This window comes from Amblyraja radiata, chromosome 7 (genome assembly GCF_010909765.2).
Source record: "Amblyraja radiata isolate CabotCenter1 chromosome 7, sAmbRad1.1.pri, whole genome shotgun sequence".
NCBI classification, from domain to species: domain Eukaryota; kingdom Metazoa; phylum Chordata; class Chondrichthyes; order Rajiformes; family Rajidae; genus Amblyraja; species Amblyraja radiata.
Window position 1 is genome coordinate 76,075,508 of NC_045962.1, and position 144,179 is coordinate 76,219,686.

The 144,179-nt window shown below is 46.0% G+C and overlaps 2 protein-coding genes and 1 long non-coding RNA gene across 3 annotated transcripts in view; 1 reads left to right on the forward strand and 2 right to left on the reverse strand.

Annotated features, from left to right (window-relative positions):
- Nucleotides 1-14,363: 14,363 nt before the first annotated feature.
- LOC116975555 lies at nt 14,364-19,659 on the reverse strand. Its single transcript, XR_004412656.1, has 3 exons — nt 19,337-19,659; nt 17,211-17,350; nt 14,364-14,868 (listed from the first exon to the last, which is right to left on the reverse strand). It is a non-coding gene; the product is annotated as an uncharacterized LOC116975555 (long non-coding RNA).
- Nucleotides 18,292-79,355, forward strand: LOC116975554 (leucine-zipper-like transcriptional regulator 1). Its single transcript, XM_033024832.1, has 8 exons — nt 18,292-18,379; nt 36,006-36,292; nt 60,243-60,325; nt 61,361-61,439; nt 66,434-66,483; nt 67,599-67,719; nt 75,120-75,306; nt 78,399-79,355. The coding sequence occupies exons 2-8, from the start codon at nt 36,106-36,108 to the stop codon at nt 79,159-79,161; spliced, it is 1,470 nt and encodes a 489-aa protein (XP_032880723.1). The 5' UTR covers nt 18,292-18,379; nt 36,006-36,105; the 3' UTR covers nt 79,162-79,355.
- A 21,022-nt stretch (nt 79,356-100,377) lies between these two features.
- The window catches only part of epb41l5 (erythrocyte membrane protein band 4.1 like 5), a 146,246-nt gene continuing 102,444 nt past the window's right edge, over nt 100,378-144,179 (reverse strand). The window contains exons 16-24 of the mRNA XM_033024833.1: nt 135,925-136,094; nt 126,038-126,141; nt 123,506-123,607; nt 120,983-121,044; nt 120,192-120,296; nt 114,649-114,751; nt 108,327-108,404; nt 106,269-106,411; nt 100,378-101,632 (exon numbers count right to left, since the gene is read on the reverse strand). Coding sequence (XP_032880724.1) covers nt 101,578-101,632; nt 106,269-106,411; nt 108,327-108,404; nt 114,649-114,751; nt 120,192-120,296; nt 120,983-121,044; nt 123,506-123,607; nt 126,038-126,141; nt 135,925-136,094 — 922 coding nt within the window. The 3' untranslated portion in view covers nt 100,378-101,577. The remainder of the gene's footprint in view (nt 101,633-106,268; nt 106,412-108,326; nt 108,405-114,648; nt 114,752-120,191; nt 120,297-120,982; nt 121,045-123,505; nt 123,608-126,037; nt 126,142-135,924; nt 136,095-144,179) is intronic.

Consider the following 144,179-nt stretch of genomic DNA (forward strand, 5'->3'; position numbering starts at 1 on the left):
GAGGCAGGTCCAAAAACACTTAAAAGAAACTTGGACAGGTTCATGCATATAAATGGTTTTGAGGAATATAAAGCAAACATGGGCAAATGGATAGGTTAGATTGGGCATCCTGGTTGGCATGGATGAGTTCGGCCAAAGGGCCTGGTTCTGCGTTGAATGACTCAATGACTCTGAAGGAAAAGTCCCCACTTGCCAATGACTTTTAAAAGACGTTTGGACATTTTATATAGATGGGAAGGGTTTGGAGGACTGTGGGTCAAATATTTTCAAGGGGAAATGAGGATGGGCAATCGAAAGATATCAACATCTAAAAACATAAATTAAAAGTCGTCATGCCTGCTAAAGGTGTGCATATTTCACGGCTGGTTGATCGATTGCTCTGAGGCTGAAAAGCACAAATCCATAACGTGCAGTCCAAGGTTGGTTGGGTACCCTACTACTTTATGCTGTATCTCAACCTACTTCGAAAAGTAAAAGAATGGATCCTTGCTCACCTTGGGATCACGTGGAAATTGGCAAGTCAAACACTTCAGCTTCCTCTTTGATGTCAGGTCTTGGATGGCCATTCGAGCTCACCTCCGTCAATTGGTAGACTTGGCCATTTGCCAGGACTAGAGGGTCGGAGCTATAGGGAGAGGTTGAGTGGGCTGGGTCTCTATTCCTTGGAGCTCAGGAGGATGAGGGGTGATCTTATAGAGGTGTATAAGATCATAAGAGGAATAGATTAGGTATATGCACAGTATCTTGCCCAGATTAGGGGAATCGAGGACCAGAGGACATAGCTTCAAGGTGAAGGGGAAGTGATTTAATAGGAATCTGAGGGGTAACTATTTCACACAAAGGCTTGTGGGTGTATGGAACGAGCTGCCAGAGGGGGTAGTTGAGGCTGGGACTATCCCAACATTTAAGAAACAGTTGGCCAGGTACATGGATAGGACGTTTGGAGGGATATGGACCAAGAGCAGGCAGGTGGGACTAGTGTAACTGGGACATGATGGCCGGTGTGGGCAAGTTGGGCCGAAGGGCCTGTTTTCACACTGTATCACTCTATGACACTATGACACTATTTGATTTCAGCAGGCACAATTTGCACTGATGCTGCCCACATGGGCAGACAGGCAGAGAATGCTGTCATAGTTTCTGACCATTCTCCAAAGCTTAGCTTTGCAGATGAAATTTGTAGGAAGGGGACTGCAGATGCTGGTATACACCGAAGATAGACACAAAATGCTGGAGGAACTCAGCGGGCCAGGCAGCATCTCTGAATTGAATTGAATTGAATTGAATCCTTTATTTGTCATTCAGACCTTTCGGTCTGAACGAAATGCTGTTGCCTGCAGCCATACATGTAATAATAACAAAACACAATAAACACAAATTAACATCCACCACAGTGAGTTCACCAAACACCTCCTCACTGTGATGGAGGCAAAAGTCTTAGAGTTACTGTCTCTTCCCTCCTCTTCTCCCTCTGCGCCGAGGCGATACCCCACCGGGCGATGGTAAGTCAGTCCCGCGGTTCAAGCTCCGCGGCCCGGGGGGTGGTCGAAGCTGCCCGCAGCTGTTGCAACGGGTGCTCCGGAAAACAGGCACCAGCCTGTGACCTGCGAGCTCCCGACATTGTCCTCCATTGGCCCGCGGCCGAGCCCCGGATCCAGGTCGCCGCCGCCTCAGCCGCCGTAGCACCGTCTCCGCTCCGCACCGGGCCGCCCACAAGGCAGCGTCTCAGCCCCGCACCGGGCTGCTCACACGGGAGCGCCTTCCAGCCGGTAGCCGTGCCGGCCGCACAGGAGTGTCTCAGCTCCGCACCGTCCGCCCTCACCGGAGCGCCGAGTCGTGCCGCTACCCGGACGTCGCCACAGCTCGAAGACGGCCAGCCTCGCGTTGGTGAGTCCTGGCTGGCTCTACCTCCGGACCCTCGAGGTCGGTCGCAGGTTGGAGGCCGCCAGCTCCGCCATTAGGCCTCAGCGCAGACGGGGGAAGAGAAGGGGGATACGACAAAAAGTCGCATTCCCCCGAAGGGAGAGACAGAAAGCTCTGTTTCACCCTCCCCCCACACACATAACACCACCTAATAACCAAAAAAATTACTAAACTAGACAAAAAAAAAACAACATAAAAAGTAAAAACAGACAGACTGCAGGCGAGCCGCAGCTGTATCACAGCGCCGCCACTTCCGGAATCTCTGGATAGAAGGAATGGGTGTTGTTTCGGGTCGAGACCCTTCTTCAGACTGAGAGTCAGTGGAAAGGGAGACACAGAGATAAGGGAGGGTAAGGTGTGATCAAAGGGGACGAAAATCATGGAAAATGTGGAAAAGATCATTGTTAGCTTGGGGAAGGTGGCAACGAGGTATGCAAAGCTAAAATGTAATCAGATGCTGTTTGGAGGTTTACAGATTGTGTGGGGTTTCCTGTCACAGTGACCTGATCCAGGCCTAAAAATCCGAATAAATCCACAAAATTCTAGAACTTGTGATTAAACCAGCAGGATTAGACTTTTTCAAAGTCTACAATTGCATCCTGTAATTCAAATAATCAGTCATTAAATCGACTGGATGACAAATTAGCCAACAACAAATATGTCATTCACATGACTTTAAGTAAATGTCTCAGCAGCAAATATTGAGGGTTTCACGTTTAATCACAGCTGCTCCATTTGAATTGGTGTTGCAGCATCGAAAGTCTATAAATGTTGTTTTATTTTCAATTACAGGGAGGCAGCACTTGTGAAAAAAAAATGTAGCAGAGAAGGATGTTGTTCATACTGTCAGCTGACCCAGAGATATCGCTCTCCATTTAATTGAAGCGGAGGTAGAAAGACGGCACGGCTGTTTATGTTAACACATCCCACAGGGAAAAAAAATTGTCAACAATTTCATCTTCCAATGTGTGAAACTTCACATTCAATTCGTGCTGCTTAATAATATTTCCAGCGACGAAATATTGTATAATGTAAAAATAATTAAATACTTGTGAACCTGGAAATCTGAAACGTGCAAAAGGAACTCACTGTAACTTGAATTCAAGAAAATACATAAATGAAGATTATAGGCAAGGTGTGATGGAGAGTTAGTTAAACTTTACGGGTAAAAATTACATTTCCCCAATTCACTAAAACAAAAAAATATTTTATTGCATTGTTTGGTTGCTTCTGAGGTTTTTGTTGTACCGTTGTCTGTCTTCTAGTAAAATAAAAATTACATTATACTTTGCCTAGGTGTACTACATTTGTCCACAGTGAATTATTAGCAATCACTCCAGTTACATGGGAATCCTCTATTACACTGCCACCTACTGTTTTAACTGATATCGCAGGCACATGAGGACATTTGGATATTTTCCCAAAATTCAGACAAAATGCACAGCACAACAGAATGGTGCAAAGATTGGTGTGCAAAGTAGTGCAAAAAATAAGACTGAAGGTTTCCGACCCGAAATATTGCCTATCCATGCTCTCCAGAGATGCTGCCTGACCCGCTGAAATAATCCAACAGTTTGCGTCCTTTTTTCCCCACGAAATAAAAATAAAATGCAATAACAGAATAATTAAATGAGGTTGGGATCAGAGAAAGAGTCGTGTGTAGAAAGGAACTGGAGATGCTGGTTTAAACCGAAGATGGACACAAAATGCTGGAGTAACTCAGCGGGACAGGCAGCATCTCTGAAGAAAGGGAATGGGTGAAGTTTCAGGGTCAATCGTTTGTTCTTTGTACCTTTTCATCCCTCTCCCCAGATTCTCAGTGTCTCGACCCAAAATGTCACCTATTTCTTTTCTCCAGAGATGCTGCCTGTCCCGCTGAGTTACTCCAGTATTTTGTTACTCCAGTATTAAGAGAAAGAGTACTTGATGGCAACACCGGGAAGGGAATGTGAAATAGGCGATTGGCTCATGAAACTGATAGCCATAGGAGAGAAGCTGTTCTTAAGTTTGGACATCTGAGATTTCAAGCTCCTGCATCTACTCCCATGTGGTGGAAGGGAGAAAAGAGAATGGCCATGATGGCAGCCATCCTTGATGATACTTCCAGCCAACCTGATGCAACACACCATGAAGATGGACCGAAATTACAAGTCACTGATGGACTAGGCAGTGTTCTTGGTCTAGACTTTATCCAAACCCATTATGTGGTCTAGTCTTAACTGCCCTATGGCATGACCATGGTAACACTGTATAATTGTGAACAGATAATTGACAATAGACAATAGGGGCAGGAATAGGCCATTCGGCCCTTCGAGCCAGCGCCACCATTCAATGTGATCATGGCTGATCATCCCTAATCAGTACCCCATTCCTGCCTTCTCCCCATATTCTCTGACTCCACTATCTTTAAGAGCCCTATCTAGCTGTCTCTTGAAAGCCTCCAGAGAACTGACCTCCACAGCCCTCTGAGGCAGAGATAATAAATGTTGCTGCTCATGAAAATAAACTCAAAAGAATTTTCAAAGGATTTCATCTTCAATAGAACTTACTCCTTTTTATCATCAGACCAAGCAATTCTTGTTTCTTTTACTCTGACAGGAGTAGTAAGGATGAGTTAATAAATTAAAAGTAGAGAGTCTGTCTTCAAGAAATCTTGACCTTCCTGGACGTTCGTATTTTCAATAATCAAGAAACCTAGTATCTGGTGAAGAATCAACGATATATTTTTCTGCAATAAACTTGCTATTGTAAAGGGATATTAGAGTATTGGCAAGGTGCGGCACAATGGGACAGCGGTAGAGTTGCTGCCTCAAATGCCAGAGACCCAGGTTCAATCCTGACTATGATACTATGACTATGATACTGAAGACAAGCACAAAGCGCTGGAGTAACTCAGTGGGTCAGGCAGCATCTCTGGAGAAAAAGGATGGGTCATGTTTCGGGTTGGGACCCTTCTTCAGACTGACTTCTTAGGTCTAAAAAAGAGTCCCGACCCGAATCATCACCCATCCTTTTTCTCCAGAGATACTGACCCATTGAGTTACTCCAGCACTTTGTGTCTATCCAACATTTTGCTATTTTAAAAAGTACTTGACTTTTTTTGTTATGTGCAACCAGGTAGACAAATCCACGTTTTTACACATAATATTCAATCTGTCGTTCTCTTGCCCAGTCAGCTTGCCTATATCCCATTAAAGCCTCTTTACATCCTCTTCCCCATTCACAATCCAAATTAATTTTGTATCATCAATAAATTAGGAAATGCAACATTTACGAGCTCACACAATAAATATGAAAATCAGAGATGTTTATAAATTTTTCTTCCCTTGAATGTTTCCTGCAATGCAATTTCACTGGGGTTTATCCTTAATCTACTGCTGCTTGGGAAAAGAAAAGTACCTGTACTACATTGAAATGGCACCTTTAATGAAGATCTTGAAATGTTTGACAGTCCTGTTTGAGATACCTTTGGAAGTTTAGCCTTTGTTGTACTGAGAAAAATATGGCAGCTAATTTGTAGACAGCGACCTTGCACGAACAGTATCATAACAATGGCAATCCAATATGCTTTCAGTAATGAATGTTGGGATGAATTTTGGACATGACACTGGGAAAATAACTGCTTTGTTCTTCATCAAAGTGATGCCGTGTGCACTTTATCCCTCTCTGAGTGATCGGGTAGTTGTTTAGTGTCTCCATTTGTCAAGCAAGGCTTCAATCCTTCATTACTGTACTGAAGTGTCAGCTGAGATGTTTGTGCTTACATTTCTGGAATGAGATTTGAATCCACAGACGTCTAACCCAGAACAATAAGATATTGTCAAAACAAATAAAGATATAACACTTCCTAGCAAATGGGATGAAAGCTGTGCTGCAGAATTAGTTACCAGCTGCGAATGCTGTTAAATGAATTGTAAGTATAAATATAAATTATAGTAATATAATGTAATATAATAACATAAGTTGACAGATCAGGAACATTGTGTATATAAACAAAATAGAACCCATTTTTGTCTGGTTATTGGTCTATTTTTTAAATTAAATTTATTTTTATTGACTACTGATTGGCACAATATCAAGGGAGTAATTCTAAACCAGAAAATACTGTCATTTTTTTTAGTTCAATGAAAGTGTCGAACTACTTATATTATGATTTCATTTTCCTTGTCTTGAACATTTAATGTGAACTGGACTAAGTGGGACCCGTTGGGACCCAGTCACATGGGAGGCCTGGTCCCCCAATGCAACCCGTTCCCTAATGCAATATTCCACCACTCACCTGCTTCCCCAACGCAACAGCGGGAGCGTTCTGTAGCCAGGGGACGGGGATGGCTTCAGGCGAGGAGTGTCCTGCAGCCAGGGGAGGGGGACAGCTTCAGGCGGGGCCTGTCGGGGGTTGGTGTGGGGGATGTGTGCGGGGGATGTGGGGTATGTGGGGGAGGGGGTGTGCATGGGGGAGGGGGGGGTGTGGAGGAAAGAGGGGGGGGTGTGGGGAAGGGGGCTTGTGGGGGCTTGTGCGGGAGGGGGGTGTGGGGGAGGAGAGGGGGGGTATGTGGGGAGGGGGTATGTGAGGAGGAGGGGGGGTGGTGTGTGTGTTGGGGAGGGGGGGTGGGGCGGGGGGTGGGGGAGGGGGATGTGGGGGAGGGGGTTGTGGTGGAGGGGGGTGTGGGGGGGGGGGGTGTGGGGGGGGGGTGTGGGCGGGGGTTCACCGGTTCCTGGTCCGGGCTCCCGACTCACTCAACGGCTCCCGTCCCCAGCACCTGTCGCGTGCACAGCCCCCGCCTGCGAACACATCCAGCCCCCGCCTGCGAACACATCCAGCCCCCGCCCACGAACACAGCCCACACTGCGCTCCTTCAGCTTTATTCTCGGCGCTGGTGATTGACAGCGGGTGCCAGAAGGGGCGTCGCCGTCCCGGTGAATAACAGACCAATAACATTTGTAATATTTCACCGATCGGAACCAAACTTGGTGCGCTTGGCGCAGAGGAGTAAGGTGGCGAAAAAATCCTAGCGATATAGGGTGGCGTTTTTGCGCAAATTTAAAAACAATGCAAATCGGAAGAGGACAAGAGTTTTAGTAATAGTATAGATAGATATAGATAGATAGATATTGATGAATGTCTTTTAATGCCCTTTATTTGCCACATAAAAGTGACATGTTTCTGTGTAGGAAGGAATTGCAGATGCTGGTTTAAACCGAAGATAGACACAAAAAGCGAGACTCTCTCTAGAGAGCAGGAATGGATGATGTTTCTGCCTATTCTTTTCCCAATAGGCTGCTTGTTTTGCTGGGATGCTGTTAGATGGCCATGAAATGAGATGGTTCTTGGAAGTCTCTGTCCCTGGACTGTACAAAGTGGAAGAGGAGCAGCAAGTTGGTTGAGTGCCTTGCAGATACAAATACAGAGTTACAGCATGGAAACAGTGTAAGAAAGCACTGCAGATGCTGGATAAAATTGAAGGTAGACAGACAATGCTGGAGTAACTCAGCGGGCGAGGCAGCATCTATGGAGAGAAGGAATGGGTGACGTTTTGGGTCGAGTCCCCTCTTCAGACATCAGGGTCTCGAGCCGAAACGTCACCCATTCCCTCTCTCCATAGATGCTGCCTCACACACTGAGTTACTCCAGCTTTTTGTGGTGCTGTTTCCGTGCTGTATCTCTAAACTGACTTTATTGAATCATTTCATTAAAAGATCTGCCCCTTCAAGGTTCACAGCTGGAATCTAGGAAATGTGAACCTCTTGCTACATATTGGAAGCCACCTCTTGGCAAAGGCAGACATAGACAATAGACAATGGACAATAGGGATGATTTACAATGTACGTCTTTGCAGTATGGGAGGAAACCGGAGCACCTGGAGAAACCGGAGCACCTGGAGAAAACCAACGCATGTCACGGGAAGAACATACAAACTCCATACAAGCACCAGTAGTAAGAATCGAAACCGGGTCTCTGGCGCTGTAAGGCAACAACTCTGCTGGTTCACCACCGTGCCGCCTGGCAAGTGGACGAAAGAAAGGATTCAAGGATTAAGTGCAACATCCCAATTGATTCTTGGACGTCTCTGGCCCATGACTGCTCAAACGGGGAACAGGACCATTCTGGATGGTATCGAGGTCCTCAATGCCATACACCATGAGCACACAGAAACCCTGCGTTATGGGTGGAAGTCATGGACCACCTCACAATGGACCACGTCCCTATTCATCCCAAAGGCTGCCGCCTGCCCCATATGTGGACAAGCCTATGTAACCCACGATGCCTCATTGACCATAAAGTATAAGTAAAGTATAAAGTATCCTTTATTGTCATTCAAATTTGTTAGTTTGAACGAAATTAAATACCTTGCCGTCATAACAGAGAATAAAATAACAGAACACACAATGAACACAAATTTAACATCCACCACAGTGAGTCTACCAGGCACCTCCTCACTGTGATGGAAGGCAAAAGTCTTAAAGTCCTTGGCTCTCCTTCCTTGTTCTCCATCTGCATTGAGGCGATCCCGGCTTTCGATGTTGGCCCCCCCCCCCCCCCCCCCCCGCCGGGTGATGGTAAGTAAATCCCGTGGCCGAGTCCGAGCTCCGCGAGCGGGCCGGTTCAAACTCCGCGGCCCGGGGCGGACGAAGCTGTTGTTGCGGGAGCTCCGGAGAATCGGTCACCAACCTGGGACCTGCGAGCTCCCAATGTTGTCGTTCACTGGGCCCGTGGCCGAAGCCTCCGAGGCTCCGGAGTCGGGGCAGCGCCGCAGCACCACCACAGCGCCGAAGTCGGCCAGCTTCGCGATGACTGGCTCTGCCTCGAGGTCGGTCCCAGTTGGAGGCCGCCAGTTCCGCTATTAAGCCTCAGCGCAGACGGAAACGGGGATACGCCAAGAAAAGGTCGCATCCCCCCCGAAGAAAGAGACTAAAAAAAAACGTTTCCCCTGCCCCCCACACACATACACAACTAAAAATAAACTAAAACAAAGGAGACAAAAAAATAAAAAGACAGACGGACTACAGGCGAGCCGCAGCTGCTTGGGCAGCGCCGCCACTTCCGGAGAATCATCTCGAGAACCGCAAAATCAGAATGGAAGTAAGCCACCCTCAATCCCAAGTGAGAAGAAGATTAGATCATAGATACACATTTCAAACTGTAAATTTGTGATGAACTATCCACCACCAGCTGAAAAATATCCATCACCTTTTGCCTGGCAATAGTACATAGATACAAACATACAAAAAATGTAGGATAGAATACAAGATATGTATTCCCCAACCATGGATGAAGCACGAGGTTCACTCCCAGGTGTAGTCCAAGTCTGCAGCATTCAAGTCAAATGATCCCAAGCAGTACTAGAAATCTATCCATGACATTGGCGGAACCATTGAGATTGCCAAAAGGAAATTGCAAGCTAAGCTGCAGTCTCGAGGCAACAACACTGATATCCGTAGATTGAGGCAAGGCGTGCATGCTGTAACGTGAAGGAGGGCAGCATCACTGTCAACAATAGAGCCCTCCTCCAGTGATCTCAATGTATTCTACGGCCGCTTTGAACAGAAGGTCGGTGGTGAAATGCCACCCGCCCCACCAGTCTCGGGCGCACCTGCACCATTGCTGACTGTCGCAGACACAAGATCGGCCGTCCTGAGGGTGAATCCGCAGAAACACAGAAACATAGAAAATAGGTGCAGGAGTAGGCCATTCGGCCCTTCGAGCCTGCACCGCCATTCAATATGATCATGGCTGATCATCCAACTCAGTATCCTGTACCTGCCTTCTCTCCATACCCCCTGATCCCTTTAGCCACAAGGGCCACATTTAACTCCCTCTTAAATATAGCCAATGAACTGGCCTCAACTACCTTCTGTGGCAGAGAATTCCACAGGTTCACCACTCTTTGTGTGAAGAATGTTTTTCTCATCTTGGTCCTAAAAGATTTCCCCCTTATCCTTAAACTGATCCAATGGGAATTCCTGACCGTGCATCCTCGAGACCTTTGGGAATCAGCTGGCAGAGTTATTCACAGACTTCTTTAATCTCTCCTCTACATCGTAAGACCAAGCGCAGGCGCAGCGATCGTTTCGTTGAACACCTCCGATCATCTACCTAGGCCCATGTGATCTCCCGCTTGCTAAATACTTGAACTCCCCTTCCTCTTCCCACACTGATCTTTCTGTCCTGGGCCCCCTCCACTGTCAGAGTGAGGCCCAACACAAGTTGCAGGAACAGCACCTTATATTGCACTTGGGCAAGCTTACAACCCAGCGGTATGAATGTTGATTTCTCTAACTTCAAGTAACCCTTGCTTTCCCTCTCTCTCCATCCCTCCCCCATCCTAGTTCTCCTATTAGTTTCACCGTCCTCCTGATTAAATGTTACCGATTGTGTGCCTCCTTGTCACCTTCCCCTCAGCTAACAATGAACCATTTTACGTTTCCTTATCATAATCTGTTTTGATTGGTGTTTTCACACCTTACCCTTTCATGTCTCTTTGCCGCCCTCTGCTCTGACTCGCTGTATGAAGAAGGGTCTCAACCCGAAACGTCACCCATTCCTTCTTTCCAGAGATGTTGCCTGTCCCGCTGAGTTACTCCAGCATTTTGTGTCTATTTTCAGTTTAAACCAGCATCTTCCTACACATTTAATCTCTCACTACTGCATTCCGAGGTCCCCACCTGCTTCAAAAAGACCACTATCATCCCGGTGCTGAACAAATGTAAGGAAGCGTGCCTCAATGATCCAGTGGCTCTAACATCCACCATCACAAAGTGCTTTAAGAGACTGGCAATGGTGCACATTAATTCCAGCATCCCAGCCAAACCTCATCCACTGCAGTTTGCTTACTGTCGCAGCTGGTCTGAGCAGATGCCATCACCCTGGTCCTAGACTCATCTCTGGAACACCTAGACAACAAGGGCTCCTATGTTAGACTCCTACTTATCAACTATAGCTCTGTTTTCAACACCATAATCCCACTCAAACATCGCCAAACTACTGGACCTAGGATAGACACAAAATGCTTGAGTAACTCAGTGGGACAGGCTGAAGAATGGTCTCGACCGGAAACTTCCTACACACTGCTGGACCTAGGAATCAGCTCCTTCCTCTCCCATTAGATCCTTGACGTTTTGATTCATACGCCCCTCATTTACTGGAAAGGTGACAACATCCCCTCCACAATGACTCCCAAAACCGGGGCCCCACAAGGATGCATTCTACTATACCTCCTATACACTCATGACTGTATGGCCAAATTCAGCTCTAATTCCAGCTACAAGTTTGCAGATGGTACCACCCCAGTGTGCCGAATCAGGAACAATGACCTTTCAGTTCCTTGCCTATTAAGTATTTAGCTGTCTCTTCTGCATTATTTCTTCTTATATGGAACAACTTCTTCCTCATTTCCACACACTTTGGCTGGGTCAAATGTGCAGCCAGTACTTTATTCATAGACAGAACGTGCCAGGCATGCAAATAAAGGGCCTGCCTTGGCTCGCAAATTACGCGACCTCGTGGTCGCTTGAGGCGTACGGGCACCGTATGGCTGCGCGGGGCCGGTCCCACTTAGAAGCGCGGGGCTCCGAAATTCTGGCAGACGTACGTTCTTGACGACGTACACAGCGTCTTGACGGCGTACGCTTAACGCGTGGCGTTGCGCGATGACGTCACCGCCCGGCGTGGCGTTGTGTGATGACGTCACCGCCCGACGCTGTGCGACGCCCAAATTCAGTCTGCCCGCCTCCTGCCCAGCTGATTGGTAAGCATGACGCAAATGACGTCACACGCGAACTTAGCGCGAACTTAGCGCGGACTTCCCGTGAACTCCGCTTCCGTTTGGTCGTGCCAAACGCACGCAATCGCATGCAAGTGGGACAGGCCCTTAACAGTTAACGCAATGCTATTGTCTGCTGGACATCGATCTACATTTCAACCTCTTCGAAGTGCTGGTATGTCATACCTTCACAAAAAAAGCACTGGGTGTAGCTGTGTAAACTTTCATATGCCCAAGCTATGTCTGACTTTTTGTGGGAAATGTGGACCAGTATATTTTTTCTTTCTTACTTGGGGCCTTTCCCTCAACCCTTTTCCATTACTTTAATGACTATCGTGGATCTGATTCTTACACTCATATAGAACCTTTCTTTATTTTGACTGCCAATTTGAACCCCCACCGTTAGCCCACAAATCACAAAGTTGTCTTGAATGGTTGTCAAAAATTGCAGAAGGATCTTGATCGGTTGGAATGTTTGATGGCATTTAATACAAATAAAAGTTAGGTGTTGCACTTTAGGAGCACAAACATGGGCAGAACCTACACAGTGAACGGTAGGGCTCTGGGGGGGTGTTGTGGTGCAGAGGGATCCAGGAATACAGTTAGATAGTTTGGCACATTGGCTTTCATCAGTCAGAGCAATGAGTACAGAAGTTGAGAGGTCATGTTGCAGTTGTATAAGACATTGGTGAGGCTGCATTTAGAATATTGTGTTCTAAGTTTGGACACCACGTTACAGGAAAAATGTTGTCAAGCTAGAAAGGGTGCAGAGAAGATTTACAAGGATGTTGCCAAGACTCGAGGGCCTGAACTATAGGGAGGGGTAAAGCAGGCTAGAACTCTATTCCTTGAAACGTAGGAAGATTAGGGGTGATCTTATAGAGGTGTGCAAAATCATGAGGGGAATAGATTGTGTAGACGCACAGTCTCTTGCCCAGAGTAGGGGAATCGAGAACCTGATGATATAGTTTTAAGGTGGAGAGGGAAAGATTTAATATGAACCTGAGGGGTAGCTTTTTCATGCAAAGGGGGGGAGTTGTATGGAACTAGCTGCCTGATGAGGTAGTTGAGGCAGGTACTATCGCAACAATTAATGAACATTTACACAGGTACATGGATAGGACAGGTTTAGAGGGTTATGGGTCAAATGCAGGCAGGTGGGACTACAATAGATGGGATATGTGGGCAGGTTGGTCCAAAAGGCCTGTTTCCATACTGTAAGACTATGTGTCTCTATGACTGCCCATCGTAAGATCATAAGTCATAAGGTCATAAGTGATAGGAGTAGAATTAGGCCTGTTGGCCCATCAAGTCTACTCTGCCATTCAATCATGGCTGATCTATCTCTCCCTCCTAACTCCATTCTCCAGTCTTCTCCGACACCTGTACTTATCAAAAATCTGTCTATCAATGCCTTAAAAATATCCACTGACGGCCTCCACAGTCTTCTGTGGCAAAGAATTCCAGATTCACCACCCTCTACCTAAAGAAATGTAGACAATAGACAATAGGTGCAGGAGTAGGCCGTTCGGCCCTTCGAGCCAGCACCGCCATTCACTGTGATCATGGCTGATCATCCACAATCAGTACTCCTTCCCTGCCATCTCCCCATATCCCCTGATTCCGCTATCTTTAAGAGCTCCATCTAACTCTCTCTTGAAAGCATCCAGAGAATTGGACTCCGCTGCCTTCTGAGGCAGAGAATTCCACAGATTCACAACTCCCTGGGTAATTTCTCCTCATCTCCTTCCTAAAAGAACATCCTTTAATTCTGAGGCTATGACCTCTAGTCCTAGACTCTCCCACCAAATGGAAACATCCTCTCCACATCCACTCTATCCATGCCTTTCACTATTCCGTAGGTTTCAATGAGGTCCTCCTCATTCTTCTAAACTCCAGCGACTACAGGCCCTGTGCCGACAAATGCTCATCACAGGTTAACCTACTCATTCCTGGGATCATTCTTCTAAACCTCCTCGGGACCCTCTCCAGAGCCAACACATCCTTCCTCAGATATGGCGCCCACATTTGCTCACAACATTACAAATGCAGCCTTACCAGCGCCTTATAGAGCCTCAGCATCACATCCCTGTTTTTGTATACAAGCCCTCTTCATCCTCCCAGGTTGCCTCCTGTAAGGTCTCAATTCCATTCCAGACTAACAGTGAATCTTGTACTCCAAAAGCTGTAAACATCTGAAGCAAAACCTCCCTCCGTTTCCCTTGTGATGAACAATATCATCCTGTTTCTTATCCTAATTGCTTGGCTTTTGAAGATCCTGCACCAGGACATCCAGATTCCTCTGCATCTCCGAGATCTGCAATCCCTCATCATTTAGACAACATCCTTCTTATTTTTTTCTAGCCAAAATTAACAACTTCACATTTTCCTACAATTTATTCCATTTGCTAGATATTTGCCTATTCATTTAACCCATCTGTATCCCTTTTGTGCAGGAAGGAACTGCAGATGCTGGTTTAAACCGAAGATAGACACAAAAAGCTGGAGTAACTCAGCGATCTCTGGAGAGAAGGAATGGATGACGTTTCGGTTCGAGACCCTTCTTCAGACTCTATCCCTCTTGATCCCTTTGTAATCTGATTTCATCCCCTTCATAAAATCAGTTTAGATTTGTTTATTGTCACGTGTACCGAGGTACAGTGAAAAGCTTTTGTTGCGTGCCAACCATTCACTGGAAAGACAACACATGATTACAATCAAGCCATCCACAGTGTACGGATACATGATAAAAAGAATACTGTGAATCCCGATTAGTGCAGGATAAAGTCCAGTAAATGCGGCCAAAGAATTAAAGTAGGCGTAAATGGATCAGCGGATATCTTTAAGGCCGAGATAGATAGATTCTTGATTAGTATGAGTGTCAGGGGTTATGGGGTGAAGGTAGGAGAATGGGGTTAAGAGGGAGAGATAGATCAGCCATCATTGAATGGCGGAGTAGACTTGATGGGCCGAATGACCCAATTTAGCTCCAATCACTTATGAATTTATGACCATTTTCCAGTGATGAGGAAATTTAGTGATCTCAGGAACAATATGTTAATTCAAGTCAAGTCAAGTCAAGCCTTTGTAGTGTAGTTCTGCAAACGCGAGGGGATCATACCATCAGTCCTATTTTTGTACATAATCTGAAAATGTTGGAGGCACCCAGCGGATTAGGCAGCATCTGTGAAACAAGAAGCAGTTATTGTTTTAAATCGGAGGTTGTGCTGAGTGCATCCAGCATTTTCTGTTTTTATTTTGGATTTCCAGCATTTACAATTTCCTTAAGTTCCATTTACAATTTGCGTCATTTATTTTACGTTTTTCATCCATCTCTGGCATTTGAAAGAGGTCGGTGTCATCTTAAACAAAATCTATTGCTTAAAAAAAAGATTTTGGGTCATTCATTTCAATTGAATATTATCTTTGGCACTTCATAGTTTATTTTAGTTTAGATTAGTGATACAGCGCGGAAACAGGCCCTTCTGCCCTTTGAGTCCGCACCGATAACGAATATTTATTACATGTCATTTGAACCTCAGTGAGGCTCAAACGAAACTCCGTTTCCACAGCCACACAAAGACAATTCCTACAAAACATACAAACAATTCAATTTACACAAACATCCATCACAGCGATCCCCGCACCTTGACACTATCCTACACACACTAGGGATACATTTTACATTTCTACCGAGCCAATTAACCGGCAAACCTGTACGTTTTTCGAGTGTGGGAGGAAACCGAAGATCTCGGAGAAAACCCACGCGGTAACGGGAGAACGTACAAACGGCGTACAGACAGCCCCTGTCTGTCAGGATCGAACCCGGGTTTCTGGTCCTGTAAGGCAGAAACTCTACCGTTGCACCACCGTGACGCCCCATGCAAGATTCATGAAGAGTTTCAGTTTAGTTTATGGTCACCTGTATGGGCGGTGCGACCGACGTCGCAGCGGCCTCTGCAGTCTGTCTGTGTTTTTTGTTTTTTTTTGTCCCGTTGAGGGTATAGTTTGTAGTGGGCTTTTAAATGTGTATGTGTGGGGGGCGGGGGGTGGGTGGGGGGAAACTTTTAAATCTCATCCCTGCACGGAGACCCGACCTTTTCTCTGTCGGGTCTCCGTTGTCGTTGGGGCCTGGCGCCGTGGAGCGGCCTCCAACCGGAACGACCTGGGGGCTCAAGTCACGGAGCCTGCAGAACTGCGGACTTACCATCGTGGAGCTGGCCAGCTTCTGAGCGTGGAGAGTTCGGAGCGTGGAGAGCTGCGGTGGCGTGCGGCTGCAACCCGACTCCGGTGGATGGTGACACCGGGAGCTCGCGGGTCCCCGGTGGGAGACTGCTTTGCGGGGCACCAATAACGGCGACTTCTCCCGCTCGGGGTTGAGAGTGACCTGGAGTGGGGCCCTACATCGCCCGGCGCGGCTTTAAATGGCCGCGGACTTGCTAGCGCCCGCCGGGGGCTTTGACTTTGACATCGGGAGAAGAATGGAGAGCAGGGGAGAGACAAGCCTTTGCCTTCCATTACAGTGAGGAGGAGATTCACTGTGATGGATGTTTGTGTAAATTGTGTTGGTGTGTGTCTTGGTTCTTTTCTTGTATGGCTGCAGAAACCAAATTTCGTTTGAACCTCATGTGAGGTTCAAATGACAAATAAATGGTATTGTATTGTATTGTATCGAGGTAGAGTGAAAAGCTTTTGTCACATGCTATCCAGTCAGTGGAAAGATAATGCATGATGCCAATCGAGCCATTTACGGTGTTTAGATACATGATAAGGGAATAACGTTTAGTGTAAGGTAAAGCCACCAAAGTGTGATCAAGGATGGCCCGAGGTAGACAAAAATGCTGAAGAAACTCAGCGGGTGAGGCAGCATCTATGGAGCGAAGGAAATAGGCGATGTTTCGGGTCGAAACCCTTCTTCAGACTCATGTGGGGGGGGGGGGGAAGAAGAAGAAGAAGGATAGTCCGAGGGTTACCAATGAGGTAGATAGTAGTTCAGGACTGTTCTCTGGTTGTGTTAGGATGATTCAGTTGCCTGATAACAACTAGGAAGAAACTGTCCCTGAATCTGGAGGTGTGCGTTTTCACACGTATACTTTTCGCCTCGGGAGAGTGGAGAAGAGGGAGTGGCCAGGGTACCAATTGTCCTTGATTTTGCTGCTGGCCTTGCCGAGGTAGCGGGAAGTGTAAATGGAGTTGATGGCAGGCACGGAAATCGCTATCAAAACATGGGGGGGGGACACAATTTCTTGGCGGCCGCGCGCGCAAGCGCACACACACACACACACGCCAGGCTTCGGAGGCTTCAGCCGTGAACCCTATGGAGACACACTTTCAAAATAAACTTATCGAGAGAGGTGGCGGAGCGAGCACTCGGTGCTGGGATCAACATCAGACAAGGCGCTAGTGGGGAGAAAAAGACTCCGTACAGACAGCGCCCGGAGTCAGGGTCTAAACCTGTGTCCCAGGCGCTATGAGGCAGCAGCCACGTGCGGGCCGAGTGGCCTCTCTCTCTCTCTCTCTGTGTACCTGCCAGCTGCTGCAGCAGACTCTCCACCTTCCACATAGAGGACGGCATCCCCGGCGATGATCCGCCCAGGTTCCCTCTGCTCATCAGGCGCTGACTCTACGCTGTACTGAATCACCGCCGAGTCAAGTGGCGCGCTGGGCTGGAGGAGAGAGCGAGATGCATTAGTGCGAGGCTTCGGCCATGGGCTTGAATCGGCCCGTTCACGGGGTCTTTAATCGGCCGGCGGAGGCTTCAACATCGGGAGCCTTGATCGCCTCGATGCAGCAGTTTGATTTTAAGCCGCGATGGGCGCTGAAACCTACGTTGAGGAAGGGCATTATAATTTGAGGAAGGACATCCTTGTGATTGAGGCAGTGCAGCGTAGGTTCATGAGATTGATCCCTGGGATGGCGGGACTGTCATATGGGGAAAGACTAGGCTTGTATTCACTGGAGTTTAGAAGGATGAGGGGGTATCTTATAGAAACATAAAATTATAAAAGGACTGGACAAGCTAGATGCAGGAAAACTGTTCCAAATGTTGGGCAAGTCCAGAACCAGGGTTATTGATAGGGGACGATCAGCTATGATCATAATGAATGGCGGTGCTGGCTCGAAGGGGCCGAATGGCCTCCTCCTGCACTTATTTTCTATGTTTCTATGAAAGGCCCCGCGTATGGGTCGATTCAGCCCTTAGAAAGTGGTTGATAAAGTCCGGATGACAAAACATGGGGTGGGAGATTGTCTCCCACCTCTCAAAGCATGGGGGGGGGGGGTCCCCCCTGTACCCCCCAGGATTTCCGCCCCTGTGTGATGGTCTGGGCTGCGTCCACAATTCGCTGCACCTTCTTGCGGTCTTGGATGGAGCTATTCCCAAACCAAGCTGTGACCCATTCTGATAAAAAATGCTTTCTATGGCGCATCTGTAGAAGCTTAAGCAGGCATGAATTTGAGTTTAGTTTATTGCTTATATTCATTCTCATTTAAGCAGCCATGTCATCAGGAAAGTAAAAGAGATGAAGCTGTGTATTAATAGTCTGCACTGGGAGAGCTCTTGGTCTGACATGGTTAATCGTTAACCATCCGGTGCTGTAGAAGGCAGCACTGAGCAACCCACGGCGGAGGCAACTCAACAACTAACAGCAGGGCGGTGCCTGCGAACTGTTCAGAAGCTCCTTGGCGGATGTTGGGTGAGTGAAATGTTTATCCTCAATTTATGGCATGGTATCGTCTCCGGGGTTTCTTGCGATGAGTTTTCAGAGCAGCGGGAGAGTGTGGGGTGGGGGAGGGATGGAGAATGCAACTTTGTCCCAGATGGGCACATGGATCCTCAGCGAAATGTAGCAACTTTGTTAAAGCGGCGGTAGCGAAATTCCGTCAGAGTGGAACTGTTACTCCCTCTACATCAAACCACTGATACTATTATTATTATCTTTAAAATGCACTATTAATGCTATTCGCATACATTCTGCCGACTTCCATTCGGCTGCATTTGTGGGAAAAAACAAACATATAAAATGGCATAAACTACTTAATTAATTAAAGTCTGAGAAGGTTTGGGGGAAGTTTTTTCCTCCGATTGTAAAGGTTCTGTTCTCGGGGGCTCGGATGTTTTTGTGTGTCCCGGGTCCCGGTTGGTTCATTGTTAGTCTCGCTGACGCTTAAGTTACCGAAGCCCGTTTGTACTTAACAGCCGGCAGCAGGTCCGGGCGTGCTGTCGTGTAAGCTGATCCTCACTTTGACGTGCTTACAAATAAATGTACGTGTGTTTGCTGAATCTGGATCTCAAGGCATTTCAAGCTTGAGCTATGTATCACACATGGAACCCGACCATGTGAAGTGAAATCAACAAAATTGACCGAAGCCTCAAGCAAAATGCTGGGTTGAAATGAAATGAAAAAAAATCCTAAAGGTTTTGGGAAGGAATTGCAGAATTGGCGGCTGAAGGCACGATAGTGGACAATGGAGAATTCAGATTGAAGGGGAGTCGAGAGGGTAGAATTGGAGCCACCCGCGTACCTCAGAGGGTTGGAGGGCAGGAGGAGTTGACAAAGTTAGGGAGGGGTAAAAATCACACAGGCAATTTTGTTTCGCGGTGGATGCAGCGGCGACAGTGGGAGAACAACTTGAAGGTAGTTTAGGATTACCTTATCCCCACTCAGTAGTTGTGGAAACTTAGATAGTCCTGGTATATGTGGAAAAGGGCCACTGCTCTGTGTTGCTTATACCAGCGATGAGAAGGTACCTGTTGACTTATGATTTGAGAGTCCCAACAGCAAGTTTTTTGCTTGAGGCTTGTATGCGTTTACGACCGACTTTGGCATCGGCACTCTGCGTCTATCGGGCTTACTTTAAAGAACTTCAGATGGTTTTCTTTAAGGTTTAATGGCAATGTTGGAGATAAGGTGAAAGCAACATGGGCAAGCGTTTTGTTGGCTTGCGTGACCAGGGAGGGCTAGCTTCAAGTCAAGTCCCATCTCCTGTTGACACAATCGGCCGGGACACTTCGTACGTCAGCGTGACTCAGTCAGCATTGTCGACGTAATTATGACTGTTCACTGGACAAATCTCAGTTCTGGTAAAATTCCACTGCTGGGTGTAGCAGAACTTGTTCTTGCTCTCGAAGGTAATGGTGGTGCCTGGAGCATATAGAAGGCAGACCAGCACACGCACAGGACCTCCCTCCTTCCCACCCCAATCTCTGTGCTCAACATTATACCAAGTTGAAACTAATCTCTTCTGCCTGCATGTGTTCCACATCCCCCCACCCCCCCTCTCTCCTGTATATCCATGTCTCTGTCCAAAAGCCTCTTAACACCACAATGAACAAGTACCCTTGACAGCACATTCCAGTCGCACACCAAGAGCCAAGTCAAGAGTGTTTTATTGTCATATGTCCCGAAGGGACAATGACATTCTTACTTGCTGCAGCACAACAGAATATGTGAATATGTAAACATTGTATATAACGGGGGTAAAAAGAAAATTTTCAATAAATAACAAATATAATGAATAATAATATAGTCTTTTGCAATTCAGAGCTTATTCGTTGTGTTTAATAGACTGATGGCTGTGGGGAAGAAGCTGTTCCTGAACCTGGACGTTACAGTCTTCAGGCTCCTGGTACCTTCTTCCTGATGGCAGCAGTGAGAAAAGTGTGTGGCCAACTCTCCGTACTTAAATAAAATCTGCCCCAAACATCTTGCTTGAACTAATCTATCTACCTGCAAGTGATCCATACTCTTCCATTCCCTGCGCCTATCAAAAAGCCTCTTTATCAAATGCCACTATTGTATCTGCGTCCACCACTACCCTAGGCAGCATTTTTCCAGACACCCACTACTCTCTGTAGGGGGGGGAAAAATTGCATCGGATTTAGAATTTACTAATAGATATAGCGTGGAAACAGGCACTTCGGCCCACCGAGTCATCGATCACCCCATCATACATTAGCACTATCCTGCACTCTCAGGACAATTTACCAAATCCAATTAACCTACAAACCTGGGTGTTGGGAGTGTGGGAGGAAATCGGAGCATCCAGAGAAAACCCACACGGTTACAGGGAGAATGTACAAGTGGGGCTTAGGGTTGATGGGTGTGTTGGACCCTACATCTCTGACTCCATGAGGGGGGGGAGATTTGGCTGACTTCAACCTTTCAGTGAGTGGAACAGGAGAATTTGGCCAGGAATTTACTGAAATAGTTACTTTGAGATGGGGTGAGCGGGGAGCGTTGCACAAAGTCACATTGCCGGGTAATGAATGGAAGCAGTTGTCAGGCGATGTTATGTAACAGGAAATAGGCAGCCTTGGCTCAAATTTCGCCAGAGTTCGTCCGAGTTAATATCGCACTCATGTTATGAACATTCTGGTTCAGTTTGGGACACTTGTCAGCGAGAGGGATGGTATCAGTGGCTGTGGGAATAGTTCATGAGTGGGTCTGGGATGATTGCTTTACACTAAACATGATTTACTTGTTGGAAATTTAAAGTCAGGCGGAAAGTTTAAAAGAGATGTTCGGGACTTTTTTTTTTTTTTTACACACAGAGAGTGGCTAAACAGTTTGAAGAAAATGGCAGAGATGAGAGTAATTGAAACGGTGGTTGCTGTCAGTGTATATAAATAAATTGACTTGGGAAGCTGTGAGGTGGATATGTAAGAAAATACAATGTTTTTTTGTGTGTACGTATGTATGCGTGTATATATGTATTTGTGAGTATGTATGTGTGTGTGTATATACACACTGAACAAATTTTCTCTCTATTATATTGTTCACAGTGTACTATGTTTACATATTCTGTTGTGCTATTGCAAGTAAGGATTTCTATCGAGGACATATGACAATAAAACACTCCCTCTCTTGACTCTACAACGATGACTGCTGAATGAATGGCTGAACTTTAGCTTTTAGAGATACAGCACAGACTCTCAGTCTGAAGAAGAGTCTTGACCCGAAACGTCACCCATTCCTTCTCTCCAGAGATGCTGCCTGTCCTGCTGAGTTACTCCAGCATTTTGTGTCTATCCTCGACGGAAACAGGCCCTTCGGCCCACTGAGTCTGCACCGACCAGCAATCGCCCCCGTACACTAACACTATCCTGCACAATTTACAATTTTACCCGCCAATTAACTTACAAACCTGTACGCTTTTGGAGTGTGGGAGGAAACTGGAGCACCCGGGGAAAGCCCACGCGGTCACTGGGAGAACATATATACTCCGTACAGATATCACCTGTAGTCAGGATTGAAACCGGGTCTCTGGCCCTGTAAGGCAGAACTCCTACCGCCTTGCATCCCTTTGGCCAGCTCATTGAAGGCTGAGGCTACGTGAAGAGCCAAGCTATCTTGTCTCCCCCAAGGAAGCGTACTTGTTTCTTGAGCTGCCACAAATCACACATCCACTCCAACCTTTCCCAAATTTATGACACAGAAGAAGGCTGTTCAGCCCATTTTCCCTCTACCCATCAAAAAGCGAAATGCTGAGCAAGGTCCCACTTTCTGGCATCAGTGACGTCAGCCTGCAGAACCCAGCTCTTTGAGTAGACAGCCATTTTTATAAAGGTAGACAGAAGATGTTGGAATCTTGAGCAAAAAAACAAAGTGCTGGACGAACTCAGCAGGTCAGGCGGAATCTATGGAAGGAAATAGACTGATGACGTTTTGGGTTGGGACACTTTGGCAAGACTGGACTTGAAAAGGGGACCCAACCCAAAATGGCAACAGTCCATTTCTCTCCACAGATGTCTGCTACTCACTGAATTCCACCAGCATTAAAAAAAAAACAAAAACTTTTTAGATGTGTTGAAAAATTCTGCTTCTTTGACCTTCTCGGGCAATGATCTCCAGACTCTCACCATCCTCCAAGTGAAAATTCTTCACCTTATTTCCCTTTAAACTTCATACCAATTATTTTAAACCGAAGATAAGACACAAAAAGCTGGAGTAATTCAGCGGGACAGGCAGCATCTCTGGAGAGAAGGGATGTGTGACGTTTCGGGTCGAGACCCTTCGTCAGACTGAAAGTCACGGGAAAGGGAAACGAGAGATATAAACGGTGATGCAGTGAGATATAGAACAATTAATGAAAGTTATGCATAAAAGTAACGATGATAAAGGCCATTGTTAGCTTTTGTTGGGTGATAACGAGAAGCTGGTGCGACTTGGGTGGGGGAGGGATGGAGAGAGAGGGAATGCCAGGGTGACTTGAAGTTAGAGAAATCAAAGCTGCCCAAGTGAAATATCAGGTGCTGCTCCTCCAATTTGCATTTAGCCTCACTCTTACAATGGAGGAGACCTAGAACAGAAAGCTCAGTGTGGGAATAGGAAGGAGAATGAAAGTGCTTAGCAACTGGGAGATCAGGTCGGTCCAGGCGGACTGAGCAAAGGTAACCGGGAGAGCAGGTAGGTATCGGTGTGAAGAGACCAGAGTGTTTTATTGTCATATGTCCCAAAACAGAACCATGAAATTCTTGCTTGTAGCAGCATTACAGATATGTAAACAGTACTCTGTAAATGTGTAGGAAAGAACTGCAGATGCTGGTTTAAATCAAAGATGGACACAAAATGCTCAAGTAACTCAGCGGGACGGGCAGCATCCCTGGAGAGAATGAATGGGTGACGTTTTGAGTTGAGACCCTTCTTCAGACTGATGTCAGGGGAGTGGGCGGTACAGAGATACTCTGTAAATATATATACATACTAGACTAAGTGGGACCCGTTGGGTCCCATGTTCACACGGGAGGGCTGGTCTCCCAACGTAATATTCCACCTCCACCAATTCCAATATTGGTGGCCAATGGGGGAGGGGGGGGGGGTTCTGGAGCGCTAGTATGGGTATTGTGGGCTGAAGGGACTGGTTTCCAGAGGGCTAATATGGACATTGTGGACCAAATGGATTCTTGGGGTGACAGCTCAGTCACTCAAGCCTGATGTGCTGGCAGCTCACTCACGGCTCGTGGGCGAGCAGTTGACTCACGGCTATTCCTTGAAATTCCATTTCAAGCAGGGTGCAAGGCCACCAAATTCAAATGCAGTTTCATACCACTTCAAGCAGGGTGCAAGGCCACCAAATTCAGGTGCAGTTTCCTACCATTTCAAGCAGGGAGCAAGGCCACCAAATTCAATTGCAGTTTCATACCACTTCAAGCAGGGTGCAAGGCCACCAAATTCAGGTGCAGTTTCCTAACACTTCAAGCGGGGTGCAAGGCCACCGAATTCAAGTGCAGTTTCCGACCACTTCAAGCAGGGTGCAAGGCCACCAAATTCAAGTGCAGTTTCATACCACTTCAAGCAGGGTGCAAGACAACCAAATTGAAGTGCAGTTTCATACCATTTCAAGCAGGGTGCAAGGCCACCAAATTCAAGTGCAGTTTCATACCATTTAATGCAGGGTGCAAGGCTACCAAATTCAAATGCAGTTTCATTCCACTTCAAGCAGGGTGCAAGGCCACCACATTCAAATGCAGTTTCATACCATTTCAAGCAGGGAAGAATCCTCTGCACCTGATGAGCGGAGGGGGACTGAGTAAGATGGCCAAAAATCACAGCCGTAAGTGGTAGTGTTTTATCTAAAATCAATATACAGTGCAAACAGGAAGTTGTCCAGTCACCAGCACCAACAACCATTTGCAGTGCAGCATTTCAAAGCAGTTACCACCACCAACAACCATTTGCGGTGCAGCATTTCAAAGCAGTTACCACCACCAACAACCATTTGGAGTGCAGCATTTCAAAGCAACCACATTTTCATTTTCAAACCACATTAAGGGCACTCACAGTTGAGTAGACATGTGTTCGGTGTTATTCACAGCTTGGAGAGCCGTGACCCTCTCGCTTCCTCCATCTTGCAGAGACTGAGTGAGGCACAACATTTCCGAGTTTTATAGTCCCCCTCCCACCAGCAGGGGCAGAAGAGAGAATGTCAATATTTTTAAAACATTAATAACTCTGAATAAGATGGCTAAAAAATCACAGCCGTAAGTGGCAGTGTTTTTTCAAAAATCATGAAACAGAAAAACAGGAAGTGGTCAAGATCTTACTTTTAGTAATATAAGATATAAGCACACACAGATCTTTTTTCTATAGTGCAAAGTAAAAACAAAAAAATAATGTCCACAAGTCTATATCATTTGGAGTCTATTTGGAAGTTATAGTGTTTAATACCTTTATGGGTGTAGGGAAGAAGAACCTGAACTTGGACGTTACAGTTTTCGGGCTTCTTTACAATCTTCCCAATGGCAGTAGTGAAATGAGAGCATGGCCAGGGTGGTGTGGGTCTCTGATGATGCTGGCTGCCTGGTCTCTGGTTTTCTATTCATAGAAACATAGAAATTAGGTGCAGGAGTAGGCCATTCGGCCCTTCGAGCCTGCACCGCCATTCAATATGATCATGGCTGATCATCCAACTCAGTATCCCGTACCTGCCTTCTCTCCATACCCTCTGATCCCCTTAGCCACAAGGGCCACATCTAACTCCCTCTTAAATATAGCCAATGAACTGGCCTCAACTACCCTCTGTGGCAGAGAGTTCCAGAGATGCACCACTCTGTGTGAAAAAAGTTTTTCTCATCTCGGTTTTAAAGGATTTCCCCCTTATCCTTAAGCTGTGACCCCTTGTCCTGGACTTCCCCAACATCGGGAACAATCTTCCTGCATCTAGCCTGTCCAACCCCTTAAGAATTTTGTAAATTTCTATAAGATCCCCTCTCAATCTCCTAAATTCTAGAGAGTATAAACCAAGTCTATCCAGTCTTTCTTCATAAGACAGTCCTGACATCCCAGGAATCAGTCTGGTGAACCTTCTCTGCACTCCCTCTATGGCAATAATGTCCTTCCTCAGATTTGGAGACCAAAACTGTACGCAATACTCCAGGTGTGGTCTCACCAAGACCCTGTACAACTGCAGTAGAACCTCCCTGCTCCTATACTCAAATCCTTTTGCTATGAAAGCTAACATACCATTCGCTTTCTTCACTGCCTGCTGCACCTGCATGCCTACTTTCAATGACTGGTGTACCATGACACCCAGGTCTCGCTGCATCTCCCCTTTTCCTAATCGGCCACCATTTAGATAAAAGTCTACTTTCCTGTTTTTGCCACCAAAATGGATAACCTCACATTTATCCACATTATACTGCATCTGCCAAACATTTGCCCACTCACCCAGCCTATCCAAGTCACCTTGCAGTCTCCTAGCATCCTCCTCACAGCTAACACTTCCCCCCAGCTTAGTGTCATCCGCAAACTTGGAGATATTGCCTTCAATTCCCTCATCCAGATCATTAATATATTCCTTTCTATTCACTCCCTCTGGATCCCTCTGAATGTCATGGTTGTTTCCTTCTTTAAAATCTGTAGCCAACTTTATGAACACAGATTCTGACCTTGCGTTCTCACAGGAGTCGGGCCAATATGAAAAGTATTAAAAGTCAATAATTTAATTACCCCTTTCAGACTGGAAGATCTTTAGCAAACCTCTTGTGGGATGTGAGTACGTTCTGTGCCAATGCAGGCTTCACGTGGATGGCCCCATTGTGATCATGTATTGCTGTTCTGCTGACCAGTTAGCACGCAACAAAAGCTTTTCACTGTACGCAAACACGTTGAAGGGTTTATTATCTGTGACAGCCAGGTTTAGTTTTTAATTTAGTTTAGAGATACAGGGCAGAAACACCGAGTCCGCACCGACTAGCGATTCCCGCACACTAACACTAACCTACACACACTAGAGACAATTTACATTTATACCAAACCAATGAACCTACAAACCTGTGGGAGTGAAGCGAAGATCTTGGAGAAAACCCACGCAGGTTACTGGGAGAACGTGCAAACTCCGTACAGAAAGCACCCGTAGTTGGATTTGAACCCGGGCCTCTGGCGCTGAAAGGCAGCAACTCTACCTGCTGTGTCACCATGCTGCCCTCGTTTCAAATTTCCTTTTATTCTTTTCACGAGGTCATTTACATCATTAAATAGTTATTCCCATCTGTCTTGTTTCTTTTGGTTGTTCCTGACACTATTCTGTCAGATCCATATGAGATTATATGACACAAACAGATAGGTGCACATGCCACCTCACTCCCTGATGCTCTCTCCTCTCTCTCTGAGGCCATCACTGTGTCGACATGACCGCGGGTATTGTCTCTACGGCAAGGGTGGATTGTGTTCCAAAAGGGCAGATGCTGCAGCATATAATGTTCATCGCTTTATGCTGTGAACAATAAACTTCATAAACAATCCATGTTTCTATTTAAGCATCCCTCCCCGTGCACAGTCAATTTGTGCAACGAGCTGCTGCAGAAAATTAAATGATACATGCACCACGGCGCGGCAAGTCAACTGTTACTAATAAAGAACAAAGTTTAGTTAGCCATTCATGACCCCACACCGCTCAATGGCTAATTAAGAATTTTGTGAAGTGCAGTCAGTGTGACTATCATAAGCCATTCTCCACGTACTCTATGACAGATGCTCCTTTATTGTCACGTCAAGAGTGTTTAATTGTCATCTGCAGCATCAACAGTACAGTGAAATTCATACTTGTGCAGTTTAACAGGCTTGTTAACGTTTGATAAGGTCCCACATAGGAGATTAGTGGGCAAAATTAGGGCACATGGTATTGGGGGTAGAGTGCTGACATGGATAGAAAATTGGTTGGCAGACGGGAAACAAAGAGTAGGGATTAACGGGTCCCTTTCAGAATGGCAGGCAGTGACTAGTGGGGTACCGCAAAGCTCGGTGCTGGGACCGCAGCTATTTACAATATACATCAATGATTTGGATGAAGGGATTCAAAGTAACATTAGCAAATTTGCAGATGACACAAAGCTGGGTGGCAGTGTGAACTGTGAGGAGGATGCTATGAGAATGCAGGGTGACTTGGGACAGGTTGGGGAAGTGGGGAGAAGCATGGCAGATGAAGTTTAATGCGGATAAATGTGATGTTATCCACTTTGGTATCAAAAACAGGAAGGCAGATTACTATCTAAATGGTGTCAAGTTGGGAAAAGGGGAAGTACAACAGGATCTGGGGGTCCTTGTTCATCAGTCTATGAAAGTAAGCATGCAGGTACAGCAGGCAGTGAAGAAAGCGAATGGCATGTTGGCCTTTATAATAAGAGGATTCGAGTATAGGAGCAAAGAGGTCCTTCTGCAGTTGTACAGGGCCCTAGTGAGACCACACCTGGAGTATTGTGTGCAGTTTTTGTCCCCTAATTTGAGGAAGAAAATTCTTGCTATTAAGAGAGTGCAGCGTAGGTTTACAAAGTTAATTCCCGGGATGGCGGGACTGTCATATGCTGAGAGAATGGAGTTGTTGGGCTTGTACACTCTGGAGTTTAGAAGGATGAGAGGATGTCTTATTGAAACATATAAGATTGTTAAGGGTTTGGACACGCTAGAGGCAGGAAACATGTTCCTGATGTTGGGGGAGTCCAGAACCAGGGGCCACAGTTGAAGAATAAGGGGTAAGCCATTTAGAACGGAGATGAGGAAACACTTTTTCTCACAGAGAGTTGTGAGTCTGTGGAATTCTCTGCCTCAGAGGGCGGCGGAGGCCGGTTCTCTGGATACTTTCAAAAGAGAGCTAGATAGGGCTCGTTCTTGGATTTACGGAATCAAGGGATATGGTAAGAAAGCAGGAATGGGGTACTGATTGGGGATGATCAGCCAAGATCACATTGAATGGCGGTGCTGGCTCGAAGGGCCGAATGGCCTACTCCTGCACCTATTGTCTATTGTTATAAGACCGATAAGATATAACAAATCAAAAATACAATAAATGAATAACTAATATAATAGTGTAACCATAATAGTGCAAAAAAACGAAGTCTGTAGCGCAACTTAAAACGCAGACCGCAGAATATCATAGTTACTGAGGTTACTGTTGTGTAGTGTTCAAGAGTCTGGTTGTTATAAAGGACTGAGCAATTGGCAGAGTTTTATGCTTTTTTCCCCCCCCCCAGCAGTTTGACCATTACAAAATTAGGTTGACAAGTTACAGTTGAAGCGAGAGGATGTGGTCAATAAATACAAATTCGTAAGGGAACGGAGGGCAAAAGGAATCAAGTCGTCATGTTTCCTTTAGTTTTAGAGAGACAAGTTCAAGTTCACATTTATTGCCACATGCACCAATTACAGTGGAATTTGATTTACCATGCAGCCACACAAGCAAAAATAACACAATACACAATAGAATACAACATGAACATCCACCACAGTGGAATCAACATTCTTCCCTGTGGTGGAAGGCAATAACGCTCAGTCAGTCCTCCTCCTTTGTTCATCCGTCGTCGGGGCCATGAACCCAACATAGTCGGCGCTACTGACGGCCCGATGTACATGGTCTCGCGTCGGGATACTCAAACCTCCGACGTCGAGACGGGCGGACACTCCGCAGCTTGGAGGTCCCGAATCGACCACTTTCTAACGGAGACTGCGGCTTCACAATGTCATAGGTTTAGGCCGGCTGTCGGAGCTCCTCTCCGGCGAGGGATCCCAGACTCCACGATGGAATGTCCACGCCTCGCCCACGGCTAGCTCCGCAGACCGCGGTTTTAAGGATGTTGCAGTCCGCAGCCCAGCGATCGGAGCACTTCCTCTGGCGATACCCGGTAAGGGATCACCCGGCTCCGCAATGGAAGGTCCGCGCTGCGCCCGCTGCTGAAGCTCTGGGCCAGACTCCGGGAGAGGCTGCACCAATCCAATCTGTTAGGCCGCGAGGTAGGGTGAAAATACGACTAGGGGAAAAGTCGCATTCCACCGAGGTAAGTGACTAAAAAACAGTTTTCCCCCTATTCCCACACACACACACGCACACACACGCGCACACACACACACACACACACACACACACACACACACACACACACACACACACACACATAAAAACACACATTTAGACACACTAAAAACAAAAAAAAGTTGAAAGAACGGACAGCTGTTGGCAAGGCTGCCGGCTCACGGAGCACCGGATGACAAGCGCGGAAACGAGCCTTTTGGCCCACCCAGTTCACACCGACCAGCGATCCCTGCAAATTAACATCATCCTACACACACTAAGGACAATTTACATTTATACCAAGACAATTAAACGACAACCCGGTACGTCTTTGGAATGTGGGAGTAAACCGAAGATCTTGGAGAAAACCTACGCAGGTCACGGGGAGAAGGTACACCACTCGTAGCCAGGATCGAACCCCAGTCTCTGGCGCTGTAAGCCAGTAGTTCCACTGTTATGCCACCGTGTAAGCGCTTCCCTGCACATAACGTGCGGTGCGCATTGGGTAAGGGAAACGACCAAGTTTCCTTGTACATTGTATCTCATGCATTCATGATTTCTATGAGCAGAATTAATCCATTCGGCCTATCAAGTCTACTCCACCATTCAATCATAGCTGATCTATCTTTCCCTCTCAACCCCATTTTCCTGCCTTCTGCCCATAAACTCTGACACCCTTACTAATCAAGAATCTGTGAATCTCCGCCTTAGAAATACCACATATCTTGGCCTCCACAGCCGTCTGTGGCAATGAATTCCACAGATTCACCACCCTCTGACTAAAGAAATTCCTCCTCATCTCCTTTCTAAAGGTATGTCCTATTATGAGGTGATGGCCTCTGGTCCTAGACTCTCCCACTAATGGAAACATCCTCTCCACATTCACTCTATCCAGGGATCTACGTTGGTAGATTTATTTAATTACCGATAACTGAAATCCAATGCCCTTGCCACAGGGCATTTGAACTCCAGTCTTAGATTATTGGTCTAGGCTTCTGAATTTTTAGTCTGCCAAGAATGTTTCGTTGTCATAAGTACCAAAATAGAACAACAAAATTCACACTCCCAGAAGCAGCACAACGGGTTTGTAAACACAGCATTCAATGGATAATATAAAGAGCAACTAAAAAGCTCAACAAATAAAAGGCCAATGCAGTGCAAAAACAAAACAAAGTTCAAAGTCCCTCGTGCAACCCAAGACATTCGTCATTCAGTGTTTAGTTTGGAGTTCGTAGCGTTCAATAGCCTGAAGGCCGTTGAGAGGAAGCTGTTCCTGAACCTGGACGTTGCAGTTTAACGTAACTACTGTGCAACATGAGGACCACGCGTTGAGAGTTAAAGCCCTGTCCCACGGTACGAGTTCATTCCAAGAGTTCTCCCGCGTTTGCCCTGATTCGAACTCGGAGATTTACGGTAATGGCCACTCGTCGGTACTTGGGGATCTCGTGGACATTTTTCAACATGTTGAAAATCTTCACGAGTCTTCCCGTGCTTACCTGCAGTTAGCGAGTCTTCCCGAGTATCTGCAGTTAGCGTCACGAGCCGCTAAGAGACGTCCCCGAGCTCCGACGTACCCGCTACATTCGTTCTCCATGCTTACCACGAGTTTGATTTTTTTTAACTCGGGAGAGCTCTTGGAATGAACTCGTACCGTGGGACAGGGCTTTTACAGGGAGAATTAAATGCTGGAACACTGGCATTTGAAGCCGGTAAGTTCTAGAACATGGAAGGCTAGATGTGTGAGGTTGGGTGTGTGGCAGTTTGAAAGGATAGGTGGCAGACTTTCACACCCGATGGTTCTTGCCCAGCTCCGCATGCCTGGAAAGCCAGAGCCGATCACAACACACACCTGACTAATACGGCGGGGATGCTGCTTGGCTGGACTTGCTGCTGCTACATGGGGGAGAAAGAGGTGGGCCGAGCAGCATTTGCCAGTGTCAGAACCAATCCAAAGTCTCAACGGTCTAGGGTGACAGACACCACACGCAGCTGGTAGACCTGCTCTCTCACAATGCCAGAGCCCAGGGTTCGATCCTGACCTCTGGTGCTCTCTGACCTCTGTGTGTGTGTGTGTGTGTGTGTGTGTGAGTGGAGTCTGCACTTTCTCCTTGTGACCGCATAGGTTTCCACCGGGTGTCAGAGAATCAGATGCTCCAGTTTGCTCCCACATCCCAAATGTGTGCAGGTTTGATAGGTTAACTGGGCCTTTGTAAATCGCCGCTAGTGAGTAGGGAGTGGATGAGAAAGCGAGATAATAGACAATAGACAATAGACGCAGTAGGCCATTCGGCCCTTCGAGCCAGCACCGCCATTCAATGTAATCATGGCTGATCATCCCCAATCAGTACCCCATTCCTGCCATCTCCCCATATCCCCTGACTTCGCTATTTTCAGGGCCCTATCTAGCTCTCTCTTGAAAGCATCCAGAGAACCTGCCTCCCCCGCCCTCTGAGGCAGATGAGGATAGCAGTCGCAGACTTCTACAGACGGGTTGTTTAAAATGTTGTAGGATGTGAATGCTGTTAATCTGTTAGGATAGATAAATCTAATGTGGAGAGCAGATTGAGAAACATAATCCCCGGTGACAAGTTGCTAAAAATAATTTGCTGGTAGAATTTATAGACATCGAACAGCAGAGCACAGGAACAGTCCCTTTGGCCCACATTGTGTGTGCCAAACATGATGGCAGATTAAACTAATCTCATCACCCTGCACGTGATCCACATTCATCAATTCCTTGCGTATCAGTGTGCCTGTCGAAAAAGCCTCTTAAACACCATTATCGTATCTGCTTCCAACACCAGCCTTGGCAGCATGTTCCAGTTACCCACCACTTAGGGGGGAATAATATTGCCCGAGATATCTTTAAAATCTTCCCCTCTGACCTTGTAGATTTGTTCTGTAGTTTTTTTAATGTTAGATCATGGCTGCTCTGATCCAATGGTAAACCCCCCCCCCCCCCCCCCCATGTCCCAGTTTGGGTAAAAAGTATCTATCAAAACCAGAATGTAAAATTACTGATCTATTCAATTTTGACTGCAGTGCGTACTGGACTATTATCTCTATTTGTTTGTCGAAGTGTTTCCATAACATCACATCTTAAAGTTCAGCTCTGATTGACTCTGTGGGGACTATAAATAGCAACATTGGACTTGAACATGCTTTCCCATGAGCATTTACCTCTGGTTGCTAGTGGAGAGTGCAATAATAAGCTGGCTATGCTATCGATGTGCAGGAAGGAACTGCAGATGCTGGTTTACACCAAAGATAGACACAACATTCTGGAGCAACTCAGCGGGACAGGCAGCATCTCTGGAGAGAAGGATGCTTTCAGGAGAGAGTTGGATAGAGCTCTTAAAGATAGCGGCGTCAAGGGATATGGGGAGAAGGCAGGAACAGGGTACTGATTGCGGATGATCAGCCATGATCACGTTGAATTGTGGTGATGGCTCGAAGGTCCGAATGGCCTCCTCCTGCACCTATTGCCTATTGTCTATTGAATGGATGGCGTTCCAGGTCAAGACCCTTCTTCAGACAGGGTCTGTATTCTGCTCTCCTTTCACTTATGACCCAATGAGACCTGATAGAAGTTTATAATATTCTTCAGACAGGGTCTGTAGAAGGGTCTTGACCCGAAATGTCACCCATTCCCCTCCAGGGGTGCTGCTGAGTTACTCTGCATTTTGTGTCCATCTTCTGGTGAAACTATAGAACTAATATCTAAAAGCTTGGACTGTTAGTTTTGTAATCCTTACTATGGACCTGGACTGTTGATCGTGAGAGATGAGGCCATGTTCCACCACTATGGAACGAGCTGCCAGAAGAGGTAGTTGAAGCAGGCACTGTACGAACATTTAAATGACATTTGGAAAGGTACATGGATGGGAAATATTTTGACGGAGAGATGCCAAACATGGGCAGGTGGGACTAGCGTAGGTGGCCATCTTGTTCAGCATGGACAGGTTGGGCCGAAGGGCTTGTTTCTGTGCTGTATATGACACTAATGTTGATGTTCTGCAAGAGGTTGGGCAGCTAGGGTTGACACAAAAAGCTGGAATAACTCAGCGGGTCAGGCAGCATCTCTGGAGAACTGAAATAGGCGACGTTTCGGGTCGAGACTCATCTTCAGACAGAGTCGGGGGAGAGGGAAACTAGAAGTATGTAAAGGCACAGAACAAATCGCAGCCGGCACCGATGACTCAAGAACGGTGGAGCCCACAATGGTCCATTGTCGGCTGTGGAAGAGGTGATAACGGAGGGATACAAACTGTACAAGCAGCAAGTATTCGATTCCTTGACGTATGGGAGGCTGAGGGGAGATCTAGTAAAATTATGACGGACATTAGGTAAATGCACAGTCTTCTTCCCAGGATAGGGGATTCAAGAACTAGAGGGCTTAGGTTTAAGGTGACCTTAGGTTTCATCAGTCGGAGTATTGAGTATCGAAGTTGGGAGGTCATGTTGCAGTTGTATAAGATGTTCGTGAGACCGCATTTAGAATATTGTGTTCAGTTCTGGGCAGCATGTTGTAGGAAAGATATTGTCAAGCTTGAAAGGGTTCAGAAAAGATTTATGAGGATGTTGCCAGGACTAGAGGGTATGAGCTGTAGGGAGAGATTGATTAGGCTGGGTCTTTATTACGTGGAGCGTAGGAGGATGAGGGGAGATCCGATAGAGGTACAAAATCATGAGAGGAATAGATCGGGTAGATGCACAGTCTTTTACCCAGAGTAGGGGAATTGAGAGGACACGGGTACAAGGTGAAGGTGAAAAGATTTAATAGGAATCCGAGGGGTGACTTTTCCACACAGAGGGCGGTGGGTGTATGGAACAAGCTGCCAGAGGAGGTAGTTGAGGCTGGGACTATCCCAATGTTTAAGAAACAGTTGAACAGGTACAAGGGTAGGACAGGTTTGGAGGGTTATGGTCCAAGCGCAGGCAAGTGGGACTAGGGTAGCTGGGCCATTGTTGGCCGGTGTGGGTGAGTTGGGCCGAAGGGCCTGTTTCCACAATCTATGACTTTGAGGGGAAATATTTAATAGGAACCTGAGGGTCAATTTTTCCACACTGATGGTGGTGAGTATATGGAAGGAGCAGCCAGAGGAAATTAGTTGAGTCGATGCAATAAGAACATTGAAAAAGGGTCCCAACCCAAAATGTCACCCATCCTTTTTCTCCAGAAAGGCTGCCTGGCCCACTGAGTTCATGTTATCGGAGTAGAATTAGGCCATTCGGTCCATCCAGTCTACTCCGCCATTCAATCATGGCTGATCTGATCTCTGCCTCCTAATCCAATTTTCCTGCCATCTCCCCGTAACCCTTGACACTCGTTCTAATCAAGAATTTGTCTATCTCTGCCTTAAAAATATCCACTGACTTGGCCTCCACAGCCCTCTGTGGCAATGAGTTCCACAGGTTAACTACCCTCTGACTAAAGAAGTTCCTCCTCACCTCCTTTCTAAAAGTGCGCCCTTTAATTCTGAGGCTATGACCTCTGGTCCTAGACTCTCCCACCAGTGGAAATATCCTTTCCACATCTACTCGTATCTATGCCTTTCATTATTCTGTAAGTTTCAGTGAGTTACTCCAGCACCTTGTGTTTATCTTTTAAGAACATTTAAAAGTCGGGTTTATCAATAAGAACATTTTAGAGAGATATGCGCCAAATGCAGGCAAATGGACTAGCTTAGACGTGGGATCTTGGTTAGCATGGACGAGTTGGGCTGAAGGGCCCGTTTCCATGCTGTATGGCTCAATGATCCTAAAGGTTGGTATCAGGTGGGAGGTGCTCGGAGATTTGCTGAAGTAACCAAAAGCTTTCAGAATAGAACATCTTTAAAATATTTTATTCGGATTGCGAACCAAAATCATGGCGCAGAAGTGAAGCACAAAATCTGTTATCTCTGCTGCGTTTGATACAGAATGTTTTTAGAAAATTCACATCGAAGTTTGTACTTAGTTTTTTTGTGTTATGGTGTTGCAGTAGTGGTTGCTGCCTTGCAGTGCCAGAGGCCTGAGTTCAATCCTGATTACAACTGCTATCGGTACGGAATTTGAACGCTCTCCCCGTGGCCTCCGTGGGTTTTCTACGGGAGCTCTGGTTTCCTTCCACATTCCAAGGACGTTCCACATTCCAAGGTTTGTAGGCTAAATGGCTTGGAATAATTGTAAATTGTCCCTAGTGTGTGTGTGTGTGTGTGTGTGTGTGTGTGTGTGTGTGTGTGTGTAGGATAGCGTTCGTGTGCAAATGAAAGTGTTAATAGTCAAATCTAATAGTCAAATCTAAAATGGAGTAGTTCTTCGACAAAAGCATGGACTAGTAGAACAAAGAATGGCTCGGTGCCAAGTCTGAATGACTTTGCAGAAGAACGACTCCATATTAGATTTGACTATTAGATTTGACGATTAACACTTTCACAGGGATCGCTGGTCGGCATGGACTTGGTGGGCCGAAGGGCCTGTTTCCACGCTGTATCTCTAAATTAAACTAAACTAACCTGATGCTAAAAATTAATAACCGCTTTCTTTCATTTGTAGATCATTGTATGGTGCTCATCCGGAGTTTTCCAACTAACCTAGGAGTACAGCCCCCTGCGCAAGTCAACATGGTTGTTCCATCTTGGCCGTTCATAGCTGAATGATCTGGCTACAACAGAACGTTATGTATAAGGGATTTGGCCAGCCTGTATGGAGACATCTCTCCCAGACTAAAGCAGCTCCAGTGGAACGGTATAAGCATGGATGTTGCATCCACATGGGATATATTTATCTTTATGGAGGCCGAAGACAAAATGGGCTGAAGGATTTCTGGAGATACAGCATTGGTAAGATGTCGCAAGTTTATTTGACTTTAATTTAACTTGTCCTTGGTACTTACTCATTTGTTCATGGGATGCAGATGCCGCTGCTGTTAATTCTCTCCAACAGCACTCTGAAACGAGCAGCGGCTTGTGGGCGGCACAGTGGTGCAGCGGTAGTGTTGCTGTCTTACAGCGTCAGAGACCTGGGTTCAATCCTGACTACGGGTGCTTTCTGTACGGAGTATGTGCGTTCCCGCCGTGACCTGTAGTTTTTCTCCTGGATCTCTGGTTTCCTCTCACACTCCAAACACGCACAGGTTTGTAGGTTAATTGGCTTGGTATAATTGTACATTGTCCCTAGTGTGTGTCGGATAGCGTTAGTGTTTGGGGATCACTGGTCGGCCCGGACCCGGTGGGCCGAAGGGTCTGTTTTAGTTTTTTTGTTTTAGAGGTACAGTGCAGAAACAGGACATTCGGCCCATCAAGTTTGCACTGACCAGCGGTTCCTGCGCATTAACACTATCCTACACACACTAGGGACAATCTACAAATATAGGTCTCTTAAAGATAGCGGAGTCAGGGGATATGGGGAGAAGGCAGGAACGGGGTACTAATTGGGGATGATCAGCCATGATCCCATTGAAAGGCGGTGCTGGCTCAAAGGGCCGAATGGCCTACTCCTGCAACTATTGTCTATTGACCCGAAATGTCACCTATTCCTTCTCTCCAGAGGTGCTGCCTGACCTGCTGCTCCAGCTTTTTGTGTTTACCTCTTAGCTGTTTCTACATACATGTAGCTTCCCTTTCTGAAGAAGGGTACTGACCCAATGCGTCATCTGTCTATTTTATCTCAACAGATGCGGCCCAACCCATTGAGTTCCTCCAGCTGCTCTTTTTTTTGCAACTAAATGCCTCTCATGACTAACTATCGATGTCTAATACTGAAGTGGTGGGCAGAGGCCGCGGGACAATTGCCATCGCCCGCCGGGGGCTTTGACTCTGACATCGGGAGGGGAATGGGGAGTGCAGGGGAGAGATAAGTTGTTTTGCCTTCCATCACAGCGAGGAGGAGATGCGCTGTGATGGATGTCTGTGTAAATTGTGTTGTGTCTTGGGTCTTGTGTGTATGACTGCAGAAACAACATTTCATTTGAGCCTCTATGAGGTTCAAGTGACAAATAAATTGTATTGTGTATTGTGTATTGTGTATTGTATTGTGAGTGCTGTGAGATAAATAGGTCCACAAGCTGAAAGCTGGCAGAGCTACTCCAGTGAAATATGAAGCTGGTGGAGTTTGAATTCCGATATGGTGTGGGATGTGGCTGGGCTAAAGGGGGGCGTATTTTAAATCTACTTGATGATTTGCTCAGTCGAGTGCTCTACTGATTAGACTGTAAAGTTCACTGGGTTATGTTAACACTAGTTAACTAGTTAGAGATTAAACCATGAAAATTGAGGTTGCCGGCGGGGAAAAAGTGGAACATCTGTGTATTTTAACACCGATGCACAAAGCAAGCATTTTTACACAATTTATTTCTCAAAGTTTACTAGACGCTCTTGCATGGAGGTACGACATGGGAAATGGATTGTTATTTGCATGCCAGAGTGGCACAGCAGTAGAGTTGCTGCCTTAACAGCGAATGCAGCGCTGGAGACCCGGGTTCAATCCTGACTACGGGTGCTGTCTGTACGGAGTTTGTACGTTCTCCCCGTGACCTGCGTGGGTTTTCTCTGAGATCTTCGGTTTCCTCCCACACTCCAAAGGCGTACAGGTTAATTGGCTTCGTAAATGTGAAAATTGTCCCTAGTGGGTATAGGATAGTGTTAATTTGCGGGGATCGCTGGTCGGCGCAGTCCCGGTGGGCTGAAAGGGCCTGTTTCCGCGCTGTTTCTCTAAACTAAACAACTCCAGAGACTCGCGTTTGATCCTGACCACGGGTGCTTGGATTTTGTACCTTCTTCTAGTGACCGGGTGGGTTTTCTCCGGGTGCTCCAGTTTCCTCCCACATTCCAAAGGCGTGCAGGTTTGTAATGTTATTTGGCTTCCGTAAATTGTCCCTGGTGTGTAGGATAGAACTAGTGAACAGGTGATTGTTGGTTGGCACGGACTTGGTGGGCCAAAGTGCCTATTTCAACACTCTATCTCCGAATATCAATAGTTTAGTTCAGAGATACACACGGAAACAGGCCCTTCGGCCCACCAAGTCTGCCCCAACCAGCGATCCCTGTACACTTCTTCTTATCGATTCCACACACAAGATTAGAAGTTGTTCAGCCAGAGCTGAACACACTTCTCCGCTTCTGCACACAATGATGCCTGTCTTGCGCTTCTTGAGCGTGTGGTGGTGGAAAGATTGGTGGAAACAGGGCCGCGACGTGAATGCCCTTACCTTGACCCCCCCCCGACGTACACTAGCACCATCCTACAGACTAGGGATAATTTAATATTTTTACGGAAGCCAATTAACCTACAAACCTGTATGTCTTTGGAATGTAGGAGGATACCAGAGCACATACTCAATACAGATGGCACCCGTAGTCAGAGTCAAACCCGGTTCTCTGGTGCTGTTATGCAGCAACTCTACCACTGTGCCACCCTGCCACCACAGATAGGCTAAATAAAATGACCATTCACAGCAATTGGAGAATTTTTCTCAGACATTTTTCTTCCTTGTTTTCTTCTTGTAAAGATTGCAACACGCTCCTGGGTGTGTTGACATCCTTTCATGAATCGTTAAAATATTTCTCCTCGGTTCTTACCACGTATGTTTTGTATGAGTCAGAGGCACTGGAAATGCATGGAATTTAGTTTGCCACATTGACATCCAATCTTTCACCAGGTCGTATAAAATTGCAATTGTTGATAAGCATCATCAGGTCAGGTCGGGAGGAGTTTTCCCCCCCCCACCCGCCACGGGTACCATGTAATCCCGTGCTACCTGCTCCTTGGTCGGATAATCGGCGACTCAACCGACTCCCCCACCTGGTTTGCCAGGTGAGGAAGGGGGCTATGGACCCCCAGCAGGACAACAAACAAGACCTGTCAAAGGGCAGGTGAACTTCTAGCGAGCCAACGGCCATCCACACTTCAGTAGAAGTTGCGATCACTGTCGTACATAGCATAGTAAGGAATGAAGATAAAGCACAAATCCTTTACTTCCAGCGGTGGAAGTCCGCAGGAACTGGAGTACAGAGATGTGTGGTGCGTCCATCACCCTTCCCGTTGGAAACCAGCACCTCTGCGCCGCTAATGTTTTCAATAATAATAATAATGTTAAGCATCAGTTGGGGAGCAATCTTGTCCAGTTAATGACTTGAATGGAGAAGGAATTGTGAAGTAAATTGGGATTAAAAGCAGCAAATTAGTAAAGATTAGATTTGCACTGTTTTGCACAGATTTGGAACGCATTATGTTGGGGAAACTAGTTTTATGTTTCCTACTTCCTTGTCACATGTAACTGAACAGATGAGACAGCTAGAAGTAAGGCACACCAATTACTGTGAACTAATACGACTAATTGTGTCAACAATAATGTCCATGAATTGGTTGAACAAATTACTGGTTGAACATGCGTAAGCGCATTACTTTGAAGGTAGACACCAAATGCTGGAGTAACTCAGCGGGGCAGGCAGCATCTCCGGAGAGAAGAAATGGATGACGTTTCGGGTCGAGACCCTTCTTCAGGAGTTACTTTAACAGGCTGTGGACAAATTTGTCACTTTCTGCAAAATGATTGCTCATTTGAGTCTTCACCAGAGGTTTTTGATCATGGGAGTAGAATAGGAGTAGAATTAGGCTCTTTGGCCCATCAAGTCTACTCCTCCATTCAATCGTGGCTGATCTATCTCTACCTCCTAACCCCATTCTCCTGCCTTCTCCCCATAACCTCTGACACCTGTACTAATCAAGAATCTATCCAACTCTGCCTCCACAGCCTTCTGTGGCAAAGAATTCCACAGATTCACCATCCTCTGACTAAGGACATTTCTCCTCATCTCCTTTTTAAAAGAACATCTAATTCTGAGGCTATGACCTCTAGTCCTAGGCTCTCCCACAAGTGGAAACATCCTCTCCACCTACACTCTATCCATGCCTCACTATTCTGTATGTTACAATGAGTTCCAAACTGTTACAAACAGGCAGGGAACATAAAAACTGACTGCAAAAGTTTTTATAGATATGTGAAGAGAAAAAGATTAGTTAAAACAAATGTAGGTCCCTTGCAGTCAGAAACGGGTGAATTGATCATGGGGAACAAGGACATGGCAGACCAATTGAATAACTACTTTGGTTCTGTCTTCACTAAGGAAGACTTAAATAATCTGCCGGAAATAGCAGGGGACCGGGGGTCAAATGAGATGGAGGAATTGAGTGAAATCCAGGTTAACCGGGAAGTGGTGTTAGGTAAATTGAATAGATTAAAGGCCAATAAATCCCCAGGGCCAGATAGGCTGCATCCCAGAGTACTTAAGGAAGTAGCCCCAGAAATAGTGGAAGCAATAGTGATAATTTTTCAAAACTCTTTAGATTCTGGAGTAGTTCCTGAGGATTGGAGGGTAGCTAATGTAACCACACTTTTTTAAAAAGGGAGGGTGAGAGAAAATGGGGAATTACAGACCAGTTAGTCTAACATCGGTAGTGGGGAAACTTCTAGAGTCAGTTATTAAAGATGGGATAGCAGGACATTTGGAAAGTGGTGAAATCATTGGACAAAATCAGCATGGATTTATGAAAGGTAAATCATGTCTGACGAATCTTATAGAATTTTTCGAGGATGTAACTAGTAGAGTGGATAAGGGAGAACCAGTGGATGTGTTATATCTGGACTTTCAGAAGGCTTTCGACAAGGTCCCACATAAGAGATTAGTATACAAACTTAAAGCACACAGTATTGGGGTTCAGTATTGATGTGGATAGAGAACTGGCTGGCAGACAGTAAGCAAAGAGTAGGAGTAAATGGGTCATTTTCAGAATGGCAGGCAGTGACTAGTGGGGTACCGCAAGGCTCAGTGCTGGGACCCCAGCTATTTACAATATATATTAATGATTTGGACGAGGGAATTGAATGCAACATCTCCAAGTTTGCGGATGACACGAAGCTGGGGGCAGTGTTAGCTGTGAGGAGGATGCTAGGAGGCTGCAAGGTGACTTGGATAGGCTGGGTGAGTGGGCAAATGCATGGCAGATGCAGTATAATGTGGATAAATGTGAGGTTATCCACTTTGGTGGCAAAAACAGGAAAGTAGACTATTATCTGAATGGTGGCCGATTAGGAAAAGGGGAGATGCAACGAGACCTGGGTGTCATGGTACACCAGTCATTGAAAGTAGGCATGCAGGTGCAGCAGGCAGTGAAGAAAGCGAATGGTATGTTAGCATTCATAGCAAAAGGATTTGAGTATAGGAGCAGGGAGGTTCTACTGCAGTTGTACAGGGTCTTGGTGAGACCACACCTGGAGTATTGCGTACAGTTTTGGTCTCCTAATCTGAGGAAAGACATTCTTGCCATAGAGGGAGTACAGAGAAGGTTCACCAGACTGATTCCTGGGATGTCAGGACTTTCATATGAAGAAAGACTGGATAGACTCGGCTTGTACTCGCTAGAATTTAGAAGATTGAGGGGGGATCTTATAGAAACTTACAAAATTCTTAAGGGGTTGGACAGGCTAGATGCAGGAAGATTGTTCCCGATGTTGGGGAAGTCCAGAACAAGGGGTCACAGTTTAAGGATAAGGGGGAAATCTTTAGGACCGAGATGAGAAAAACATTTTTCACACAGAGAGTGGTGAATCTCTGGAATTCTCTGCCACAGAAGGTAGTTGAGGCCAGTTCATTGACTATATTTAAGAGGGAGTTAGATGTGGCCCTTGTGGCTAAAGGGATCAGGGGGTATGGAGAGAAGGCAGGTACAGGATACTGAGTTGGATGATCAGCCATGATCATATTGAATGGCGGTGCAGGCTCGAAGGGCGAATGGCCAACTCCTTCACCTATTTTCTATGTTTCTATGATGAAACATCGCGTAGCTGCGGGTCTGTGGAGCGGCCAGCCGTGGGCGGCGGCGCTGAGTTTTACATCGGGAGCCTGGGATCTCTCAGCAAGATCGCCAGTGGTGGAGCTCCGTCCAGTGCGGCCTGTTGGCATCGGAAGCCGCGGTCTCCGGTAAGGAAGCGGCCATTCCAGGCATCCCAAGTCACTAGAGAGTTCTCCCGATGCCGGAGCACCATCACCCGGCGAGTAGGGCCTGAAACATTAGGCCGCCGTAGCGGCGACTGCGGAGGCCTCAATAGGCCTGACTATGGGTGAACAAGGGGATGGGGACTGGACTTTGCTGCCTTCCCTCACAGTGGGAACCACTGTGGGGGGATATTTTTATGTTTATTGTTAAATTCCTTTATAATGTTATGTTGTATTCTTATTAGTGTGCTGCAATGGCAACTTGAATTTCACTACACCAATTGGTGTATGTGACAATAAATGAACCTTTCAATCAATGAAAGTCAATCACAGCATTTATTTTGTTTGCAACTAAGAAATAAAACGATTTAATCTCTGAGTAGTTATGTAGATTAAGGAACAACGTAGCACACTTTAATATATAAACCTGGTGATTTGCGTAATATAGGCCGTGATTTCCGTAATAAAGAAAGAATTGTTAACAACGGGATCATGAGAATTCTTTGCGGGATCTTTCACTTGTTAAACAGTAACATCGTCTCTAATTAAATTGAACACACTGCTGGGGGGTTGCCATTAAAGTATTAGCGGGATATAGATCAGCTGGAGAAATGGCAGATGGAGGTTCATCCAAGCAAGTGCGAGGTGTGGCACTTTGGGAGGTCCAGTGTAAAGGGAAAGTGGACACAAACGCTGGAGTAACTCAGCGTAACAGGCAGCATCTCAGGAGAGAAGGAATGTGCGACGTTTCAGGTCGAGACCCTTCTTCGGACAGGTTAGGGATAAGGGAAATGAGAGATATAGGCGGTGATGTGGAGAGATAAAGAACAATGAATGAAAGATATGCTTTAAAAGTAACGATGAGAAAGGAAACAGGCCATTGTTAGCTGTTTGTTGGGTGAAAATGAGAAGCCAGTGCGACTTGGGTGGGAGAGGGATAGAGGAAGAGAGGGCATACCTGAAGTGAGAAAAATCAATATTCATACCACTGGGCTGTGTGCTGCCCAAGTGACCCAGAGTCACCGCCATCGAACCCCAACCACCACACCAGGGTGATTCACCGACCCCCGGACCCCAACACCCACACCGGGTGATCCACTCCCATCCCGGCCGCGGGGACAGATGGCTCGGGGCACTGGCAACCATAGTAAATCGCTTTTTAAACATGGGGGGGGGGGGGGGGGGGAACACAAACTCCCTGGCAGGCCAATGACAAGTGTGCATGACAACAAACAATTTTATCTCCTCACACTCCCCTCCCCCCCCCCCCCCCCCCCCCCTCCCCCCTGACAACAAGATGCATGTTTTATTTATTACCAGATAACCTGTAAACTGTTTTAACTGAAGATGGACACACAAAGCTTGAGTAACTCAGCAGGACGGGCAGCATCTCTGGAGAGAAGGAATGGGTGACGTTTCGGGTCGAGACCCTTCTTCAGACCTGACAACTGAGTCTGAAGGGTCTCGACCCGAAACTCCACCCATTCCTTATCCCCAGAGATGCTGCCTGGCCCATGGAGTCACTCCAGTGTTTTGTGTCTTATCTTTGGTGTGACCGTTGTCTCATTTCATCGGCTTCATGTATTGCGCTCATGGAAGAGACGCTTTACATGCCGCTTGCATCTATTCATCCATAGAAACATAGAAATTAGGTGCAGGAGTAGGCCATTCGGCCCTTCGACCCTTGGTTACATCCAAGTGTGTTCTTAATGAAATCTCGCATCTTTGCGAGGGAGGGATGAAATGGATGTAACCACCAGCTAAAGCAAAGGCATAGTTAGGACAGGGAAATACTCCCACCACTTAATTAACCAGGTTCCTGAATTTAAGAACTATTTACACATGTAACATTTTTGTTTTTAAATCAGGAACTCTTTTTTTGAGTTTTAATGCGATGACTCAATGAGTCTGGGAGGGCAGAGGGACCAGCCTGTCCCACACCTCTGCTCCACCCAGCGCTGCCGACACACAGCCCGTCACAGTACGGGGGAGACGAGGCGGAGGGCGGCCGTGGCCATGGGAGAGTGGGGGCTGTCCCGAGGGATGCGCTCCTTCGGACGCTTACAACTTGGTGCTCGGGTTCAGCGTGCCCAGTCACCTATGGCTTGTGTGGGAAAATGACCCCCACCCTCCCGTTTCCCCCGGCCAGTGATGTGATGGACGCGGGGATCTGGACCAATCGCTGATAAGTCCCGCCCCCCCCCCCCCCCCCCCCACCCCCCCCCCGGTGACGTCATGTCCGTTATTTGACTTTTCGGCAGAGCGGCCTTTCAGTGAGTTTGCTTTTAGGCGTCTCACCCTTTCGGTTAGTTGTCGTTTCGGCTTCATACGCTTTTGGTTATTTGGTGTTTCGGCTTAGTTTCCGTTCGGTTATTTGGCTTCCACTTTTTTGCTTCGGCTTCTCGTCCTTCGACACCACATCCGTGTACATCCTCTACATTCCTCTATCTGAAAGCTACTTAGTTTAATCATGGTTAAGACGGTCTTGTCATTCCAGCATTGCCAATTATACAATAAACAATAGACAATAGGTGCAGGCGTAGGCCATTCGGCCCTTTGAGCCAGCACTGCCATTCACTGTGATCATCCACAATCCCCGTTCCTGCCTTCTCCCCATACCCCTTGACTCCGCTATCGTTAAGAGCTCTATCTAACTCTCTATTGAAAGCATCCAGAGAATTGGCCTCCGCTGCCTTCTGAGGCAGAGAATTCCACAGATTCACAACTGGGTGCAAAAGCGTTTCCTCATCACCGTTCTAAATGGCCTACCGCTTATTCTTAAACTGTGGCCCCTGGTTCTGGACTCCCCCAACACCCCCCCCCCTCCCTCCCCCCTCTCTAGCGTGTCGAATTCCTTAATAATCTTATATGTTTCAATAAGATCCCCTCTCACCCTTCTAAATTCCAGTGTATACAAGCCCAGCCGCTCCATTCTTTCAACATATTGCGAGCTGCGAAACACTAAGGGGCAGAAAACGCTGGTGGGTGTTGTGTACAGGCCACCTAACAGTAGTAGTGAAGTTGGAGATGGTATCAAACAGGAAATTAGAAATGCGTGCGACAAAGGCAAAACCGTTATAATGGGTGACTTCAATCTACATATAGATTGGGTGAATCAAATTGGCAGGGGTGCTGAGGAAGAGGATTTTTTGGAATGTATGCGGGATAGTTATCTAAATCAACATGTAGAGGAACCAACGAGAGAGCAGGCTATTTTAGACTGGGTATTGAGTAATGAGGAAGGGTTAGTTAGCAGTCTTGTTGTACGTGCCCCCTTGGGCAAGAGTGACCATAATATGGTTGAGTTCTTCATTAGGATGGAGAGTGACATTGTTAATTCAGAAACAATGGTTCTGAACTTAAAGAAAGGTAACTTTGAGGGTATGAGACGTGAATTGGCCAAGATTGACTGGCAATTAATTCTAAAAGGGTTGACGGTGGATATGCAATGGAAGACATTTAAAGACTGCATGGATGAACTACAAAAATTGTTCATCCCAGTTTGGCAAAAGAATAAATCAGGGAAGGTAGTGCATCCGTGGATAACAAGGGAAATCAGGGATAGTATCAAAGCGAAGGATGATGCGTACAAATTAGCCAGAAAAAGCAGCATACCGGAGGACTGGGAGAAATTCAGAGACCAGCAGAGGAGGACAAAGGGCTTAATTAGGAAAGGAAAAATAGATTATGAAAGAAAACTGGCAGGGAACATAAAAACTGACTGCAAAAGTTTTTATAGATATGTGAAAAGAAAGAGATTAGTTAAAACAAATGTAGGTCCCTTGCAGTCAGAAACGGGTGAGTTGATCATGGGGAACAAGGATATGGCGGACCAATTGAATAACTACTTTGGTTCCGTCTTCACTAAGGAAGACATAAATAATCTGCCGGAAATAGCAGGGGACCGCGGGAGTTGGAGGAATTGAGTGAAATCCAGGTTAGCCGGGAAGTGGTGTTGGGTAAATTAAATGGATTAAAGGCCGATAAATCCCCAGGGCCAGATAGGCTGCATCCCAGAGTACTTAAGGAAGTAGCTCCAGAAATAGTGGATGCATTAGTAATAATCTTTCAAAACTCTTTAGATTCTGGAGTAGTTCCTGAGGATTGGCGGGTAGCAAACGTAACCCCACTTTTTAAGAAGGGAGGGAGAGAGAAAACGGGGAATTACAGACCAGTTAGTCTAACGTCGGTAGTGGGGAAACTGCTAGAGTCAGTTATTAAAGATGGGATAGCAGCACATTTGGAAAGTGGTGAAATCATTGGACAAAGTCAGCATGGATTTACAAAAGGTAAATCATGTCTGACGAATCTTATAGAATTTTTCGAGGATGTAACTAGTAGCGTGGATAGGGGAGAACCAGTGGATGTGGTGTATCTGGACTTCCAGAAGGCTTTCGACAAGGTCCCACATAAGAGATTAGTTTACAAACTTAAAGCACACGGCATTGGGGGTTCAGTATTGATGTGGATAGAGAACTGGCTGGCAAACAGGAAGCAAAGAGTAGGAGTAAACGGGTCCTTTTCACAATGGCAGGCAGTGACTAGTGGGGTACCGCAAGGCTCAGTGCTGGGACCCCAGCTATTTACAATATATATTAATGATCTGGATGAGGGACTTGAAGGCAATATCTCCAAGTTTGCGGATGACACTAAGCTGGGGGGCAGTGTTAGCTGTGAGGAGGATGCTAGGAGACTGCAAGGTGACTTGGATAGGCTGGGTGAGTGGGCAAATGTTTGGCAGATGCAGTATAATGTGGATAAATGTGAGGTTATCCATTTTGGTGGCAAAAACAGGAAAGCAGACTATTATCTAAATGGTGGCCGACTAGGAAAAGGGGAGATGCAGCGAGACCTGGGTGTCATGGTACACCAGTCATTGAAAGTGGGCATGCAGGTGCAGCAGGCAGTGAAGAAAGCGAATGGTATGTTAGCTTTCATAGCAAAAGGATTTGAGTATAGGAGCAGGGAGGTTCTACTGCAGTTGTGCAGGGTCTTGGTGAGACCACACCTGGAGTATTGCGTACAGTTTTGGTCTCCAAATCTGAGGAAGGACATTATTGCCATAGAGGGAGTGCAGAGAAGGTTCACCAGACTGATTCCTGGGATGTCAGGACTGTCTTATGAAGAAAGACTGGATAGACTTGGTTTATACTCTCTAGAATTTAGGAGATTGAGAGGGGATCTTATAGAAACTTACAAAATTCTTAAGGGGTTGGACAGGCTAGATGCAGGAAGATTGCTCCCGATGTTGGGGAAGTCCAGGACAAGGGGTCACAGCTTAAGGATAAGGGGGAAATCCTTTAAAACCGAGATGAGAAGAACTTTTTTCACACAGAGAGTGGTGAATCTCTGGAACTCCCTGCCACAGAGGGTAGTCGAGGCCAGTTCAGAAGTCAGTAGTCAATTCAGTGATACAGAATTTTCGTATCACTGAACTCACCTTCCCCCCAGTAGCATCATTTGAATTCCTCGCCTTCAAAGCCCTTTCCTCCATGACAGTCATCCTCATTTACCGGCCACCTAAACCAAACCCCTCCTTCCTATCTGACTTCACTGAACTCCTCACACTTGCCTCATCCCTCTCCTCACGTCTGCTGCTACTTGGTGACTTAAATATTCACATGGACTCCCCCACCTGCAAGCTCGCATCTGAATTCGCCTTTTTACTGGACAACTTCTCTCTCTCTCAGCACGTCACCTTTCCCACCCATGACAAAGGTCACATCCTTGACCTGGTCTGCTCCACAAATCAACCGGTACTCGACCTCCATCCTTGCCTCTTCCCCCTCTCTGATCATAAGCTTATACGGTTCACCATCCCTTCTCCGACACCTCGCCCCCGCTTCCTCCGAGAAATCACCTTCCGTAATCTAAAATCCATTGATCCCCTCCATCTCTCTGACCTGCTCTCCACCACTCTCCCCCTGGACTCAGCCCCCATCTCACCTGATGATCTCACAAACCATCTCAACTCCACCTTGTCTACCTCCCTTAACACTATGGCCCCCCTCAAAACAAGAACCGTAACTTTCAACACATCCTCACCCTGGTACACACCTGCACTTCGTAAACTGAAACAGACTGGTCGCCAACTCGAACGACTTATAAAGAAATCATCTCTCACAGTCCACCTTGAAGCTTACAAACTCCACCTCACTGACTACAAAGATGCCCTCATTGCTGCAAAATCTGCCTACCTCTCCTCCATATTCACCGATCCCTGCCTAAACCACAGAACCCTCTTCTCCACAGTGGGCAACCTCCTCAAGCCTCGAGCCAACACTCTCCCTACCTCTACTCCGGATCTCTGCAACTCATTCCTCCACTTTTTCGCTGATAAAATCAGCACCATCTATCAATCTTTATCCCCTGTACCCGACTCCCCAGCATCTACTCCACCACCTACCACGGCCCCTCCTTTCAACATCTCCACTGACCTCCTTACCCCTCCTCCACACTGCTTCCTCTCCCAGTTTGACCTGGTCACCCCTATTGAAATCTCCAAACTCATCAGCTCTTCCAAACCCACTACCTGCTCCCTCGACCCTCTCCCCACTCCCCTGTTGAAGTCCTGCCTCCCCGTTCTCTGCCCCTACCTCACTAATCTCTTCAACTCCTCATTGTCCCAAGGAATTGTCCCCTCTGCTTTCAAAACTGCTGCCGTTACACCAATCTTAAAGAAACCTGGTCTTGATCCCTCCTCTCTCATTAACTACTGCCCAATCTCAAACCTCCCCTTCCTTTCAAAAACCCTGGAGCGTATCGTTGCGTCGCAACTTCATTCCCACCTCCTTGCGTATAACCTACTTGAACCCCTCCAATCTGGATTTCGCCCCCTCCATAGCACAGAAACTGCTCTCCTCAAAGTCCTCAACGACCTCCTCACCTCTGCTGACACTGGTTCCCTCAACATCCTCATCCTCCTCGACCTGAGCGCAGCCTTCGATACAGTGAACCACAACATCCTGCTCACCAGACTCAAGGACCTCGGCATTGAAGGCTCTGCACTCAGCTGGCTCCGTTCCTACCTTTCCAACAGATCCCACTTCATCTCTCTCCACAACCACACCTCTGCTACAGCCGCAGTCACTCAAGGCGTTCCCCAAGGCTCCGTACTCGGCCGCCTCCTCTTCATCATCTACATGCTCCCCCTTGGTCAGATACTCCGCCACTTCGATCTGGACTTCCACTGTGACGCTGATGACACCCAGATTTACCTTGGCACCAAATCCCCCCACAACCCCCCCCCTCTCCCATATCAACTCCTGTTTGTCAGCTATAAAAACCTGGATGCAACATAATTTCCTCAAACTCAACAGCGATAAGACAGAATTCCTCCTCATAGGCTCCAAAGCCACACTCAGCAAAATCAATAACCCCACTCTCACCATCGACGGCACCACTGTCTCCCCATCTCCCCAGGCCCGCAACCTTGGCGTGATCTTTGATTCCACCCTCTCCCTTGAGCCTCACATCCGCCATGTCATTAAAACCTCCTTCTTTCATCTCCGCAACATCGCCAAACTCAGACCCTCTCTCACACCGCCTGCTGCTGAAAGACTCATCCATGCCTTCATCTCCTCCCGACTGGACTATTGCAACTCACTTCTCCTTGGCATCAGCTCCACCTACATCAACCGACTCCAACTGGTCCAGAACGCAGCCGCCCGACTCATCACCCACACCAAATCCTGGCATCACATCACTCCAGTCCTCAAAAAACTTCACTGGCTTCCCATCTCCCACCGGATCACCTACAAAATCCTGGTCCTCACCTACAAAGCCCTCCACCATCTGGCCCCCACATATCTCACTGACCTCCTCTCCCCCTACCAACCCTCACGGTCCCTCAGATCCACATCAGCCGGTCTCCTCTCCATCCACAAGTCCAACCTCCGCAGTTTTGGGGACAGAGCCTTCTCCAGGGCAGCTCCCAGGCTCTGGAACTCCCTCCCCCAACTGATCCGCAATTCCGTGTCCCTCCCCATCTTCCAGTCCCGCCTCAAGACCCATCTCTTCACCTCTGCCTATCCTTAGCCCCACGTCCCCGTCCCTTTTCATCTGTGCATTAATTGCCTCATGCTGTGTTTTGTATTGAATTCTGTCTTTACTTTGTGTACTAGTCATGTCTCTACTATTTATTTCATTCCCCTTGCATGTTTTTCCTATACATGCTCAATTTTTGTAAGGTGTCCTTGAGACTCTTGAAAGGCGCCCATAAATAAAATGTATTATTATTATTATTAGTTCATTGGCTATATTTAAGAGGGAGTTAGATGTGGCCCTTGTGGCTAAGGGGATCAGAGGGTATGGAGAGAAGGCAGGTACGGGATACTGAGTTGGATGATCAGCCATGATCATATTGAATGGCGGTGCAGGCTCGAGGGGCCGAATGGCCTACTCCTGCACCTAATTTCTATGTTTCTATGTTTCTATATGACAGTCCCGCCATCCGGTTAATTAACCTCGTGAACCTATATTGCACTCCTTCAATAGCAAGAATGTCCTTCCTCAAATTTGGAGACCAACACTCCACACAATACTCCAGGTGTGGTCTCACTAGGGCCCTGTACAACTGCAGAAGGACTTCTTTGCTCTTATACTCAACTCTTGTTATAAAGGCCAACATGCCATTCGCTTTCTTCACTGCCTGCTGTACCTGCATGCTTACTTTCAGTGACTGATGAACAAGGACACACAGATCTCGTTGTACTTACCCTTTTCCTAACTTGACGCTATTCAGATAATAATCTGCCTTCCTGTTCTTGCTACAAAAAGTGGATAACCTCACATTTATCCACGTTAAACTGCATCTGCCATGCATCTGCCCACTCACCCAACCTGTCCAAGTCGCCCTGCATCCTCATTGCATCCTCCTCACAGTTCACACTGCCACCCAGCTTTGTGTCATCTGCAAATTTGCTAATGTTTCCACACTGTATTTCTAATCTAAACTAAACTAAAGTGCTGGAGGAATTTGGCACGTCAGGCAGCATCTGTGGAGGGAATGGACAGGCGATGCTTGGGTTGGGTCCCTTCTCCAGATTGTGCAAGTACACCACCGATTTTCCGGCAACTGATGGTCCGGCACCTCCTTTAATCCGGACAAAATTCCGAGAGCACTGCGTGTGGCGCAGGCCCTTTAGGGACATGTGCCAACGAGCTGAAAGAGTTCATTGTTTAGCTCTTTCTCAATTGTTAATTCTTTAAACTTAAACTTACAAAATTCTTAAGGGGTTGGACAGGCTAGATGCAGGAAGATTATTCCCGATGTTGGGGAAGTCCAGGACAAGGGGTCACAGTTTAAGGATAAGAGGGAGGTCTTTTAGGACTGAGATGAGAAAAACATTTTTTACACAGAGAGTGGTGAATCTGTGGAATTCTCTGCCACAGAAGGCAGTTGAGGCCAGTTCATTGGCTATATTTAAGAGGGAGTTAGATGTGGCCCTTGTGGCTAAAGGGATCAGGGGGTATGGAGAGAAGGCAGGTACAGGATACTGAGTTGGATGATCAGCCATGATCATATTGAATGGCGCTGCAGGCTCGAAGGGCCGAATGGCCTACTCCTGCACCTATTTTCTATGTTTCTATGTTAACAGTTCAACAGTGCTTTATTTAAGTTTACAGCAGTCCTATGGTGCTTTTGAGAATCGGGAGGGGTATAATTAGCGGGTCGGAAGTGTATTGTCCAATTACCTCTTGGTCTGGCAAAGTGGATAATCCAGCAAGACTTTGAAACCAAGGGTGCTGGAAAATCGATGGTGTATGTGCAGTAGGGGCTAGCAATATCTGCAGTGTTTCCATTGAATAAACTTACTCATAGAGTGATACAGTGTGGAAACAGGCCCTTTGGCCCAACTTGACCAAACCAACATGTCCCATGAACACTAGACCCACCTGCCTGCGTTTGGTCCATATCCCTCCAAACCTGTCCAATCCATGTACATGACTAACTGTTTCTTAAATGTTGGGATAGTCCCAGCCTCAACTACCTGCTTTGGCAGCTTGTTCCATACACCCACCACACTTTGTGTGGAAAAAGTTACCCCTCAGATTCCTATTAAATCTTTTCTTGTTTACCTTAAACCTATGTCATCTGGTCCTCAATTCACCTACTCTGGGAAAGAACCTGACTGTGCATCTACCCGATCTTTTCCTCTCATGATTTTATACACCTCAATAAGATCATCTCTCATCCTCCTGCGCTCCAAGAAATAGAGACCCAGCCTACTGAATCTCTCCCTATAGCTCTGACCCTCTAGCCCTGGCAACATCCTTGCAAATCTTCTCTGTACCCTTTTCAGCTCGTCATCTCTGTACCCTTTCCAGTCTGGGCCTTTATGTGGAGATCTGTAACAATCCATCAGACAAAGGTCCATACACTCACCACCCTTTGCGTGGGAAAAGTTACCCCTCAGATTCCTATGAAATCATTTCCCCTTCACCTTAAACCTAAACGTAAAAAAAGAATCGGGTTAAAAGGTGGGTTTACATGGACTGATATAAAATTCTGGCACAGAAGTTGGCCATTCAGCCTGACGAGTGTATACTGGCCAAAAATGGTCTCTTAACTCAAACCCATTTTTGAGCTATCAGTGTCTAACCAAGCAAGTTCTTACTCTTTGGATATGCATCCAGATACATTTTTAAAATATGCCAAGGGTTTTTGCACTAATCTTTCAGGTATTGAATTTTGGATTCCAATTACATGTTGAATGAATAAATAAATCTTCCACTCCTCTCTAATCCTATTAATTTGCTTAAGTTTATGCCCTCCAGCCACTGGGTGTTCTGCTAAGTATTCATGTTTTCAATGACTGATCAAATAGAAATTGACAGTACATTATTTCCTCTGATATGACAGGCTAATTAAAAAGTTTTTTAATGGACGGTTAGAAATGTGCAGAGTTTGAAGTTGAATTGTTTGTTGAAGGTATTGCAAATGTGCAAGGTTTGTCCAAGGTGAAGGTTTGGTAAGGTTATACCCTCGTAAATCAACATTGCAGTTGATATCTCCAGCCCAAATAGAGTCATGAGTGATACAGTGTGGAAACAGGCCCTTCAGCCCAACCTGGCCAACAATGTCCCAGCTACACTAGTCCCACCTGCCTGAGCTTGATCCATATCCCGCCAAACCTGTCCCTTCCATGTACCTGTCTAACTGTTTCTTAACTGTTGGGATAGTCCCAGCCTCTACTACCTCCTCTTGCAGCTTGTTCCATACACCCACCACTATGTTGAATCACCACAGTAAATCAGGACATCCCAAGTAGATGGGGGTGCAAATGTGTGCAGTTTGGATAGGATGCAGAGAGACGGGTATCTCACAGATAGATGTTGAGATGTTTCCACTCGTGAGAGAGTCTTGTACAAGCGGACACAGTTGCAAGATAAGGGGGTGCAGTGCTTTAGTTTAGTTTAGAGATACAGCGCGGAAACAGGCTGTACCGAGTCCGCGCCGACCAGTGATTCCCGCACATTAACACTATACTACACCCACATGGGACAATTGGAACATTTATCAAGCCAATTAACCTACAAACCTGTGGAGTCTGGGAGGAAACCGAAGACCTCGGTGAAAACCCACGAGGTCACTGGGGAGAACGTACAAACTCCGTACACACAGCACCCATAGTCGGGATCGAACCCGGGACTCTGGCGCTGCATTCGCTGTAAGGCAGCAACTCTACCGCTGCACCACCGTGACCGCCCTGCGCCACCGTGACCGTTTGAATGCTCATCTGAAAATGAACATAAGAATGTATTTGCACAGAGGATGGTGAATCTCCAAAATGATCTACCCCAGGCTAGATCATTAGAACTATTTAGCAAGGCAGATGCGTTTTTGATTGGGTAGTTGAGGGTGCTAAGTTACTGGCACAGACAAAGAGTCGAGGCCAACAAAAGTCAGCCATGATTATATGATATGGAGGGGCAGGCCTGAGGGCCAGGTGGGCTACTCCTGTTCCTATTTTCTCATCTTGTGTGCAATGGATGATAGTTCTTGACCGTCACCAGTCCCAAGCATAACGCCATTGTGTAGATTGTATCAAATTCATTCACAAAGAGCTACTTTTTTCACAATCCCATTTGAGACCATGTCCAGGTCAAGTAATAGCCAGTCATGATTAATCAATTGCGTGACAACAGGACCGTTTTATGAGGCCACTGTAGTTAAAAGTAAAACCACGTCAATAAGGATTTACTTCCCCAAACTGCAGCAGTTAACCTCAGCAGCACCACAGTAATTTTTATTGATATCAGATTTTCTCTTCAAATTCTCACACTGCGAAGGAGAGAATTTAATTTGTCATAGGCAGGGAATGGAGGGCTAGTATTCACTGGAATTTAGAAGGATGAGAGGAGATCTTATAGAAACATATAACATTCTTAAGGGATTGGACAGGCTAGATGCAGGAGAAATGTTCCCCATGTTGGGGGAGTCCAGAGCCGGGGGGGGGGGGGGGTCACAGTTTAAGAATAAGGGGTGGCCCATTTAAGGCTGAGATGAGGAAAGAAATTTCAGCCAGAGGGCTGTGAATCTGTGGAATTATCTGCCACAGAAGGCAGTGGAGGCTAATTCACTGGGTGTTTTCAAGAGAGAGTTAAATATAGCTCTTAGGGCTAACTGAATCAAAGGATATGGGGAGAAAGCAGGAATAGCGTATTGATTTTGGATGATCAGCCATGATCATATTGAAAGGCAGTGCTGGCTCGAAGGGCGAATGGCCTACTGCACCTATTGTCTATGTTTCTATGTGCATCATATGCAGGCAGAGGAGATTAGTATAACAGAGCATCATGTTTGGCACAGACATTGTGGGCTGAAGGGCCTGTTGTTGTGCTGTACTGTTCTATAAGATATCTGAAATATTAAACCAGACACTTGGTTTGCTAATTCACTAATATAGTTGTGCTTTATCTCGTGGGTTTGTGGGTTTTATGGCCTCTGCAAATTGCCCATGGTGTGTAGGGAGTCAAGAGTGTTTAATTGCCCTATGTCCCCGATGGAACAATGAAATTCTTACTTGTATCGGTACAACAGAATATGTAAGTTCAAGTGAGTTTATTGTCATGTGTCCCTGATAGAACAATGAAATTCTTGCTTTGCTTCAGCACACAGAACATAGTAGGCATTGACTATAAACCAGATCAGTGTGTCCATAACCGTAATATAAATATATACACACATGAATAAATAAACTGATGAAGTGCAAATAACAGATAATTGGTTATAAATAATCAGAGTTTTGTCCGAGCCAGGTTTAATAGCCTGATGGCTGTGGGGAAGTAGCTATTCCTGAACCTGGTTGTTGCAGTCTTCAGGCTTGAAGGTAGCGGGGAGATGCGTGTGTGGCCAGGATGGTGTGGGTCTTTGATGATACCGCCAGCCTTTTTGAGGCAATACACTGTGAGCAATACAATAAATGAGGGGGAAAAAAGTGCAAAAATGGGATTATAGAACCAGTGTGAAGGTGTGATCGATAGTCAGCATGAACATGGTGGACTCAAGGGTCTGTTTCCATGTTCTTTCTTTCAATCAATCTTTCAAAGCTGCCGAATATTCTCATTCTCATATTCTACTAATTCTACTTTAATTTTCAATTGGTTGATCCATTTGCTGTGATCAGAACTCAATTTTCTTGACATTGTGGAAGTTACTATATGCACTAGCAAATTATTCCCAGTTTTATCAAATTACGAAGTCCAGATACATTGCTTTAGTCAGTAAGGCTCTAAATTAAAGTCATGTCATAGGTGATAGAAGTAGAATTAGGCCATTTGGCCCATTACGTTTTACTCTGCCATTCAATCACGGCTGATCTATCTCTCCCTCCTAACCCTATTCTCCTACCTTCTCTCCATAACCTCTGATACCTGTACTAAACAAGAATCTATTCACTCCAAGATGGCGGCGCGCACAGTCGCAGCGGCTCGAAGCTCTCCCTTTCGGTGCTTTTTTTGTGTGTTTTTGTTTGTATGTCTGTTTGACAATGTTACGTTTTGTCGTGCGAATCTCACCTTCAGCCGACAGGATCTTCTGATTATCGGATTACAGTGTAAACAGGCAGTTAAGAGTGTTTTTCTGCATTCACGCAACATACCGGAGGAGATAGCCAGGACACCGGGCTCTCCGTGGATTGTTGTCGGCCCCAGCAAACGCCGGAGACGGAGGAGGCACAGGAAGCAAAAGCGTGGTCGCCGGTCCGGACTACTCGCTAGGCTAAGGCAACAACCACATAAACCACCGCTACCCAGCATCATTCTCACCAACGCCAGATCTATCACCAACAAAATGGACAAACTAAGACTACAGGTCACCGCAAACAAATTCATCGCGGACAGTTGCATTCTGCTAATAACAGAGACGTGGCTACACGCACTTGTACCGGACGGAGCCATTGAGCTAGCAGGCCGCACAGCATTTCGCTGGGATAGAAACAAAGACTCCGTAAGAGCAAAGGAGGGGGGTTATGCATCTACGTTCACAACAACTGGTGCACAAATACCACAATCATAGACAGACACTGTTCTGCTGATTTGGAGTACCTGATAGTTAGATGCAGGCCTTTCTACCTTCCACGTGAGTTTACCGTGGTCATAGTTACAGCTGTGTATATCCCACCGGATGCTAATGCTAGCATAGCCCTAGGCTACCTCCATAGCGCTATCAGCAAACAAGAGAACACCTACCCCAAAGCAGCCCATATCATAGCTGGTGATTTCAATCACGCAGACTTAAAATCAGTTCTCCCCAAGTTTGAACAACACATCAAATGTGCAACCAGGGGAGAAAATACATTAGACAAGGCCTACTCAAACATCAAGAAGGGGTTTAGAGCCACACCACTACCACACTTAGGCCAGTCGGATCACCTATCCATTCACTTAGCACCAGCATACACCCACCTCAGGAGAAAAGCTCAACCTACCACCAGGACTGTTAAAACTTGGCCTGAAGGAGCTTCCTCACAGCTACAGGACTGCTTTGAAAGGACAAACTGGGACATTTTTGGAAATCAGGACTTGGAGGAGTACACATCCACGGTACTCTTTTACATCCAGAACTGTGTTGACAACGTCACCGTCGACAAACTCATCCGGGTGTACCCCAACCAGAAGCCGTGGATGACAAAAGAGGTCCGAACTCTCCTCAAGGACCGCAACACCGCCTTCAGGTCTGGCGACAGAGCCCTGTACAGCGCTGCTAGAGCCAACCTGAAGAAAGGCATCAGGGATGCCAAAGCGGCCCACAAGAGGAAGATAGAGGACCACTTTAACAACAACGATCCACGGCGGGTGTGGCAGGGCATCCAGCACATCACCAACTACAAGCCCAGCAACAGCACGACGGCCGAAGGCGACCCCTCACTGGCAGAGGAGCTGAATTGCTTCTTTGCTCGCTTCGAGGCATAACCAGAAGAGCTCGTCACCATTCTCCCACCAGCCCCTAACAACAACAACTACACCCTCACTGTGCAGGAGCATGAAGTGAGGCGGGTGCTCAGGGCGGTGAGCCCGAGGAAGGCTGCCGGCCCGGATGGCGTGACAGGAAGGGTTCTGAAGGAATGTGCAGACCAGCTCTCCGAGGTCTTCACGAAAATCTTCAACCTGTCCCTGTCCAAATCCATCATCCCACCGTGCCTGAAGTCTGCCACAATCATCCCACTACCAAAAAAGCCTGTTATCAGCGGCCCTAACGACTACCGACCGGTCGCTCTCACACCAGTCATCATGAAGTGTTTCGAGAGGCTGGTCCAGCAGCACATCAAAGCCAGCCTCCCGCCCACCTTCCATCCACACCAGTTTGCCTACAGAGCAAATAGGTCCACTGAGGATGCCATCGCCACTGCTCTTCACACTGCACTGACCCACCTCGAACACCAGGGGAGCTATGTGAGGATGCTTTTCATTGACTTTAGCTCCGCCTTCAATACCATCATCCCCAGCAGACTGGTCACCAAACTCATGGATTTAGGACTCTCCCAACCCATCTGCCTCTGGATCAAGGACTTTCTGTCTAACCGCCCCCAGACCGTCAGACTGGGCCATCACCTCTCCACCCCCATCACACTCAGCACCGGCTCCCCACAGGGCTGTGTGTTGAGCCCCCTCCTCTACGCCCTCTACACCCACGATCGTGCCCCCGCCCACTCCACCAACACCATCGTCAAGTTTGCGGACGACACGGCTGTGGTTGGACGTATCTCAGGAGGAGATGAGACAGCCTACAGGGAGGAAGTCCAAAGACTGGCAGCGTGGTGTTCAGACAACAACCTCATCCTAAACACCACAAAAACAAAGGAAATTATCATAGACTTCCGTAAGAACAGTGCAGCCCCCAAACCCCTATTCATCAATGGGGACTGTGTGGAAAGGGTCTCAGACTTCAGATTCCTGGGCACACAAATTACGGAGGATCTCTCCTGGACTACAAACACCACCACAGCAGTCAAGAAGGCCCAGCAGCGACTCTACTTTCTGAGGCTCCTCAGGAAAAACAACCTGGAGGAGAAGCTGCTGGTGTCCTTCTACCGCTGCTCCATCGAGAGTGTGCTGGCGTACTGTATAACCACATGGTATGCCATCTGCTCTGCAGCGGACAGGAGAGCCCTTCAAAAGGTCATCAACACTGCACAAAAAATCACTGGCTGCCCACTGCCCTCCCTGAAGGACATCTTCAGCTCTCGCTGCCTTGGCAGGGCAGCCAACATCCTGAAGGACCCTTCCCACCCTGGACACAACCTGTTCCACCTGCTGCCCTCTGGCAGACGGTACAGGTCTTTCAAAACTCGCACAAACAGACTCAGAGACAGCTTCTACCCCATAGCCATACGTGAACTTAACAATGCAAAATAAGAAATAACACTCACATTCAACTGAATGGTTCTACCTCAGCTGCTATTGTTATTTATCTGTAATTTTTTTTATATGTATATATTTTTACCTTTTCTTATATATTTAAAATTGCTCTTGTGAATCACACCGTGGGATTGACTTTTAAATTTCGTTGTACCATGTGCAATGACAATAAAAAGAGATTCATTCATTCGATTCATCTCTGCCTTAAAAATATCCACTGACTTGGCCTCCACAGCCTTCTGTGGCAAAGAATTCCATAGATTCACCACCCTCTGACCAAATAAATTTCGCCTCATCTCCTTCCTACAAGAACGTCCTTTAATTCTGAGGTTATGACCTCTAGTCCTAGACTCTCCCACTCGTGGAAACATCCTCTCCACATCCACTACGTTACATTAATCATTGATGTCAATTAATTGGATATTTACTTGTTACTTCCTTCATTCCTTCTTTCAAGTTGTGTTCATTGTCCTATGCACAGTAGGGTATGCACATATGCACTAGTAGATACAATGAAAATCCTGCTTGCAGTGGCATCATAGGCAGAGAGTAAGGGTCTCGACCCAAAACGTCACCCATTCCTTCTCAAGTTCAAGTTTCAAGTTCAAGTTCACATTCATGGTCACATGCACCAATTGGTACAGTGTAATTTGAGTTGCTATACAACCATACGAATAAAAAGAACACAATACACAATTGAATTTAACATGAGTTACTCCAGCTTTTTGTGTCTATCTACAGTTTAAACCAGCATCTGCAGTTTGTTCCTACACATGATTCAAGAACATGATGGTTATTGGAAAATAGCTGTTCCTGAAGCCAGTCTTCCATTGACACCTGTAATGCACTAACATCATAGTTGTAGTTCATGTCAAAAACACATCCCCTGATGGAGCTGCATTGCAATACCAGTCCATGTCTTTGTGTTTTGCAGCTCAAAATGAATGGGAAGAACTGAACTATGCAGAGGGAACTCCGCCGGAAGAACTAGAGGAGCCGTCACTGGTAGCTCACAATGTAAGTGCAGAGTGCATGTGATCCGATGCTCTTATTAAAAAGTGGAGCAATTTCAAATAGGATTCAATATTTTTGGAATGGGACATCAAAGTCTTAAGTAGTTTTATTTAAAATATGTTGATGTTTCAAGATTACTTTTTTGCTCCAGTCAATGTAAATGGGAATGGCTTAGAGTCAGCACGGTGGCGCAGCGGTAGAGTTGCTGCCTTACAGCGCAAGAGACCCGGGTTCAATCCTGACTATGAGTGATGTCTGTATGGAGATTATATATGCTCTCCCAGTGACTGCGTGGGTTTTCTCTGGGTGCTACGGTTTCCTCCCACACTCCACAAAGACGTACAGGTTTGTCAGTTAATTGGCTTCGGTGAAGATTGTAAATTGTCCCGAGTGCGTAGGGTAGTACAGTGTACGGGGATCACTGGTCAGCATGGGCTCGGTGGGCCGAAGGGCCTGTCTCTGTGCTGTATCTCTAAACAAAGCTGAAACTAAAGGTAATCAGACAACATACCTGTCTGATGGTATGAAGAGGTAAGAATTGAAGGGACATAACACATGCTCTGGGATGGAGGCAGGGAGGCAAACAATAGCCCTGGGCAAGAGGGTTGCTCTAACTTTCTCTCATAATTTCAGAATAAGCTGATGGATGGCTCGTGTTCAATTCCCCCCCCCCCCTCTTGCCTGTGTTCACCTATGACCTGCTTTGCTTTGGCCTGCCCCTCCACTTCCAGCATTCTCTCCACCCCTACCCACTGCAAGCTGCCTCAAGAACGGTCCTGACCCAAAAACGTCACCTATCCATGGTGCCCAAGGATGCTGCCTGCCCCGCTCAGTTACTCCAGCACTATGTGTCTTTCCTCAGCAAACCAGGAGCCTCTGCGCTCCATAGTTCAGTGGACTGGCTCATGTTACCGAGCAGATCATGTAACCCTGGCGGGAAGTGGCTGTAATTTTAAAATGTTAAGGTAGGAAAATGTAAGATACTTTGTGAAATTTTATTTCCAAAGTTAATTTTGTGGTTTTTTTTTGTTTTGGAAGGGAATAATCTACGTGTATGGGGGAATGATGGACTCGGCTTATACCCAGGGGAAAACTCCTCTCTGGATCTATGATATCGGTAAGAGAAATATGTTTCAGGAGCTGCAATGGGGTTGAGTGGCTGAATGTCCGATCATTCATTGTATTCCTTTTGTATAGAAATTTGTGAACAGCGATAAAGTTGCTGCCTTACAGCACCAGAGACCCGGGTTTGCTACTGACTACGGGTGCTGTCTGTGCAGAGTTTGTACGTTCTCCCTGTGAATCCTTTCTTTGGATTAAACCAGCATCTGCAGTCCCTGCCCATCAATCTGAGGAGGTCACCAGCTGCTGAAGACACATTATGGCTGCCTTAAGTTCCAGAAGAAGGAGTCACGTTTAAGGATCCAGAACAAGGGGTCACAGTTTAAGGATCCAGAACAAGGGGTCACAGTTTAAGGATAAGGGTGAAATCTTTTAGGACCGAGATGAGAAAAACATTTTTCACACAGAGAGTGGTGAATCTCTGGAATTCTCTGCCACAGAAGGTAGTTGAGGCCAGTTCATTGGCTATATTTAAGAGGGAGTTAGATGTGGCCCTTGTGGCTAAAGGGATCAGGGGGTATGGAGAGAAGGCAGGTACAGGATACTGAGTTGGATGATCAGCCATGATCATATTGAATGGCGGTGCAGGCTCGAAGGGCCGAATGGCCTACTCCTGCACCTATTTTCTATGTGATAGGAGCAGAATTAGGCCGTTCGGCCCATCAAGTCTACTCTGCCATTCAATCAAGGCAGATCTATCTTTCCCTCGCAACTCCATTCTCCTGCCTTCTCCCTGTAACCCCTGACACCCGTACTAATCAAGAATCATTCTATCATTTAGGAACAAGAGGCTACCAGGAATAGGGTGGGGCTCCAAAGTCTACAGAAAGAGACCTTGAATTATGGAGCCTCCATAATGGTGGACCTCAGTTGGAGTCCCGAGAATTTTTCATAGCCCGTGCACTTCACTTAGTCATCCCCAACGTTAATCACATTCCTGAGATTACACACCTGAAATAAGCACTGTGTTGGGACCTCTGACACGGCCAAAGACTATTTGGTGGACAAGCTAAAGGTTCGTGGCTGTTTAGTTTTAGTTTTAGAGATCCAGCGCAGAAACAGGCCCTTCGGCCCACCGAGTCCGCGCCGACCAGCGATCCCCGCACATTAACGCTACCCTCCACACCAGGAACAATTTACACTTATACCAAGCCAATTAACCTGCAAACCTGTACGTCTCTGGAGTGTGGGAGGAAACCGAAGATATCGGAGAAAACCCACAGGGAGAATGTACAAACTCCGTACAGACAACACCGTAGTCGGGATCGAACCCGGCGCTGTAAGGCAGCAACTCTACCGCTGTGTCACCTTGCCCCTCTTTAAAAAAAAAAGTGTGATATGTAGGTGGCACGGCAGTAGAGCTGTGGCCTTACAAAGCCAGAGACCCGAGTTTGATCCTGACTACGGGTGTTGTCTGTACGGAGTATGCACGTTCTCCCTGCCACCACCTGGTTTTACTCTGGGTATTCCGGTTTCCACTCACATTGGGACGACAGATGGCACAATGGGCTAAGTGTTCGGCTGGCAACCGGAAGGTAGCCGGTTCGAATCCCGCTTGGAGTGCATACTGTCGTTGTGTCCTTGGGCCAGACACTTCACCCACCTTTGCCTGTGTGTGAATGTGTGTGAGTGATTGGTGGTGGTCGGAGGGGCCGTAGGCGCAGATTGGCAGCCACGCTTCCGTCAGTCTGCCCCAGGGCAGCTGTGGCTACAGAAGTAGCTTACCACCACCGAGTGTGACTGAGGAGTGAATGAATAATGCGATGTAAAGCGCCTTGAGTATTAGAAAGGCTCTATATAAATCCCATCCATTATTATTATTATTATCCCTAAGATATGCAGAATTAACTGGCTTTTGCAAATTGCCCCTAGTGTGTAGTGTGTATTAGAAATAGTGTACGGGTGTTCGCTGATCGGCGTGGACTCAGTGGAGGGAAGGGCCTGTTTTCACATTGTATCTCCAAAGTAAACTGTACAAAATTTCATGAGAATTTGTGGGCCGAGACTGCTCGAAATGGAGAAGGAGCATTTGGAGTAAAACTACAAAAATTCAAGTCTGTGCCTCAAAAGGGCACAAAATCGCAGCATTAAAAACCGGCAGAGACTATCACTGTCATAGTATCGACCCGACCCTCCTGCCTTGTGGCAGCATCTGCTGGTCCCACATTTGTTCAAAAGGCAAGAGGAACTGCAGATGCTGGTTTACACTGAAGAGAGACACAAAATGCTGGAGTAGCTCAGCGGGACAGGCGACATCTCTGGATGAGGGAATGGGTGACGTTTCGGGTCGAGACCCTGTTTCCGACTGGAAGACTGGACTCCAATCAGAAGAAGAGTCTCGACCCGAAACGTCTCTCATTCCTGCTCTACATCATCATCTTCATTGTTCTTTATCTCTCCACAATATCTCCTATTTCCCTTTCCCCTGACTAGTCTGAAGAAGGGTCTCGACCCGAAACGTCACCCATTCCTTCTCTGCAGAGATGCTGCCTGTCCCGCTGAGTTACTCTAGCATTTTGTGTCTATCTTCGGTTTAAACCAGCATCTGCAGTCCCTTCCTGCACATTTTGTCTGTTTTGCTGCGAAACCTCCTCAAGGTATGTCCACTCAAGTTCTCCTCCTCTCTCCGATGAGAGTTGAGCAACATCCTCTCCCGCTACTCCCCCACTGTGATTCCACCTGCTCTCCGACCCGACGCATTCATAGTTCATTATCTCTCTGCATCACCGCCTGTATCACTCGTTTCCCTTTCCCCTGACAAGTCTGAAGAAAGGTCTCGACCCTGAAACGTCACCTGCTCCCTGCGGTCCAGGGATGCTGCCTTGCTCCTCGCTGAGTTAGTCCAGCATTCCGTGTCCATGTACAAGAGCATTTAATTGTCATGTGCATCATCTCCGGAACAATGAAATTCTTACTTGTGGGAGTGGAAGGAATTCATCCTCGATCCCGAGAGACCGCTTAACAAAGTTGGCCCGGAGGGGAGCCCACATTTAGCACTTCCACATGAAGATCATCATTCCTGTGCGAAAATCCCTTATTCACTGTCAAAGTTTCCCCTACAAACTTCCTGAGTTTCCCCTCTTGCATTCCGGTGAAAAGCACACGGGGCTATCCCATTAAACCAGGTTCGTTTATGAAAATAGACACGAAACGCTGGAGTAACTCAGCGGGTCAGGCAGGGTCTGGAGAAAAGGAATAGAGGATGTTAGGTTCGAGACCCTTGTTCAGACTGAGAGTCGGGGGGAGAGAGAAGCAGGGGAAAAGGAAATGGAAACACACCGATACAAAATACATGGTTTCTGCTGTACAGTGAATTCTGAAAGATCTGTGTGAATTGCACACACAACTTTATATTAGGAAAGATATATCTTCTTTCTCTGGGTCATGGTCCAACGGTTGATAAACAAAAAGAGAGTTCTTCCAGATTTGCAGCGGCATCTGTTTTGCAGTAATCGAGAATGGGAAGAAGGCTCCTTTGTAGATTCCGTAATTGGGTCAATACTATATCGGGAAAATACTGTATCGTTTTACAGTTATTCTGAGAAAAACAGCTGTAGAATCTAGTGAAATCGTTGTGCTGTGTCGGGAGGAACTGCAGATGCGGGTTTAAACCGAAGTTAGACACAAAAAGCTGGCGTAAGGCAGAATCTCTGGAGAGAAGGAATGAGTGACATTTCGTGATGAGGCCCTTCTTCAGACTGGTTAAGGATAAGGGAAACGAGAGATATAGACGGTGATGTAGAGAGATCGAGAACAATGAATGAAAGATATGCAAAAAAGTCACGGTGATAAAGGGAACAGGTTTAAGAAAGAACCGCAGATGCTGCAGGTAGACAAAAATGCTGGATGAACTCTGCGGGTGAGGCAGCATCTATGGAGAGAAGGAATAGGCGACGTTTCGGCCATTGTTAGTTGTTTGTTGGGTGAAAATGAGAAGCTGTTGTGACTTGGGTGGAGGAGGGAGAGAGAGAGAGAGGGGGAATGCCGGGGTTACTTGAAATATGAGATGCTGTTCCTCCAATTTGCATTTAGCCTCACTGACAATGGTGGAGACCTAGTACAGAAAGGTCAGTGTGGGAATTGGAAGGAGAATTAAAGTATTGAGCAGCTGGGAGATCAGGTAGGTTCAGGTGGACTGAGTGAAGGTGTTCATCGAAACGATCGCCCGGTCTACGCCCGATGTATCAGAGTCCACATCTTGAACAACGGATACAGTAGATGAGGTTGGAGGAGGTGCAAGTGAACCTCTGCCTAACCTGAAAGGACTGTCGGGGTCCCTGGACAGAGTAGAGGTGGAAGGTGTAGGGACAGGTGTTGCATCTTCTTCGGTTGCTGGGGAAGGTACCTGGGTGGGAAGGGATGAGTTAACCAGAGTGTTACGGGGGGATCGGTCAGGAACTCAGGAAGGGATTGGTCTCTGCAGAAAAGGGGAAGATGGGAAGATGTGACTAGTGTTGGGATCCCGTTGGAGATGGCGAACATTTTGGAGGATTATCCGCTGTATGAGACGACTGATGGGGTGAAAGGTAAGGACTAGGGGGTTCTGTCCCTCTTGTGACTGAGCTGATGAGAAAGGGACTTCATTTAAAATATATTCTGATAGTAAAGCACCAAGTACGTTTTAGATAATCAGCGATATGCAGTTTTTTTTTTAAGTGACTTTTTTCTTTCATTGTTTTAAAACTAAATTTGCAATGAAGGATTTAATTCCGAGGTGAATAAACTCAGTTAAATGCCCTCTGGTGGTTCATTGAAGTAACAACATGTAACAACAGCACAAAAACACACTTCCCTTGAACCATATCTCTTTTGATGTCTCGTTTTCTTACCTTACCCTTCCTTATCTCTGTGTCTTCATCTCCCCTGACTCTCAGTGTGAAGAAGGCTCTCGACCCGACAAGTCACCTATTCCTTCTATCCAGAGATGCTGCCTGTTACTCCAACATTTTCTGTCTGTCTAGCACTAAAGGAATGTTTTATTTTTAATAGGTGCGGCAAGATGGATTTGGTGGCACGAGACATTCTCTTGTGAGCCGGCGGTAAGAGATTCTACTCATTTTGCCTGTGTGAGGGTGCAGGAGTTTACATGTATCTTTCAGATTAGACATTAGACCAAAGCTCAAAGTGACACTACTTTGAGAACAAGATGTGTCGGTTATCAAGTGTCCTCTTCAATGTTTAACCCTCAGCTCAGCCCACTTTACTAAAATACAGATGATTGCTCATCATTGTAATGCATGTTATGGTGCTAGTTTGCATACTGATTACAATGTGTGTTACCAGGTACAATAGTGGCATTTAAGAGGCTTTTGGATAGGCACGTGGCTATGCAGGGAATGGAGGGATATAGATCACGTGCAGGCAGACGAGATTAGTTTATCTTAAGCCTCATGTTTCACCACTGAATCTGGAGGTGTGCATTTTCACATTTCTGTACCACTTGTCTGATGAGAGAGGGGAGAGGAGGGAGTAACCTGCGGCGAGACTGGTCCTAGATTATGCTGGTGGCCTTGCCGAGGCAGCGTGAAGTGTAAATGGAAGGGAGGTTGGTTTGTGTGATGGTCTGGGCCCACAGTTATCTGCAATCACTGGCAGCCTTGGATGGCGCGAATGCAAACATTTGCCCAGACTCGTGCTCGGGGTGGGGTGCCTTGTGCTGGGGCTTTATCAGAGGATAGACCCAAATGCTGGAGTAACTCAGCAGGTCAGGCAGCATCTCTGGAGAGAAGGAATGGGCGACGTTCGAGACCCTTCTTCAGACTGAATGTCGGGGGGGGGGGGGGAAAGAAAACGAGAGATATAATCGGGGATATAGACAGAGATATAGAACCAAGGAATGAAAAATATGCAAAAACGTAATGATGATAAAGGAAACAGGCCATTGTTAGCTGTTTGCTAGGTGAGAACGAGAAGCTGGTGCGACTTGGGTGGGGGAGGGATGGAGAGAGAGGGAATGTCGGGGTTACGAAGTTAGAGAAATCAAAAATAACACCACTGGGCTGTATGCTCCGTAAGCGAAATTCGTGAGGGAAATATGAGGAAATCAGAGGAACAGGCATTAGGTACTCATTCCTGCCAGATTACTATGCATGGCATAAGATGGTTGAAAAGAAAGTGTAAAAATAATGAATAATAGTTACCTTTGCTTCTTCAGAAACAGGCACCCAAGAATCGGAAGGGACACAGTGCGGTGGTGTTTGAGGCTCAGATGTTCGTGTACGGAGGTTACGTTGATATAATGGGACCCTCTCAAGAATTCTGGAGTTTTGGCTTTGGTGAGCAGAAGTTGTAGAAGCCTCAATGCTCAGAGCAGAGAATGATAGATGTTTGAACCACAAGGGAATCAAGGGTTTTAGGGAGAGTGCAGGCAAAGGTACATTGAGGTTATTAAATGATGGAACAGATTAAATTGGTAACTAGCTCCCTGCTGCTCCTGTCCCTTATGTTCTTATGAAACATGGAATTGTTCTCCCATGGAAGGAGGACACCTTCGAAGATCAGAAGCGGGAAACTAAATTAATTGTCATGTGCGAAGGTGATGAGACAGGTTTTAAGATGCAGAGCCGGGAGGGATGAGTGGCGAAGAGAGAGCAAAAGGGAAGGTTTGTGAAGAGAGGGCCTTTGTTAGATGTATCCAAATCTAATAACATTGGCTAGAGAAAGCACCTCCGTGGAAAAGCACCATTTCTGATGAAACAGCATTGAAGCAGAATAATGTAGATGCTTGGAATTTGACATTGGAGAAACCATTCTGCCAGCAACTGTGGAGAAAGCAACACCTTTATTTGATATGTGGTTCTGGTTGCCCCATTACAGGGTGGATGTGGAGGCTTTGGGGAGAGTTTAATGCAAATGCAGAATGCTGCCTGGATTAGATGGGAGAGGTTACACAAACTTGGATTGTTTCCTCTGGAGCATCAGAGGTTGAGAAAATTCCTCATAGAAGTTTTTAAACTCATAGATAGATAGTATCTGAGTATATAGATTTGAGTATAGGAGCAGGAAGGTTCTACTGCAGTTGTACAGGGTATTGGTGAGACCACACCTGGAGTATTGTGTACAGTTTTGGTCTCCAAATCTGAGGAAAGACATTCTTGCCATAGAGGGAGTACAGAGAAGGTTCACCAGAATGATTCCTGGGATGGCAGGACTTTCATATGAAGAAAGACTGGATAGACTCGGCTTGTACTCGCTAGAATTTAGGAGATTGAGGGGGGATCTTATAGAAACTTACAAAATTCTTAAGGGGTTCGACAGGCTAGATGCAGGAAGATTGTTCCCGATGTTGGAGAAGTCCAGGACAAGGGGTCACAGTTTAAGGATAAAGGGGAAATCCTTTAGGACCGAGATGAGAAAAATATTTTTCACACAGAGAGTGGTGAATCTCTGGAATTCTCTGCCACAGAAGGTAGTTGAGGCCAGTTCATTGGCTATATTTAAGAGGGAGTTAGATGTGGCCCTTGTGGCTAAAGGGATCAGGGGGTATGGAGAGAAGGCAGGTACAGGATACTGAGTTGGATGATCAGCCATGATCATTTTGAATGGCGGTGCAGGCTCGAAGGGCCGAATGGCCTACTCCTGCACCTATTTTCTATGTTTCTATGTATAGACAGTCGGGACCGGTTTCCCCAGGGTGGAAATGTGAACGACTAGAGGGCATAGCTTTAAGTGGTGAGAGGGGCAAAGTTTAAGGAGATGATGCAAGTATTTTACCTTGGAGGGTGGTTGATGCCTAGATCGCACTGCGAGGGGTAGTGGTGGAAGCAGATACAATAGAGTGGCCTTTGGGTAGGAACATGGATATGAAGAGTATGGAGTGATATGAATCATGTGCAGATTCGATTAGAGTAGATTAGTTTAATTTGGCATCATGTTCGGGACAGACATTGTGGGCCGAAGGGCCTGTTCCTGCGCTGTTATGTCCGATGACTTTTCATCAGAATTTAAGAACATCAAGTCTTTGGAGCAATCTAGGCTGTCCCTTTCCTCTGTCCCTTCGCCAATTTCCTCTCGGTTATCTATGCGATCTCCTTTTGGGAAAGGGTCTGAAGAAGGGTCCCCGACCTGGGACGGCATCTATCCATCTTCTCCGGGGATGCTGCCCGGCCCGCTGAGTTACACCAGCACTTTGTATCCTCCCCCTCATTGATTTCTCAAGGAAATACGTGAATTTGGGAGGCCTATTTATTTTTTCAGCCGGTGAACAAAAGCAAAAAGCAACCGTTAGTGACTTTGGCGTTTAGACGGTGCTGAGAAAATAATTAATTGTATGATATAGCCTTTGGCATTGGCAATATTTGTGCAGCAGAGAGCCAGTGCTGAGCCTTGTGTTGCACAAACATGGCCTAATTGCAGCAGCTGTGGGGATAGTTTCACAATACCATTAGTTTCAATATAATTATGGAGAGGGTCAGAACTGGACCTAGCGTTGAGATTTTTGATTGGAGAAAGGCTAACTTTGATGAGATGCGAAATGATTTAAAAGGAGTGGACTGGGACTTTTTCACATATCTTTCATTCATTGTTCTCGATCTCTCTACATCACCGTCTATATCTCTCGTTAACCAGTCTGAAGAAGGGTCTCGACACGAAATGTCACCCATTCCTTCTCTCCAGAGATTCTGCCTTACGCCAGCTTTTTGTGTCTAACTTCGGTTTAAACCCGCATCTGCAGTTCCTCCCGACACAGCACAACGATTTCACTAGATTCTACAGCTGTTTTTCTCAGAATAACTGTAAAATTATACAGTATTTTCCCGATATAGTATTGACCCAATTACGGAATCTACAAAGGAGCCTTCTTCCCATTCTCGATTACTGCAAAACAGATGCCGCTGCAAATCTGGAAGAACTCTCTTTTTGTTTATCAACCGTTGGACCATGACCCAGAGAAAGAAGATATATCTTTCACAATATCAAGTTGTGTGTGCAATTCAAACAGATCTTTCAGAATTCACTGTACAGCAGAAACCATGTATTTTGTATCGGTGTGTTTCCATTTCCCTTATGGGAAGGATGTAGAAGAGAAATGGAGGACATTTAAAGGGGAAATTTTAAGAGTACAGAATCTTTATGTTCCAGGGCATCGGAAATGTCCTCGTTCTTCAGGGAACGGGGATTCCCCTCCGCCACCATAGATGAGGCTCACACCAGGGTCTCATCCATACCCCGTAACACTGCTCTCTCTCCCCATCCCTGCACACGCAACAAGGGCAGAGTCCCTCTGGTCCTCACCTTTCACCCCACCAGCCGGCAAATACAACACATAATCCTCCGCCATTTCCGCCACCTCCAACGTGACCCCACCACTCGCCACATCTTCCCATCTCCCCCCATGTCTGCCTTCCGCAAAGACCGCTCCCTCCGCAACTCCCTCGTCAATTCTTCCCTTCCCTCCCGCACCACCCCCTCCCCGGGCACTTTCCGTTGCAACCGCAAGAAATGCAACACCTGTCCCTTCACCTCCCCCCTCGACTCCATCCAAGGTCCCAAGCAGTCGTTCCAGGTGCGACAAAGGTTCACCTGTATCTCCTCCAACCTCATCTACTGCATCCGCTGCTCTAGATGTCAGCTGATTTACATCGGTGAGACCAAGCGTAGGTTGGGCGATCGTTTCGCCGAACACCTCCGCTCAGTCCGCAATAACCTACCTGACCTCCCGGTGGCTCAGCACTTCAACTCCCCCTCCCATTCCCAATCCGACCTCTCTGTCCTGGGTCTCCTCCATTGCCAGAGTGAGCAACAGCGGAAATTGGAGGAACAGCACCTCATATTCCGTCTGGGGACCTTGCGTCCTTATGGCATTAACATAGAATTCTCCCAATTTGGCTAGCCCTTGCTGTCTCCTCCCCTTCCTTAACCCTCTAGCTGTCTCCTCCCACCCTCCATCCGCCCGCCCTCGGGCTCCTCCTCCTCCTCCCCTTTTCCTTCTTTCTTTCCCCCACCCCCCATCAGTCTGAAGAAGGGTTTCGGCCCGAAACGTCGCCTATTTCCTTCGCTCCATAGATGCTGCTGCACCCGCTGAGTTTCCCCAGCAATTTTGTGTACCATCTTTATGTTCCTGTTCGGTTGAAAGGAAACAGTAAAGATTGGAAAGAGCCATGGTTTTCAAGGGAAATTGGACATCTTGTTTGGAAAAAGAGGGAGATCTACAATAATTATAGGCAGCATGAAGTAAATGAGGTGCTTGAGGAGTATAAGGAATGTAAAAAGAATCTTAAGAAAGAAATTAGAAAAGCTAAAAGAAGATATGAGGTTGCTTTGGCAAGTAAGGTGAAAGTAAATCCAAAGGGTTTCTACAGCTACATTAATAGCAAAAGGATAACGAGGGATAAAATTGGTCCATTGGAGAGACAGAGTGGACAGCTATCTGCAGAGCCAAAAGAGATGGGGGAGATATTGAACAATTTCTTTTCTTCGGTATTCACCAAGGAGAAGGATATTGAATTATGTGAGGTAAGGGAAACTAGTAGAGTAGCTATGGATACTATGAGTTTCAAAGTAAAAGAAGTACTGACACTTTAAAAAAATATAAAAGTGGATAAGTCTCCAGGTCCAGACAGGATATTCCCTAGGACATTGAGGGAAGTTAGTGTAGAAATAGCCGGGGCTATGACAGAAATATTTCAAATGTCATTAGAAACGGGAATAGTCCCCGAGGATTGGCGTACTGCGCATGTTGTTCCATTGTTTAAAAAGGGTTCTAAGAGTAAACCTAGCAATTATAGACCTGTTAGTTTGACTTCAGTGGTGGGCAAATTAATGGAAAAGATACTTAGAGATAATATATATAAGCTTCTGGATAAACAGGGTCTGATTAGGAACAGTCAACATGGATTTGTGCATGGAAGGTCATGTTTGACTAATCTTCTTGAATTTTTTGAAGAGGTTACTAGGGAAATTGACGATGGTAAAGCAGTGGATGTTGTCTATATGGACTTTAGTAAGGCCTTTGACAAGGTTCCTCATGGAAGGTTGGTTAAGAAGGTTCAACTGTTGGGTATAAATGCAGGAGTAGCAAGATGGATTCAACAGTGGCTGAATGGGAGACGCCAGAGGGTAATGGTGGATGGCTGTTTGTCGGGTTGGAGGCAGGTGACTAGTGGGGTGCCTCAGGGATCTGTGTTGGGTCCATTGTTGTTTGTCATGTACATCAATGATCTGGATGAAGGTGTGGTAAATTGGATTAGTAAGTATGCAGATGATACCAAGATAGGGGGTGTTGTGGATAATGAAGAGGATTTCCAAAGTCTACAGAGTGATTTAGGCCATTTGGAAGAATGGGCTGAAAGATGGCAGATGGAGTTTAATGCTGATAAATGTGAGGTGCTACACCTTGGCAGGACAAATCAAAATAGGACGTACATGGTAAATGGTAGGGAATTGAAGAATGCAGTTGAACAGAGGGATCTGGGAATAACCGTGCATAGTTCCTTGAAGGTGGAATCTCATATAGATAGGGTGGTAAAGAAAGCCTTTGGTGTGCTAGCCTTTATAAATCAGAGCATTGAGTATAGAAGCTGGGATGTAATGTTAAAATTGTACAAGGCATTGGTGAGACCAAATCTGGAGTATGGTGTACAATTTTGGTCGCCCAATTATAGGAAGGATGTCAACAAAATAGAGAGAGTACAGAGGAGATTTACTAGAATGTTGCCTGGGTTTCAACAACTAAGTTACAGAGAAAGGTTGAATAAGTTAGGTCTTTATTCTCTGGAGCGCAGAAGGTTAAGGGGTGACTTGATAGAGGTCTTTAAAATGATGAGAGGGATAGACAGAGTTGATGTGGACAAGCTTTTCCCTTTGAGAATAGGGAAGATTCAAACAAGAGGACATGACTTCAGAATTAAGGGACAGAAGTTTAGGGGTAACATGAGGGGGAACTTCTTTACTCAGAGAGTGGTAGCTGTGTGGAATGAGCTTCCAGTGGAAGTGGTGGAGGCAGGTTCGTTGGTATCATTTAAAAATAAATTGGATAGGCATATGGATGAGAAGGGAATGGAGGGTTATGGTATGAGTGCAGGCAGGTGGGACTAAGGGAAAATAATTGTTCGGCACGGACTTGTAGGGCCGAGATGGCCTGTTTCCGTGCTGTAATTGTTATATGGTTATATAGCTCGTTGTCTTATTTTAGGACATCACGTGTTCATTTTCACCACATGCTTTCTCTTAATTAATGGTTTGAGCGTGTGGACTTGTTTGTGCCTTGTCCGGGAGCAGATTGGGGGGGGGGGGGGCAGCTGACCCCTCAGGAGGTCAGCCCTTGGCCAAGGCCTCTGTTGGGTTGGCATGATAAGGGCAGAGGTATTCAACATTGTTGAAATGGTCAATGTGAAATTAAATGAAGCTCAGGCAGGAAGATGCAGGAGAGCATTGAAAGAGGGATTTTGGCACCAAAGTCGGGAAGTTCTTCATGTCAGGTCTGCATGTCGCGTTAGGTGAGTACCGCGGAATTGGTTAAGACCCAACCGTAGGAAGTGACAGTGGCACAGCTAGTAACAGCCCAGTGTAGAAACTAGGAAGAAGAAGGGTTTCGGCCTGAAACGTTGCCTATTTCCTTCGCTCCATAGATGCTGCTGCACCCACTGAGTTTCTCCAACATTTTTGTGTACCTTCGATTTTCCAGCATCTGCAGTTCCTTCTTAAACATAGAAACTAGGAACTGCTGATACATGTTTCACTAAAGAAGACAGGGGCAGCGCGGTGGCACAGCGGTAGAGTTGCTGCCTTACAGCGCCAGGGACCCAGGTTCGATCCTGACCATGGGTCCTGTCTGTATGGAGTTTGTACGTTCTCCCCGTGACCTGCGTGGGTTTTCTCCGGGTGGTCCTGTTTCCTCCCATACTCCAACGACGTATAGGTTTCCAGGTTAATTGGCTTCGGTCCCGTTGTGTAAGATGATGCTAGTGCACAGGGATTGCGTGCCGAACTGCCTGCTTCTGCGCTATATGTCGAAAGTCTAGAGTAAAATAAACTAAAAACCTAAAATGAGCAGTCGTTTTGTGAGCAAAGTGGACACGGAGCAGCGGGACGATAACACCCACCAAGTCGGCAGAAGCGTGAGAGAGTCTGCATTGTTATAAGGTCATCAGGAAACATGTTCCCGATGTTGGGGAAGTCCAGAACCTGGGGCCACAGTTTAGGAATAAGGGGCAAGCCATTTATAACGGAGATGAGGAAAAACCGTTTCACACAGAGGGTTGTGAATCTGTGGAATTCTCGGCCTCGGAAGGCAGTGGAGGCCAATTCTCTGGATGTTTTCAAGAGAGAGTTAGATAGAGCTCTTAAAGATGGCGGAGTCAGGGGTTATGGGGTGAAGGCAGGAACGGGGTACTGATTGTGGATGATCAGCCATGATCACAGTGAACGGCAGTGCTGGCTCGAAGGACTGAATGTTCTACTCCTGCACCTATTGTCTAAGAATGCATTTCGTTGTCTCTGTATTGTACACTGACAATGACAATTAAAATTGAATCTGAATCTGAATCTGAAGAGGAATAGGAGTAGAATTAGGCCAATTGGCCCATCAGGTTTACTCCACCATTCAAACATGGCTGATCTATCTCTCCCTCCTAACCCCATTCTCCTGCCTTCTCCCCATAACCTCTGACACCCGTACTAACCGAGAATTGTTGTTTCAAGGTTGTTAAATGGTTCTTTTTTTTCTCCGCACCAGATGCCAAGGACTGGTGCCCAGTATTGTGCTCGGCTGGTGGCGTGGGGCCCGGACCACGATACAGTCACTCTGCAGTCGTCTACTGCAGCGGGATGTACCTGTTCGGCGGCCTGGTTGGACTTGTGGAGCAGAATGACTTTTGGAAGTGGGATTTCATCGGCAGCACCTGGTCCAAGATCAAAACACGGTCAGTAAAGACAGGGCGGGCACGGTGGCGCAGCAGCAGAGTTGCTGCCTTCCATGCCCTTGCAGCTGCCAGAGATCCGGGTTCGATCCCAACTACAGGTGCTTTGTCTGTCCGGAGTTTGTACGTTCTCCCCATGGCTCACGTGGGTTTTCTCCGAGATCTTCGGTTTCTTCCCACACTCCAAAGACGTACAGGTTTGTAGGTTAATTGGCTTGGTGTAAATGTAAAAAATTGTCCCCGGTGTGGGATAGCGCTAAAAGCAGCTGGGCTTGTACGCTCTGGAGTTTAGAAGGATGAGAGGATATCTTATTGAAACATATAAGGTTGTTAAGGGTTTGGACACGCTGGAGGCAGGAAACATGTTCCCGATGTTGGGGGAGTCCAGAACCAGGGGCCCCAGTTTAAGAATAAGGGTAAGCCATTTAGAACGGAGATGAGGAAACACTTTTTCTCACAGAGGGTTGTGAGTGTGTGGAATTCTCTGCCTCAGGAGGCAGGTTCTCTGGATGCTTTCAAGAGAGAGCTGGATAGGGCTCTTAAAGATAGCGGAGTCAGGGGATATGGGGAAAAGGCAGGAACGGGGTACTGATTGGGGATGATCAGCCACGATCACATTGAATGCATCGAAGGGCCGAATGGCCTACTCCTGCACCCATTGTCTATTGTCTAATATGTGGGGATCGCTGGTCGGCACAGAAACTATACATCGACAGAAGCCTATTATCCCAGATCAAATGGTGCTTTCATTGGCACATGTACAAACGCATAGTGAAATTGTTTTCTTGCATGCAGTCCCATACCTAAGCATATCCCCGATTAGCAAGTGTACAGAAATAGTCTTCTGACCACTGCTAAATTTGTGAAATATACCACTGAGTTAATTCATACTAAAACATATTCAACACTGACGTAAAATCTTGTTGGCAAATGCAATACCTTTTACAGTTGTTTAACACCATTTGGATTCTTTTAATGGGAAACGCATGTAGTTACTAAAAATATATTTGCGTACTCTTGATTCAATGGCCTTTACTACTCGGTTATGTGAAAGGCCTTTTGGGTCTTTTAGAAATAATTTCTGCTTGACTTTCCCTTCTCAACTTTTACTTCCATGCTTTTAAAAGCTGTGCGATGTTGGCTATACTTCATTCTCACTCATTCCTCTTGGTCAGCAGGCTGATGGTTTCTGTCATATTTCAGAGCAATAAGCACAAATCTCTAGGTTGAAAGCCGAGTGCAGGACTGAGGAGGCACTGCTGTTTTGTAACCTTTAGTAGAAAAATGATAGGTGCAGGAAGGAACTGCAGATGGTGGTTTACAACGAAGATAGACACAAATTGCTGGAGTAACTCAGCGGGGCAGGCAGCATCTTGGGAGAGAAGGAATGGGTGAGGTTTCGGGTCAAGACTGAAGATGTCGAGACTCTACTCGGAGATTAAAGCATTTTATTTCTTAGTTACAAACAAATAAGATTGTCTTCCTTATATACTTAATCTTTAATCAGTCAGAAGAAGGGTCTCGACCCGAAACGTCACCCATTCGTTCTATCCAGAGATGCTGCCTGTCCTGCTGAGTTACTCCAGCATTTTGTGTCTATCTTCGTTGAAAAATGATATGCTTGCATTGCAACGGGATTTGACTATAAGAGTAGGGGGCATCTAGGGGAGGGGGATGGGGAGACATAGCTTAAGTATTATGAAGTTCGTTTCATCTTATCTAAAGAAGGAGCTCCTTGGAATGGATTTAACAGAGGTTCTCTGGAATGGTTCCTGAGCTGAGAGACAGTTTAAGAGGGCAGAGAGTGAGCTGAATATTCTCTGGAGTTTGAAAAGAACGCAAGGTGACATTAAACACACACGTGGGGCTTGATAAGTCAAATTTGAAGAGGCTCTTTCCCAAGACAGGAGAGAGCAGAGGTCAGGAGCATTGGTGTCAGAACAGAGCAATGAGATGTATTTACTCAGGAGTTGCAAATCGTTGGAACTCCACCACCCAATGGACAGTGGATGAAAATAATGTCACTGAGAATATTCAAAGCTGAGATTGATAGACCTTTGGATGCTGAGGAATCATGTTCATAAGTCATAGGAGCAGAATTGGGCCATTCGGCCCTTCGAGTCTCCTCCACCATTCAATCATGGCTGATCTATTTTTCCCTTTAACCTAATTCTCCTGCCTTCTCCCCGTAACCTTTGACGTTCTTACTAACCAAGAAACTATCAATCTCCGCTTTAAAAATACCTAATGACTTGGCCTCCACAACCAGCCGTGGCAATGAATTCCAGATTTACCATCCTCTGGCTGAAGATCTTTATTCTAAAGGTATGCGCTTTTATTCTGATGCTGTGCCCTCGAGTCCTAGACTCTGCCACTACTGGAACCATCTTCTCCACATCCACTCTATCCGGGTCTTTCATAAAGGGATCAAGGATATGGGGATAAGAAAGTGGAGTTGATTGGCAGGAAAAGATTACTCATCATTTAACAGAGGCATACTGCACGGAAACAGGCCCTTTGGCCCAACTTGCCCGAACCAACAAACGTGCTCCATCTATACTAGTCCCACCTGCCTGCGTTTGGCCCATATCCCTCTAAAACTGTACTATCCATGTACCTGACCAAATGTTTCTTAAACGTATGACTGACAAAACAGGCCCGTTTACCCCTCTCCATTAGTTTAGTTTTTAGAGATAAGCGCGGCAACAGGCCCTTTGGCCCATCGGGTCCGCACCGACCAGCGTTCCCCACACATCAACACTATCCCACACACGCGCGCACACACACACACACACACACACACACACACACACACGGGACAATTTACAAATTTACCAAGCCAATTAACGTACAAACCTGTACGTCTTTGGAACGTGGGCGGAAACCGGGGAAAATCCACGCAGGTCACGGGGAGAACATACAGACAAGCACCCGTAGTCAGGATCGAACTTGGGACACTGGCGCTACGTGGAAGCAACTCTACCGCTGCGCCACCGTGCCGCCACATGCTTTCCCAGGTGCTTTAACTAATGCAGCTTCTGGTTGTGCTGCCAGCTTTGCTGCATATAAACTCATGAGTTCTTTCCTTCTCACAGTTCTGGGCCTCGCCAGTTAGTCGGGCACTCTGCCGTTGTATACCAGGACAGCATGCTGATCTTCGGAGGAGGGAGGAACCACAACAGCTCCAGCAACAGCCTGTGGAAATTCCGATTGACGACGCAGGCGTGGGAGAGGCTGAGCCCAGGCACGGAGACGGCCCCTCCCGCCAAGATCTACCACTGCACGGTGGGGGTCGGTGCCAGCTTCCAGGAGGCACGTCCCGACAGCGCCCCTTCCACACCAACCACGCCCAGCTGCATCTGCGTTGAGAACAACACCCACCCGTGCGACCAGTGCAGCGGGCAGCAGCTGGTGGGGCTGAAGGGCGCCTGCTGCTTGAATTTCTCCACGCCGAACGTGGCGGAGCGCAGCAGCTCGTCGCCGGCCCGGTCGCGAAACCGAAGCGCAAACTCCGACAACATCGAGATGATGACCTTCAGGGTACAGTCCTCGGAGAGGGGCGAGAGGCTTCAGGGATCGACCTGGCCCATGTCCGCCACGCCCGTGGTACTGTGGCCGCGCCAAAACGCGTATCACCTCCCGAAGCCGCCTCCTTCACAACACAGCGCCAAGGAACATGGCGAGAATGGGGTTATAAAAGATGCACAGCCAGAGACCACGCACTATGGAGACCCACCAACCTTACAAACTGACAACCTTCCAGAGGTTCTTCTGGTAGTTGGTGGTAAACCAAATTCTGAACAGAGGTATATTTCACTGTGGCAAATGAAACTCTGTGAAACATTTCTAAAGTGTTAAGTGTTAACATTTCTAAAGCTCCGTGCGTTAACAAACAGTTTTGGACAAGCTTAGACAAGAGTGATCGAACATATTTATTTTGTATTTTGTGCCAATAATGCTAAATTTAAAACAAACATTTTCTACAGAGCTTTTATTTTTATGGATGTGTTCACGCCTTAAGCTAATACATGCTGATAAACTGGTTGGACATTTATGGAGTATTTTTCTCTTCAAAACATTTCAAGGCTACCTCGTGATGTGATTTGTTCTGTCAGTTTACAAATCTTTCATTTGTAAGATCACTGCCAGCTGGAATAGATATGCCATAGATAGACACAAAATGCTGGAGTAGCTCAGCAGGACAGGCAACATCTCTGGGGAGAAGGAATGGGTGATATTTCGGGTCGAGACCCTTCTTCGGATATATGCCATATCTGAGAATCATAGCTCCTGTAGCAGGCTCTACCACCAGGGCAGCACAGTGCCTCGAGACCCATGTTCGATCCTGACCTCGGGTGCTGTCCGTGTGGAGTTTGCACGTTCTCCCTGTGCCCTTGTGGCTTTCCTCCAGGTGCTCCGATCTCCTCCCACATCCCAAAGATGTGCGGGTTTGCAGGTTACTTGGCCTCTGTAAATTGCCCATCACATGTGCAAGGGAGTGGATGTGAAAATGGGATAACATAGAACCAGTGTGAGTGGGTATTAAGGCTCAGCGTAGACTTGTTGGGCCACAGGACCTGTTTCCATCTTGTGTCTTTCCATCAATCGATCAATTAAACTCAAATGAGTTGTCTCCGACTTGTGAAAGAGCTAACACATGTATATTTAATTGTGTGAACGAGGTAGACAATAGACAGTAGGTGCAGGAGTAGACCAATCTGCCCTTCAAGCCAGCACCGCCATTCAACGTGATCATAGCTGATCATCCCCAATCAATACCCTGTCCCTGCCTTCTCCTCATATCCCCTAACTCCGCTATTTTCAAGAGCCCTATCTAGCCCTCTTGAAAGTATCCAGAGAACCGGCCTCCACCGCCCTCTGAGGCTGAGAATTCCACAGACTCACAACTCCCTGTGTGAGAAAGTGCTTCCTCGTCTCTGTTCTAAATGGCTTACCCCTTATTCTTAAACTGTGGCCCCTGGTTCTGGACTCCCCCAACACTGGGAGCATGTTTCCTGCCTCTAGCGTGTTCAAACCCTTAATAATCTTATATGTTTCAATAAGATATCCTCTCATCCTTCTAAATTCCAGAGCATACAAGCCCAGCCGCTCCGTTCTCTCAGTATAGGACAGTCCCATCATCCCGGGAATTAACCTCGTGGACCTACGCTGCACTCCCTCAATAGCAAGAATGTCCTTCCTCAAACTTGGAGACCAAAACTGCACACAATACTCCAGGTGTGGTCCCACAAGGGCCCTGTACAACTGCAGAAGGATCTCTTTGCTCCTCTTGTTATGAAGGCCAACATGCCATTTGCTTTCTTCACTGCCTGCTATACCTGCATGCTTACTAGAGGATCTAGAGGAATTTGAGTAGCTGTGACTAATTGGTTGTGTAGAGAACAGCCAAAGAGCATAAATGCAGAGTTATTTCTTGGCAAAATATTCAAGCAGAAAACACCAAAAATCCCACTAACCTTTGTGTTGTCACTAACCTGTGCCGGTCAATAATATCAAATGTTAGTGCAATATTTAAATGTTTAATTTTGATCAGTAAGTTTCTGTAATGCTTAATAATTGCAGGATCTGAGTGATACAACACAGAAATAGACTCTTTGGTCCACGCTGACCATTGGGTACCATACACTAATGCCATTAACCTGACATAGAAGGTCCATAGCCTTCTGCAGCATGGCGTTCAAGTGCTTGTGCAGAAGCCCCTTCAGTGTTGGAAGATTATCTGCGTTCACCATCCACTTAGAAAGTGTTGTGTAGTCCCTCTGGCTTCCATATAGCACCAGGAATTATCTGATGGCTTTCTTGGCATCCCAGGAGTGAATGGGTCAGGATTCTTTGATCACAACACTTCTGATAGGCGAAGGATTTGATTTCTCGCTTCTTCGCTTTAACATTTTTTAACATTGACATTTTCATTTGACAACTACAAAACTGATTATATTCTACTCACAATTTTAAAATCCTTTACGAAGCAGAATGTTTGGATTAGCGTGCATGTTTGCACTGTAAGTTTCATCTCCCGGTGTAGGTGTAGTTTAGAATGCTCGTGGTGGATGAGGGGTCAGAGGCGATCTTTGTCTTCAAGGTAAAGACGTCAAAAGAGCGCGGCACAGTGGCGCAGCAGGAGAGTTGCTGCCTTACAGCGCTTGCAGTGTCTGAGACCCGAGTTCGACCGCGACTACGGCTGTTTGTCTGTACGGAGTTTGTACGTTCTCCCCGTGACCTGCGTGGGTTTTCTCGTAGAACTTCGGTTTCCTCCCACACTTCAAAGACGAACAGGTTTGTAGATTAATTGGCTTGGTATAAATGTAAATTGTCCCTAGTGTGTGTAGGATGGGGTTGAGGGCTGTCCCACTTGGCGATTTTTTTTGGCGACTGCCGGCATCATTGACTGACATATCAGGTCATCGAAAAATTCACGAGGTGATGCGGCAGTGACGACATATGACGCGCGGGGTTTTTTCAAGTGTCGCAACTTTTTTTTGTTGCCGCTGGATTTTGAAATGTTCTAAATCTTTTGGCGACACTGATATGACGCCGGCAGTCGCCGAAAATAATCGGCAAGTGGGACAGGCCCTTTAGTGTGTGGGGATCACTGGTCAGTGCAGACTTGGTGAGCCGAAGGGCTTGTTTCCGGGCTGCATCTCTAAACGAAACTAAACTAAAGATCGCTCATTTGATTTGGAGTCAGCTTTGCAGTAGCTGTTCTTGGGAAGGAGGAGGATGGAGATGGCTAAAGCACTCGTGCTCCAGCGGGGGGAGAGATGGAAAAAGCCCGTGTAGAGAAGCATAGACAAGGCGATCATTTTACATACATAGATACATGGACAATAGGTGCAGGAGTAGGCCATTCGGCTCTTCAAGCCAGCACCGCCATTCAATGTGCTGCTGATTCATGGCTGATCATCCACAATCAGTACCCCGCTCCTGCCTTCTCCCCATATCCCTTGATTCCGCTAGCCCTAAGAACTCTATCAAACTCTCTTTTGAATGCATCCAGTGAATCGGCCTCCACTGCCTTCTGAGGCAAAGAATTCCACAATTTCACAACTCTGTGTAAGAGAGTTCTAAATGGCTTACCCCTTATTCTTAAACGGTGGCCCCTGGTTCTGGACTCCCCCAACATCGGGAACATGTTTCCTGCACCTAGCGTGTCCAAACCCTTAATAATTTTACATGTTTCTATGATCCCTTCTCACCGTTCTAAATTCCAGTGAATACAAGCCCAACCGCTCCATTCTTTCATCATATGACAGTCCCGCCATCCTGGGAATTAACCTACGCTGCACTCTCTCAATAGCAAGAATGTCCTTCCTCCAATTTGCCGATTACTTGCACTCGGCATGCCAAGGCCTATCGGATCTCCCGGTTGCTTGACTGTCCATGGCTGACCGTTCTATCCTGGGCCTCCTCCATTGCCAGAGTGAGGCCACATGCAGACTGGAGGAACAGTAGAGAATAGAATACGTTTATTGTCATTGCACAATACTGTGCAACGAAATTCCATTGCATCTCCTTCGGTTTAAAAAGAACAAACACAACAGCCATTGACTCACATATACACATATCAGTAAAAAAAATAATAAATAGGTATTAAAAATATTTTAAAAGAATATTGCGCATTATCTTGCACCCCGAATTACATTGTGCTTCCCCAGTGTTCTCTGTTAGAATTAAGTTATTTTATCGCACATGGGTAGAAACTATTTTTTAGTCTACCGGTGCGAGCCTTCAGAGACCTGAATCGCCTCCCAGAGGGTAGCAGAGTGAAAAGCTGATTGGCAGGGTGGGATGTGTCCTGCTTGATGTTTGTGGCCCGGCGCAAGCATCGGGCCCTGTATATGTCATCCAGGGAGGGTAGTTGAGCGTTTGTGATGCTCTGTGCAGTAGTGCAGTACTTCATATTCCACTTGGGTAGCTTAAAAACCAACAGAATTAACATTGAATTCTCCCATTTTATCTGACTACTAACAACCCTCTCCCTCCCACTCCCGCCCCCCTCTGGGACCCATCTTGACTTACACCAATTTCTCCTCTCCCACTCACTCCCTTTCCTCTGGGAGTGTCTATCCTCAGGCTTCACAGTTTGCAAATCTTCCTTCCATCTCTCTCACATCTGCTTTAATCTCTAGCCTGCGTTCCAACCATTTGCCTATCAACCCCCCCTCCCCCTCACCCTTGTCCACCTATAACCTGCTGCGTCTTGTCCTGTTTCTCCTCCTCCTCCCTCCCAGGTCCCGTCCCCCCCCCCTCCTCACAATCAGTCAAAAGAAGAGTGTTGCAGCAGCACCATACGTGGTGAATAAAGGTGAGACGTCAGGCCGGTTCAAAGAGTCATATATTCAGTGGTGACACGTTAGGTGGTGCGCTAACTATAATACAATGTTGCTGTAGCTGAGCGAGGTTGTTATCTCGGGCTCAGCTACCTGTCGACTCCTCAAGGTCTCGCGGTGAGAGACCTTAAGTACCAGGACACTTCCTCTAGCCCATGCCGACACGTGCCCGCCCTCATATCTCCTGACGAGGGTTCGAGCCTGAGTGGCCCGTGTTTAGGCTGACGCCACAGTGTCATCCCGAAACATCGCCTATTCCGTTTCTCCAGAGATGCTACCTGACCCGGCGAGTTACTCCAGCATTTTGTATCTATGCTAGGTAACATATAAGGTCCCATTGAGCCCTGGGCATGACGATTTGTGGTTGTCCAGATGCCTCTTATGTGCTGTAGGAGTACTTTTCCCCCTCCTCCCTCTTTGATGGCGTCAAATGGTCTCCCTGGGTTTCCAGGTGAACGTGAATGCAGTGACAACAGGCAGCAGTGTGTTAGCAAAGGAGAACGGATCTGATTGAAGCGTTCTGTGTGAGGTGGCCTGTATTTAAATGGGATAAGTAACAACATGGTAGCCAGTGGGCGCTGTGCAATGGGAGTGATTGACTAGTGGCCCGGTTAACTTCTGAGATCCAGAAGTTACTTCTTTTGTCTGTTATTTAACTTGACCATTGTGCTGCAATTTCCTATGTCAAAACAAGATTAAACAAATATTCCTTCACTTGCCAGGGCAGGCTGACTGAGCAGAAGAAACTCGTGTTTCCGTTCTAAAATTTCTAGTTTACCGTATAAGTGATAGGAGCAGAATTAGGCCATTCGCCCCATCGAGTCTACTCCATCATTCAATCATGGCTGATTTATCTCTCCCTCCTAACCCCATTCTCCTGCCTTCTCCCCATAACCCCTGACACCAGTACTAATCAAGAATCTTATCGATCTCTGCCTTAAAGTGCTTGATATTGCTGTCATAGATATGGAGTTATCATATGTATATCTGTGTGTGGTCCCACAGGTTTTAGATGACAGTATTGAGCTCAGCCTGTGTAGCATTGCATTAACATAGAAACGTAGAAAATAGGTGCAGGAGTAGGCCATTCGGCCCTTCGAGCCAGCACCGCCATTTAATATGATCATGGCCGATCATCCAAAATCAGTACCACATTCCTGCTTTCTCCCCATATCCCTTGATTTTGTTAGCCCTAAGAGGTATATCAAACTCTCTCTTGAAAACTCCCAATGAATTGGCCTCCACTGCCTTCTGAGGCAGAGAATTCCACAGATTCACAACTCTCTGGCTGGAAATGTTTTTCCTCATCTCAGTCCTAAATGGCCTACCCCTTATTCTTAAATTGTGAACCCTGGTTCTGGACTCTCACAACATGGGGAGCATTATTGCCTGCATCTAGCCCGTCCAATCTCTTAACAATTTTATATGCTATTTTATATGGTTTCTATAAGATCCCCCTCATCCTAAATTCCGGTGAATATAAGCCCTTCCAGCGAATATTAAGTCTGCCCCACTGCCCCACTTCATGTGAACACTCACAGAAACGTTAACAATACAATGTGGAGACTGAGCAGCTTGTTTCTGCAAATGCCCTCAACATATACTGCAGTTCATCAACCTTCAACACATTTGTCAGTGACAGTTTGTCACCAGAATACATGACGAGGGGGCCCAGAGTCCAGTTGCCATAGTAACTTGTCAAGTGCACTTTGTAACTAGCAAAGGAAAAATGTGATAAAAAATCTATTGTGATGAAATTCGGCTGATCGGCACAGACATTGTGGGCCGAAAGGGCACGTTCCGTGTTCTGAATGCTTTAAATGATGACAAAATACTCCTTAACCCATTGTAGAAATGAGGTGCTGCAGATGCTGCTTTAAGAACACCAAGAGTTGGAGTTACTCGGCCAGTCAGGCAGCATCATCTCTCTCCCAGCTTTCTTCCCCCCTCCTCACACAATCAGTCTGAAGAAAGGTCCTGACCTGAAACATCACCCATCCAGGTTCTCCAGCGATGCTGCTTGACCCGCTGAGTTACTCCAGCACTTTATGTCCTCTTCTTAACCCATTGCTGTTTTGACAGAACTCAAACTGCACAAAAAGATTGAAAATATATAAGGAAAATACCTCAAAATATATCTCAACCGCAAGAAATGCAGCACTTGTCCCTTTACCTCCCCCCTCGACTCCATTCAAGGACCCAAGCAGTCGTTCCAGGTGCGACAGAGGTTTACCTGCATCTCCTCCAACCTCATCTATTGCATCCGCTGCTCTAGATGTCAGCAGATCTATATCGGTGAGACCAAGCAGAGGTTGGGCGATCGTTTCGCCGAACACCTCCGCAATAACCAACCTGACCTCCCGGTGGCTCAACACTTCAACTCCCCCTCCCACTCCGTATCCGACCTCTCTGTCCTGGGTCTCCTCCATGGCCAGAGCGAGCAACACCGGATATTGGAGGAACAGCACCTCATATTCCGCTTGGGGAGTCTGCATCCTGGGGGCTTGAACATTGAATTCTCCCAAATTTGTTAGTCCTTGCTGTCTCCTCCCCTTCCTCAGCCCTCCTGCTGTCTCCTCCCATCCCCCAGCCTTCGGGCTCCTCCTCCTTTTTCCTTTCTTCTCCCCACCCCCCCACCTCCGATCAGTCTAAAGAAGGGTTTCGGCCCGAAACGTTGCCTTTTCCCTTCGCTCCATAGATGCTGCTGCACCCGCTGAGTTTCTCCAGCTTTTTTATGTACCTCAAAATATGAGTTTTTTTCTCTAATCAGAGCTTTTGTGAATAATTCTGAGTTAATAACTCGGAATAACTCAGAATTCTGGGTGTACAGGATAACGTGTTGTTTCTATGATGCTGTAACGTATAGATAAATAGCTGGTACCTAATAAATGGCTGGCAATGGGTTACAATGGTGACAAACCTCTTGTACCAATGGTTTCGAGCAATAAATGAAGACCTGGATGTTTCTCATTCTAGTCAGTTAAACCACATGCCTGCATTTTGTGCCTACTTGTAAACTAGGTACAACAGTTCCTTTTATGGGAGATAGATGGCCTGTTTGCCATTCAGTGTTACATCTGGGAAATTTTCCCTCTCTCAACATGGTGGGCTTTGCAGAATCAAGTGGGCACGAGGTTAGCAAAGATTGAAAATACAGGCAGGAAAATTCACACCCCAGCAACTAACTGCATACCAAGAGAATTTTTTATTTTTATTTTTTTTAAACAGCATTGATGGATTTTTTTTCGATAAAGAGTTGGAACCCAACACTCATTCGAACGAAGGATCAGCCATTTGCGGGGTCAGGGCCCAGTTTGGTTTAGAGATACAATGCAAAACAGGCCCTTCGGCCCATCGGGTCTGCACTGACCAGCACATTAACGCTATCCTACACACACACACACACACACGAGGGACAATTTTACATTTTTATACCAGGCCAATTAACCAAGAAACCTGTACGTATTTGGAGTGTGGGAGGAAACCGAAGACCTCGGAGAAAACCAACACAGGTCACGGGGAGAACGTACAAACTCCGTACAGACAAGCACCCGTGGTCGGGATCGAACCCAGGTTGCATGAGGTGTAAGGCAGTAACTCTACCGCTGCGCCACCGTGCCACCCTAAAGAGCTGGAGCCCAAAGCTCCTTCAAATGAAGGATCAACAGTTGGGGCTGATTGTCGGCTTGAAGTGTGACGGAAGTTGAATCTAAGATTCTACCATTCTCAGTGAATTCGCGATAATTGGACATCAGGAAATGATTGCAGCTCGGAGAAGCAGTTCAAGAAAGTAAGTGGAAACCCATGCCAACCAGTCTAGGAGTTGGGTACATTATCAGCACATTTAATCATTGTTGCATCAATGGGCAGCTTGAGACTACATCCGCAGAAAACTAATCAAGAACGTAATAATCGTTTCAGTAATGGGCAGCTGAGATCGTAAAACCCTGCATAAGATACTAACTAATCAGGAAATCTGAAGCAACATATGCTTAATTATCCTAAACTTGACATTTTTAAATGTTTGTTTATGTCTGAAAATAGTATTTTCAATGATGCACAGGGTGGGGGGGCTCTGAATGCTATATTGACTGTAAACTTTAAAAAATATGATACTGGCTTCAGAATGAAAGATAAACAGCACCAGAATGCAATTAAGGTTCTTACACTATAATTATGTGTTCAGATTTATGTGCGTCATGTATTTACAATTGTTCACTTTTAAAACCAGCAATATTTTCACACTTCCACAATCCAGCTGAAGATCTATATTGCACAGAGACACAGTCGGAATAATAGTGGGCATTAATTGCCAGGAAAATCGCAGGATTGACTGCCCTCTGAGTGATGTTGAACTGCGTTTCATGTTGCCTGTTGCAGTACCACGGAGCAGCAAGATCGAACATTAATCGCATTGCTACGTTAAATCCACAATGACTTGTTCAGCAAAGCCCTGCACGAGGCATCAACATTGGTTTTAGACATTTGCCCTACGTATGCTTATATTCATCGCAATATTCAAACAGTTTAAAATACTAGAAACAATGTTTGGCACATTACCACGATGGGTACCGGTTTAAGAATAACCACTCCTTTGTTGTAACCTGCTGATGCACAATTCGAATCGCACACCAACCCGAGTACCCCGTCCTCAGTTACAAGCTGTGCTCATAGATAGATCCCTGTTGGAGTTTAGTGAATGCTGTTGGCGTTTCTCAGTAGCCTTCATTAGTGACACACAGAAGCAAAGGCAGGGATCATGCTGGGTGGCACATCAGCACAAATTACCTATCCTTCCGAGAAGACCTGCGGGCCTTCATGGCCAGATCAAGATCCCTGCACTTACAACGACTGGGACTTGAAAATGGCGCCAAATACTGTATAGGAAGGAACTACAGATGCTGGTTTAAACCAAAGATAGACACAAAAAACTGGAGAGGCAGCATCTCTGGAAAGATAGAATGGGTAACGTTTCGGGTCGAGACCCTTCTTCAGAACTGTCTCAGTATACTACTGCTATACGCTTGTAATGTATCTGAGTTGCTTATCTAGGATGTATCCAAGGGATTATGTATAGTGATAACTGTACTGAACTGTATACAAAAATGAATTTCACTGTGGCTTGGTACATGTGACAAATAAATGTACTATACCATATTCACTTTCCCCCTCGCAACCTTCCTCCTTAACCATCCCCGTGAGAGTGGAAGTTGGGTCTATTCCCACCACACTTTCAGCTAGTGTGCCCCAGAACCTGAAGCTGGATTGCTGCATCTGTGTGGGTTTGGAAACATGCACACAGTGTTAATATAATCACATGGAATAATAGTTTTCATTTCGTTACACCAGCTGTGAATTCAGATTAAACAAAAAACTTTGTTTAAACCGCGAAACAGTGCAAAACCTACCAACCTCTGATTCATGAGGTATGATTTCCACAATGTTCTAAACTCCTCCAAGATGCAGGAATGCATGGAAGGTCTCTGCCAGCACATACCAGTGCCTCGGTATTGACTCCACGATACATATTCTGGTGCTGGTATCAAGAATCCCTTAGATGAAGCATTTGCAGAGAGCCACGGTTAAATGTGACACACAACTACATCAGTGGCACACACATACTATTCCAGCACACAAATATGAAGCAAAGTTTACGTAGAAACGTAGAAAAATAGGTGCAGGAGTAGGCTATTTGACCCTACAAGCCAGCACCGCCATTCAATATGATCATGGCTGATCATCTAAAATCAGTACCTCATTCTGGCTTTCCCCCATATCCCTTGATTCCTTTAGCCCTAAGAGCTAAATCTTACTCTCTCTTGAAAACATCCAGTGAATTGGCCTTCACTGCCTTCTGTGGCAGATAATTCCACAGATGACAACTCTGAGTGAAAAAGTTTTTCCTCATCTCTGTCCTAAATGGCCTTAAACTGTGACCCCTGGTTCTGGACTCCCCCAACATCAGGAATTTTTTTCCTGCAAATAGCCTGTCCAATCCTTTTAAGAATTGTATATGTTTTTTTTATAAGATCCCCTCTCATCCTAAATTTCAATGAATACAAGCCCAGTCGACCCATTCTTTCATCTCTTCCTCCAAGCTACATTGAAAAAGGGAGTAATAATCCCACTGTGAAAGTTTGACAAAGAAGTTTGAATTTACTAACAGCATAAACTGGAATGGCCTGTGTTATAGTCAGTGTTTCCACACTGGGCCAATGTACAAGTGGCAATAAGACTAAAATTAACACACAGCCCTGGTTACTTATCACGTTTTGTTACATTTGCTAATTAATGCTTTATGTAGTCTATTTGTTGTGAAATAACCTACACACAATTTACAAACTGCTGAGATGAGTTCCCAGCAGTTCTCAAGCTCATGGTTAAGGCAAGGCCTCCCATTTTAAACGTCAATGTGTCCACTAACTAATGTCAATATTTGGACTTTGTGTTGCTGAAAGTGAGATGTGGGTTTTTCTCTCAAACACATAGAAAGTTTATTTCAGGAGGAGCACATTTTCGAAGTATATTCATACATAAACATATCAATAAAAGCAGGTGTTACAACATATATGATTGAATAGTTTTGAAAGATTCTCACAAGCACTGTGTTCTCTGATTTGTCCTCAAGTTGAAACTATTTGTGTTTTTGCTCATTTGTTTGATCTTATCCCCTTTTAATACTGATTATGCACCTTTACCATATTGAAAATAAAGCTTGTTTACATTAAAAGTCCTTTGGACCATTTTCTTTAAAAGCTTCAAATATATTTCATTTACCACCAATTCTTTCAGAGCTCACTCCCAAAGAATTTGCAAGTTGGCATCACTGAAAGTTCACAATATGAACTTGAACATATTAGTTGCGGGAGAAGGGGGTTATTGACTTGAGGTGTTTCCCTTGACCCTGTCTTGACTTGAAGTGTTTTTGTAACCAGTGTTTCCTATTTTTACTTCAGATTTAAAAGTTATTTCTTATTGTAGGCTTGCCTGTAATTTAATAGGGCCTTGGCTTATATACTGGACAAGACTCATAGAAACATAGAAAATAGGAGCAGGAGTAGACCATTCGGCACTTTGTGCCAGCACTGCCATTCAATATGATCATGGCTGATCATCCAAAATCAGTACCCCGTTCCTGCTTTTTCCCCATCTTCCTTGATTCTGTTAGATCTAACTCCAGTGAATTGGCCTCTACTGCCTTCAGTGGTAGAGAATTCCACAGATTCACAACTCCCTGGGTGAAGAAGTTTTTTCCCTCATCACAGTCCAAAATGGCCTTTCTGTAGAAAGTTAGGTAAACAGGAATTATGCATGCTTAGGGTTCTTTTCATTATCTTCATTTGAAAACTCTTAAGTTTGATTGTGTGTGTGTTTTTTTTTTGATGTTCAAATAATTGACTGGTGACAAAGGGGGATAAAGAAACAAATTAACACACAGCTCTTCAGTTTGGGGAGAAAGCACAATTCTTAAGGGGTTGGACAGGCTAGATGCAGGAAGATTGTTCCCGATGTTGGGGAAGTCCAGGACAAGGGGTCACAGCTTAAGGATAAGGGGGAAATCCTTTAAGACCGAGATAAGAAAAACATTTTTCACACAGAGAGTGGTGAATCTCTGGAACTCTCTGCCACAGAGGGTAGTTGAGGCCAGTTCATTGGCTATATTTAAGAGGGAGTTAGATGTGGCCCTTGTGGATAAAGGGATCAGGGGGTATGGAGAGAAGGCAGGTACGGGATACTGAGTTGGATGATCAGCCATGATCATATTGAATGGCGGTGCAGGCTCGAAGGGCCGAATGGCCTACTCCTGCACCTATTTTCTATGTATCTATGTATCTATGTAACACTTTTACTAAAATACTCTAATACCGTCAGAAAAAAATGCTTTAAAAATCCGAAGCATAATTCACGGGTACCACTGAAGATAAATTATGCATAGGTTATAATATTGAACACGTTGAGTGTTTCCTGCAGAAATCTCCCACTTTATCATTTTAAATGTACAAAAAATAAATTTTCCACGCAGATTCATCAAATTATTTCTTAATTGGGTGAACTCATTTTACAAAGTAATTTGCATTATAAACTTTAATTGACTTTGCACTGTGAACGGCGGGCCAGTCTTGCCGGGCCAGTCAGCTGTGCCTGCGCAGTTAGGGGGTTGCTGGGCCCGGCGCCATTTTCACGTCGCCATTTTGATCGAATACTTCCGTGTGTACTTGACTGGCATCACCCAACGGGGACCCAACGTGTCCACGGGTCGCCTAGTAACAACTGAAATTCTTAAGAGGTTGGGCAGGCTAGATGCAGGAAAAATTGTCCCACTGTTGAGGGAGTCCAGAACCATGGGTTACAGTTTAAGAATAAGGGGTAGGCCATTTAGGACTGAGATGAGGACAAAACATTTTCACCCACAGAGTTGTGAATCTGTGGAATTCTCTGCCACAGAAGGCAGTGGAAGCCAATTCACTGGATGCATTCAAGAGCGAGCTAGATATAGCTCTTAGGGCTAATGGAATCAAGCGATATCGGGGAAAAAGCAGGAACAGGGCACTGATTCTGGATGATCTTATTGAATGGTGGTGCTGGCTCGAAGGGCCGAATGGCCTACTCCTGCACCTACTTTTTATGTTTCTATGTAACTTTTGGGGTAGTTGTTGCAGATTTTACACGTGGGCAGTCCGCGGGGATAAATGGGTTCATCTGTTGGCCATCCCTGCCTTATACTGGAACGATCTAAAGGTGTAGGGATATCTTGGGCAAATAAAATAAAAGCTCCACTAACTTGGTCCAATAGCTGATTTCACAGAATTTCAATAGCTGGTTTACAGAAGTCAAAGCTATGAAGCGGCAGAGTAGAAAATGAAGCCAAACGAGCAGAACCTTTCTCCAGATGGATCAAAGTACATTTTTATTGCATGAGGAAAATAAAATCACATTGTATAAATGTACAAAAGACTATGTAAACTATGAACCACATCATTTAAGCAATGTCAATCTTATGCCTTTAATACTGGTCTATACATAAACTAATTGTGAAGATGCAGAAAAACGTGCATTTTAAAATCAAAAATAAATTACAGCTCGAGGACTAGTGAAAATTGCACTTTAACATTGACATTCTACAGCTATAAATTAACAGCAAATTATATTTGGAGACAGTGGGGCCTACCTTGTGCACTATCTAATAAATACATGTATACTTCTTACCTTTTTCTATTTTACTTCCCCTCAAGGGTATTGACACAGGAAACATCCAGCACATTAACCAAGTGATAATCTTTCATGAGTCATATGAAGTGGTATAGGTTGATGTTTAATTCATTTATGCAGGCATCAAAAGCAGGACTGATTTAGCTTAGTTTAGAGATACAGCATGGAGACAGGCCCTTTGGCCCACCCAAGTCCACACCGCCCAGCAATCACCCTGCCACACTATTTTTGTTTAGTTTAGAGATACAGCACGGAAACGCCAAGTCCGCGCCGACCAGCGATCCCCGCACATTAACACTATCCTACACACACCATGGACAATTTACACATACGCCAGTTAATCTACAAACCTGTACGTCTTTGGAGTGTGGGAAGAAACCGAAGATCTCAGAGAAAACTCACATGGTCACGGGGAGAACGTACAAACTCCATACAGACAGCATCCAGTCGGGATCAAACCCGACTCTCCGGCGCTGAAAGCGCTGTAAGGCAACAACTCTACTGCTGCGTCACCATGCTGCCCGTATAACACTAGCTATCTCACTTTTGTGTCCACTCCCTACGCATTAGAGGCAATTTACAGAGGGCCAATTAATCTACAGACCAGTAGGTCTTTGCGATGTGGAAGGAAACCAGAGCACCCGAAGGAAACCCACACGGTCACAGGGAAAATGTGCATACTCCACACAAGACAGCACCCGAGGTCAGGATTGAACCTGGGTCTCCGGCGCTGAGGCAGCAGCTCTACCAACTGTGCCACCGTGCTGCCCTCAGCTACCAACTCACACCAGGTTTCAGCAACTGGGGGTTTTTCATCTAATGACAAAGATAAATCCCTTGGTATTTTGTACCAAAGTCCAGATTGTTCATTCTTCACAGAATCTTACTGATGTCCAGCTTACAACCTGGAAAGGTTGCAGAGAAGATTTACGAGGATGTTGCCAGGACTTGAGGGCCTGAGCTACAGGGAGCGGTTTAGCAGGCTCGGACTCCGTACCTTGGAGCGCAAGAGGATGAAGGGGTGATCTTATAGGGTTGTACAAAATTATGAGAGGAATAGATTGGGCAGACGCACAGAGTCTCTTGCCCAGAGTCGTGGAATCGAGAACCAGAGGACATGGGTTTAAGGTGAGGGAAGAAAGATTTAACAGGAACTTGAGGGGTAACTTCTTCACACAGAGGGTGGTGTGTGTATGGGACGAGCTGCCGGAGGAGGTAGTTTAGGCAGGTACTAACGCAACGTTTAAGAAGCAGTTAGACAGGTACATGGATACGACCGGTTTAGTGGGATATGGCTTAAACGCAGGCAGGTGGGACTGGTGTAGATGGGACATGTTGGTCGGTGTGGGCAAATTGGGCTTGAGGGCCTGTTTCCACGCCGTAAGACTCTATTTCAAACACAGTGCAGACATGATGGGCTGATGGTCTCTCTAAATGTCCTGGATTTTCCGTGATTTGCTCCACAGTGGTTGTGTCATTGATCTGAACATGCTATTCAATCCCTTCAATAAAAAGCTATTGGCATTACCTCTGTTTCCCTCTCGGCAAAACCTGTCTGGCCTACTGAACAATTCCCTGTTTTAATTCACATTTCCGCCATATGTAGTATTTGCTTTTGTACTAGTTCATACCCTTCCTTTTGCAGAATTTCTATTGAGCGTCTCTTTGATGTTTTTAATTTCAGGCTGTGTGTATTCCATGTCAGGACAATGAGCTGCATAAGATGTTTTCCTATTCCCTCCTGGAATGTTGTTGCATTGGAGTCAGTCATTGTCACACACACACAACGAAACAGGCCTTTCAGCCCAAATCGTCCATGCAAAACAAGATGCCCCATAAACATGGCTAATCCAGCATTCCTGAAAGCCAATCCCAGCTATGATTTTAGGATATTCAGTGAAGATGGTTGCAAGGAGGTTAAAATACTGGATTAGTAGTCGAAAATCGGGAAAAGTCGATTCACAGTTGAATTCAATTCCCGCTGCGAATGCTGCAAAATTTAAATGCACAATAAAATTTGGAATGAAAATATGCTAGATCTGTGGGTGGCACGGTGGCGCAGCAGTAGAGTTGCTGCCTTACATTGCCAGAGACCCGGCTATGACCCTGACTGCAGGTACCGTCTGTACGGAGTTTGTACCCTCTCCCCGTGACCTGCGTGGGTTTTCTCCGGGACCTCCGGTTTCCTCCCACACTCCAAAGACGTGCAGGTTTGTAGGTTAATTGGCTTGGTGTTAAAAAATAAATACATTTTCCCTAGTGTGTGCAGGATAGTGTTCGTGTGCGGAGATCGCAGGCCGGGGCAGACTTGGTGGACCGAAGGGCCCGTTTCCGTGCTGTATCTATAAACTATACTAAGATTCAGGATTGCTGTGTTGTTAAAGATTTCAAACATATATGCAGCAGGGAATTGTGGAATTATGGCTTCAACATGCATTTAATTCACGTTGCTCAGTTCAATGGCTAATTGGAGACGCACAATAGGTTCTGGCTGAGCCAGTAACAATCCATTTGAAGAATCAACAAACTCACCAGATTAAATCTAGGCCTCTCTCAAACTCTCTGGATCAGTATCTTGTTAAATCCACACTCTCAATATTTACTAGCCTGGTTCTTTTCAAATCCAATTTTCTAATTTAATTTTGCTTTATACTTGCTGCATCATAAATTAATTCTACGTTGGTTCTTGTTAAAATGACAGATGTATAAATTAACTGGAAACACATTCCCATGTGAAGTGAATTGGTAACCAAAAGACATGGATTAAGAGTCAGAGTCATAGTGATACAGTGTGTAAACAGGCCTTTCAGCCCAACTTGCCCACACCGGCCAACATGTCCCAGCTACACCAGTCCCACTTGCCTGCGCTTGGTCCATAACCCTCCAAACCTGTCCTATCCATGTACCTGTCCTACTGTTTCTTAAACGATGGGATAGCCCCAGCCTGAACCACCTCCTCTGGCAGCTTGTTCCATACACCTGTGTGAAAAGGTTACCCCCTCGGATTCCTATTAAATCTTTTCCCCTTGAACCTATGTCCTCTGGTCCTCGATTCCCCTACTCTGGGTAGAAGACTCTGTGCATCTACCCGATCTATTCCTCTCATGATTTTGTACACCTTTATAAGATCACCCCTCATCCTCCTACGCTCCATGGAATAGAGACCCAGCCTACTCAACTTCCCCCTATAGCTCACACCCTGTAGTCCTGGCAACACCCTCGTAAATCATTTCTGAACCCTTTCAAGCTTGACAATATCTTTCCTATAACATGGTGCCCAGAACTGAACACAATATTCTAAATGCTAAGTTGGCAGCACTTGTTAAATATCCCAGCATGGGCACAATGGGCCAAATGGCCTCCTTCATTACTGCAAGATTCCACAAAAACGAAACAGGTGATTTTGTGGAATCTTGCAGTAATGAAGGAGGCCATTTGGCCCATTGTGCCCATGCTGGGATATTTAACAAGTGCTGCCAAGTCTTATTTCCCTGCTTTTGCCCGTGTGATTTGTTGCATTTTGAAGCTAGAAAAGTCATCGGGAGCTCCTGTGTGGTGTTACTCAATGATTAAGTATGGCACATTGGCTGCAAGAAAAATCCCACACGCATGTAACCAAAACCAGGATTTTATCAAATGGATATAATGAAGGGGCGAGCTATTCAGCTCTCAAGTCTGAACAGTTCACGGCCCATCACAATGCCTTTTCTCAGATTTTAGATCACATCCTTTGATATTTTTTGCTGGCAACAATTAAAAGATTCCCAGGGCTACATTGTGCTGGTGTACACACTATTCCTATTTTGAAGAATGTGTAAAGGCCAATTATCATTTCCCACCGTGTAAAAGGATATTCTAAATAGCATCACACTGTTTGTTCTGCATAATCCCTTTGGAGAAAGCTCATCCTTCAACCTACAATACACATTGGTTTTATCACTTTAATATATCTTGACTCAAGAGGCCCTTTCTATCTTCTGCATTTGTGAGATTGCACATCACTTTCATGGAATCTCAGCTTCACGCTTCAAGCCACAATTTTATTCAGGTGAATTTAGTTTAGTTTAGTCTAGAGATCGAATGCGGAAACAGGTGCTTCGACCCACCGAGTCCGCACTGACCAGCAATCCCCGCACATGAACACTACCCTACACACAACTAGGGATCATTTTGAATTTACACCAAGCCAATTAACCTACAGTCCAGTACGTCGTTGGGAGTGTGGGAGGAAACCGAAGATCTGAGAGAAAACCCACGCAGGTCACGGAGAGAACGTACAAACTCCGTACAGACAAGCACCTGTAGTCGGGATCGAACCCCGGGTCTCTGGCGCTGTAAGGCAGTAGCTCTACCGCTGCGCCACTGTGCCGCCCTTTACGATGATTTACAATTATGCTTTATAATGTTCAAGGTCGGTGTGCCCACACAGAGGAAGGATAAATTAACAATGAGCATAATATACTGGATGAGGAGGACTGAGCAAACATTAACAGTCTGAGGTCCATTTCAATTGACTGGGGTATTTCTCCAAGTACTTGCTGTAGTTAAGAGTACTGGTAAGTGCTCCGTGCTACTGGACTTCAGGGTGGCGCAATAGTACCGCCGCTGCCTTCTACCGCCAGAGACCAGAGTTCGATCCTGACTACAGGTGTTATCTGTGTGGTATTTGTATGTTCTCTCTGTGACCGCGTGGGTTTTCTCCGAGTGCTCTGGTTTCCTCACTCACACCAAAAATGGCGCAGCGGTGGAGTTCCTGTCTTTCAGCGCCACAGACCGGGATCAACCCTGACTACGGGTGCTCCCTGTACGGAGCTTGCACCTTCTCCCTGTGTCCGCGTGGGTTTTCTCCAGGTGCTCCGGTTTTCCCCCACACTCCAAAGACGTGCAGGTTTATAACCATATAACCATATAACAATTACAGCACGGAAACAGGCCATCTCGGCCCTACAAGTCCGCGCCGAACAATTTTTTTTTCCCTTAGTCCCACCTGCCTGCACTCATACCATAACCCTCCATTCCCTTCTCATCCATATGCCTATCCAATTTATTCTTAAATGATACCAACGAACCTGCTGCCACCACTTCCACTGGAAGCTCATTCCACACCGCTACCACTCTCTGAGTAAAGAAGTTCCCCCTCATGTTACCCCTAAACTTCTGTCCCTTAATTCTGAAGTCATGTCCTCTTGTTTGAATCTTCCCTATTCTCAAAGGGAAAAGCTTGATCACATCAACTCTGTCTATCCCTCTCATCATTTTAAAGACCTCTATCAAGTCCCCCCTTAACCTTCTGCACTCCAGAGAATAAAGACCTAACTTATTCAACCTATCTCTGTAACTTAGTTGTTGCAGGTTAATTGGCTTCTTTAAATTGTTCCTAGTGTGTGGGATAGTGCTAGTATATGCGGTGATGGCTGGGTGGCCCGGACTCAGTGGGCTGACGGGCCTGTTTCCACATTGTATCTCCAAAGTCTAAAGTCTACAAAGGCTGGTGAAGCAAATTGCCATCTGGAAAGTGGCTGCATTCAACCACTGCTAGCCCGGGAGTTACAGACGTTTAGGAAACATTTAGACAGGTACATGGATCGGACAAGTTTAGATGGATGTGGGCCAAACACAGACAGGTGGGACTAGTGTGGATGGGACATGTTGGTCGGTGTGGGCAAGTTGGGACGAAGGGCCTGTTTCCACACTGTATGACTCAATGACAAAGCGTAACGTGCAGCAAATCCGAGGCGGAGAACAAGCTGGGTGGGATTGATCAAGACAACGTTTCCCCTTTACCACCCACCACACTCAATAACAGTCTGAAACTGGATGGATTGGGAGGAGCAAAAATATATCTGTTATCGTGCAGCAGATCCTATCATTAAAAAAGAAAAATCGCGGCACCAGTGAGACAAGGTGGTAATTAGCATGGAGACACCTTCCCACGCAAAAGAATGGGAGGTGAAAAATATTCCTGCCTGCCATCCGGGGATATGAAAAGCCAGTCACGGCAGGGAAAGGAGCTGCCTGACTAAAGAATAATTTTATAAACACGATAACATACTATAAATGGATAAAAGTATGCAATCATCCATTTATACACACACAATTGATCGCAGTAATGCCCCTGTCCCACTTTGGAAACCTGAACGTAAACCTCCCTGGTGGAATAAAACTGGGTGAAAAAAAGGTCTTACCTTCCACTACCTGCAACCTCCGGCAACCACCTTCAACTAGCATCGCAACCGGCTTCAACTAAAATATTACCGATTTTTAAAACGGCAACCTATTTTTAGTCGTGGCCGGTTTTTGAATTTTTTGAAATAATCGCCGGAACATAGAAGAAGCGGAAACCACTTTCGACCATTAGGGAGACTGACAAAAACCTCCGGGAACCGCACGGAAACCTTGGGTGGTGCGCAAAGTCTCCAGAGGTTTCCGTTCAGGTTTCCTAAGTGGGACAGGGTAAGACTTTCAGTTGTGGTCCCTATCCTACTAGGGGCAATCAACATGAGACTGTACAACATGATTATGTGGGGAAACAAGGAACTGCAGATGCCGGCTTACACACAAGGACACAAAGTGCTGGAGTAACTCAAAGTGCGGATCAGGCAGCATCTCGGGCGAACATAGGTAGGTGACGTTTCGAGTCTGAAGAAACATAATCTAACCACATTCTGCAGAGATGCTGCCTGACCTGCTAAATTAGCACCACACTTTGTGTCTCATCTTTTCTATGATTACAAATTGAGGTTTACCTCAAAAACCTTCCCCTAAGTGTTCATGTTTTATGCGATTCCAAGTTAAGGAATCCCCCAGCAAGAACTCACGCCTCCAGTGACCCAAGTTCTATCCTGACCTCGGGTGCTGTCGGTGTGAAGTTTGCAAGTTCTCCTGGTGACTGCATGGGTTTCCCCTTGGGTGCTCTGGTTTCCACTCATATTGCAAAGACAAGCAACATCATAGGTTAATTTGCCTGCTAATGAATTAATGTGCAGATCAGTGATAGATTGGAATCGGGGGAGACTAGAATGGGATTAACATCAGATTGGTGTCCATGGGTGGCTGATTGTTAGCACAGACTTGATGGGCCAAAGGCCTGGTTTCGGTACTGTGGGACTCCATGATATCAATGTACCATCAACAATTTATACCATGATATGAATCAGAAAGTGATTAGAATACTTATTCTGGATAGATATGAAAAGACAGTAGCTCACGATAAATTAAGACATCTCTACCAGTTAAAACAACCCCAAAGGCTTGTAAAGAATAGACTGTCATAATGACAGTGGAGGGGAGATCCTTCTGACTGCAGGAGGGTGCTTGGAAAAATTGGTTATTCCAGCTTGAGTGTCAGAGGTTATGGGGAGAAGGCAGGAGAATGGGGTTAGGAGGGAGAGATAGATTAGCCATGATTGAATGGTGGAGTAGACTTGGCAGAATGACCTAATTCTGCTCCTATCACATGAACTATGAACTTATGAACCCTCCCACACAAAGCCAACTACATGCTCCAGGCTTGTTTTGGGGGGAGAAGGGTTTGGTGAGTCATCCAAGGGAGGGAGTCGAGGAGAGAGACCATAAGGAGAATATACACGGTTAAGGGGGAAAGAAAAACTATGAGGAATTGGTTCAACAGATATCATGATATTCCAACTATTATAGGCTGAAATCTTCCAGTCACAGTGAGAATTCTTTTTTAGTCTTCTTCATGTTGGCCACTATTTGTCGAGTGTGAGGCACCTTACGAAGGATCCCAGCTGGAACCATTCACCTCTTCCAGATACCTTCCCAGGATGATCCACATATTTACTGGCTCTGAACACTTTGCATTGACATAGAAGCAATTATCAAACACATAAATCTTACATATGATTAGGCTGGTGCCCTTTGAAAGGGCCCCGATCCATAGGTACAACCTTGGAAAGTTGTTGAAAACCACTGTGCATCAGGACAATCAGTGTAATCCTATGGTGGTGGCATATTTCCATTCCCGAAACAGCCTCCACCTCCATACCAATGCTCTGGGTTTGAAGGCAAAGCCTCCAGAGGTTGGTTGCAGAGTATCTGGATAACATGTTGAAGTGTTGATTGTTCGCAACAAAATGACATCCCAAATAGTTCATGGATGATCGTGACGTCCATTGGCCCCAGTGGAAAGCCATAATAGGTTAGTTTGCATTGAAGAGCTGAAGCTAGAACATCTGCGGTGTGATCCCTACTCTCCTTTTCCACCAGGTCTAGTTCTCTGTCCGCATCTCATGATGACCCTTGAATGTCATTCCAGCATCTGACAGTAGTTCCCCTTTTAGGATCAGTAGTCAACGCAAAGTTATCTCCAACCAGGAGGATTGTATCTATGTTTCTCTCGAGATCAAATGATTGTGGCTGTTCCAGTTTTGATGCCTGCTTTGGATATTTCTGTTTCTCCAGTGTTCTTAATTCGCCAGCAGCTTAGAGGAATTTACATTCTCTGTCTCAGGAAAAAATACCCATTGTTTTTTTATTAAGCTTGACGTGGGCTGATGAAGCAAGGCCCCACCCAGACGACGTTCTGCTCCTTCTTCTGGTGCACCTGAACGGAGGAGAGGAGCTGGAATCTTGCACAAGAGGAGGGTATCGGGGTGTCCGGGTTACGCCTTGCAGAGGGTCTCAAGGGCTGGCAGCTGAACATCTGCCTTGTCGTTTCCTACTCAGGACAAAGGCAATCCTTGCACAGTTTTCACAACTCCGTCGTCAACAGCCCCTTCGGCCTCACCGTCCTCTCCGTGGAGATGCTGCAGGAGTAACGATAAGCATCACAAAACGAAAACTCAGGGGGTTTAGTTTAGAGGTAGAGTCCGGAAGCAGGCCCGTCAGCCCACCGAGCCCCGCCAACCAGCGATTCCCACACTCTAACACTATCCAACACACACACACACACACACACACTGGGGACAATTTTACAAAGCTGCATGTAATAGATTCATAGAGCCACAGAGTGATAGTGTGGAAACAGGCCCTTCAGCCCAACTCGCCCACACTGGCCAACAATGTACCAGCTACCTTAGTCCCACTTGCCTGCGCTTGGTCCATAACCCTCCAAACCTATTCATATACCTGTCCAACTATTTCTTAAACAATGGGATAGTCCCAGCCTCAGCTACCTCCTCTGGCAGCTTGTTCCATAGACCCACTGTGAAAAGGTTACCCCTCGGGTTCCTATTAAAACTTTTCCCCTTCACCATGAGCTACCGGAGAAAGCCCACGCAGGCCACGTGGAGAACGTAGAAGCTCCATACAGACAAGCACCCGTAGTCAGGATCGAACCCGGGTCTAAGGCGCTGTAAGACAGCATGTCTAGCACTGACCCACCATGCCACGCTGGCAGCAAGTCAGGTGATCATGGGTAGATGATGCACAAACAAGGAACTGCCGATGCTGTTTAATAAACAAAAAGATACAAAGTGCTGGAATAACTCAGCGGGTCAGGCAGCATCCTTGGACAACATGGACAGGTGATGTTTCAGGTCATCTCTAACAAAATATCACCTATCCATGTCCTCCAGGAATGCCGCCTGACCTGCTAAGTCACTCCAGCATTTTGTGTCTTTTTTTTGTAAACTAGCATCTGCAGTTCCTTGTTTCTACACTTTCCCTCTCTACCACCCCCACTAACTTCAAACCCTCGGCCCTCAACATCCACCAATTCACTCCCTGCATAATCCATTAGGCTGTGGGCCGAGGAGCTTTATTTCAGTGTTTCGTGACCCAAGTCACAGAACTACATGAAATTTTCACATATTGTGTAAAAATATTATATAAATCACCCCTGAAACTCGTCATGAACAAGACTTGCACATTTTTATTAAATAACCGGGAAGATTTTGGGTATTTTTAGTCCAATCAAAGCACGTTTAACAATGAGTTGTATGCCAGTTGGCCAATCACGCGCTTTGTTTCAGGCTAGCACACAACATAGCTGAGAGGAATTCACTGATGCCTGTTTTACTGGAGCTTCCGATGAAGGTTCTTTCTAGTTCAGTGGAATACATGTCGTGGAAACTTGCAACAGGGTCATTGAATTTAGTGAGAAAAGCATTAAGAAGGCTGAAGAATGTGCTGTTGTGGATAGAAGAAGAAAGTCTTGAAAGCAAAGTCGCTGCTGAGGTGCTGCAGTCAAACTTTGTGAATCAACTGGAACTGAAAGGTAAGATCTAAAGTCTGAATTTATGAAAATCTATCTGTATGGACTTTCATTAATTTAATTGCACCGTTTTATAATGTGAAATAATGAGATTTGGAAGCTGTACATTCACTCATTCATTCATTCATTCATTCATTCATTCATTCATTCATTCATTCATTCACTCACTCATTCATTCATTCATTCATTCACTCATTCACTCACTCATTCATTCATTCACTCACTCACTCATTCACTCATTCATTCATTCATTCACTCATTCACTCATTCACTCATTCACTCACTCATTCATTCATTCACTCACTCATTCATTCATTCACTCACTCATTCATTCATTCACTCACTCATTCATTCATTCATTCATTCACTCATTCATTCACTCACTCATTCACTCACTCATTCATTCACTCACTCATTCACTCACTCATTCATTCATTCATTCATTCATTCACTCACTCACTCATTCATTCACTCATTCATTCACTCACTCACTCACTCATTCATTCATTCACTCACTCATTCATTCATTCACTCACTCATTCATTCACTCATTCATTCATTCACTCACTCATTCATTCATTCACTCATTCATTCACTCATTCATTCACTCATTCATTCACTCACTCATTCATTCACTCACTCATGCATTCACTCACTCATTCACTTATTCATTCATTCAGGCTAGCACACAACCCGGCCTCGGAGCTGGGGCAGCGGCAGAGGCAGCGGCGACCCGGCCTCAGAGCTGGGGCAGTGTTCCGGCGGCAGCGGCGACCCGACCCGACCGCGGGCCCAGTGGACGACATCGTCGGGAGCTCACAGTCACAGGTTGGTGACCTGTTCTCCAGAGCCTCCGCAACAACAGCTGTGTCCGCTGGACTGGAGGGCCGCAGCTTCGGCAGCTTCGACCACCCCGGGCCGCGGAGTTGAACCGGCCCGTTCGCGGAGCTCGGATTCAGCCGCGGGACTGACATTACTTACCATCGCCCGGCAGGGGTCACAACATCTGAAGCCTGGATCGCCTCGGCGCAGAGGGAGAATAAGAAGGGATGAGACAAAGACTTAAGACTTTTGTCTTCCATCACAGTGAGGACGTGCCTGGTGAACTCACTGTGGTGGATGTTAATTTGGTATAATAATATATAGTTTCACGGATATAGGCTGCCCATGGTGTAATATGGGCATTGGCCACTAGATGGCGCTTACTTTCCCGATTTCATTTTCTAATTAGTTTAATTAATTAATGTGCAACTTTTGGCAATGACGAGTTATGACGTCCTTCTCAATTATATTTCATCTAAATCTGTGGAAAATTTCATGTAGTTTGGTGACTTGGGTCACGAAAACCGATTTCTAGACACATTTTTGATGCTCGGCTCACAGCCTACATGTACCTTGCACTAAATGTTATGGACAGTTTCTTCCCAGCTGTTATCAGGCAACAGAGCCTTCCTATCGACAACTAGAGAGCGGTCCTGAGCAACGATGTACCTCATTGGACGCCTTCCGACTATCTTTAATTAGACCTCACTGGACTTTATCTTGCACTAAACGTTATATCATGTATCTGTACACTGTGGATAGCTCAACTCCCCCTCCTATTCCCAATCTGATCAGCACTTCAACTCCCCCTCCCATTCCCAATCTGACTCCTCTGTCCTGGGCCTCTTCCATTGTCAGAGTGAGGCCCGGCACAAATTGGAGGAACAGCACCTCATATTTCGATTGGGTAGTTTACACCCTAGTGGTATGAACATTGAATTCTCTAACTTCAAATAGCCCTTGCTTTCCCTCTCTCTCCATCCTCTCCCCTTCCCAGTTCTCCCACCAGTCTTACTGTCTCCACCTACATTCTATCTTTGTCCCGCCCCCTCCCCTGACATCAGTCTGAAGAAGGGTCTCGACCCGAAACGTCACCCATTCCTTCTCTCCAGAGATGCTGCCGTTACTCCAGCATTTTGTGTCTACCTTCGATTTAAACCAGCATCTGCAGTTCTTTCTTACACAAGCAAGTGTAATCATGTTTTGTCTTTCCGCTGGCTGGTTAGCACGCAACAAACACTTTTCACTGCACCTTGGTACACGTGACAATAACCTAAACTAATCTAAGTGCACCACTGTTACCTCATTGCTCAGATAATTATAGCTGGTTTCACAATTCAACAGATCGTAAAGAAATTTAACATTTAATAAACCGCACATATTCTCTCACCCTCATTAATATGCTTTTTGAGATTAAAGGGAGCATTAAAGCACCAACACTGTTGTGTCAGCAGAACAGTAATTTTTGTACATTGCAGACACACAAACAGATACACTACAGGCCTGAACAGGGCTAAAGAAATGTAGTTTAGTGTCACAGTCTGAGATTCGATACAAATCCAGCTGCAGACCCTCAAGACATATGATGAAAGAATGGGTCGACTGGGCTTGTATTCACTAAAATTTAGAAGGGGATCTTATAGAAACATATAAAATTCTCAAGGGATGGGATGGGCTAGATGCAGGAAAAATGTTCCCCAAGTTGGTGGAGTCCAGAACCAGGGGTCACAGTTTAAGAATAAGGGGTAGGCCATTTAGGACTGAGATGAGGAAAAACATTTTCACCCAGAGAGTTGTGAATCTGTGGAATTCTCTGCCACAGAAGGCACTGGTGGCCAATTCACTGGATGTTTTCAAGAGTTAGATTTACCTCAGGGCTAACGGAATCATGGGGAAAAAGCAGGAACGGGGGTAGTGATTTTGTATGATCAGCATGATCATATTGAATGGCGGTGCTGGCTCAAAGGGCCGAATGGCCCACTCCTGCACCTATTTTCTGTGCTTCTATGCTTTTAAGACAAAGAGGAACAAAACATTAAGGAGAAAGAATTCAATTGACAATCTATGAAAAGTAAAAATATTCTTAACTTAACAGAAAGTAAACTTATTTTAATCTTAGAAAGTGCAGTTACTTTAGAAAAGGATGAACATAATGATTGATGAGTACGATTGTGTGTAAGAAGAAAGTGCAGATGCTGGTTTAAACCGGAGATAGACACAAAAAGCTGGAGTAACTCAGTGGGTCAGGCAGCATCTCTGGAGAAAAGGAATGGGTGATGTTTCGGGTCGAAACTCTTCTTCAGACTCAACCCGAAATGTCACCTATTCTTTAGCCAGAGCATAAGGATTGCTGGAAAGGATGTCCATTTATCCCACAGTGTCAGACATTTTGAAGCACACTTTACCTGCTGGATAATGTTGAACCCAATGAGCTCGAAGCTGTGGTAGAAGATGGAATGGGAAAAAGTGTAGGCTCAGGAACTGCTTTTACTGCCTTCATGGCAGAAGAGGCTTCACGATTGAAAACTCCATTTGCAATGACCCCTCCCTAAATTAAATCCAATAATCAAACACAAACACAACAACCTGGTGAACATTTCATCCATGAAGTTAACAAAACATTTCAAATTTACCGGAAATATTTACTGCAAACGTAACACTACGCCACAATGGTCAAAGAATGGAACGAACAGCTCAGAAATAACTCTGTGGCATTTGCTCCCTGCAGCAATTAAACTGTAAACACTCTGGGCTAGAATTCTATTCCAGTCTGCAATATTTTTTAATGCCATGTGTGATTCCCCCCCCCCCCCCCCCCCCCCCAAGATTAATAAATTGGTAATTCTGCATACACACAGCACTCTTTTAGGAATTGTGTTATGGCCTAGTCTGATTTAGTTGAGAGATACAGTGTGGAGACAGGCCCTTCAGCCCACCAAGTCTACGCCGACCTGCGATCACCTGTTCACTAGTTCTCTCCTGCACACTAGGGACAATTTACCAATTAACCTACAAACCTGCACAATTTTGGAATGTGGGAGGAAACTGGAGCACCTGGAGAAAGCCCACAAGGTAGGTTCGGCTAGATAGGATTATCTCAGTAGGATAATCTTCCATATACCATTGGTGATATTGAGAACCATTGAGAACTTCCACGATAAATAGTCTTTACTTGCCTAGATGAGTAAAGTTCCAATGATCATGCACCTTGACATCGTCCAAGTGACCTGGTTGATTAGCACCCCACTCACTATCTGAAATATTGTGCAATTCTTTGCCACAGAAGACTGTGGAGGCCACATTTTTAGGGCAAAGGTAGATTCTTGATTAGTACATGTGTCAGAGGTTATGGGGAGAAGGCAGGTGAATGAGGTTAGGAGGCAGAGATAGATCAGCCATGTTAGAATGGCACCGTAGACTTGATGGGCCGAATGGCCTAATTCTACTCCTATTCCATATGATATTCATTCACCCCATCGCCAGCACACTATGGGGCTGCAGTGAGCAGTGTTCACAAATTGTACAATTATTTGCCTAAGCGACTGATAGCTCCTCCGAAACACACAACCGCGGCACGGTGGCACATCGGTAGAGTTCTGCCTTACAGCACCAAAGACCCGGGTTCGATCCTGACTATGGGTGCTGTATGTACAGAGTTTGTACATGCTCCTGTGATCATGTGGGTTTCACCCGGGTGCTCCGGTTTCCTCCCACACTCCAAAGACGTACAGGTTTGTAGGTTAATTGCCTTTGGTAAAAATTGTAAATTGTCCCTAGTGCATAGGATAGTACTAGTGCACGGGGTTTGCTGGTTGGTGTGGACTCAGCGGGGCGAAGGCTTGTTTCCGCTCTGTAAACTAAACGGCTTGTGGGACAATAGCCAAAAGCTATGGAATGGAAGACTGAAGGTCCAGAGTGCCTGTTTCCTTGCTGTATCTCAATACTAAACTTTACCATCCGAAGGACAAGGTGTTTGTTAATACCACCATCCATAGGTTCTCTTCCAAGTCACACCTTTAGTTTAGTTTAGAGATACGGCACGGAAACAGGCCCTTCGGCCCACCGGGTCCGCGCCGACCAGCGATCCCCGCACATTAACACCATCCTACACCCACTAGGGACAATGTTTTACATTTTACATTTACCAAGCCAATTAACCTAAAAACCTGGACGTCTTTGGAGTGTGGGAGGAAACCGAAGATCTCGGAGAAAACCCACGCAGGTCACGGGGAGAAGGTACAAAACTCCGTGCAGACCGCGCCCATAGTCGGGATCGAACCCGGGTCTCCGGCGCTGCATTCGCTGTAAGGCAGCAACTCTACCGCTGCGCCACCGTGAGGGATAGAAAAGAAACAATGGCCTAATGGGCAATACCCATCTTGGGACCCGTGACAATAATAAACCTTTACCACATCCCTGGGACCAATGAATTGTAGGAAGAAAAAGAGCCCCTTTGTTCTTACCAGTGAGCCGGGATCAGTGAAGTCGATCAGATTCTCACTGAGTGCTGACAGCAGGTTGTCCAGATCTTCAGCAACATCCTGCAGAAACAATAGAAAGGATTTGTGGTCACCTGTCAACCAACACGTCCTTGGGATGTTGTCCAGCTGGAAAGGGTACGGAGAAGATTTACGAGGATGTTGCCAGGACTAGAGAGTCTGAGCTATAGGGAGAGGTTGAGTAGGCTGGGACTCTCTTCTGCAGGAGGATGAGGGGCGATCTTATAAAGGTGTATAAGATCATGAGAGGAATAGATCGGGTCGATGCGCAGTCTCTTGCCCAGAGTAGTGGAATTGAGGACCAGAGGACATAGGTTTAAGGTGAAGGGGAAAAGATTTAATAGGAATCTGTTCACCCAAAGGGTGGTGGGTGTATGGAACAATGTGCCAGAGGAGGTAGTTGAGGTGGGACTATCCCAATGTTTAAGAAGCAGTTAGACAGGTACATGGATAGGACAGGTTTGGAGGGATGTGGACCAAAAACAGGCAGGTGGGACTAGTGTAGCTGGGCCAACATGTTGGCTAGTGTGGGCAAGTTGGGCCGAAGGGCCTGGTTTCACACTGTATCGCTCTATGTGGGAGCACTCGGAGCAAACCAACGTGAACACAGGAAGAACATGCGAACTCCACACTGACAGGAACCATGCCAGGAGCGAACCCGGGTCTCTAGCACGGCGAGGCAGCAGCTCTACTCGCTGGAAGGTAGATAATGGAAACTTTTTAAAGACGGTATGGAAAATCAGGGAATTGAGGACTATAAAGAGCTGACAAAGATCTGGATGTAGATGCTGGTTTACACCGAAGATAGACACAAAATGCTGGAGTAACTCAGCGGGTCAGGCAGCATCTCTGGAGAGAAGGAATAGATGACGTTTCGGGTGGAGACCCTTCTTCAGACTGTTCAGAAAGAACAGAAGTTGGGACCGGAGGCAGACAAATCATGATCATAGTGGCTTATACTTGCCCTTAAAAAAAGGTACAAAGTGCTGGAGGAACTCAATGGATCAGGCAGCATCTCATTGTAAGAATTTCATTGTTCGATCTGGAACATGTGACAATAAAACACTTGACTATCTCTTGAAATACTGTAATTTCCAAACAACTCCAGCAGAGGGAGCCCCTTTGCCACGACCTAATGTTGATTGATTAGCAACGCGCAGTTTCTTTGAACTTACAACATTTTGTGGAGGCTTATCATTATTTTCATTAAAGAGGATTCTTGTGCTAAATCTCGATCCTCAAAAGATACACATGGCTGAATTTATTGGATGACTGCACTAAAGTTTAGTAGCTCCGTCTCAAAATCGTTAATCTTGGATTTCCACGGAAAAGGTGTGACACAAAGAATAGAATAGAATAGAATAGAATAGAATACGTTTATTGTCATTGCACAATACTGTGCAATGAAATTCCATTGCATCTCCTTTGATTTAAAAAGAACAAACACAACAGCCATTGACTCACATATACACAAATCAGTAAAAAATAATAATAAATAGGTATTAAAAATATTTTAAAAGAATATTGCGCAGTACCTTGCACCCCACATTATATTGTGCTTCCCCAGTGTTCTCTGTTAGAATTAAGTTCTTTTATCGCACATGGGTAGAAACTATTTTTTAGTCTACCGGTGCGAGCCTTCAGAGACCTGAATCGCCTCCCAGAGGGTAGCAGAGTGAAAAGGTGGTTGGCAGGGTGTGATGTGTCCTGCTTGATGTTTGTGGCCCGGCGCAAGCATCGGGCCCTGTATATGTCATCCAGGGAGGGCAGTTGAGCGTTTGTGATGCTCTGTGCAGTTTTTATAACTCTCTGCATCGCCCTCCTCTCAGCCGCAGTGCAGCTGGCAAACCACACCAGGATGCCATAGGAGAGGATACTTTCCACGGCAAACTGGTAGAAGGACAGCAGCAGCGGCTGTGAAACGTTTGCTCTCCGCAGAGACCTCAGGAAATACAGCCGCTGCTGTGACTTCTTCACGAGAGTGACGGTGTTCATTTGCCAAAGTGGTGAAGTAAAGGGCCTGTCCCACTGTACGAGGTAATTCAAGAGCTCTCCCGAGTTTGAAAAAAAATCAATCTCGTGGTAAGTACGTAGAATGTCGGAGCTCGGGACGTCTCTTAGCGGCTCGTAACGCTAACGGCAGGTACTCGGGAAACGCGGTAAGCTCGTGAAGATTTTTCAACATGTTGAAAAATGTCCACGAGAGCCCCGACTACCTACGAACAGCTATTACCGTAATTCTCCGAGGTCAAATCAGGGGAAACTCCGGCGAACTCTTGAATTACCTCATACAGTGGGACAGGCCCTTAACTTAGCGGGTCAGTCAGCATCTCTGGAGAACACAGGTAGGCAATGACCTGACCTGAACCGTCATCTATCCACGTTCCCCAAAGATGCTGCCTGACCCGCCGAGTTACTCCAATTCAGTTCAGTTTTAGTTTATTGTCACGTGTACCGACATACAATGAAAAGCTTTTGTTGCATGCTAACCAGTCAGCAGAATGGCAATACGCGATTTTTTTATTGTATTGTATTGTATGTATGACTGCTTCAATTTCGTTCAGACTTCGGTCTGAATGACAATAAAGGCTATCTAATCTAATCTAATCTAATCTAATCGAGCCATTCGCAGTGCACAGATGCATGATAAGGGGAATAACGTTTAGTACAAGATAAAGCCAGTAAGATCCAATCAAAGATAGTCCGAGGGTAGATAGTAGTTCAGGACTGCCGTCTAGTTGTTCGTATGATGGTTCAGTTGCCTGATAACAGCAGGGAAGAAACTGTCCTTGAATCTGGAGGTGTGTGTTTTCACACTTCTATATCTTTTGCCCGATGGCAGCGGGGAGAAGAGGGAGTGGCCAGGGTACAACTCGTCCTTGATTATGCCTTGCTGAGACAGCGTGAGATATAAGTGGAGTCATTGGAAGGGAGGTTGGTTTGTGTGATGGTCTGGGCTGCATCCACAATTCGCTGCAATTTCTTGCGGTCTTGGATGGAGCTATTCCCAAAGCAAGGTGTGATGCATCCCATAATGCGTCCCAACACTTTGGGTCTTTTATTTTTCTAAACCAGCGTCTGCAGTTCCTGGTTTCTATATGAAAAAGGAGCGAGTGGGTGAGCAGTGGGATTATTTTGACAGCTCCCTGCAATTGTCCTGAACATGCAAGCAATCCAGTAGACATTTGGGAAATTTCTTGTGGGGATTTTTGTTATTTACTTTGAATATTTTACTGCAGGCTTCTGTTTCATTAAAAATAAGGCACAATGACAGGGAAAAAAAAGTGGAAGTTCTTGGTGAATATGAAAAATCATCCAGAAATTATGTCGCACCAGAGTTGTTAAGTCCCTGTCCCACTTAGGAGACTTAAACAGCAACCTCTGGTGACCTTGCCCACCACCAAAAAAAAATCAAGGTCGAGGTGGCCTACAACCTCCTGCCACCTCCCACGTATATGTTGAAAACCTTCCTTGACTATGAAGAAAATCGGCTTCGACTAGACCTGCGACAAAAAAATTATCGATTTTCAAAACGGCAACCTATTTTTAGTCGAGGCCGGTTTTAATCATGATGAAAAAATAGCAGCAACCTAGATGAAGCCTCGACCACGCGGAAACCACTTTCGACCATTAGGGAGAGTGACCAAAACCTCCGGTGACCTCACGGAAACCTTGGGTGGAGGGCAAGGTCACCAGAGGTTCCTGTTTAGGTCTCCTAAGTGGGACAGGGGCTTTCGCCATCTTGTGTCTATCTTCGTTAACCATCTCACTGGAAACACCAGGGATCTGGAGAATCGTTGTAGGATCCAACATTTCCTGTTTGTATGTCTAGTTGTCACCTTCCCCTCAGCCATCATGAACCATTGTACATTTCCTTGTTCAGAACGGGGTACTGATTGTGGATGATCAACCATGATCATAATGAATGGCGGTACTGGCTCGAAGGGCCGAATGGCCTACTCTTGCATCTATTGTCTATTGCATCTGCTTTGATATGTCCTTTTCACACCTCTCTTTGTACCTTTCCATATCTCTAGTTTCCCTCTCCCCTGACTCTTTGTCCAAAGAAGGGTCTTGACCCAAAACGTCACCCATTCCTTCACTCCAGGGATGCTGCCTGTCCCGCTGAGTTACTCCAGCATTTTGTGTCTATCTTCGGTTTAAGCCGTCCCGACTTGGGAATGTATTGCTCATCAGCGCCTCTACTTCCTGAGAAGATTACGGAGAGTCGGATTGTCAAGGAAGACTCTCTCTAACTTCTACAGGTGCACAGTCGAGAGCATGCTGACCGGTTGCACCGTTGCTTGGTTCGGCAATTTGAGCGCCCTGGAGAGGAAAAGACTACAAAAAGTAGTAAACACTGCCCAGTCCATCATCGGCTCTGACCTTCCTTCCATCGAGGGGATTTATCGCAGTCGCTGCCTCAAAAAGGCTGGCAGTATCATCAAAGACCCACACCATCCTGGCCACACACTCATCTCCCTGCTACCTTCAGGTAGAAGGTACAGGAGCCTGAAGACTGCAACAACCAGGTTCAGGAATAGCTACTTCCCCTCAGCCATCAGGCTATTAAACCTGGCTCGGACAAAACTCTGATTATTAGCAACCACTTTCTGTTATTTGCACTACCAGTTTATTTATTCATGTGTGTATATATTTATATCATGGTATATGGACACATTTATCTGTTTTGTAGTAAATACCTACTATTTTCTGTGTGCTTAAGCAAAGCAAGAATTTCATTGTCCTATACAGGGACACATGACAATAAACTCACTTGAACTTGAACTTGTTATTCCTTTCTGCTAATTGCAAACACTTACTGTAACTGCCACCTTGGCAACATGACGTTGACTGCATTTGTTCAATGTGCTGGCTCACCATGCACTTTCAAGGGCAATTAGGGAAAGAGATGGCAATGAATTCCACAGAATTACCACTCTCTGACTAAAGAAATTCCTCCTCATCTCCGTTCTAAAGGGACGTCCTTTGATTCGTGTTTGATAAACTCTAGGAGCAGAATTAGGCCATTCGGCCCATCAAGTCTACTCTGCCATTCAACCAAGGCTAATTTCTCTTTCCCACTCAACCCCATTCTCCAGCCTTCTCCCCATAACCCCCGACACCCAGGCTAATCAAGAAATAAACAATCTCCACCTTAACAATATCAATTGCCTTCTGCGGCAATGAATTTCACAGTTTCACCACCCTCCTCATCTCCTTTCTAAAAGTACATCCTTTTATTTTGAGGCGATGGCCTCTGGTCCTAGACTCTCCCACTAGTGGAAACATCCTCTCCACGTCCACCCTATCCAGACCTTTCACTATTCGGTAAATTTCAATGAGATTCTCCCTCATCCTTCTAAACTCCAGGTTAACAGGGTCTTCATTAGTAAGGGTGTCAAAGGCTATGGGGACAGGGCTGGAGAATGGGGCTGAAAGGGAAAAATAGACCAGCCATGATCAAATGGCGGAGTTGACTCGATGGGCCGAATGGCCTAATTCTTCTCCTGTGTCTTACGGTCTTATAGTAAATGCTGGACTTGCCAGTGATGACCACATGCTGTGAACAAATTATAGATTGAGATGCTTTCTTTGCAATGGGTTTGTTACCAGATACGTTAGACTGCCTCATGCACTGAAAATAAAATGTTAATATTTCACTGGCTTCTACTGCCCCCTGGTGATGAAGCAGGGGATGCCTAACCAGCAGGGAACTCCTCCAATGAAGTTAGGCCCCTGGAGCCTGTTGGTCAGATAGTTAGAGATGTCCAGAGAATCATAGCTTGAAGGAAAGGCACACTGGATGTTTTATTTTAGTTTAGAGAAACAGCGTAGAAACAGGCCCTTCCGCCCACCGGCTCCGCGTTCACCAGCGATCCCTGTACACTAACACTATCCTACACACTTAGGGGCAATTCACAATTATACCAAGCCAACTAGCCTACAACCTGTACTTCTCTGGAGTGCAGGAGGAAACGGGAGCTCCTGGAGAAAACCCACACAGATCACCGGGACAATGTATGGCGGTGCTGGCTCGAAGGGCCGAATGGCCTCCTCCTGCACCTATTTTCTAATGTACAAACTCCGTACAGACAGCACCCGTAGTCAGGATCGAACCTGGATCTCTGGTGCTAGGAGGCTGCAGCTCAACCGCTGCCCTAAAGTATTTCAGGGGTCTTCCTGTATACACATTGGCTTCGACAGAGGCCTTCACAGCAGTGATGACACTTTCAAAAGTTTCTCTGAAGATAAGAAATACTATAGAAATGAAAGTTTGTCTTACCTTTAGAGCAGGGAAATCACTGGTTGATTCGGTTGTTGCAAAATCAGAAGGACTGGTTGGAACGTCACAGTTTGGACCCGTATCCTCCTCATGTCGATCATCGCTATAAAGAAGATTGTATAAAATCATGAGAGGAATAGATCGGGTAGATGCACAGAATCTCATGCCCAGATTAGGGGAATCGAGGACCAGAGGACATAGGTTCAAGGTGAAGAGGGAAAGGTTTAATAGGAATCTGAGGGGTAACCTTTTCACACAAAGGGTGGTGGGTGTATGGAACAAGCTGCCGGAGGAGGTAGTTGAGGCTGGGACTATCCCAAAGTTTAAGGAACTGTTAGACAGGTACATGGATAGAACACGTTTGGAGGGATATGGACCAAGCATAGGCAGGTGGGACTAGTGTAGCTGGGACATGTTGGCCGATGTGGGCAGGTTGGGCTGAAGGGCCTGTTTCCACGCTGTATCACTCTATGACTATAAATGGGGAGAGGAGCGAGAATAGTAACCTGTGTTCGATACTTTGAAACTACAATCAGATCAGGAACACATTCTTCCCCTCTCTTGTGTAGGAAGGAAAAGCAGATGCTGGTTTACCCCGTAGATAGACTCAAAATGCTGGAGTAACCCAGCGGGTCAGGCAGCATTTCTGGAGAAAAGGAATAGGTAAAGTTTGTTGACTGAAAACTTCACCTATTCCTTTTCTCCAGAGATGCTACAAAAGGATACAAAGGACATTTATTATCACATACACCAATTGGTGTAGTGAAATTTGACTTGCCATTGACTTGCCTGACCCGCTGAGTTACTTCAGCATTTTGTGTCTATCCTCCTCTCTGTTATCAGACTACTGAACATAGCTTGGGTGTAGTCCCGATCTTCCAACCCACGTCAATGTAGACATTGCACTTTTTCTCTGGAACACTACAATGCTGTAAACTATATTTTGCACACTAGTAATTTTCCCTTCGCACTAACCTGTTGCAATGGTGAACGGCTTGGTTGACCTCGTGTATAGTATGATCCGAGTTATTTGGATGGCACGCAAACAAAAGCATTTCGCTGGACCTCAGTACAGGTGATAATATTTGACGAGTCTCACTCTCTCTTCTCCCCTCTCTCCCCAGGCAAGAGGAACAGAAGTGTGAAAACGCACACCTCCAGATTCAGGGACAGTTTCTCCCCAGCTGTTATCAGGCAACTGAACCATCCTATCATCATCTAGAGAGCGGTCCTGAACTATCTACCTCATTGGAGACCCTTGGACTATCTCTAATCGGACCTCACTGGACCTAACCAAACGTTATTCCTTTCATCATGTTTCTGTACAGTGTGGATGGCTTGATTGGAATCATGTATTGTCTTTCCGCTTTTCAACAAATGCTTTTCACTGTACCTCGGTACACGTGACATTAAATTAAACGGAACTAATAAACTAAAACCAATAAATAATTGGCCTTCCTCATTAAAAATGACACATTTAGATGGACCATCAGATTCAAGTTCAGTTTCTTTCCCCATCATCCTTAGCAATCCATGCCACAGATAAAATCCACTTCATCCATCCAACAACCTAACATAAAGATAGCAATATGGTGGAGAGTCTACCTAGATCCAGATAAAGGAGAAAAATCCACTTCACAACTGGACTGAGCAATTCTTACAATATTAACCTCCGCATTAGATTATCACAGGAGGCCAGCAGCATAATCAAGGGCACGTCGCACCCTGGCCACTCCCGCTTCTCCCCTCTCCCATCGGGGAGAATGGGTAAAAATTCCATACAGACTTCACAGTCTTTTAGACTTTAGACATACAATGCGGATACAGGCGCTTTGGCCCACCGAGTCCGTGCCGGCACCAACAATCATATTGCAGTGTGGGAGGAAACCGGACCACCCAGACAACCCGCCATGAGGGAGGAGGAAGAACGATGAGCAATGGAGGACCCGGCATGGGCGGGAGGAAGAGGGGGAGGGGGGGAGAACAAGGGGGGGGGGCTTAGTGCAGTGGTCCTTTGTAACTTTGTAAGCGCCCTCTATGTGGCGACTATTTGCATACCTTTGGAATGTGCGCCAAGAATTTCACTGTGACTTCACTGTCACATGTGACAATAAAGTATTCATTAATTTACTCAAAACCCACGCAGACAGTACCGATAGTCAGGATTGAACCCGGGTCTCCGGCCCTGCAAGGCAGCAACTTTACCGCTGCACCACCGTGCCGCCTCAGTGGTCAGGATGGCACCTGGGTCTCTGGTGCTGAGAGGCAGCAACCCTACCAGCTGTGCCATTGTGCCAACAGGCCAGAATGGCCGCAAGCACCACCTATTTTCTTAGATTTATTTGCAAGGCCTGTCTTCATAGCCCCTCCATGAACTATCATCACTTGCACAGCAGCTAGCAGGATTGAGTTGCAAAGACAACTTATCCAGCTCACGCCTGGATTTGCTCTGCATTTCAGAATGTAAAACATGACAAGCAATGTCCTCTGATCTTAAAATATTATTTATATTCCAGATGATGCAAAGGTCGTTTAGTAAGTGCCAATGAAGTGTGGTATAAAGATGTATTTCTGTTATCACACCCTGGTTATTACTGTTTAACTTGAAACCAGAACACGTTTCTGGCAGCTTCAAACTGATGGGTATCAAGCAGTGTTATTTCATCTTAAATATAGGATCGGTTATGATTCGGTTGGAATTTGCTCATGGTGTCAGGTTTAAGTAACACATTAAAACTGGGTGTCATCCTTTTTGCTGTTCATTTCAACACAGGGTGAGGTTGTAATTTCATGCAGATTAGAAGGAGTCTGCTTATATCGGGCTGCAAACTAATAAGCAAACTCCTGTTCTCTTCATTGAAGCTTCTCTTTCCACCCGTTGTCACCCTGAAATGTGACGCCAGGTGGGTGAGACACACAGACTGGATTTGTATTTTGAGTGGTGTGTTATAATTCAAGAGGTTTAGGGTGGCACGGTGGCGCAGCGGTAGAGTTGCTGCCTTACAGCACCAGAGACCCAGGTTCGATCCTGACAACGGGTGCTTGTCTATTGTACGTTCTCCCCTGTGACATGCGTGGGTTTTCTCCGGGATCCCCGCTTTCCTCCCACACCGCAAAGACGGAAAGGTATGTCGGTTTAATTGGCTCGGAATAATTGTAAATTGCCCCCAGTGTGTGTGTAGGATAGTGTTCGTATGCGGGGATCGCTGGTCGGCATGGACTCAGTGGGCCGAAGGGCCTGTTTCCACGCTGTATCTCTAAATTAAACAAAACCAAAAAAAAGCTAAAGAAGTTGCAACCACTTCAGGAGTCAGGGAGCTGGGAATCTGCGGGAATTGCCATCTATAATGGAAAAGTTGATCTGCTTGCAGAAATGATTTCATTCTCATGCCCTACGCCTAATCAAATATCTGCATTCTACATTCACATGGGTTGCATTAGTTGGTGCCAGAATGGAAGAGTTGGGCCAAATGGACTGCTGCAAATGCTATAGCATCTATCTATGCCCAGATGGGTTGTCTGTGACCTGCGGGCTATAGACCAAGTGGTAAAAACGTCGGATTGTTAGGGTGGGTGATATCAGCTAGCTTTCAAATATCTTGTTTTTTTGCACGCTTTTTCTTTTCACTGTCTTGTAGAAGTTATGTGTAATGGATGTATAATAAATAATGTTGTCTGTGTCCATGCACCTTGTGATGTTGCTTCAAGCAAGATTTTCCATGTACCTGTATATCACTGTATATCACTTGTGCATACTTGTATCTCAATAATCTCAACTTGACTTTCTTAGTTCAAATGGCATGAACATCATGGGCTAACTGGCCTAACTGAAGAAGGATCCCAGCCCAAATTATCGCCATCTATTCATCCCCACAGACCCGCTGAGTTATTTCAGCACTTTACATTTTGCTTAAGATCACATCCGCATCGTTTATGTCCAGCACTGCTATGTGACACTTTCCTATATGGGGGAACCCATAACCAGGGGTCACAGTTTAAGAATAAGGGGTAGGCCATTTAGGACTGAGATGAGGAAAAACCTTTTCACCCAGAGAGTTGTGAATCTGTGGAATTCTCTGCCACAGACGGCCGTCGCACTGACCTCGCCACAACGCTGCCAAGTCCTCGCGAATGTGTGCTATACGGAGAGGTTACCGAGGCACGGAGGCCAAGAGGAAGACCAAAGCTTCGCGACAAGGATACGATTGTTAGAGATATGACAAGTTTTAACATTGGCACTGCCAACTGGGAAATGGCTGCTGTGGAACCAGGGGAGGTGGGGAAAGGACCTTCGGGTGGGTATGAAGCATCACCGCAGCATGTGGTTCAAGACCCTGGAGGCCAGGCAGCAACGTCACAAAACAAACAGAAACACACTTCCCAATCCAATGGCCAAAGGCAGCTTCACCTGTGGAAGCTGTGGGAGGGTCTGCTCTTCAAGGATAGTCCTAATCAGCTACAACTGGAAATGCAACCACTGATGAAACATTCCCCTCTCCAAGCAGGGCATCGTCAAAACCCCACCATCATCTGTCGTGAGTAGATGGATGCCATCCCACTCCCGCCCCCTTTACATACAGAAGCAAAATCCTGCAGATGCTGAAATGACAGCAGAAAATGCTGAGGATACTCTCAGCAAGTTGAGCAGCATCAGCGGAGAGTTAACATTTATGGTGTGTGACTTTGCACCCCTTCTGTAGAGTCTTGTTTTTACTGCGGAGCTTCTAGCCGCGGGTGCGGCGTGGAATTTCCATCACGGAGTCTGGAATCCCTCGCCGGGTATGAGCTCTGACAGCCGGCCTGCGGCCTATGACATCATGAAACCACAGTCTCCGGTGGGAAAGTGGACGATTCGTGACCACCAAGCCGCGGAGTGTCCGTCCATCCCGACGTCGGAGTTTCGAGTATCCCGACGAGAGGGCCTGTACATCGGGCCGTCTGGAGCGGTGACTACGGAGGGTTCAGGGCCCCGACCTCGGATGAACAAAGGAGGAGGATTGACTGAACTTTATTGTCTTCCACCACAGTGAAGAATGTTGATTCCACTGTGGTGGATGTTCATGTTGTATTCTATTGTGTATTGTGTTATTTTTTATTGTGTGGCTGCATGGTAAATCAAATTCCACTGTAATTGGTGCATGTGGCAATAAATGTGAACTTGAACTTGAGTTGACTTGACTGTTCAGTTCAGTTTAGTTTAGTTCAGTTTACTTTATTTTGCTTTCATTTAGTGATGCAACACTTCGGCCTACAGAGTCCACGCCGACCACAATCGCATGTACACTACCTCTACCCAACGCACTCGAGACAATTTACAGAATCCAATTAACCTACAAACCTTCACGTCTTTGGAGTGTGGGAGGAAACCGGAGCACCCGGAGAAAACCCACACAGGTCACAGAAAGACCGTACAAAATGCGTACAGACAGCACCCATCGACAGGGTTGAACCCGGGTCTCTGGGGCTTGCTGTGAGACAGCAACTATACCGCTGCGCCACCATGCCACCCAATTCCACCAGTTAACAACCCTAAAGGGACTTACGTGGTGAAGAGGCTGCAGGCTGGCATGTTTCTCCATAGGTCTCCAGCTCCTGGCCAGTTGGGGATTCTGCTCGGCAATATGATAGTGTCTGTGACTCCCAAGCTCCTGTTTGAAACGTGAACAATGGGAAAATCGTGATTTATTATACTGCTGTCAAAAATGCCCAGGAGTCCACTGGAGTCTGAAGAAGGGTCTCGACCCGAAACGTCGCCCATTCCTTCTCTCCTGAGGTGCTGCCTCACCCGCTGAGTTACTCCAGCATTTTGTGTCTACCTTCGATTTTACCAGCATCTGCAGTTCTTTCTTACACAGAGTTTGAGAGAATGTGCAGTCAGAATGTGATGAGTGCTGGCTTAAACTGCACACAGACAAATAATCTTCTAACAAGCCTTGAGCAGGAAGGAACTGCAGATGCTGGTTTACACAGAAGGTAGACACAATATGCTGGAGTAAATCAGCAGGACAGGTAGCATCTCTGGATAGAAGGAATGGGTGACGTTTCGGGTCAAGACTTTTAACCAGAGGTGCTGCCTGTCCCGCTGAGTTATTCCATCATTTTGTGTCTATCTAATGTCTACAGCATTTTGTGTCTAGCTGTGTCTATAATAAATCTTGTCTGGGTTGGAGTTGTGACTGAAGTACTAGCAGCCTCCCAATTGACTGTGAAAATATACCTGGGGTGTCGTCATGTTTTTAGAGACTGGCAAGAGCACAGAAAATATATTCTTTGAAAACTACATTTTGACAAAAAATAACCTTCTCCATTTAAAAAGTCCTAGTCTGCATCTCACCTGAATTCTGCATCAAATGGATTAGAATTGTTAACATTCATTCCAGCATCATTTTGAACCACCTGTAAAAGAAAAGAAAACTCTTTCACAACAAAGAATCCAGTGGTAGAATCCAGATTACAAGTTAGTTACGAACAGATTATTATATAATTTAAATTCTAATAATATTGAATACTATCTCATATTATCACCAGGGCTGCACGGTGCGAGTTGCTGTCTTACAGTGCCAGAGACCCGGGTTTGATCCTGACTATAGAAACATAGAAAATAGGTGCAGGAGTAGGCCATTCGGCCCTTCGAGCCTGCACCGCGATTCAATATGATCATGGCTGCTCATCCAACTCAGTATCCTGTACCTGCCTTCTCTCCATACCCCCTGATCCCTTTAGCCACAAGGGCCACATCTAACTCCCTCTTAAATATAGCCAATGAACTGGCCTCAACTACCTTCTGCGGGAGAGAATTCCACAGATTCACCACTCTCTGTGTGAAAAAAGTTTTCCTCATCTCGGTCCTAAAAGATTTCCCCTTTATCCTTAAACTGTGACCCCTTGTTCTGGACTTCCCCAACATCGGGAACAATCCTCCTGCATCTAGCCTGTCCAACCCCTTAAGAATTTTGTACGTTTCTATAAGATCCCCCCTCAATCTTCTAAATTCTAGCGAGTACAAACCGAGTCTATCCAGTGTTTCTTCATATGAAAGTCCTGACATCCCAGGAATCAGTCTGGTGAACCTTCTCTGTACTCCCTCTATGGCAAGAATGTCTTTCCTCAGATTAGGAGACCAAAACTGTACGCAATACTCCAGGTGTGGTCTCACCAAGACCCTGTACAACTGCAGTAGAACCTCCCTGCTCCTATACTCAAATCCTTTTGCTATGAAAAATTTAAGGGTTACCTCCCTTGAGTGGGACTTGAACTCACAACCTTCTGACCCAGTAGCAAGAATGCTACCAATTCACCACACCCAGTACCTATATTACTGTGGGCGCTGGGCGCTGTCTGTACAGAGTTTGCATGTTCTCCCCGTGACCGAGTGGGTTTTCGCTGAGATCATCGGTTTTCTCCCACACTCCAAAGACGTACAGGCTTGTAGGTTAATTGGCTTGGTATAAATGTAAAATTGTTCCTAATGTGTGTAGGATAGTGTTAGTGCGCGGGGATCGATGATCGGTGTGGACTCGGTGGGCCGAAGGGCCTGTTTCGACGCTGCATCTCTAACTAAAAGGTTTAAGAAGTTTTTGACGTCTTATGTCACTCAACTGATGTTGTATTTCAAATATCATTTTCATGCCTTAATATTCCTTATTCCTCCAACATACAAAATTCAATCTTCCTCAGTTTGGAATGAAATTACAACATAACCTCCCCGGCCCCGCAGAATAAATGAAGATTTTGTTCCATTTCAACCCTCAGTGGCCCACAGAAGACCATGACCCTTGGTTCTAGACTCTTAACTTGTCAATCACTCAAAAAAATTTAAGGGTTACCTCCCTTGAGTGGGACTTGAACTCACAACCTTCTGACCCAGTAGCAAGAATGCTACCAATTCACCACACCCAGTACCTATTCTCAATGTCTGAACAGCCTCCCTCATAAAGACCATTTCATGGACATTGGAGAATCTCTGCATCATATTTATTTACTTTCAGCCCACCAAGTCTGCGCTGACCAGCGATCACCCCTACGCTAGCACTAACCTACACACTAGGGACAATTTAGAGAAGGCACATAACCTACAAACCTGTACATCTTTGGAGTGTGGGAGGAAGCAGGAGCACCTGGGGAAAACCCATGCTGTCACAGGAAGAACGTGCAAACTCCATACTGACAGCACCCATAGTTAGGATCGAACCCAGGTCTCTGGCACTGCAGGGCAACAGCTCTACTGCTGCGCCACTGTCCCGCCCATATATTTATGAGGTTGAAATCTGCAAATTAATAACATGTCAATAATAGTAATTGATCTACCATCAGTTTAAAACTAGGTAGGTTTTTTTAGGAAGATAAAGTTATAGAGTGATACAGTGTGGAAACAGTTCCTTCGGCCCAACTTGCCCACACCGGCCAACATGTCCCAGCTACACTAGTCCCACCTGCCTGTGCTTGGTCCATATCCCTCCAAAACCTGTCCTATCCATGTACCTGTCTAACTGTTTCTTAAGTGTTAGGATAGCCCCTGCCTGAACTACCTACTCTGGCAGCTCGTTCCATACTCCCACCACCTTTTGCGTGAAAAAGTTACCCCTCAGGTTCCTATTCAGTCTTTTCCCCTACGCCTTGAAACTATCCTCTGGTCCTTGATTCCCCTGCAAGAGATTCTGTGCATCTACCAGATCTATTCCTCTCCCGATTTTATACACCTCTATAAGATGGCCCGCCATCCTCCTGCGCCCCAAGGAATAGTGTTGATTCGTCTGTGTTGAATCCCTGTACTCTGCTTAGACCTTTCCCATTAAAAAAAAAATCATTTCTCCAGCTGCCCAAACATTTAATTCGAAAGCCTCTCAGAAGATTCCACCTGTGCTTTCAAAAAGTTGCCTTTCACATCTTCAGGAAGCCCAACGCAACTGGTAACTGCGGCACTCTTCAGGCACAGGTCCCATGGCTTCACAATCTCTTCCTGCCATGAAAAGGAAAACATCTTCAGTCAGAAGGTCCTCCCTCAAATACACTTGGCTGAACATCAATCAAGTCCACGGTGCAATGATCTCCCTCAAACCCTTAACTAAAGCAATATTCAATATGTAGCGCATCTTCCCCTGTGCCGGTATGCCACCCAATATGTTTGGACAAAGCATATTACAAGAATGATCCCAGGAATAAGTAGGTTAACCCAATGATGAGCATTTGTCAGCACTGGGCCTGTACTCGCTGGAGTTCAGGAGAATGAGGGGGGGGACCTCATTGAAACGTACAGAATAGTGAAAGGCTTGGATAGAGTGGATGTGGAGAGGATGCTTCCACTAGTGGGAGAGTCTAGGACTAGAGGTCATAGCCTCAGAATGAAAGGATGTTCTTTTAGGAAGGAGATGAGGAGAGATTGATTTACTCAGAGGGTGGTGAATCTGTGGAATTCTTTGCTACAGAAGGCTGTGGAAGCCTTCAGTGGATATTTTTGAGATAGATAGATTCCTGATTAGTACGGGTGTCAGAGGTTATGGGGAGAAGGCAGGAAAATGGGGTTCGGAGGGAGAGATAGATCGGCCATGATTGAATGGTGGCGTAGACTTGTTGGGCCAAATGGCCTAATTCTACTCAAATTCCTTATGACCTTAATGTAGAATTTCCAATTTGGGATAGTAACAATTGCAGTGGCGCATCTGATAGTGTTTCTGCCTCGCAGCATCAGAGACCCTAGTTCGATCCTGACCTCGGGTGCTGTCTATAAGGAGTTTGTATGCTCTCCCTGGGATTTCTCTGGATGCTCCAGTTTCCTCCCACATGCCAAAGACGTGCAGTTTTGTAGGTTTTAGACTTCACCTTAGACTTAAGAGACTTCGGCCCACCTAGTTTGCGCATACCAGCAATCACCCCGTACTCTAGCAACTATCCTACTACACACCAGGAGCAAATTTAAACGAAGCCTAATTAATCTACAAACTTGTACTTCTTTGGGATGTGGGAGGAAGCCCAGGCACCCAGAGGAAACCCACACGATCAAAGGGAGAACGCACAGACAGCACTCATAGTCAGAATCGGACCCGGGTCCCTGGCGCTGTAAGGCAGCAACTCTACCGCTGTGCCACTGTGCTGCCCTAGATATGAAAAGGTTAATTGGCTTCTGTAATTGTCCTGAGGGTGTAAGATAGAATTAGGGATCGCTGGTTGGCACATTTGTTGGGTCGAAGGGCATGTTTCCAATGCTCTATCTCTAAACTAAACTATCCAAGATCACAAGGAATCTCGGAAAATCATCGATGTAGCCCAGTCCATCACAAAGACCAGGCTCACAAACGCAAACCCCCCCCTCCCCACCCCCCTCCAAAATATACTATATCTACACTTTACAACCCCTCGAGAAAACACTGGCTGGCTTTGATTTGTCCTTTTGCATACCAATCATTCATTTGTTCTAAGGTACACAAAATTGCTGGAGAAACTCAGCGGGTGCAGCAGCATCTATGGAGCGAAGGAAATAGGCGACGTTTCGGGCCAAAACCCTTCTTCATTTGTTCTAGGTGTCTTTTCATATCTCTAGTTTCCCTCTCCCCTGACTGAAGAAGGGTCTCAACCCGAATCGTCATCTATTCCTTCTCTCCTGTCCCGCTGAGTTACTCCAGCATTTTGTGTCTATCACTTTGAACATGATGGTTTGATAAACCAATAACTAGTTCTTTAGTTCACAGGCACAACACAGATAAACAAATTCAGAATTATTTATTTATTATTTATTTCGAACAGAATAAAAGAATGAAAAGCAAATGTGAAACAGCATACAAAAAACAAAACAAAAATATTTATAAAGTATCATAAACAATATCTATAAATAAATGAAATCATATGTGTCTGAAAAGGAGTAGGAAGAGGCCAGCTTATTAATTCCCACCCCTTATTCAACTGCTTGTATTTATCTTATACAAATTTAGCAGCTATATGTACACCATATGTACACCAGCCACCATATGTACACCAAATTATTTACATTTGAACACTAATCAAATATTTACAAAGCCATACAAAAAAGAAAAAAAGAAAAGAAAAAGAGAAAAAAAAGAAAACGAAAAAAAAGGGCGTAGGAAGGAGGTGAGGAGGAACGTGTTTAGTCAGGGGGTAGATAATCTGTGGAACTCATTGCCACAGAGGGCTGTGGAGGCCATCAGTGGATATTTTTAAGGCAGAGTTAGACAAATCCTTGATCAGAACCGATGTCGAGGGTTATGGGGGACGGCAGGAAAATGGGATTGTGAGGCAGAGATCAGCCATGATTGAATGGCAGTGGACTCGAATGGCCTAATTCTACTCCTATAACTTGTGAACTTGTGAAACAATAAATATAGGCCAAGGTCAAGGATATTTGATGTTGGTAACCCGTTCAAGTGCTCATTCTTACCTGGCTACTGGTGTTTGCCGTAAAGCTCATCTCAGGCCTCCTCACAGCCACAGGACTGCTCTCTATCTGGAGTTGCTTCAGTCTTGCCACCACTTCATCCAGTGCTGAAACATGAACCAAAGCAAAAACCATGAGGAATTGGCGGTGACATCAGTAAATATAGCCCATCTTTGTATTTGGCATTTACCATCAAATACATGACATATCCAGAGATACACACAAAAAGCTGGAGCAACTTCAATCTGAAGAAGGGTCTCAACCCGAAACCTCACCCATTCCTTCTATCCATAGATGCTGCCTGTCTCACTGAGTTACTCCAGCTTTTTGTGTCTATCTTCAGTTTAAACCAGCAGCTGCAGTTCCTTCCTGCACATTAAGAAATAGTAAGATGGGCACTTGAAAAGCCTGCACATGACATATGCAACTAGTTAACAACAACCACCCTCTATTCCCGAGGAATCTCTAGCAACAAATTGCTGTTAGTTATTGATCTCGTTATTGTTTTTTCATAAATGGGTGAAAACAATATATTTTTAGTAAAAAATTAATTTGTACAAATTTGTATATCATTTACACAATATAATTCAGGTAGATTAACAGAGTCTCTTGCTCAGACTAGGGGAATTAAAAATCAGAGGTGAGGGGGAAAAGATTTAATAGGAACCTGAGGGGTAACATTTTCACGCAAAGGGCAGTAGGTGTCTGGAACGAGCTGCCGGAGGAGGTAGTTGAGGCAGGTACTATAAATCTGACTAAACATGTTTAAGAAATGTTTAGACAGGTACATGGATAGGACTGGTTTAGAGGGATGTGGGCCAAATGCCGGCAGGTGGGACTAGTGTAGATGGGACATGTTGGCCAGAGTGGGCAAGTTGGGCCAAAGGGCCTGTTTCCACATTGTAAAACTATGACTTGATGAATCTATATGTTTGATTCAAATAGTCTGCTTAATGATTTAAAATTTAGTGGTTCCAGTATTTGTTGTTTATAATTCAGATTTTCATCATATGCAGTCATGGGATCATTGAGTTATACACTACAGAAACAACCCTTCAAACCAACTTATCCATGCCGATCATATGTCTATCTGAGCTGGTCCCAGATGCCTGTGTTTGCCTATAACCCTCTACATTTATATCTGTACCTATCCAAATAACTTTTACATGTTGTCATTATATTCAACTCTACAGCTTCATAGAGTCGTAGAGACATACAATGTGGATACTGGCCATTCGGCCCAATGGGCCCATGCCAACCAACATGCAACATGCACCTGCCTACATTTGGCCCATATGCCTCCAAACCGGGGGTTCCTAACTTTTTTCGTCCCGTTTACCCCTGGCAACTTTAATAGCACATAACAATGTTATTCCACTTATTTATGAACAACTAATGATGAACAGATACCGGTATACCAGAACCAAACACAGTCAGTCAATGAAAAAAAAACTATGTACAAATCCAGAATCAACAAATTTACCCCAGGTTGGGAACTCTTGCTCTAAACCTATCCCATATATGTATCTATCTAAATGTTTCTTAAATGTCGTGATAGTACCTGCCTCAACTCTCTCCATATACACCCCGCCCTGTGTAAAAAAAAAGTTGCCCCTCAGGTTCCTATTAAATCTTTCCCCCCTCACCTTCATGTTGTTAAACTGGAAAGGGGACAGAAAAGATTTACGAGAATGTCACTGGTTGATGCGCAGGAGGATGAGGGGTAATCTTATAAAGGTGTATAAGGTCATGAGAGGAATCGATCGGGTAAATGCACTGAGTCTTCCATCTAGCAGTTCATTCCAGGCACCCACCACCCTATGTATAAAAAAGTTGCACATCAGGGCCCTTTTAAATCATTCCTCTCTCACTTTAAACTATGCCCTCTAGTTTTAGACTCCCCTACTCTGGGGAAAATACTGTGACCATTTACCTTATCTATGCCCATCGTAATTTTATATTACCACTATAAGATCACCTATAAGAAAAATGGTCCAACCGATCCAACCTCTCTTAATAACTGAAGCCCTCCAAGTAATCTTCACTGCACTCTTTCCAACTTAATGATATCCTCCCAGTAAGTGGGTGACCAGAACTATGCACAATAGACATTACGCCAAGCGTGGTCTCAGCAACAACCTGCACAGTTTTAAGTCCACACCTGGAGTATTGTGTGCAGTTTTGGTCCCCTAATTTGAGGAAGGACATTCTTGCTATTGAGGGAGTGCAGCGTAGGTTTACAAGGTTAATTCCCGGGATGGCGGGACTGTCATATGCTGTGAGAATGGAGCAGCTGGGCTTGTACACTCTGGAGTTTAGAAGGATGCAAGGGGATCTCATTGAGACATATAAGATTGTTAATGGCTTGGACGCACTAGAGGCAGGAAACATGTTCCCGATGTTGGAGAACCAGGGGCCACAGTTTAAGAATAAGGGGTAAGCCATTTAGAATGGAGACAAGGAAACACTTTTTCTCACAGAGAGTGGTTAGTCTGTGGAATTCTCTGCTGCAGAGGATGGTGGAGGCAGGTTCTCTGGATGCTTTCAAGAGAGAGCTAGATAGGGCTCTTAGAAATAGCGGTGTCAGGGGATATGGGGAGAAGACAGGAACGGGGTACTGATTGGGGATGATCAGCCATGATCACATTGAATGGCGGTGCTGGCTCAAAGGGCCAAATGGCCTACTCCTGCACCTATTGTCTATTGTCTATTGTCTAAATATGATACCTTAACCCTTGCACTTCATGTTCTGACCAAGGAAGGTAAGCCTGACAAATGACTTCTACTCTCTGTGTGGGAAGGAACTACAGATGCTGGCTTACACTGAAGATAGACCCAAAGTGCTGGAGTAACTCAACGGGTCAGGCAGCATCTGTGGAGAAAAAGGATGAGTGACTTTTTGGGTTGTAAACCTTCTACAGATTAAATGTAGAGGTGGGGGAGGGGGGGGGGGGGGCGGGGAACTGGAGGTAGGAAAAGGCCAGAACAAATCAGGTCTGGCAACAGATGACCAAAGAAGGTTGGAGCCCATAATGGTGGCTGGGGAAGAGATGATAACAAAGGTGATCATCATTTCTCATCACTTTGTTATCACTTCTACTCTCTTCCAGCTTTCTCCCCCCCCACCCCCCAACCCTCACAATCAACCTGAAGGAGGGTCCCCACCCAAAACGACATCTATCCACATTCTCCATGGATGCTGCCTGACCCGCTGAGTTACACCAGCACTTTATATCTTTTTTTGTAAGCCAGCATCCGAAGTTCCTTGTCCATACAATCTGACTTCTTCACCACCGTCTGCCAGAGTCACCACTTTCAGGGAACTATGGGTGGCTCAGCACTTCAACTCCCCCTCCCATTCCCAATCCGACCTCTCTGTCCTGGGTCTCCTCCATTGCCAGAGTGAGCAACAGCGGAAATTGGAGGAACAGCACCTCATATTCCATCTGGGGACCTTGCGTCCTTATGGCATTAACATAGAATTCTCCCAATTTGGCTAGCCCTTGCTGTCTCCTCCCCTTCCTTAACCCTCTAGCTGTCTCCTCCCACCCTCCCATCCGCCCGCCCTCGGGCTCCTCCTCCTCCTCCCCTTTTCCTTCTTTCTTTCCCCCACCCCCCATCAGTCTGAAGAAGGGTTTCGGCCCGAAACGTCGCCTATTTCCTTCGCTCCATAGATGCTGCTGCACCCGCTGAGTTTCCCCAGCAATTTTGTGTACGTTCCCTTTTGAACACCTTATGTATCTGTACTCTTAGGTCTCTCTGCTGTACAAAAGTCTCTGGGGCCCTAGCTCCAACCGTGGGTGCCTGCGGACTAGGGACGACAGATGGCACAATGGGCTAAGTGTTCGGCTGGCAACCGGAAGGTAGCCGGTTCGAATCCCGCTTGGAGTGCATACTGTCGTTGTGTCCTTGGGCAAGACACTTCACCCACCTTTGCCTGTGTGTGAATGTGTGTGAGTGACTGGTGGTGGTCGGAGGGGCCGTAGGCGCAGATTGGCAGCTACGCTTCCGTCAGTCTGCCCCAGGGCAGCTGTGGCTACAGAAGTAGCTTACCACCACCGAGTGTGACTGAGGAGTGAATGAATAATGCGATGTAAAGCGCCTTGAGTATTAGAAAGACACTATATAAATCCCATCCATTATTATTATTATTATTGTGGAGCTCGACTTTCTCTAGCCAGCTCGAGCTGGTTAGATACCGACTTTCGTGAATTCCAAGCTTCGACCACATCAACACGGGGGCTTCGATCGCCCCGACGCGGGGGCTTCGACCGCCGGCTGTGGGAGCTTCAATCGCCCCGATGGATGGTTTGACTGCCCCGACCACTGGAGAATAAAGAAGAAGATAATTGGACTTTTTTGTCCTCCATCACAGTGAGGAATGTGGGAAATCCGCTGTGGTGGATGTTTATGTTAACTTTTCTGTAGTTGTATGTCTTGTTGCTTTTTGTTTCGTAATGACTGGATGGTAATTTGCATATCACTGTTCCCTAATTGGTACACATGACAATAAAAGGCCTTTGATTTACTGTCTTTGCCCTTCACTGGTTCACCTGAACAAAATGCCACACCTCACGTTAAACTCCATTTGCCATTACTTGTTCCATTTCCCCAATTCATCTAAAACAGAAATTTGCTTTAAAGGTGTACTTCTTAGTTTATTCTCCTATCACTAGAGAAGAATTGACCTGATGTGACATGTTCATAATCAGTGTATAGTATTAAGATGTGTAGAAAAGAACTGGAGATGCTGGTAGATACCAAAGATAGTGCTGGTGTTCCCTCCCCTCCACATTCGGCCTGAATAAGGGCCCTCCAGTTCCCTCCCCTCTACTTTCAGCCTGAATAAGGGCCCTAACTCGAAACATCACCCATCCTTTCTCTCCAAAGATGCTGCCTGTCCTGCTGAGTTACTCCAGCACTTTGTGTCCCTCTGTAGTATTATGGCTCTTGGTTAAAAAAGCCTATCCACATATTGGGAAGAAAGATGTGTACTCCGAAAGACAAAAATGATTGGAGGTCTGAAGTCAAGGCAGCCTGAAAAAATATGCTAAACTATTACATGTTGTATTAAAATAGTGCTCCCGATTAGCAGAAACAAGCTAAGGTGCCAATAAGGCACTTGATACTGAGCCAGGAAAGATGACCCAAACACAAGTCAAAGAGATAAGTTTTAAAGAGCATCTTAAAGGGGCGAAGGAAAGAGGTAACAAGCTGGGCTAATTTAGGTAGGAGATTCAAGTGCTTGGGACATTAGGTGTTCAAGAAGGAACTGCAGATGCTGGAAGATCGAAGGTACACAAAAATGCTGGAGAAACTCAGCGGGTGCAGCAGCATCTATGGAGCGAAGGAAATGGGTGACGTTTCGGGCCAAAACCCTTCTTCAGACTGATGGGGGGTGGGGGGGAGAAGGAAGGAAAAAGGGAGGAGGAGGAGCCCGAGGGCGGGGGGATGGGAGGAGACAGCCCGAGGGTTAAGGAAGGGGAGGAGACAGCAAGGGCTAGCAAAATTGGGAGAATTCAATGTTCATGCCATCTGGACGCAAGCTACCCAGACGAAATATGAGGTGCTGTTCCTCCAATTTCCGGTGTTGCTCACTCTGGCAATGGAGTAGACCCAGGACAGAGAGGTCGGATTGGGAATGGGAGGGGGAGTTGAAGTGCTAATGCTTGGGACATTAGCCGTGTACAGAATGACTTTCCCGATTAAGTCAAGGAAGAAACAAATAACTGCAGATGTTGGTAGATACAAAAAAGGGCATGAAGTGCTGGAGTAACTCAGCACTCAGTGGATCAGGCAGCATCTCTGGAGAACATGGACAGGTGATTTTTTGGGTGGAGACTAGGGTTGCCAACCTTCTCACTCCAAAATAAGGGACAAAAGGTCAAACTAAGGGACAAATTCCCCGACGGCAATTCGTTGACCGACTTGGCCGTTGCTAGGTGAATGATGAGTTGGCCCGGGTGCTAGACTACACACAAAGCCCAGCACGCGGGCCAGTTGAGGGGTTTTGGCCCAGCACCCCATCCAGCACCCCATCCAACACATGAACCGATGATCGGCCATGAGAAGGAGGGGTGGTGGTGTCGGCGGTAAGCGAAGGTCTATGAAGAAAGACTGGATAGACTCTGCTTGTACTCGCTAGAATTTAGAAGTTTGAGGGGGGATCTTATAGAAACTTACAAAATTCTTAAGGGGTTGGACAGGCTAGATGCAGGAAGATTATTCCCGATGTTGGGGAGGTCCAGGACAAGGGGTCACAGTTTAAGGATAAAGGGGAAATCCTTTAGGACCGAGATGAGAAAAACATTTTTTACACAGAGAGTGGTGAATCTCTGGAATTCTCTGCCACAGAAGGTAGTTGAGGCCAGTTCATTGGTTATATTTAAGAGGAAGTTAGATGTGGCCCTTGTGGCTAGAGGGATCAGGGGGTATGGAGAGAAGGCAGGTACAGGATACTGAGTTGGATGATCAGCCATGATCATATTGAATGGCGGTGCAGGCTTGAAGGCCTTCTACCTCCCGAGAGAATTCACCTCCGTTATCCTGACCGCGGTCTACATCCCACCCCAGGCAGACGTCCGTCTGGCACTGGAGGAGCTGCATGCCGTGGTCAACAAACACCAGACGTCTTACCCCGAGGCATTTACCACCATTGCTGGGGACTTCAATAAGGCGAACCTCAAGAAATCACTCCCCAACTTCCACCAACATGTCTCCTGCTGCACCAGAGGACCTAACACCCTCGACCACTGCTACACCACCATCAAGAATGCCTATCGTTCTATCCCTCGCCCTCACTTCGGTAAGTCCGACCATACCGCGGTGCTGCTTCTTCCTGCCTACAAGCAGCAATTAAAGAGCGCACCCCCAGAAGTGAGGACCGCACAGAGCTGGTCGGGGGGGGGGGGAGAAGAACAATTCCAGGACTGTTTGGAATCTGTAGACTGGGCAATGTTCAAGGACTCGGCAACGGACTTGAACGAATATGGCACAGTCGTTACAGACTTCATAAATAAATGTGTGGAGGACTGCATCCCTACAAAAACCTTCCGAGTGTTTCCCAATCAGAAACCTTGGATGCACTTTGAGATCCGCACTCTCCTGAAGTCCAGACACAGGGCATTCACATCCAACGATACAGTGGCCTACATGAAGACCAGATACGACCTTGGTAAGGCCATCAAAAAGGCCAAAAGGGACTTCTGCTCCAAACTGGAGGACGAGACAGATGTTCGGCAGCTGTGGCAGGGTCTGAATGCAATCACCTCCTACAAGGCAAAACCAGGAGGCAGCTCGATTGCCGGTGTAACATCACTCCCTGACGAGCTCAATGCGTTTTACGCACGCTTTGACAGGGAGAATACTGATGTGCCTTCCCGATCCCCCATTCGCTGTGATGGCATTTCAGTCTCAGTCACAGAGGCCGATGTCAGGAAATCCTTCAGAGGGGTGAACCCCCGAAAAGCACCTGGACCTGATGGTATACCCGGCCGTGTTCTAAAAACCTGTGCGGACCAACTGGCGGGAGTTTTTACGGACATTTTCAACCTCTCACTTCTGAGGTCTGAGGTCCCCACCTGCTTTAAAAGGGCATCAATTATACCGGTGCCCAAGAAGAGTAAGGTGACGTGCCTCAATGACTATCGACCAGTGGCACTAACGCCGGTGGTGATGAAGTGCTTTGAGAGGTTGATCATGGAGCAAATCAACTCCTACATCGACAAAAACCTGGACCCACTGCAGTTCGCGTACCGCCACAACAGATCAACGGTGGATGCGATCTCGCTGGCCCTCCACTCCGCACTGGACCACTTGGACAACAAAAACTCATATGTCAGGCTGTTATTCATTGATTACAGCTCGGCATTTAACACAATCATCCCCTCCAAACTGGTTACCAAACTCGCAGAACTGGGTCTCTGCGCATCCCTCTGCAACTGGATCCTCGACTTCCTCGTCCACAGACCACAGTCTGTTCGTATTGGTGGAAATGTGTCAGCCTCAATAACAATCAGCACGGGAGCACCTCAAGGCTGCGTGCTCAGCCCCCTGCTGTACTCACTCTATACCCATGACTGCGTAGCGAACCACAGTGCGAACTCCATCATCAAGTTCGCTGACGACACCACTATTGTGGGGCGTATCACTGATGGGGATGAGTCAGAGTACAGAAGAGAGATCGAGCAACTGTCCATATGGTGCCAGCGCAATAACCTGGCCCTGAACACCAGCAAAACCAAGGAACTGATTGTGGACTTTGGAAGGAGTAGGAGGGGGACCCACAGCCCCATTTATATCAACGGGTCGATGGTTGAAAGGGTCAAGAACTTCAAATTCCTGGGGGTGCACATCTCCGAAGATCTTTCCTGGTCCGAGAACACGAACGCAATTATCAAAAAAGCTCATCAGCGCCTCTACTTCCTGAGAAGATTACGGAGAGTCGGATTGTCAAGGAAGACTCTCTCTAACTTCTACAGGTGCACAGTCGAGAGCATGCTGACTGGTTGCATAGTGGCTTGGTTCGGAAATTTGAGCGCCCTGGAGAGGAAAAGATTACAAAAAGTAGTAAACACTGCCCAGTCCATCATCGGCTCTGACCTTCCTTCCATCGAGGGGATTTATCGCAGTCGCTGCCTCAAAAAGGCTGGCAGTATCATCAAAGACCCACACCATCCTGGCCACACACTGATCTCCCTGCTACCTTCAGGTAGAAGGTACAGGAGCCTGAGGACTGCAACAACCAGGTTCAGGAATAGCTACTTCCCCTCAGCCATCAGGTTATTAAACCTGGCTCTGACAAAACTCTGATTATTAGCAACCACTTTCTGTTATTTGCACTACCAGTTTATTTATTCATGTGTGTATATATTTATATCATGGTATATGGACACATTTATCTGTTTTGTAGTAAATGCCTACTATTTTCTGTGTGCTTAAGCAAAGCAAGAATTTCATTGTCCTATACAGGGACACATGACAATAAACTCACTTGAACTTGAAGGGCCGAATGGCCTACTCCTGCACCTAATTTTTATGTTTCTATGTTCTATGTTTCTATGTCTGAAGGTCGGACAGCTGGCCGACTGACGGGGCCACGGGCGAGGCACTGTTGCTGCACTCCATGGGCTGCACTACGTCGGGATGGGTGAGGCGGGACCGGATGCGGCGCTTTGACTCCTCGACCCGAGCAGTAGCAGTCAAATGCGGGACAAGGGCGGTCCCGTATGGGACAAACCAATTTAGCCCAATATACGGGATGTCCCGGCTAATACGGGACAGTTGGCAACCCTAGTGGAGACCCTTCTTCAGTCATGGAAGCTGGGGATGCAAACATTGGAGGAATGCAGATCTCAAAGGGCATTTAGCTGATGAAACAATGCACTGCTTTCAGACTTCAAACACACAAAACTGGGGCAACATTAAGGAGAAATAAAATAATTGACATTTAAGACGCGTAAATGTAAATAAACATTTGCAAGAGTGGGTGGTCAGCTACATATCTGGGAGGGAATTTACGATAAGGAAATGTTTGGAGAACTGAAGCAGTGAAGCACATACTTTCACTTTTGAGATTAAGCTGGCTTCACAGAAAGTCTTTATAAGCCTCCTTCTGTATAAGAACAGAGCAATCCATGAACAGAGCAGATGCCCTTTGATATTAAAATGCTTTCAAAGCAAAGCTTGGATCAACAATAATTACATGCATTCAGAAATATCGCGCCTTGAAAGTGATTTGCATTTCACTTCATGGGTGGTTTTGATGTGATATATTTTGGGAAGTCCAGTATTTTACGTTGAACAGGCTGAAAGTTAAAAAAAGTAAAATTGACTGTCTTATTATCATGTAAGCGACGCACTGCTTCCACGTAAACCAGACCGCTTCTTACCAGTTGAATCTGGTTTTGCACGTGCACTCTCATACGTCCCGGCAGAGGTCAAACTTTGAACGGACTCTTCTGAGATTCTTGGCGCTGTCATGGTAACAGGAACTCCGATGGCCTCATCCACTGAAGTCTCCACCAGCTCTTTGGTGTCCAACAAGTCCGCGATCTGCAGGCTGTGAACGACAACATTGGCGGGCCCCAGTTTAGGCAATATTTCAAGGCACTAAGCTGCATTTGCAGACGCACTGGCATGCATGCGAGCAAGAGGAGGCATTCTGTAGGCCAAAGCCATGAATATATCAGCCAGCTTAATTCAAGGACAATTCTTTACTTTAACCCTTTGCATACTGAATGAAACCGTCAACATTCAGCAAGTGCACGAGCATCACAGTTGAACACCTTGCTGAATGGCAGGCCTACTCCAAGATCAATCACAATGCAAAATTTACATTGTAAATAAATGTAAGATCAACCCACTTGTTTTCTAATTATGGGTCATTAGCCTTTTCCATTTTGATAGTTTTTAAATTTTTATTTCAAATTTTCAGCATTTTTCTTCGTCAGTTTTCTTCGTACAGTTTAAAATATGCCTTCACAGTACCCAAAGGGTTAGTATCGATTAAAGGTGTACCGCCTTCAAAATAAAAATTGTTAGAAACGTTTAACACAGACTTGGAGAGTCAAGAAAGTTTTTGTGCATGGCACAAACAATTAAGCACTGTGCGATCTTACATAAATTTGATTGCAGTAAGCGTTTAGCGAACTATTTTTTTAATGAAGGCTGTGCCCCTTTCAATGCTGAATCAAAAATAGATTTATTGATTTGATTGCATTCAATGACCTCCTGATGTATTGGTGGTGGTGAGAACAGTAACACAGCGAATCAACATGACCAATTGTTGCATGGTGGCGCAGCAGTAGAGTTGCTGCCTTACAGCGCCAGAGACCCAGGTTCGATCCTGACTACTGGTGCTGTTTGTATGGAGTTTCCCCATGACCGTGTGGCTTTTCTCCGGGTGCTCCGGATTCCTCCCACATTCCAAAGACGTACAGGTTTATGGGTTAATTGGTAAAATTTGTAAATTGTCCCCAGTGTGTGTAGGATAGTGTTAGTGTATGGGAATCGCTGGACAGCGCGGACTCAGTGGGCTGAAGGACCTGTTGCCGCATTGTATCTCTAAACTAAACTAAAGTGTACACAGGAGTTCAGAAAGCAATTCCCTCCAATCCTTGGCAAAAGCTCCAGGTATCCCTTATAAGAATCAGCACACCCAATAAACAGTTGATCAATTCAACGTCAGCCAATAGCACCTGATTGAAGCACAAATCTGAAGCAGCCAGAAAGACGTTCCATCACCAGTTAGCCTCGCAAGCAAGGCTGCTGTCTTGCACTTTATTAGTTGCATCAACGGCACATAAAGGTAGCAGATGCACCATTGTAAAGCATTCCCCAATCACCATCGTGCCATAAACCAAGAGTTATCCACCTACGCAATCTCCCTCCTGGTTGCTAAAACACTTTAACCCCCCCTCCCATTCCCATACTGACCTTTCTGTTCTGGGCCTCCTCCACAGTCATAGAGAGGCCCAACGCGAATTGGATGAACAGCACATCATCATAAGATTATAAGCGATAGGAGTAGAATTAGGCCATTTGGCCCATCAAGTCTACTCTGCCATTCAATCATGGTTGATCTATCTCTCCCTCCTAACCCCATTCTCCTGCCTTCTCCCCATAACCCCTGACACCCGTACTAATCAAGAATCCATCTATCTCAGCCTTAAATATATATCCACTGACTTTGTCTCCACAACCTTCTGTGGCAAAGAATTCAACAGATTCATCACCCTCTGATCCTATGCAGTCATGTTTTGCTTGGGTAGCTTACACCCCAGCAGCATGAATATTGATTTCTCTAACGTCAAGTAACCCTTGCTTTCCCTCTCTCTGTCTCTCTCTGTCTCTCCCCGCCCTAGTTCTCTGACTAGTTTCACTGTCCTCCTGTCTAATTTTACTGTTTGTATGCCTCGTTGTCACCTTCCCTTCAGCCTACATTTCCTTGATCGTCATCTGCTTTGATCTGTCATTTTTCACATCATGCCCTTCCATATCTCTAATTTCCCTCTCCCCTGACTCTCAGTCCGAAGGAGGGTCTCGACCCGAAACGTCACCCATGCCTTCTCTCCAGAGATGCTGCCTGACCCGCTGAATTACTCCAGTGTTTTGTGTCTATCTTCGGAGTTCGAACCACACTCGATGCAACCTTACACCTTGCTATTATATTTCAGCAGAGTAGGGCGAACATCCTTACCTGCTTCAGTGTAAATAAGACGATCAGACTTTCAGCACCCTTTACAACATTTCAGAAAATGAGATGTTAACATCTCTAGAGTTTCCCCTGTGTGAAATCCAAAGAATGTAAACATGTTTGCAAGATATTAATCATCGCCATGTGGTGCCAACATTAGGGCACAGCTTCGTGCCCGCGCGGTGCCAAGTCACACATAAGGCAAGAACAGAAGAAACGAATGTCCCATCTTTGATGTACAAGATAAATGTGGAACACAAATTAGAAAGACGCCAGGTTCAATACCAATTTCCTGTGCTCCTACTGTTAAGCAACGGGCGACTGGATTATAATGAAATGAAGCAACAACAATAATTCTGCATGTAGTTTGCTTACTCAATGAAAATAAACACTGCCATTAAAACCAACAGAATAGATATATTTTCACATGATTCTCAAGTCTTGTTTCTTGTCACATGCACAAGCATAGCGAGGTACAGGTACAATGAAAATCTTGCTTGCAGCAACATCACTGGCACATTGACTCAGACAGCACACAAAATGTAAATTATGTATGCACGCCAGCAACTACAGATGCTGGTTTCAAGAGTCCCGAGCCGAAACGTCACCTATCTATGTTCTCCAGAGTTGCTGCCTGACCCATTGAGTTACTCCAGCACTTTGTGTACAAATTATACAAGACAGTGAAAAGAAACAGACTGCAAAAAAAACAAGATGTTAGTGCAGAACACAACCTGAAAACAAAGTCCATGGTAGCGCAGGAAATGGTCCGTTGTGTGTCTGTTGCTGTGGTGGGATTAGGGGTGTGCAGGGTGGTTCAGCAACCTGATAGTTGCAGGGACGTTGCTGTTCCCGAACCTGTGGGACACCAACCAGGTTTCTGTGCCTCTTGCCTGATGGTAGGGAGCAGTGCTGAACTACTATCTACCTCGTTGGTGACCCTCGGACTATCCTTGGTTGAATGTGGTGTAGGAACTGCAGATGCTGTTTTAAACCGAAGATCGCCACAAAAGCTGGAGTAACTCAGCACTCAACTCAACCTATGCTGGCAGCATCTCTGGAGAGAAGGAATGGGTGACATTTCGGGTCGACTGAAGAAGGGTCTCGACCCGAAAAGTCACCCATTCCTTCTCTCCAGAGATGCTGCCTGTCCCGCTGAGTTATTCCAGCATTTTGTGTCTATCCTGATTGGACTTTGCTGGCTTTACCTAGCACTACACCTTATTCCCTTCTAGGGCACTGTAAATGGGTCGATTGTAATCACGTATTGTCTTTCTGCCTACTGGATAGCACGCAACAAAAGCTTTTCACTGTACCTCGTTACACGTGACAATAAACTAAACTGAAACTGGTAGCTGTGAGAAGAGGGCGTGGCCCAGATGGCAGGGATCCATAAAGATAGAGACCGCCTTCTTGAGGCAGAACCTCATGTAGGTGCATTCAGTGGGGAGGGCAGTACCCATGTGGGCTGAAGGGCCTGTTCCTGTGCTGCACTGTTCTATGCGCCATGTTCCATGCCAAATCTCTTTAAACCTCTAAGAAAGTAGAGGTGCTGGTGCGCCTTCTTTGTGAAGGCATCTATGTGCTGGGCCCCGGACTAGTCATCCAAGATATTAATATCCATGAATATATATATCCAAGAATTTGAAAACTAGAAGCAATTAGACAGGTACATGGATAGGACAGGTTTAGAGGGGTAGGGGCCAAACGCAGACTAGCGGGACTAGGGTAGATGGGGCCTGTTGGTTGGTGAGGGCAAGTTGGGCCAAAGGGCCTGTTTCCACACCGTACGACTCTAATTTCAACTTATTAATTCTCTCCACTGCCAACTCACCATTTTTCCATTAACTGGATAGCACGCAACACAACCTTTTCATTGTGCCTCGGTATATGTGACAATAAACTAAACTAAACCAAACCAATCACGTGATCTCCAAACTTCCCCTTTCTGAAGTCAACATGTCTGTTTGCAATGGACGGCGTTAAAAAATATATATTTGATTGTCAGTTTTTTTAAGATGCCTCATCTTCTGTTTACACCTACCCTTCCCGATCTAGAATGGCCAGAAGGGATTTTGTGGCCTGATGCCACTTCTGTCATACACTTTGAGAGTTAGATTTAGTTCTTAGGGCTAATGGACTCAAGGGATAATGGGGAAAAAGCAGGAATGGGGTAGTAATCTTGGATGATCAGCGATGATCAAATTGAATGGCGGTGCTGGCTCGGAGGGCCGAATAGCCTACTCCTGCACCTATTTTCTATGGCCTGATCGTCACAGAAACGTAGTGACCTCCAGCTTTCAATGCTTTTGGTTTGATTAGAGACCTTTCAGTCCCAGTGCACCTCGGTCCACCAATGCCTACTAGATCTCCTGGTTGCTAACCATTTTAACTCCCCTTCCCATTCCTGCACTGACCTTTCTGTCTAGGGCCTCCTCCATTGCCAGAGTGAGTCCATACACAAATTGGAGGAACAGCACCTCCTCTTCCACCTGGCTTGCTTACAACTCAACGGAATGTGAACATTGAATTCTCCAATTCGAAGTAATCTCTAACTAACCCTCTCCCCCAAAAACCCTCCCCTTGATCCCCCACATTCGCTCCCCCTCGCTGGACTCCCTGGACTCCCACAAGAAGGGAGAAAAAATCTACAATGACTCAAACCCGTCTCACAACTTCTGCTCGCATCTTTGACCTTTGTTCGATCCATCTGCCTATCAAAATCTCCCCTTCCCTATGTCCACCAAATATTACCTGCCACACTTTGTCCTGCTTCACCCCCTTTTCAGCTTTCTTCTCCCCTCCTACAATCAGTCTAAAGCAGGGGTGGGGAACCTGCGGCCTTCTAGGCAATTAAGTGCGGCCTTTAGAATGAATCCAAATTTTGTAGAACAAATCCTTTTATTTTTATTAGTATGTTTTTGTTTGTCTTTTATTATTTAAAATTCTTTAAATGAACATACTTAAAATACCAAAGAGTAAAAGAAGATTAAACAAAATATTCCTATATCTGGTTAAAGTTTCTTGGATGCGGCCTTATTAGATTACAGCAAACTTAATGCAGCCTTCCAACATGAAAAGGTTCCCAACCCTGGTCTAAAGAGTCTCGAACCGAAACGTCGCCTACCCATGTTCTCCAGAGATGCTGCCTGACCTGCTGAGTTACTCCAGCACTTTGTGCCATTTTGCAGTCCTAGCTCATTGACTTTTTCGAGTACGAAGGAACTGCAGATGCTGGTTTACACCAAAGTTAGGCACAAAATGCTGGAGTAACTCAGCAGGTCAGGCAGCATCTCTGGAGAAAAGGATTAGGTGACGTTTCAGGCCACCTATTTCTTAGAAGGGTTTCGACCTAAAATGTTACCTATTCCTTTTCTCCAGGGATGCTGCCTGACCCGCTGCGATACTCCAGCATTTTGTGTCTATCATTGACTTTCTCTATGGCATTTGGCCCATATCCCTCTAAATCTGCCTATCCATGTACCTGTCTAAATGTTTCTTGAACATTGCGATAGTACCAGCCTCAACAAGAATTAAGGCTGGCCTCCATCCTGGGGGTGGAGTTGGATTCACTGGAGATGATCTTTGAGGGGAGGATGTTCCTCAAACTGCAGAGCATCTTGGACAGCTCGTTCCACACACCCACCACGCTTTGTGTGGAAAGGTTGCCCTTCAGGTTCCTAATATATCTTCCCACCCCTAAACCTATGTTCTCAATCACAGAATGCAAAGCTGGCTTGAAATGGTTAATATTCAGTCAACTTCAACGGGGTGGATTTTTTTTTCACACACCAGCTGGTGATTTTATGTTAATGAGACACATTGCAAAAACCCATTCACACTTAAGACAAAGCACTGATTGCAAGTTAACTCAAACATGCCTTCAAACGTTAACATAAAGCACTGCTCACAGCCAAAGATCCTATAGCTTTGCTCACAGCCACGGAGCCGACAATGTGATCCTGATATGTGTAAGAAGGAACCACAGATGCTGGTTTAACACTCAAGATAGACACAAAATGCTGAAGTAACTCAGCGGGAAAGGCAGCATCTCTGGAGAGTAGGGATGGGCGACGTTTCGGGTCGAGACCCTTCTTCGGAAAGAGGCCAATAGCTCCAGTTGCCCTCTCCCCTGACTCTCAGTCTGAAGAAGGGAATCGACCAAAAACGTTGCCCATTCCTATCCGGAGATGCTGCCTGTCCCGCTGAGTTACTCCAGCATTTGCGTCTATCTTCAATGTGATCCTGATAATCCAGCTCGCAGGTCCCAGACTAGAGTGCCATGATCAATATTTGTGGCCTTGGATGGTGGAGATTGCAATGACGGAAATTGTAAATATCAAGCTCTGTATACGACAGTCCAACGTCCCCAAGAACTTATATACCAATGCCCAAAAAGAGCAGGTTTACATGCTTCAACGACTACCGACCGGTGGCATTCACTTGCATTGATGTTTTCAAGAGAGAGGTAGATATAGCTCTTAGGGCTAATGGAATCAAGGGATATGGGAAGAAAGCAGGAACTGGGGTACTGATTTTGGATGATCAGCCATGATTATATTGAATGGTGGAACTAGCTCGAGGGGCCGAATGGCCTACTCCTGCACCTCTTTCCTATGTTTCTTTTGCGACTAGGTACTTCAAGAGGTCGCTTATGACCCTTGCCCGAGTAATAACCTGAACCCACTTCAATTTGCCGTCCGGCATAATAGATCAACAGAGGATGTGGTTTCGCCGACTCTCTGCTGAACCACTTGGACAACATCAAAGTACATGTCAGGCTGATAATTGTCAATCTCAGCTTCGCATTCAATATCATCACACCCCCTCCAAACTCAGGAAACTAGGTCTTTGCCCCTCCCTGTGTAACCAGATCCTCGACTTCCTTTGCAGGAAGGAACTGCAGATGCTGGTTTAAACCAAAGATAGACATTAAAAGCTGGAGTAACTCAGCAGGACAGGCAGCACATCTGGAGAGAAGGAATGGGCGACATTTCGGGTCGAGACCCTTCTTCAGACTGGTTAGGGATAAGGGAAACAAGAGATATATAGACGATGATATAGAGAGATAAAGAACTATGAATGAAAGATATGCAAAAAAGTAACGATGAAAAAGGAAACAGGCCATTGTTAAAATGGCATTTCTTGCATATATCTCTTGTTTCCCATGACTCTCCAGAGATGCTGCCTGTCCCCGCTAAGTTACTCCAGCTTTTTGGGTCTATCCTCGACTTGCTCATCGGCAGATCTCAGTCAGTACAAATTGGCAATAACGCTTCCTCCTTGATAACCATCAGCAAAGGAGACACGAAGGTAGACAAAAAGTACTGGATACCTTCGATTTTCCAGCATCTGCAGTTCCTTCTTAAGCAAATGAGACACCTCAGGGCTGCATGCTCAGCACCTTGCTCTACTCTTTCTGTACCCATGACCTGTGTAGCCAGACACAGCCAAAATGGCATCTTTAAATCCACCGACAATACCACCATTATTGGACAAAGAACAGGTTATGATGAGTAGAGGAGGGAGACTGATAATCTTAGCGAGAACTTCGCGTGAACTCTGCTTCCGTTTGGTCACGCCAAACGCACGCTATCGCATGCAAGTGGGACAGGCCCTTTAGATTTAGCTCTTAGGGCTAACGGAATCAAGGGATATGGGGAAAAAGCAGGAACGAGGTACTGATTTTGGATGATCAGCCATGGTCACATTGAATGGCAGTGCTGGGTAGAAGGGCCGAATGGCCTACTCCTGCACCTATTTTATATGTTTCTAATCTGATTGAGTGGTGTCAGAACAACAATCTTGCAAGACCTAGGAACTGATTGTGTAGAATGGAGTTGCAGATGCTGGTGTATATTGAAGATATACACAAAGTTCTGGAGTATCTCAGCAGTTCAGGAAACATCTCTGGAGAAAAACGATGGGCGACTTTTCAATTCGGGATCC

Bases quoted from the DNA above. Each gene is read 5' to 3' on its own strand.
- LOC116975554 (XM_033024832.1), top strand. From the start codon at position 36,106: ATGATCTGGCTACAACAGAACGTTATGTATAAGGGATTTGGCCAGCCT. The intron at 36,293-60,242 runs GTAAGATGTCGC...TGTGTTTTGCAG, and splicing joins TTTCTGGAGATACAGCATTG to CTCAAAATGAATGGGAAGAA. The intron at 61,440-66,433 runs GTAAGAGAAATA...TATTTTTAATAG, and splicing joins TCTCTGGATCTATGATATCG to GTGCGGCAAGATGGATTTGG.